At 40.5% G+C, this 144,179-nt stretch overlaps 1 protein-coding gene, 2 long non-coding RNA genes and 1 pseudogene across 4 annotated transcripts; all 4 read left to right on the top strand.

Annotated features, from left to right (window-relative positions):
* The first annotated feature begins 1,757 nt into the window (after positions 1 to 1,757).
* LOC145816183 (uncharacterized) lies at positions 1,758 to 12,399 on the top strand. Its single transcript, XR_014358638.1, has 3 exons — positions 1,758 to 1,896; positions 6,932 to 7,035; positions 11,793 to 12,399. It is a non-coding gene; the product is annotated as an uncharacterized LOC145816183 (long non-coding RNA).
* Positions 12,400 to 45,424: 33,025 nt separating this feature from the next.
* On the top strand, positions 45,425 to 62,428 carry LOC114278453 (protein kinase and PP2C-like domain-containing protein; annotated as a pseudogene). Its single transcript, XR_014358636.1, has 13 exons — positions 45,425 to 45,554; positions 45,726 to 45,843; positions 46,928 to 47,094; positions 50,541 to 50,608; positions 50,745 to 50,956; positions 51,326 to 51,337; positions 51,444 to 51,495; positions 52,565 to 53,111; positions 53,487 to 53,556; positions 53,665 to 53,884; positions 54,047 to 54,151; positions 59,468 to 59,563; positions 62,094 to 62,428. The product of XR_014358636.1 is annotated as a protein kinase and PP2C-like domain-containing protein (transcript).
* An 8,136-nt stretch (positions 62,429 to 70,564) lies between these two features.
* LOC145816178 (uncharacterized) lies at positions 70,565 to 129,032 on the top strand. Its single transcript, XM_082912478.1, has 5 exons — positions 70,565 to 70,953; positions 75,966 to 76,069; positions 82,309 to 82,341; positions 83,158 to 83,245; positions 128,844 to 129,032. Exons 1-4 carry the CDS (start codon positions 70,807 to 70,809, stop codon positions 83,198 to 83,200), a joined length of 327 nt encoding a protein of 108 aa, XP_082768604.1. The 5' UTR covers positions 70,565 to 70,806; the 3' UTR covers positions 83,201 to 83,245; positions 128,844 to 129,032.
* A 9-nt stretch (positions 129,033 to 129,041) lies between these two features.
* Positions 129,042 to 142,275, top strand: LOC145816180 (uncharacterized). The gene is made up of 3 exons (XR_014358634.1): positions 129,042 to 129,065; positions 139,428 to 139,523; positions 142,045 to 142,275. It is a non-coding gene; the product is annotated as an uncharacterized LOC145816180 (long non-coding RNA).
* Positions 142,276 to 144,179: the final 1,904 nt, after the last annotated feature.

The raw sequence follows: 144,179 nt of genomic DNA, 5'->3' as shown, positions 1-144,179 counted from the left end.
CTAGAAAAAAATTTATTCATTCTATTAGAGATTGTTTATATGATATTTAAATTTTTTTATGTGTACATATATAATTTATATATCATATTGCACATATATGTGTATTTGTCTATACGGTAAAAAAATATTATTTATCTTTTAACCCTTGTAGTAATAAAATCCTAATTTCATCTTTGTATGAGAGAGAGAGAAAGAGAGAGAGTATGTGCAAGGCATAGTTAAGGGTAAAATCCGTTTAGTTTAATTTTATAATTATGATTTAAATGTGAAATAGTGATTTTAAGTGTGGAGTTGTGAGTTCAGTTTTTAAAAAATAAAAATTTATTTGGTTATGAGTTTTGAAAATATTTTTGAGTTTTTTTGAATTTTGAATTTTGAAAAGAATTTTGAGTTTTGAAAAGAGTTTTAAGTTGTATTTTGAAATTTTTCGAATTTATTTCTTTTAAATATTTAAAAACGTTTAAGAAAAAATTATTTTTCATTTTAAATATTTTATTTCATTTTTGTAAATTTTTTAAATTCAGAACACAACTCCACACTCAAATCATAAGCAAACACATAACTCCAAATTCAATTCAAAAACTATTTTTAAAACTCATAACCAAATATATAACTCAAAACTAAAAACTCAATTCAAAAACTTTTTAATCAAAATATATATTTTTTATTTTTTTATTTTATTGAAAAATATTTTTTGTTATTTTTTGGGCAAATTACAAACACCCCCCTCGAGGTTTGGTAAAAATACAGATTCTCCCTAAGGTTTGAGAAATTACAAATTGCTCCCTGAAGGTCAAATTTGCATATCAAATTAGGGAGAAATTTGTATGAAAATAAAAATCTCAGGGGGCAATTTGTTATGGAAATATAAACTTCAGGAGGCAGGATGTAATTTCTCAAACCTCAGGGGGAATCTGTATTTTCACCAAACTTCGAGGGGGTGTTTGTAATTTGCCCTTATTTTTTTAAGTATTGGCCAAATAATTTGTTGTGGTTTAGATATATATGGCCATCCAATTTTTTTTTGAAATTAAAAAAAAATTAAATATTTAAAAAAATAAAATCATTATCTTAAAACATAAAATAAAAAATATTTTTTAAAATTTTTCTTTAAATAAAATTTTAAAAAGAGTTTAGTTACGAGTTTTGAAAAGAATTTTTAATTAAATTTTAAGTTGGGTGTTTGATTACACATTTAAAAAAGAATTTTGAATTTTGATTTTTTTTTTTTATTAGAATTACAATTTTAAAAGAATTTGGTTATGAGGATTTTTATTAGAATTTTGAGGTGGGTGTTTGGTACCCAACAACGGCTATATCTTTTTATCCTCCACTCTCATTTGCGATTAAGCTCACATCCCGAACCCACTATCTTCACATTCTGAAAAGTTTTGGTTAGGGTTTCTCTCTCTCTCTCTAGAATGGACAGTGAGAACTCCTCCTCCTCCTCCACTTTCTTCACATTCCCAACCAATCCGCCTCCATTCCTCGCCTTCTTCGGCAACGGAACCCCAATTCAACGTCCTCTCCGTTCTCTTCTCCCCAACGATAGATCCATCATCGTCCCCCGTCAAATTATGTGAATTCACCATGTCTCTCACTCCATAAACGTTGAAGATTCCCAAAACGGCTTCGAAGAAAGAGAGATTTGAAGAGAAACCTGCACAGAGAAGAGAGGTGAGAAGCCATGGGAGGGCAGGGAAACCCTAGAGAGAGAAACAGAGAGGGGGAGAGAGAGAGAGGGGGGAATGGGGGAGGGGAGAGAGAGACGTTTAGGGGAAAAAAAAATTTAAAAAAACGATTGGGAGGAAATCGCTTCTTCCTGCTGTGGCGGCATCCACCCGGATGGGGATTGGGAGGTCACGGAACATGTCCATTTTCGCCACAATTGACAAGGTTAGTAATTTTACATACATAATGTGTGCTATATATTTACATATATACATATTAATTGTGCCAAATTTAGTTGTTTGAATTCTCAACTTGTATCTGTAGAATTTGTGTGAAATTCGTAAATTCCCAACACTGAAATTGATTGCACTGTGGTTTCCTTTTCATTGATTCATTTATTTATTTTTCTTTTTTTCTTTGTGTCTGAAGGCAGTTTTCAAATATCTTTTATGGAAGATGTTAAGTATCAGTGTTAAGTATCATTGTGGCCCTCAATCTATGTCTTGGCTGTTTAATTATCAGTGTTAAGTATTTAAGAGCTTGTTTAGTACATGATGTACGTGATGACTCTAGTTTTGAATGATTCACCATATTAGATGTCTCTATCTTTTGAAATGATCTTTGTTTAATTTGAAAGTGGTATTGCATTGCAGTTCTCTTTTTAGTTTGGTTTATACATTGTTTAACCCACATTACTTTCATTTTCTGATCTGTTTTAGTGGCATTTGTTTCGTGTTTCTCTGGTACTTTAATTTTTTTTTTTTTTTTTTTTTTTTGGGAATCTTGAAACATTTATGTTTTTCATCTCAAAAGAATGATATGCTATGATTCTTTGAACGTTTTGGCTCATACTTGGCTGTTGAAGCTGGGGAGATCTTTAATTGTGCTGTGCTTACAATACTAGGCAGCATAGCCATATCATTGTGTTATTACTGCTTTTTTATGCGGAGGAAATTATTTATTTCGAGGCCTTTCTAGTTATGATTTTCTTATTTTTTAGATTGTGCTTTGATTTTCTGCATACGAGAATGGATACTATGCCCTGTTACTTGTATGGGTTATGATGTGGGTAATTTCATCCAGCAGATCAGGAAAGCTTTTGATCTTTGTTTTTATTTTTGTCTAATTTGTGTTCACTTTGATAATTTTCTCTGTTGACCATCTTGATGTTTAAAGTGTTGTTGTTTCATAGTATTAGTTAAAATGACATGAATGAAAAATGTTGTCTTCTAGTATTATTGTGAACATTCGAAGGGTAGTTTTTGACTCGCTAAAATGAACCTATTAAATTCCACAAATAGGGTCTTGTACCATGTTAGAGTTGTGCCGGCTTTTGTGATTGATTTTTGTGAAAATAGAACTGCTCTTTAAAATGCCATTGTTAGTGAGCCCTCTTTCATTCGCACCATTTTGAATTTTTTTTTTTTTTTCTTTCTTTCTTTCTTTGTGTCTGAAGGCAGTTTGCAAGTATCTTTTATCTATGTCTTGTCTGTTTAATTATCAGTGTTAAGTATTTGAGAGCTTGTTTAGTACATGATGTACATCGAATTCTGTTCTTTTATTTTTTTAGCAAGAGAAAAAAAGCTCGATATATATATATATATATTGCATGAGAAGAACAACATGCTTTGTCCTCTTTTTGATAACCAAGTCTATTTATTTCATCCATGAAAGCCATTGACTTCCATTCTTAAATGAATGCTCAAGTTATGTTGGCTTTCATTAGTGGGAGTTTTCAGAGGCCAACTGTTAATGGTGGACTGTGGAAGCATATGTGCCTTTGTTACTGATCTGTCTGATGTAACTCATGCTGTATTTCCATTTGCATATGAAGTTGGCTACTAAGATGTAGTGACTTGTGACTCCTCCCTCATCCTTGTGTTGTTTCGTAAATAATCCCACATTTGGTACTGCAAAAGTTGCTCAGAATAGCTAATCCCACGTGACCCCTTTACCTACATATGAGGGATTATTTTGTCCTAGGAGTGGGATAGTTTAACCGGGGATAACTCTTTTGCATGTGAATGACTAAAATGCCTTTGCCTGGCTTACACATTCGGGGGTATCTTATCTGCCTAATCCAAACCGAAATCAAACATAGCCGGTGTAAAGTGGTGACTGTGCTCCTTTTTTTGGCACCTTTCTAATATATTTACTTGTCAAAAAAAAAGGGAAGAAGAAAGAAATGGGCCGGAGTCTTCAGTGATTTGTTTTTGGTGATGCATCTAGGAGCACAACAGGAGAATCTTTAATGGAGGTGTAGTTTTTATTTTGGAGTCGAAACATTTGATATTGATCCCTTTTTTGGATTACTAATGTGTTATGTCTTGATATTTTGAAAATTTCCTGTGTCGGCATGTTCGTATCATGCGTAGTTTATGGGCAATAACATGATCTTTACTGGTTTAGATAGTCTAGTTCCTTGAGTTGTTGGAGCTTCTGTATAATGGTGGCCCTAATTTTGTAGGTATCTCTTTTGAAAATGAGACTTTAAGCAGTATGGTTTCAAAGCTTGGTCATATATGGCAATAGTGGACCAGAGTGATGGTCTCTATATTCATTTTAGCAGGGGAATTAGACAACGCATTTGACATCAAAGTTTCTTTGAATCTATTTTATCTGCACAGAAATGAAAATTCTCTTTGCATGGAATTAGCTGAATGTCTTTGCTTTCTAGTACAATAAAGCTTGGTTGCAAAACCAAAATGCTGATATTCATAAAAGTAAACTTTTCATAAAAAACTAAAAACTGCTCGTAAAATGTTTGGGATGGTTATTATTATTATTATTTTGAATTTATTGCCGACAGCAATATAGTCTAAAAAGAACAAAAGGTTATTATTCTTTTAGCCTTATTGTTGAGTTTTTAGAACCCAAAAGCATATGCATAAAAAATTCTCGAATTTCTTTGAGAATAAGTAGATAAGGAGAAGAGGTGAACCAATATCAGAATAACTGGAAGATCTTTTGGAATATTAGTTTCTAATTGCTATGACCTTTATTTTGAATTGTTTTACTTGTGTTAAAATGTTGAGTTCATATGACAATGTTATATTTTGTCTATGATTATTTTATAGTACAAAAGAATATCAGCTTTGAAACTGTTCTAAGTGTGCTTTTGCCGTAATAGCGCTGTTGGAAATTATTTTAATATGCATTAATGAATCTTCTTCTGTGCTTCAAGTGTTCACCTGTCTTTCAAAGTTTTTTTTGCTATTTCCATTGCATTTGTGGCATGTTTACTAGATATTCCTTTTTCGGAGTCTTTTTAAATGTCATGCTGCAACAAAATTTTGATCCTTGTGCATGATATTGCATTAGAAAGCATTGCAATTTTAGGCTATTTACCTTTGTGGAGATGTTTTTCTTCTTATTTTTGTGTCGATTTTTAATTAAGAATTTGGATTATCTTCTTTATTTTTATTTTGTATATTCTTTTCAATGATGACCAAAATTCTTTCAAACCTGATAGTCTCTTGTACAAACTTTATGAGAAAACAGGATTTTATAACAATGGAAAAAGGAAATGACAACTGCAATTTCATTTTTAACATACGGTTCCCACCATACTTATAAAAGTAGCATGTGCAACCCTCTTCAAATTCTTTTGACGACAGAATGTTCATTTTTTTGGATGTTGTACCAGTCTCGGTTACCATCCTTGTGCTATGTCTTGATAGTCTTCTTTTTTTAATCTTCTTTCCAAGAGGATGAAATAATGAATAAGCTGCCCATCTTTTGATTTGTCCTTTGAATTTTTTTTTTGATAAATAATTTATCCTTTGAACTTTTCATCCTTGAGATCCCACTTATCTGCTAACTGGGGGTTGAAAAGTTGCATGGCCCATGGTTAGCCAAATTCTCCCCATGATTATTCTTAGATGGATGACGGTGGCATGAATATGCAAGTGGTTATTGGATTAGGAGTTGTTTCTGGATTTTATTTTTTGTTTTGTTGGAGATGCATTTTCTTTCTGTGTTTTCTTACTTGTAGAGGATGCCTCATCCTTGCCTCTTTTTTGATCTATTCAATAAATTCTGTTTTTGCTGATATAAAAAAAAAAGAAGTCCTGTCATTTGAATTCAGAGGTGGTTGATTGGTTTTGAATGGTATAATTTCTTCTTATCCTGATGTTTGTTGTTTTTTACTGTCTGAGGTGCATTCTTTACAGAAAGCTGTATAGGGTACAAGCTTCAGTTCACAAGTCAAGCTCACTTATAAATGGTGTAGAATTCAATTTATTTGATGAGCTTGCTAAGGCTTGGTTTGGCTTAGTAAGCTATGATTGCTTTGATGGTTTTATTTATATATTTAAGTCTTTATGTGGAATTTTCTTTGTACCATTTAAGTAGGAAAAGATTGATGCTACTTTTTTGCAGTGAAGCATTGTTGGAGGATAATTTAAGAGCAACCCACCACTTGCCTTGATGAGTTTGGATCATTGAATATTAAGCAAGATCAGTCAGTTTATTATGCTGACATGTGCTAGATGAAGGTGAAGGTTCCCACTTCATCTAGACTGTAAATGAGATGAAGCCAGCCAAGTACAAGGAGCTTGAGCTTGGTTCAGTAGCATAGGAGCTAGGCTCAATCTCAGCTTAGACTTGTTTTGACAAGTAAAATTCATACAAAGCCGGTTTTTGGAGATAAGCCACTACTAATTCGATATTTCCTGGAGACGTTTCTTTGATTGACTTGAGTGTAGTTTTTGATTCTCTCTTCTTCTTCTTTTTTTTTTTTTTTCACTTTTTATTTATTTTTTTACAAGATGTAGTTAAGAAGTTCAGCTTTTCTCTGCTTCTCTTTCTTTGGCTTCTTGCTTTGCACTTCAACTTTTCAATGAGCATCTTGAGGGTCCATTTGATTAGAGTAAAAAATATGATGGAAAACAAAAGTGATAGATAGTGAAGTGAAAGAAAAGGTGAAAGGAAAATTTATTTTCTCGTTTGCATTTGGTTTAATTTTTTGTGAGAAAGTTACAATAGTTGGCTACTTTAATGAGAGAAAAAAGTGACTGTATTTTTTTGTAAGAATCTAGAAGCAAAGTTGCCATTCTGGTGTGGGTTGTATAAGATATTTAATTTTGTTGTATTTTCCACCCTTCTCCTGCTAAACAAATACATGAAATTAAATAGTTGAATTTTTGTTCTCTTTCCCCATCTTCATCCTGTTCAAACTCAGTCTGAGTGATTGTATGTTGTTTCTTCAGCAGTCACTTGCTTTGCTGACATCAACTGTTCGTTTGAAATTATTTTGCAGTTGTATTCTCCTAATGATTGGCTAGTGGGTTCATCCTTGCCCTCTAAATTCAGCCCAACCATTATTGAATCAGCACTCAATGAGCTTACCCCAAACAATGTTAGGTGAGTTCATTGCTGCTCCGAGAAGCTCTAACTTACTATATTACTGATACATATGCTATTATTGACACGTCCTTCCCTTTATATATTTGTTTTGTCCAGGATGTACATTTAGTATCGATGATGCAAAATGTCCTTAATTTTGGCATTAGTAAACAGGCTAATGAAGTATCTGTTCAAAAACATGCTAATGAAGCATTTAGACTTCAGTTTACACAGAGCATACAAGATCACTCTGTGCATGCCTGCAATACTTGTTATACATTGCATGTTTGTTTTAGTTATTATTAGAGAGGTCCATTACATGCTATGAACAAATAACAGAGACAGGAGTTCGCAGCTCAGATAAATAAATGATTGTATGTTGTTCTTATATACCTATTTTATTGAAAAGACACATGGAAAATGCTTCATCTTCAGTTGGATCAGAAATTATCCAGAGAGTAATGTGACTAATAAAGTTTCTGATAGAATTGTTGTCTTTGCGAGTTAAATATCGTAAGTGTCAATATAGTCAATAAAAAGACAATTTGCATGTCGCTGTGCATGCAGGATCCAAATGCCATTGTTTCAAGCATACTCATAACATGTGGTTTGGCTGGCATAATATGAAAGCATGTTTAAGGTGAATGTTCATTTATTTCATCTAGAAATTTAGGATGCTAGGAACTATCCAGAAACGATGGGAAAACTGAAATTTAGGCAATCAACAATGTCTTGCCTTGCTAATTGAAGGTTTGATTTCAGTAGAATATTCAAAAACTTGATTAACGTCTGCTAATTTGTCATTGGATTTTACAGTAATTATGGGTATTGTGAGTGCTCGATTCATCTTTCTCTCCTCTCCGTTTAGTACATAGCTAGTGTATTTACTGGTAAAACTTCATTAGTACACTTGCCCAAATGGAAGGTAATGATATTGAGGACATTTCTTTCACTTGGCAATTTTGATGTTGAATAGATGTTTAGACAATAATGAATACTTGTTGACTATGCTCTTATGTCCATTCTTGCCCAACAATTGTTGGGACACTTGCAAAAGTGTTCACCTTTATTGACTTAAGTACGTGCAGAAGTCCAAGGGCATTACTCCTCCTTGTCAAAATTTTTTTATATGGTTATTATTTTAGGTTAAGTATGCTATATAAGTGAATTCACTTTCATTATTGTACATCACATTCCATCCCACATCGTCTAGGTGGGAAAAGTTCCTGAGTTATATAAATGAGTTCATATTCCTTCCAAGTAACAACATACTTTAAACCCTTGAGGGCCTAGCTCAAAGTGAACAATTGTTATGATTTGAGATGGGGGTGTTATAGTAGCAGAAGCTGTTAGAATATTTCCTTATTTCCTTATTTAGATTAGATTGTGATTGTGATTGTGATTGATTGATTGTGATTCTTTAATCAGTCAGTCAATCAATCAATATAAAAGGTGATTCCTTAATCAGTGCCTTAGGGCTTCCTTTTGTAATAGTTGATTGATTAATATAAATGGTGATGATATCATAATCATCACTCAAGCTTTGTATTCTCTTAAATTATATGGTATTAGAGCCAAAACCCTAAAAACCGTCACTCACACAGCCGCTACCACCAACCAGCCATCACCTATCACCACCCATCCTATATTGCTGGTCCCTGAGTCTCTGTCGGAACCAGCCAAGGTCCCATAGAGCTGTTTCGACTTCAGCCGAATGCCCCTCTGGCCTAGTTGACCCTCATGAGGGTTGTCCTAGCCTCTCTTTATGTATTTTGGCTCCTGTGGATGAGTGTTTGTGGATTGCCCATCTTCTGTTGCCTCAAGTTTCTTTCCCTCTACCTATGTTACACGGACTCTTTGGAATTTAGAAGGTACCTGTGTCGACACGACACGACACGGGTAAGGGTGCGGGATACGGCCAGGATACGGCTCCTTAGAAACGGATACGGCAGAAGAATCGAAAGAGAAGAGAGCAAGGAGAGAACCTGGCCTTCGACTTCAATCGGTTGCAGAGCATCGATCGATCTGTGAAGTTGATCGATCTGCGAAGTTGATCGATCTACGAAGTCGATGTACTGTGCTTCGTCGTCTTCCCCTTTGAGCTCGATCTCGGACTTTCTTCGTCGTCTTCCCCTTCCGTCGTCTCTGCGAAGTCATTGCTCTACCAACCAATTTTCTAGGTCTTCCTCTTCCGTCGTCTCTGCGAAGCTAACACAATTTTTATTTCTATAGGTCTCTGACTTTTCTTTTTAATATAATTTGAATTATATATAATATAAATTATATTAATATAATATTATTCATATTATATAATATTATATATTCAAAAAAATATTATATAATATAATATATCATAAATAACATAACTTTTATGTCTAAAATTAAAATAATTTATTTTATCATATATAATATAATTTATTTTATGTCTAAAATAATGTTTATAATTTTTATTTATTATTTATTTGTTATTTTTTTAATAAAATTTGTTATTCCTTAAACTTTTTAAACTCATCTTCATATAATAAATATATTTAAAAATAACTATTTAACGTATCTCCATACCCGTATCCTAATTTGGATCCGTATCCACATATCCTTAATTTTTAATTTTAAAGTGTCCGACCCTTAGATACACACCCGTACCCGATACCCGCACCCGAGTCCGTGTAACGTAGATTACTATTAGGAATCTGTCTCTCTCTCTCTCTCTCTATTGATAAATACTATTAGGAATCTCTTTCTTTTGTTTCTTGATTGATTTGCTGGAAGAATTTAGCTTATGGGCTGATGTATAGTTTGGCCTTTTTCCCTCTTATGTAATTTTTGCCCGGGATTTCTCCTTGTGTCTCGTTCTGGATTTTATCTACCAGGAAGAGGAAAATTCTCCTTCATTAGTCCCCCTTGAGATACAACATGAACAAAATAAAGTTGGTTGTCTTAAGGCTGGTCAGGTTGAATTCTCAGACTATTTAATCTTGGATTAGAAAACTTAGGCTGTCATTGATTTAGTAGTATTGGAGGGCCAACATCAATCATTATATTCTCCTATGTGTTGGAGGGCTAACAAGAATTTGAATCAAATGGAAATTGATTGGATGGGATTTTGGTGTGCTAAGAAGTTGATGTACAAATGCCTAGGAGGACTAGCTCCAACCTTCAAAATCACAATTGAAGAAATAATACCTATTGGGAGCAAATATCAATAATTTTATTCCTCCTTTGTGTCTGCTTAGCAAAATCATAGAAGAAATAATAATACATATTGGGAGCAACTAGAATGGAAAGAACCCTCCTTGTGTGACCTTGACTGCTTAACAAAATCATAGAAGAAAAAATACATATGAAAGCAAGTCAAATCCAAACAAAAGTATAAAGAAAAATCTTAGCCACAACATATCCAATTTTTTATAGGAAAACTTTTGACTTGAAGGATAGCTAAGGGACAAGCTTGAAAGAAAAAATCTTCCATTGTATGAAAATTGTGAGTTTTCAATCAACTTTGTTTCCATCTATTAAAAAACTGAGATCTCAAGTGGAAGCAGACACCCAATCTATTAAAAAACTGAGATCTCAAGTGGAAGCAGTCTCTAGGGATTTTCATGGCTCGAGCAGTGGCCAACGATTTTGCAAAGTCTAAGGTGGTTTTAACTTGGATTTTGGATGGGATTGGTTTTCAAGTCATCTCATTCATAAATACTCGTTCCATCCCCAACTGTTTGTCAATTTTTAGCATTCATGCCTTTCAGTAGGGTCAATAAATAATGTATTTTTTTCCCTACAAATTGAAAGAAAGAATAAATAAAAAAACATAGATGATTTTTTTGGGATGCTTGGAATAGTTAAAATGGACCAGCAATTTCGTACGGGAGGAGAATTAAACTAGTTGTAACCAAAATAAATTTGTCAAATAAGAGAAGCATCCATATTCGCTTGCACTATCAATTGATTAATATACGTTTTACATCACTTTAATACATTTTAAGTTTGTTTTGGTGATTTCCTAGTCAATGGTGGATCGTGTTTACTTTGTGGTGAATTCACAGAGTATCATGGATGCTTGATACTCTACCAACCATTCAGGAACAAACATCACCGATTTCCAGTGGTATAAGAAACACGCTAACAAGTTTTAGGATTCAACACCTAAGGCACATGAACTGGGTTAGGGTTGGGTTGTTTCTATTTTTTTTCCCCCTTACTAATGGTGAATTGGTTGGCTACGGGGTCCTGTGGTTTTTGTCCGTTTTGATTTTCGACAAGAAGAAGGAAAAAAGAAAACAAAAAGGGAATCCTTTTGCGTGTCTAATTGATTATTATATTGATTGCAGAATTGATTGGCATAAAGCAAATTCGTACTGGTTTAATTGAATAAAATGAACAATTCATAATCTCTGTCATGTTATGTTATCAATCCTAAGCAAATTCTTTTCCATTTTGAGGGCTAAATCTCCTCTAGACCTTTTTCAAGTGCCAAACAACATTTTAAGTGTGAAGCATTAGCACTTTATCTGAATCACTAGATCTTTAGCATTGTCAAATTAATTTTTTATTTGAAATGTTACTGCAATAGTCGTTTGACCATAAGATGTGAAATAAAACCCTGTTTATAGATGAGGGCTTATTAGGGTTATATTTTAAGCCTGGCTAAGAAAGATTTATACAAGTCAACTAAAATTTGGGATATACGTAGATCATGGGATATACGTAGATTTTGTTCCCTAGGAATGGCACTGTATAGTTACCAAAAAGCATGACATTTTGCATTTCAACTGCAGGAAACTTTCACCAGAGTAAATGTTCCCATAGAGTGGCTGCGATGATTTTTTCCACGGCAAAGCATGGCTGGTATTAAGGGCGATACATGTTAGATTAGCACAATGTAAGAATGGAGTGTCCGTGTCGTGTCCGTGTCATGTCCCGTGTCTGTGTCCGTGTCCGTGCTACATTTTGCCTCTGTCAGATGGCGTGTTTTATGCCAAAGTTTGTGTTAAGAGTTCTTGGACTCCAGTTGCTGGTCTAGAGTGAGCAAGTGAGGATGCAGTTTAAGAAGTGTGTCCTTAATGCCTCTTTTGTTGTCTATGGAAGGAGAGGTATAGGACTTCATTTCAAGGAGTGAGGTGTTTGTGACCATGGAAGCATTTTTTTCCCTTCTTTTAAGCAGTTTATTTGTGTGGCCTATAGGGGTTTGCTGCAATCATTGGACTTTTTTGGTTAATTCTAAAGATATTTTTTGTGTGTCATTTTTGCTTCTCTGCATGTACTCCGGTTTGCACCCTGTTGAAGCTCTTTTGGATTTTTCTTATTTACAAAACTATGTATATTTTTTGTTGGCTCTTCATGAGACTCATTGCCTTTTACGATTTTCTATAAAAAATGATCTTCTTAAAGTTGTAGATTGCTGTTTATTCTTCCATCCTTGGTCCATGCAAGTTAATACGGGACATTGGAACGTATATCACCTAAGTATGCATCTCTAAAAGTTCCCAACATGGTTTATTCAACAGGGAATGATCTCACAAGGTTGGATCTTCCTGTTTAAATTAAACTACGTAAAAATGTTTTTACTTCTCTTGTCACCCTGTTCAAACTGCGTAAAAATGTTTTTACTACTCTTTATCACTCCTTCTGTTTTTGAGAGACGCAACTAGTTGTTTTCTGAAAGTCAACATTGCAGATCCATTATCATTTGAATTGAGATTTTTTGGCATGGCAGTAAATGCAGTAGTTTTGACTATTAAGTTTCATACATTGTCAGTCTTGTACTCTTGTTATGTTCTTTCGAGGCTGGCTATTATTTGGGATCAAATATTTATGCATCAAGTGGCATACCATGTCCATTGAAGGTAAGCAAGGAACTAGTTATGTGCTAAGGCATAAACATTTTTTCATTAAAAGGAAGGCCGTAAACATAAGATTAGTGCGAATGTTGCTGCTAACTATAACATGTGTTTTGATTCATTCCAATATAGGAAGTGAATGCTTGGTAATAATGTATATACTTGTTTCTAGATGATAGAATTTCCTGATCATTATCTTTGTTAGTAATTGATGCGTATCTACTTATTTTTCATTTCACGTTAGAATTGCAAGCTGGATTCATATGTTCGTTATTAATCTGTTACCCAATTATTTATTTTGCAGAAAGCAATTTGCAAGGACCCAACTGATTCAAAGGTTAGTATTGAACTACTCTTCATGTATCATTCATTATTGTGTAAATTTTTTTAGAACTTTTTTTTTTTGAGTCTATAATCTATATTTTCTTTCTGAAGGCACTAGGGGAAGAAAAGGAGATAAAATATTGAATTTTATTTAATATATATCTATATTTATTTATTTTCTAAAAAATGGAGAGTTGTTTCAACAATGACGTAATAGTCATATAAGCACTGTTGACTGGAAGTTGTTTTCTCAGCCGTCAATAATATGAATCTTATGATTCCAACGTTTATTGTAATCCTTTTCCTACATCCTATGTTTGAGTTGTTAGTTGGATGATATGTGGTTTGTACTCATTAATTGTGAGGGTCATGTCCTGTTAGAGTTCATGTTGCTGTAGTTGTGCATACTGAAAGGCTAGCATTGTGTTTCATTCTTCAGGGAAAACAAATTTTTTTGCAATTTGGTGTTTGTATTGGACATGAATGCCATTTTTCTTCTTCTTCTTCTTCTTCTTCTTCTTCTTCTTCTTCTTCTTTTATCAAGGTGGTTGTGTTAAACACCATTTTGTAATGGATATTGACATGCCATTGTGTCCTTGATATGTGTTTCATGTTGCAGTATTTATCACATTCTAACATCTCACGTACGTAGATGCCTGAACCTCAGGCCTAGGTTTAATTACAAACCAATAGGCATAGTCAAAATTTCATATGTGGTGGTGTAGTATGTTTGTTCCTTAGGATTGATTGACATTTGTCATAGATTGGATATATTGATGATTCTAGTTTCCTACAATCTATAATACACTATGCTGAATGTTTTCTTTTCTTCTGCTTTTCTTATATATATGATGTAGGAAGTTCCACCGCTCGATGTACCAGAACTTTTGGCATTTTTAGTTAGGCAATCTGGGCCATTCTTGGATCAAATTGGTGTTAGAAGAGGTAAGCAATTCTCTTGAGTTTTGATTTTGATTTTATAATGAAGTGATCAATAATATTTTGAACTTTATATTGATAAAATAAAGGTATATATATATATTTATATATAGAAATACACATAGTTTAGTTCCTATTAATGGGGTTCTAGGCACAAAGCTGACCTTTAATCATTATGTACAAAGTAGCTGCCTTGTATTCACACTCACTACTTCAAGGTTATTAGGCCTGAATTTAAAACCACTAAACCAATCGTCCCCTTTAAAGTACACCCACTTCAGTCCCAATTAATGGAATATATATATATATATATATGTTTGTCTCGATAATTTGTATTGAGGATGATTGATGTAGTTTCATATATGTCATGTGACAAAATCTTTGCTTCACAACTTTAGATGGTCCTTTAGATAAGCTTTACTACACCAATTGAAACTAGTTTGCAATTCTTAGGCAGAAGTAAAATTCAGGACTGCAGCCTTATGTAATACAGATGCCTTACAATTGAAATTATCAGAAATGTGCTACAAATTTAAACACCAGAACTACATTACAAAATGGTTTTTTTCTTTATCAATGAATGATTGTCTGCTTTTTGCTATATTCTAGAACTATCTGATGCTTTAAGAAAATTAACGATGTGGATTTGGTATATAGAAAGGTTCAGGGGAATAACTGACCTGTTGGTTCCCCTTATTTAGATGGTTGGGTTATGTGAGTTCACAGGTACTAGATAAGCAGGCAACAAGTATCAAAACTTGAAATTTTTTTATCTAGAACTGTCTTTGAGGGTCCGTTTGGGGTTGCTAGACCTATTTGAAGGTGCTTATTTAGGTACGCTGACAAAATCAGTTGGGAATGTGTTAGGCAAAGGTTGTTTAAAAAGTGCTACAATTGGGTCACATATAGAATTATAACTTTTGCCAGGGGCCAAGTTTTAAAGTTAATATACAACAATGCAAGTATTTTTTTTTTATTTTTTTTTGTTGATAAATTCTTTTTTTGTTGTTGATAAATTCAATGCAAGTATCAGTGGGCCCAAAACAACCAATAAGCTAAGAGGCATGATTGGATGTTTTTTTGAAAAAAGCTAACTTTTTGTTTAATTTGAAGTAGATCCACTTTAACCAAATGCCACAAATGGAGTTGTCTTGGTTCTAGTGTCGTTTGACTTGGAAAATTTTAAATTGTTCCAATTGACAATATGGAAGCAGCGTGTCATTTGGAGGTCTGAAGGGCTGTTCTTATATTAAGTATTCCACATGCTATTTGTAATATTTGGTTTATTTTCAAGGAATAGTTCCATGGTTTATAGCATATAATCTCTATTACTTAATTATTGACAAAAATGTTAGGACAACTAAACAAGCATACAAACTAGACAAAATATTTGGTGAATCCCATACCAAGTGGTGGGACCTATGTACAAGCGCTCTGTTGGTATTTTTTTTTTTAAGTGTTTCTAGCATTTTTGTGTTATTGATAGTTCAGATGTTTCTTATACTCCAATGTACTGAACTCAGACTAATCATGGTTACTTGGGTTGAGGTTGGCAACATGGTTCCTCTTGCGTATGGTTGTTCTTAGAGTACACACACATACTTACATATATATATATATATACATATATATTTTTTTCAATTTTAGAATAACTATGTCCTTTCTCATGGTCTCAATTCTCATTTTTTTTTTTGTGTGTGTTTTTCTTCTGTCTTTGAGGCACCTATAACTTAGTTTCTGTTATTCCTTCTTGACAATATTTTATGCCTTCGTTGCTACTCTTAAACCATCCTGTGCTCCTTCACCTCATATTGTCTATGCTTCATGTTACTTGTAGCTCTAGAGAAATGTAGCACCTCATATTGTCTATGCTTCGTGCTACTTGTAGCTTTAGAGAAATGTAGTCATTTCTTATTGTTGTGCCCCCCTCCTGTCTGTGTCTGTGTCTATATCCTCATTTTTACATTTGCTTTTTATTGTCATCCAACATTTTGTACGGTATAGCATATGCCATGCAGCAGTCTTATGGAGATTTTCCATAAATTCCTATCCAATTACATGACTGCTTCAGAAGCACTTCTCCTTATCATCCACTTGTTATAGCTTTAGGACCATAATGAGCTGGAGCTGGCACAGAGCCTGCTTGTTCAGCCTGGAACTGGGGTTAAGCGTTAAATAATTTGGGGTTGAGGCAAGATACGTGTGCTTGGCTTAATTAGATTTGGTTCAAATTAGAAAGTTATAATTGGTTCAATAAGGTGTGTTGGTGATGTACAAGAAAGCACTTAATTAATCTGAACATTATGGATTAGTTCTCTCTCTCTCTCTCTCTCCCTCCCTCCACCAGACAAAGTGAATCAAAAGCATAGCAAGCAAACCAAATTGTATGTGTGTTTTCGACAGCCTCCAAAATATCCGTCCATCATGAAGGTGAACTACCATTATATCACCATCCTATTATCTCCAATTAAACCACCATTAATAACATAATCAACGATAGGTCACTACTCACATTCATGTCTCTATTCTTTGCTACCTACACTGATAGAGGGCTCTTCCTTCTTTATACTAAATAAGTATGTATGTATCTCTCTACTTGCGTATATTGATACAGGGCTCGTGCTTAAGTGTTAGAAAATTGTGTTTTCCGACCTAGTTTTTAAATCGGGAGTCCCCGTGCCTGTTCGTTAAGTTTTCACAACTCAAATTGGTCCCTCCTGAGATGTTCGGGGTGTTCCCCAGGCCTTCTCGTGATTGTTACACGATTCCGGCCTATCTACACGATTCCGGCCTACCTACACGATACCTGTTTTCAAGCTTCAGTGTGAAAAAAGTACCTTTTCCGACCTAGTTTTCACACCGGAAGTCCCGCGCTAGATCCGTAAGTTACCACAACTTACATTGGTTTCTCCCGAGGTGTTGGAGGTGTTCCACGGGCCTTCTCGGGACTGTTACAGGATTTTTTTGGCCCCAAATGGCCTATTTTCAAATTTGAGTGTTTAGGAAGTGCATTTTTTGACTTAGTTTCCAAACCGGGAGTTCCATGCGAGTTTCGTAAGTTTCCACAACTTACGTTGGTCCCTCCCTAGGTGTTTTGAGGTGTTCCCCGGACCTTCTCTTGGCTGTCACCCGATTTTGGCCCCACCGATGGACTATTTTCAAGCTTAGGTGCGAGAAAAGTGCCGTTTCAGACTTAGTTTCCAAACCGGGAGTACTGTGCTAGTTCTGTAAGTTTTCACAACTTACATCAGTCCCTCCCGGGGTGTTTGACGTGTTCCCCAGGCCTTCTCATGACTGTTGCACGATATTGGCCCCCGACGGTTTATTTTCGAGCTTAAGTGTGAAAAAAGTGCATTTTTTGATTTAATAGCCGAGAGTCCCGTGCTAGTTCCGTAAGTCTCCGCAACTTACCTCTTGCACCCTCCCGAGGTGTTTGGGGCATTTCCCGGTCCTTCTCGTGACTGTGACACGGTTTTTGCCCCCTCTCGGTGTCCTATTTTCAAGCCTAAGTGTGGAAAAAGTGTCTCTTTCCAACTTAGTTTTCAAACCGGGAGTCCCCGTGCTAGTTCCGTAAGCTTTCAACACTCGCGTTTGTCACTCCCGAGGTGTTTGAGGTGTTCCCGGCCCTTGTTGCGACTGTTATATGATTTTGGCCCCCCGATGGCCTACTTCTAAGCTTAAGTGTTAGAAAAGTGTGTTTTCTGACCTAGTTTTCAAATCGGGAGTCCTCGTGCCTGTTCGTTAAGTTTTCACGGCTCAAATTGGTCCCTACTAAGATGTTCGGGGTGTTCCCCGAGCCTTCTCGTGATTATTACATGATTTTGGCCTGCTGAGGCCAGTTTTTAAGTTTCAGTGTGAAAAAAGTACCTTTTCCAACCTAGTTTTCAAACCGCTAGTTGCGCGTAAGTTTCCACAACTTACATTGGTTTCTCCCGAGGTGTTGAAGGTGTTCCACGGGTCTTCTCGGGACTGTTACAGGATTTTTTTGGCCCCCGATGGCCTATTTTCAAACTTAAGTGTTTAGAAAGTGCATTTTTTGACTTAGTTTCCAAACCGGGAGTCCCATGCGAGTTCTGTAAGTTTCCACAGCTCACGTTGGTCCTTCCCTAGGTGTTTTGAGGTGTTCCCCGGACCTTCTCTTGGCTGTCACCCGATTTTGGCCCCGCCGATGCACTATTTTCAAGCTTAGGTGCGAGAAAAGTGCCATTTCGGACTTAGTTTCCAAACCGGGAGTCCTGTGCTAGTTCTGTAAGTTTTCACAACTTACACCGGTCCCTTCTGAGGTGTGTGACGTGTTCCCCGGGCCTTCTCGTGGCTGTTACACGATTTTGGCCCTCGACGGCTTATTTTCGAGCTTAAGTGTGAAAAAAGTGCATTTTTTGATTTAGTTCTCAAGCCGAGAGTCCTGTGCTAGTTTCGTAAGTCTCCGCAGCTTACCTCTTGGACCCTCCCGAGGTGTTTTGGGCATTTCTCGGTCCTTCTCACGACTGTGACACGTTTTTGGCCTCCCCCCGGTGTCCAATTTCCAAGCCTAAGCGTGGAAAAACTGTCTCTTTCCAACTTAGTTTTCAAACCGGGAGTCCCCGTGCTAGTTCCGTAAGCTTTCACAACTCGCGTCTGTCACTCCCGAGGTGTTTGAGGTGCTCCCGGCCCTTGTTGCGACTGTTACATGATTTTAGGCCCCCGATGGCCTACTTCCAAACTTAAGTGTTAGAAAAGTGTGTTTTCCGGCCTAGTTTTCAAATCGGGAGTCCCCGTGCCTGTTCGTTATGTTTTCACGGCTCAAATTGGTCCTCCTTGAGATGTTCGGGGTGCTCCCCGGGCCTTCTCGTGATTGTTACACGATTCCGGCCCGCCGAGGCCTGTTTTCAAGCTTCAGTGTGAAAAAGTACCTTTTTCGACCTAATTTTCGAACCGGAAGTCCCGCGCTAGTTTCCACAACTTACATTGGTTTCTCTCGAGGTGTTGGAGGTGTTCCACGGGCCTTCTCGGGACTGTTACAGAATTTTTTTGGCCCCGATGGCATATTTTCGAACTTAAGTGTTTAGGAAGTGCATTTTTTGACATTGTTTCCAAACCGGGAGTCCCATGCGAGTTCCGTAAGTTTCCACAACTCACGTTGGTCCATCCCTAGGTGTTTTGAGGTGTTCCCCGGACTTTCCTTTGACTGTCACCTGATTTTGGCCCCCACCGATGGACTATTTTCAAGCTTAGGTGCGAGAAAAGTGCCGTTTCGGACTTAGTTTCCACACTGGAAGTCCCATGCTAGTTTGAAAACTTACATCGGTCCCTCCCGGGGTGTTTGACGTGTTCCCCGGGCCTTCTCGTGACTATTACACGATTTTGGCCCCCGACGGCTTATTTTCGAGCTTAAGTGTGAAAAAAGTGCTTTTTTGATTTAATTCTCAAGCCGAGAGTCCCGTGCTAGTTCCGTAAGTCTCCGCAACTTACCTCTTGGACCCTCTCGAGGTGTTTTTGGCATTTCTCGGTCCTTCTTGCGACTGTGACACGTTTTTGGCCTCCTCCCCGGTGTCCTATTTCCAAGCCTAAGCATGAAAAAAGTCTCTTTCCAACTTAGTTTTCAAACCGAGAGTCCCCGTGCTAGTTCCATCAACTTTCACAAGTCGCGTCTGTCACTCTCGAGGTGTTTGAGGTGTTCCCGGCCCTTATTGCGACTGTTACATGATTTTGGCCACCCGATGGCCTACTTCCAAGCTTAAGTGTTAGAAAAGTGTGTTTTCCGACCTAGTTTTCAAATCGGGAGTCCCCGTGCCTGTTCGTTATGTTTTCACGGCTCAAATTGGTCCCTCCTGAGATGTTCGGGGTGTTCCCCAGGCCTTCTCGTGATTGTTACACGATTCCGGCTCGCCGAGGCCTATTTTCAAGCTTCGGTGTGAAAAGAGTACCTTTTCCGACCTAGTTTTCAAACCGGAAGTCCCGCGCTAGTTTCCACAACTTACTTTGGTTTCTCTCGAGGTGTTGGAGGTGTTTCACGGGCCTTCTTGGGACTGGTACAGGATTTTTTTGGCGCCCGATAGCCTATTTTCAAACTTAAGTGTTTAGGAAGTGCATTTTTTGACTAAGTTTCCAAACCGGGAGTTCCATGCGAGTTTCGTTAGTTTCCACAACCCACGTTTGTCCCTCCCTAGGTGTTTTGAGGTGTTCTCCGGACCTTCTCTTGGCCCATCCGATGCACTATTTTCAGGCTTAGGTGCGAGAAAAGTGCCGTTTCGGACTTAGTTTCCAAACCGGGAGTCCCGTGCTAGTTTCGTAAGTTTTCAAAACTTACATCGGTCCCTCCCGGGGTGTGTGACGTGTTCCCCGGGCCTTCTCGTGACTGTTACACGATTTTGGCCTCCGACGGCTTATTTTCGAGCTTAAGTGTGAAAAAAGTGCATTTTTTGATTTAGTTCTCATGCCGAGAGTCCCGTGCTAGTTCCGTAAGTCTTCCCAGCTTACCTCTTGGACCCTCCCGAGGTGTTTTAGGCATTTCTCGGTCCTTCTCGCGACTGTGACACGTTTTTGGCCTCCCCCGGTGTCCTATTTCCAAGTCTAAGCGTGGAAAAACTGTCTCTTTCCAACTTAGTTTTCAAACCGGGAGTGCCCCGTTCTAGTTCCGTAAGCTTTCACAACTCGCGTCTGTCACTCCCGAGGTGTTTGAGGTGCTCCCGGCCCTTGTTACGACTGTTACATGATTTTAGGCCCCCGATAGCCTACTTCCAAGCTTAAGTGTTAGAAAAGTGTCTTTTCTTACCTAGTTTCCAAATCGGGAGTCCCCGTGCTTGTTCGTTATGTTTTCACGGCTCAAATTGGTCCGTCCTGAGATGTTCGAGGTGATCCCCGGGCCTTCTCGTGATTGTTACACGATTCCGGCCCGCCGAGGCCTGTTTTCAAGCTTCAGTGTGAAAAAAGTACCTTTTCCGAACTAGTTTTCAAACCAGAAGTCCCGCGCTAGTTTCCAAAACTTACGTTGGTTTCTCTCGATGTGTTGGAGGTAATCCACGGGCCTTCTCGGGACTGTTGTAGGATTTTTTTGGGCCTCGATTGCCTATTTTCAAACTTAAGTGTTTAGGAAGTGCATTTTTTGACTTAGTTTCCAAACCGTGAGTCCCATGCGAGTTCCGTAAGTTTTCACAGCTCACGTTGGTCCCTCCCTAGGTGTTTTGAGGTGTTCCCCTTGACCTTCTCTTGGCTGTCACCCGATTTTGGCCCCCCCGATGGACTATTTTCAAGCTTAGATGCGAGAAAAGTGCCGTTTCGGACTTAGTTTCCAAATCGGGAGTCCCGTGCTAGTTCCGTAAGTTTTCACAACTTACATCGGTCCCTCCCGGGGTGTTTGACGTGTTCCCTGGGCCTTCTCGTGACTGTTACACGATTTTGGCCCCCGACGGCTTATTTTCGATCTTAAGTGTGAAAAAAATGCATTTTTTGATTTAGCTCTCAAGCCGAGAGTCCCGTGCTAGTTCCGTACGGCTCCGCAACTTACCTCTTGGACCCTCCTGAGGTGTTCTTGGCATTTCTCGGTCCTTCTTGCGACTGTGACACGTTTTTGGCCTCCTCCCCGGTGTCCTATTTCCAAGCCTAAGCGTGGAAAAAGTGTCTCTTTCCAACTTAGTTTTCAAATCGGGAGTCCCCGTGCTAGTTCCGTAAGCTTTCACAACTTGCGTCGGTCACTCCCGAGGTGTTTAAAGTTTTCCCGGCCCTTGTTGCGACTGTTACATGATTTTGGACCCCCGATGGCCTACTTCCAAGCTTAATTGTTAGAAAAGTGTGTTTTCCGACCTAGTTTTCAAATCGGGAGTCCCCGTGCTTGTTCGTTATGTTTTCACGGCTCAAATTGGTCCCTCCTGAGATGTTCGGGGTGTTCTCCAGGCCTTCTCGTGATTGTTACACGATACCGGCTCGCCGAGGCCTGTTTTCAAGCTTCGGTGTGAATAGAGTACCTTTTCTGACCTAGTTTTCAAACCGGAAGTCCCGCGCTTGTTTCCACAACTTACATTGGTTTCTCTCGAGGTGTTGGAGGTGTTCCACGGGCCTTCTCGGGACTGGTACAGGATTTTTTTGGCGCTCGATGGCCTATTTTCAAACTTAAGTGTTTAGGAAGTGCATTTTTTGACTAAGTTTCCAAACCGGGAGTCCCATGCGAGTTTCGTTAGTTTCCACAACCCACGTTTGTCCCTCCCTAGGTGTTTTGAGGTGTTCCCCGAACCTTCTCTTGGCTGTCACCCGATTTTGGCCCACCCGATGCATTATTTTCAAGCTTAGGTGCGAGAAAAGTGCCGTTTCGGACTTAGTTTCCAAACCGGGAGTCCCGTGCTAGTTCCGTAAGTTTTCACAACTTACATCGGTCCCTCCCGGGGTGTGTGACGTGTTCCCCGGGCCTTCTCGTGACCGTTACACGATTTTGGCCCCTGACGGCTTATTTTCGAGCTTAAGTGTGAAAAAAGTGCATTTTTTGGTTTAGTTCTCAAGCCGAGAGTCCCGTGCTAGTTCCGTAAGTCTCCGCAGCTTACCTATTGGACCCTCCCGAGGTGTTTTGGGCATTTCTTGGTCCTTGCTACTGTGACACGTTTTTGGCTTCCTCTCCGGTGTCCTATTTCCAAGCCTAAGCGTGGAAAAAGTGTCTCTTTCCAACTTAGTTTTCAAACCGGGTGTCCCCGTGCTAGTTCCGTAAGCTTTCACAACTTGCGTCTGTCACTCCCGAGGTGTTTGAGGTGTTCCGGCCCTTGTTGCGACTGTTACGTGATTTTGGCCCCCCGATGGCCTACTTCCAAGCTTAATTGTTAGAAAAGTGTGTTTTCCGACCTAGTTTTCAAATCGGGAGTCCCCGTGCCTGTTCGTTATGTTTTCACGGCTTAAATTGGTTCCTCCTGAGATGTTCGGGGTGTTACCCGGGCCTTGTCGTGATTGTTACACAATTCCGGCCCGCCGAGGCCTGTTTTCAAGCTTCGGTGTGAAAAAGTACCTTTTCCGACCTAGTTTTCAAACCAGAAGTCCCGCGCTAGTTTCCACAACTTACGTTGGTTTCTCTCGATGTGTTGAAGGTAATCCACGGGCTTTCTAGGGACTGTTGTAAGATTTTTTTGGGCCCCGATTGCCTATTTTCAAACTTAAGTGTTTAGGAAGTGCATTTTTTGACTTAGTTTCCAAGCCGTGAGTCCCATGCGAGTTCCGTAAGTTTTCACAGCTCACGTTGGTCCCTCCCTAGGTGTTTTGAGGTGTTCCCCGGACCTTCTCTTGGCTGTCACCCGATTTTGGCCCCCCCGATGGACTATTTTCAAGCTTAGATGCGAGAAAAGTGCCGTTTCGGACTTAGTTTCCAAACCGGGAGTCCCGTGCTAGTTTCGTAAGTTTTCACAACTTACATCGGTCCCTCCCGGGGTGTTTGACGTGTTCCCTGGGCCTTTTCGTGACTGTTACACGATTTTGGCCCCCGACGGCTTATTTTCGAGCTTAAGTGTGAAAAAAATGCATTTTTTGATTTAGCTCTCAAGCCGAGAGTCCCGTGCTAGTTCCGTACGGCTCCGCAACTTACCTCTTCGACCCTCCCGAGGTGTTCTTGGCATTTCTCGGTCCTTCTTCCGACTGTGACACGTTTTTGGCCTCCTCCCCGGTGTCCTATTTCCATTCCTTTGCGTGGAAAAAGTGTCTCTTTCCAACTTAGTTTTCAAATCGGGAGTCCCCGTGCTAGTTCCGTAAGCTTTCACAACTCGCGTCTGCCACTCCCGAGGTATTTGAGGTGCTCCCGGCCCTTGTTGCGACTGTTACATGATTTTTGGCCCCCGATGGCCTACTTCCAAGCTTAAGTGTTAGAAAAGTGTGTTTTCCGACCTAGTTTTTATATCGGGAGTCCCCGTGCCTGTTCGTTATGTTTTCGCGGCTCGAATTGGTCCCTCCTGAGATGTTCGGGGTGTTCCCCGGGCCTTCTCGTGATTGTTACACGATTCCGGCCCGCCGAGGCCTGTTTTCAAGCTTCAGTGTGAAAAAAGTACATTTTCTGACCTAGTTTTCAAACCGGAAGTCCCGCGCTAGTTTCCATTACTTACATTGGTTTCTCTCGAGGTGTTGGAGGTGTTTCACGGGCCTTCTCAGGACTGTTACAGGATTTTTTGGGCCCCCGATGGCCTATTTTCAAACTTAAGTGTTTAGGAAGTGCACTTTTTGACTTAGTTTCCAAACCGTGTGTCCCGTGCGAGTTTCGTTAGTTTCCACAACTCACGTTTGTCCCTCCCTAGGTGTTTTGAGGTGTTCCCCGGACCTTCTCTTGGCTGTCACCTGATTTTGGCCCCCCCGATGCACTATTTTCAAGCTTAGGTGCGAGAAATGTGCCGTTTAGGACTTAGTTTCCAAACCGGGAGTCCCGTGCTAGTTCCGTAAGTTTTCACAACTTACATCGGTCCCTCCCGGGGTGTGTGACGTGTTCGGGGCCTTCTCGTGACTGTTACACGATTTTGGCCCCCGACGGCTTATTTTCGAGCTTAAGTGTGAAAGAAGTGCATTTTTTGATTTAGTTCTCAAGCTGAGAGTCTCGTGCTAGTTCCGTAAGGCTCCTCAACTTACCTCTTGGACCCTCCCGAGGTGTTCTTGGCATTTTTCGGTCCTTTTTGCGGCTGTCACACGTTTTTGGCCTCCTCCCCGGTGTACTATTTCCAATCTTCAGCGTGGAAAAAGTGTCTCTTTCCAACTTAGTTTTCAAACCGGGAGTCCCTCTGCTAGTTCCGTAAGCTTTCACAACTTTCGTTTGTCACTCCTGAGGTGTTTGAGGTTTTCCCGGCCCTTGTTGCGACTGTTACATGATTTTGGCCCCCCGATGGCCTACTTCCAAGCTTAATTGTTAGAAAAGTGTGTTTTCCGACCTAGTTTTCAAATCAGGAGTCCCCGTGCCTGTTCGTTATGTTTTCACGGCTCTAATTGGTTCCTCCTGAGATGTTCGGGGTGTTCCCCGGGCCTTCTCGTGATTGTTACACGATTCCGGCCCGCCGAGGCCTGTTTTCAAGCTTCGGTGTGAAAATAGTAGCTTTTCCGACCTAGTTTTCAAACCGGAAGTCCCGCGCTAGTTTCCACAACTTACTTTGGTTTCTCTCGCGGTGTTGGAGGTGTTCCACAGGCCTTCTCGGGACTGGTACACGATTTTGGCCCTCGACGGCTTATTTTCGAGCTTAAGTGTGAAAAAAGTGCATTTTTTGATTTAGTTTTCAAGCCGAGAGTCCCATGCTAGTTCCGTAAGGCTCCGCAGCTTACCTCTTGGACCCTCCCGAGGTGTTTTGGCATTTCTCGGTCCCTCTCGCGACTGTGACACGCTTTTGGCCACCCCCCGGTGTCCTATTTCCAAGCCTAAGCGTGGAAAAACTGTCTCTTTCCAACTTAGTTTTCAAACCGGGAGTCCCCGTGCTAGTTCCGTAAGCTTTCACAACTCGCGTCTGTCACTCCCGAGGTGTTTGAGGTGCTCCTGGCCCTTGTTACGAGTGTTACATGATTTTAGGCCCCCGATGGCCTACTTCCAAGCTTAAGTGTTAGAAAAGTGTGTTTTCCTACCTAGTTTTCAAATCGGGAGTCCCCGTGTCTGTTCGTTATGTTTTCACGGCTCAAATTGTTCCCTCTTGAGATGTTGGGGGTGTTCCCGAGCCTTCTCGTGATTGTTACACGATTCCGGCCCGCCGAGTGCTGTTTTCAAGCTTCGGTGTGAAAAGAGTACCTTTTTCGACCTTGTTTTCAAACTAGAAGTCCCGCGCTAGTTTCCCCAACTTACGTTGGTTTCTCTCGATGTGTTGGAGGTGATCGACGGGCCTTCTCGGGACTGTTGTAGGATTTTTTTGGGCCCCGATTGCCTATTTTCAAACTTTAAGTGTTTAGGAAGTGCATTTTTTGACTTAGTTTCCAAACCGTGTGCCCCATGCGAGTTCCGTAAGTTTTCACAGCTCACGTTGTTCCCTTCCTAGGTGTTTTAAGGTGTTCCCCGGACCTTCTCTTGGCTGTCACCCGATTTTGGCCCCCCCGATGGACTATTTTCAAGCTTAGATGCGAGAAAAGCGCCGTTTCGGACTTAGTTTCCCAACCGGGAGTCCCGTGCTAGTTCCGTAAGTGTTAACAACTTACATCGGTCCCTCCCGGGGTGTTTGACGTGTTCCTTGGGCCTTCTCGTGACTGTTACACGATTTTGGCCCCCGACGGCTTATTTTCGAGCTTAAGTGTGAAAAAAGTGCATTTTTTGATTTAGTTCTCAAGCCGAGTGTCCCGTGCTAGTTCCGTAAGTCTCCGCAACTTACCTCTTCGACCCTCCGGAGGTGTTTGGGGTATTTCTCGGTCCTTCTCGCGACTGTGACACGGTTTTGGCCGTCCCTGCCTCCTACTTCCAAGTTTAAGTGTTCGAAAAGTGTGTTTTCTGACCTAGTTTTCAAATCGGGAGTCCCCGTGCCTTTTCGTTATGTTTTCACGGCTTAAATTGGTCCCTCCTGAGAAGTTCGGGGTGTTTCCCGGGCCTTTTCGTGATTGTTACACGATTTCGGCCCGTCGAGGCCTGTTTTCAAGCTTCAGCGTGAAAAAAGTACATTTTCTGACCTAGTTTTCAAACTGGAAATCCCGCGCTAGTTTCCATTACTTACATTGGTTTCTCTCGAGGTGTTGGAGGTGTTTCACGGGCCTTCTCAGGACTGTTACAGGATTTTTTTGGCCCCCGATGGCCTATTTTCAAACTTAAGTGTTTAGGAAGTGCATTTTTTGACTTAGTTTCCAAACCGGGTGTCCCGTGCGAGTTTCGTTAGTTTCCACAACTCACGTTTGTCCCTCCCTAAGTTTTTTGAGGTGTTCCCCGGACCATCTCTTGGTTGTCACCCGATTTTGGCCCCCCCGATGCACTAATTTCAAACTTAGGTGCGAGAAATGTGCCGTTTCGGACTTAGTTTCCAAACCGGGAGTCCCGTGCTAGTTCCGTAAGTTTTCACAACTTACATCGGTCCCTCCCGGGGTGTGTGACGTGTTCCCCGGGCCTTCTCGTGACTGTTACACGATTTTGGCCCCCGACGGCTTATTTTCGAGCTTAAGTGTGAAAAAAGTGCATTTTTTGATTTAGCTCTCAAGCCGAGAGTCCCGTGCTAGTTCCGTAAGTCTCCGCAGCTTACCTCTTGGACCCTCCCGAGGTGTTTTTGGCATTTCTCGGTCCTTCTTGAGACTGTGACACGTTTTTGGCCTCCTCCCCGGTGTCCAATTTCCAAGCCTCAGCGTGGAAAAAGTGTCTCTTTCCAACTTAGTTTTCAAACCGGGAGTCTCCGTGCTAGTTCCATAAGTTTTCACAACTTTCGTCTGTCACTCCCGAGGTGTTTGAGGTTTTCCCGGCCCTTGTTGCGACTGTTACATGATTTTGGCCCCCCGATGGCCTACTTCCAAGCTTAACTGTTAGAAAAGTGTGTTTTCCGACCTAGTTTTCAAATCGGGAGTCCCCGTGCCTGTTCGTTATGTTTTCACGGCTCAAATTGGTCCCTCCTGAGATGTTCGGGGTGTTCCCCGGGCCTTCTCGTGATTGTTACACGATTCCGGCCCGCCGAAGCCTGTTTTCAAGCTTTGGTGAGAAAAGAGTACCTTTTCCGACCTAGTTTTCAAACCGGAAGTCCCGCGCTAGTTTCCACAACTTGCTTTGGTTTCTCTCGCGGTGTTGGAGGTGTTCCACGGGCCTTCTCGGGACTGGTACAGGATTTTTTTTGGCGCCCGATGGCCTATTTTTGAAACTCAAGTGTTTAGGAAGTGCATTTTTTGACTAAGTTTCCAAACCAGGAGTCCCATGCGAGTTTCGTTAGTTTCCACAACCCACGTTTGTCCCTCCCTAGGTGTTTTGAGGTGTTCCCCGGACCTTCTCTTGGCTGTCACCCGATTTTGGCCCCCCCGATGGACTATTTTCAAGCTTAGATGCGAGAAAAGTGCCGTTTCGGACTTAGTTGCCAAACCGGGAGTCCCGTGCTAGTTCCGTAAGTTTTCACAACTTACATCGGTCCCTCCCGGGGTGTTTGACGTGTTCCCTGGGCCTTCTCGTGACTGTTACACGATTTTGGCCCCCGAGGGCTTATTTTCGAGCTTAAGTGTGAAAAATGTGCATTTTTTGATTTAGTTCTCAAGCCGGGTGTCCCGTGCTAGTTCCGTAAGTCTCCGCAACTTGCCTCTTGGACCCTCCGGAGGTGTTTGGGGCATTTCTCGGTCCTTCTCGCGACTGTGACACGGTTTTGGCCCCCCCTGCGTCCTACTTCCGAGCTTAAGTGTTCGAAAAGTGTGTTTTCTGTCCTAGTTTTCAAATCGGGAGTCCCCGTGCCTGTTCGTTATGTTCTCACGGCTTACATTGGTCCCTCCTGAGATGTTCGGGGTGTTCCCCGGGCCTTCTCGTGATTCTTACACGATTCCGGCCCGCCGAGGCCTGTTTTCAAGCTTCAGTGTGAAAAAAGTACATTTTCTAACCTAGTTTTCAAACCGGAAGTCCCGCGCTCGTTTCCATAACTTACATTGGTTTCTCTCGAGGTGTTGGAGGTCTTTCACGGGCCTTCTCAGGACTGTTACACGATTTTTTTGGCCCCCGATGGCCTATTTTCAAACTTAAGTGTTTAGGAAGTGCATTTTTTGACTAAGTTTCCAAACCGGGAGTCCCATGCGAGTTTCGTTAGTTTCCACAACCCACGTTTGTCCCTCCCTAGGTGTTTTGAGGTGTTCCCCGGTCCTTCTCTTGGTTGTCACCCGATTTTGGCCCACCCGATGCACTATTTTCAAGCTTAGGTGCGGGAAAAGTGCCGTTTCGAACTTAGTTTCCAAACCGGGAGTCCCGTGCTAGTTCCGTAAGTTTTCACAACTTACATCGGTCCCTCCCGGGGTGTGTGACGTGTTCCCCGGGCCTTCTCGTGACTGTTACACGATTTTGGCCCCCGACGGCTGATTTTCGAGCTTAAGTGTGAAAAAAGTGCATTTTTTGATTTAGTTCTCATGCCGAGAGTCCCGTGCTAGTTCCGTAAGTCTCCGCAGCTTACCTTTTGGACCCTCCCGAGGTGTTTTGGGCATTTCTCGGTCCTTCTCGCAACTGTGACACGTTTTTGGCCTCCCCCCGGTGTCCTATTTCCAAGCCTAAGCGTGGAAAAACTGTCTCTTTCCAACTTAGTTTTCAAACCGGGAGTCCCCGTGCTAGTTCCGTAAGCTTTCACAACTCGCGTCTGTCACTCTCGAGGTGTTTCAGGTGCTCCCGGCCCTTGTTACGACTGTTACATGATTTTAGGCCCCCAATAGCCTACTTCCAAGCTTAAGTGTTAGAAAAGTGTCTTTTCCTACCTAGTTTCCAAATCGGGAGTCCCCGTGTCTGTTCGTTATGTTTTCACGGCTCAAATTGGCCCCTCCTGAGATGTTCGGGGTGTTCCTCGGGCCTTCTCGTGATTGTTACACGATTCCGGCCCGCCGAGTCTTGTTTTCAAGCTTCGGTGTGAAAAAGTACCTTTTCCGACCTAGTTTTCACACCAGAAGTCCCGCGCCAGTTTCCACAACTTACGTTGTTTTCTCTCGATGTGTTGGAGGTGATCCACGGGTCTTCTCGGGACTGTTGTTGGATTTTTTTGGGCCCCGATTACCTATTTTCAAACATTAAGTGTTTAGGAAGTGCATTTTTTGACTTAATTTCCAAACCGTGAGCCCCATGCGAGTTCCGTAAGTTTCACAACTCACGTTGGTCCCTCCCTAGGTGTTTTGAGGTGTTCCCCGGATCTTCTTTTGGCCCCCCCGATGGACTATTTTCAAGCTTAGATGCGAGAAAAGTGCCGTTTCGGACTTAGTTTCCAAACCAGGAGTCCCGTGCTAGTTCCGTAAGTTTTCACAACTTACATCGGTCCCTCCAGGGGTGTTTGACGTGTTCCCTAGGCCTTCTCGTGACTGTTATACGATTTTGGCCCCCGACGGCTTATTTTCGAGCTTAAGTGTGAAAAAAGTGCATTTTTTGATTTAGTTCTCAAGCTGAGTGTCCCGTGCTAGTTCCGTAAGTCTCCGCAACTTGCCTCTTGGACCCTCCGGAGGTGTTTGGGGCATTTCTCGGTCCTTCTCGCGACTGTGACACGGTTTTGGCCCCCCCTACGTCCTACTTCCGAGCTTAAGTGTTCGAAAAGTGTGTTTTCTGTCCTAGTTTTCAAATCGGGAGTCCCCGTGCCTGTTCGTTATGTTTTCACGGCTCAAATTTGTCCCTCCTGAGGTGTTCGTGGTGTTCCCCGGGCGTTCTCGTGATTGTTACACGATTCCGGCCGGCCGAGGCCTTTTTTCAAGCTTCGGTGTGAAAAGAGTACCTTTTCCGACCTAGTTTTCAAACCGGAAGTCCCGCGCTAGTTTCCACAACTTACTTTGGTTTCTCTCGAGGTGTTGGAGGTGTTTCACGGGCGTTCTCAGGACTGTTACAGGATTTTTTTGGCCCCTGATTGCCTATTTTCAAACTTAAGTGTTTAGGAAGTGCATTTTTTGACTTAGTTTCCAAATCGGGTGTCCCGTGCGAGTTTCGTTAGTTTCCACAACTCACGTTTGTCCCTCCCTAGGTGTTTTGAGGTGTTCCCCGGACCTTCTCTTGGTTGTCACCCGATTTTGGCCCCCACGATGCACTATTTTCAAGCTTAGGTGCGAGAAATGTGCCGTTTAGGACTTAGTTTCCAAACCGGGAGTCCCGTGCTAGTTCCGTAAGTTTTCACAACTTACATCGGTCCCTCCCGGGGTGTGTGACGTGTTCCCCGGGCCTTCTCGTGACCGTTACACGATTTTGGCCCCCGACGTCTTATTTTCGAGCTTAAGTGTGAAAAAAGTGCATTTTTTGATTTAGCTCTCAAGCCGAGAGTCCCGTGCTAGTTCCGTAAGGCTCCGCAGCCTACCTCTTGGACCCTCCCGAGGTGTTTTGGGCATTTCTCGGTCCTTCTTGCGACTGTGACACGTTTTTGGCCTCCTCCCCGGTGTCCAATTTCCAAGCCTCAGCGTGGAAAAAGTGTCTCTTTCCAACTTAGTTTTCAAACCGGGAGTCCCCGTGCTAGTTCCGTAAGCTTTCACAACTTTCGTCTGTCACTCCCGAGATGTTTGAGGTTTTCCCGGCCCTTGTTGCGACTGTTACATGATTTTGGCCCCGCGATGGCCTACCTCCAAGCTTAATTGTTAGAAAAGTGTGTTTTCCGACCTAGTTTTCAAATCGGGAGTCCCCGTGCCTGTTCGTTATGTTTTCACGGCTCAAATTGGTCCCTCCTGAGGTGTTCGTGGTGTTCCCCGGGCGTTCTCGTGATTGTTACACGATTCCGGCCCGCCGAGGCCTTTTTTCAAGCTTCGGTGTGAAAAGAGTACCTTTTCCTACGTAGTTTTCAAACCGGAAGTCCCGCGCTAGTTTCCAAAACTTACTTTGGTTTCTCTCGAGGTGTTGGAGGTGTTCCACGGGCCTTCTCGGGACTGGTACAGGATTTTTTTGGCGCCCGATGGCCTATTTTCAAACTTAAGTGTTTAGGAAGTGCATTTTTTGACTAAGTTTCCAAACCGGGAGTCCCATGCGAGTTTCGTTAGTTTCCACAACCCACGTTTGTCCCTCCCTAGGTGTTTTGAGGTGTTCCCCGGACCTTCTCTTGGCTGTCACCCGATTTTGGCCCACCCGATGCACTATTTTCAAGCTTAGGTGCGAGAAAAGTGCCGTTTCGGACTTAGTTTCCAAACCGGGAGTCCCGTGCTAGTTTCGTAAGTTTTCACAACTTACATCGGTCCCTCCCGGGGTGTGTGACGTGTTCCCCGGGCCTTCTCGTGACTGTTACACGATTTTGGCCCCCGACGGCTGATTTTCGAGCTTAAGTGTGAAAAAAGTGCATTTTTTGATTTAGTTCTCAAGCCGAGAGTCCCGTGCTAGTTCCGTAAGTCTCCGCAGCTTACCTTTTGGACCCTCCCGAGGTGTTTTGGGCATTTCTCGGTCCTTCTCGCGACTGTGACACGTTTTTGGCCTCCCCCCGGTGTCCTATTTCCAAGCCTAAGCGTGGAAAAACTGTCTCTTTCCAACTTAGTTTTCAAACCGGGAGTCCCCGTGCTAGTTCCGTAAGCTTTCACAACTCGCGTCTGTCACTCCCGAGGTGTTTGAGCTGCTCCCGGCCCTTGTTACGACTGTTACATGATTTTAGGCCCCCGATAGCCTACTTCCAAGCTTAAGTGTTTGAAAAGTGTCTTTTCCTACCTAGTTTCCAAATCGGGAGTCCCCGTGCCTGTTCGTTATGTTTTCACGGCTCAAATTGGCCCCTCCTGAGATGTTCGGGGTGTTCCTCGGGCCTTCTCGTGATTGTTACACGATTCCGGCCCGCCGAGGCCTGTTTTCAAGCTTCGGTGTGAAAAGAGTACCTTTTCCGACCTAGTTTTCAAACCAGAAGTCCCGCGCTAGTTTCCACAACTTACGTTGTTTTCTCTCGATGTGTTGGAGGTGATCCACGGGCCTTTTCGGGACTGCTGTTGGATTGTTTTGGGCCCCGATTACCTATTTTCAAACTTTAAGTGTTTAGGAAGTGCATTTTTTGACTTAATTTCCAAACCGTGAGCCCCGTGCGAGTTCCGTAAGTTTCACAACTCACGTTTGTCCCTCCCTAGGTGTTTTGAGGTGTTGCCCGGACCTTCTCTTGGCTGTCACCCGATTTTGGCCCCCCCGATGCACTATTTTCAAGCTTAGGTGCGAGAAATGTGCCGTTTAGGACTTAGTTTCCAAACCGGGAGTCCCGTGCTAGTTCCGTAAGTTTTCACAACTTACATCGGTCCCTCCCGGGGTGTGTGACGTGTTCCCCAGGCCTTCTCGTGACTGTTACACGATTTTGGCCCCCGACGGCTTATTTTCGAGCTTAAGTGTGAAAAAAATGCATTTTTTGGTTTAGCTCTCAAGCCGAGAGTCCCGTGCTAGTTCCGTAAGGCTCCGCAGCCTACCTCTTGGACCCTCCCGAGGTGTTTTGGGCATTTCTCGGTCCTTCTTGCGACTGTGACACGTTTTTGGCCTCCTCCCCAGTGTCCAATTTCCAAGCCTCAGCGTGGAAAAAGTGTCTCTTTCCAACTTAGTTTTCAAACCGGGAGTCCCCGTGCTAGTTCCGTAAGCTTTCACAACTTTCGTATGTCACTCCCGAGGTGTTTGAGGTTTTCCCGGCCCTTGTTGCGACTGTTACATGATTTTGGCCCCCCGATGGCCTTCCTCCAAGCTTAATTGTTAGAAAAGTTTGTTTTCCGACCTAGTTTTCAAATCGGGAGTCCCCGTGCCTGTTCGTTATGTTTTCACGGCTCAAATTGGTCCCTCCTGAGGTGTTCGTGGTGTTCCCCGGGCGTTCTCGTGATTGTTACACGATTCCGGCCCGCCGAGGCCTTTTTTCAAGCTTCGGTGTGAAAAGAGTACCTTTTCCGACCTAGTTTTCAAACCGGAAGTCCCGCGCTAGTTTCCACAACTTGGTTTGGTTTCTCTCGAGGTGTTGGAGGTGTTCCACGGGCCTTCCAGGGACTGGTACAGGATTTTTTTGGCGCCCGATGGCCTATTTTCAAACTTAAGTGTTTAGGAAGTGCATTTTTTGACTAAGTTTCCAAACCGGGAGTCCCATGCGAGTTTCGTTAGTTTCCACAACCCACGTTTGTCCCTCCCTAGGTGTTTTGAGGTGTTCCCCGGACCTTCTCTTGGCTGTCACCCGATTTTGGCCCACCCGATGCACTATTTTCAAGCTTAGGTGCGAGAAAAGTGCCGTTTCGGACTTAGTTTCCAAACCGGGAGTCCCGTGCTAGTTCCGTAAGTTTTCACAACTTACATCGGTCCCTCCCGGGGTGTGTGACGTGTTCCCCGGGCCTTCTCGTGACTGTTACACGATTTTGGCCCCCGACGGCTGATTTTCGAGCTTAAGTGTGAAAAAAGTGCATTTTTTGATTTAGTTCTCAAGCCGAGAGTCCCGTGCTAGTTCCGTAAGTCTCCGCAGCTTACCTTTTGGACCCTCCCGAGGTGTTTTGGGCATTTCTCGGTCCTTCTCGCGACTGTGACACGTTTTTGGCCTCCCCCCGGTGTCCTATTTCCAAGCCTAAGCGTGGAAAAACTGTCTCTTTCCAACTTAGTTTTCAAACCGGGAGTCCCCGTGCTAGTTCCGTAAGCTTTCACAACTCGCGTCTGTCACTCCCGTGGTGTTTGAGGTGCTCCCGGCCCTTGTTACGACTGTTACATGATTTTAGGCCCCCGATAGCCTACTTCCAAGCTTAAGTGTTAGAAAAGTGTCTTTTCCTACCTAGTTTCCAAATCGGGAGTCCCCGTGCCTGTTCGTTATGTTTTCACGGCTCAAATTGGCCCCTCCTGAGATGTTCGGGGTGTTCCTCGGGCCTTCTCGTGATTGTTACACGATTCCGGCCCGCCGAGGCCTGTTTTCAAGCTTCGGTGTGAAAAGAGTACCTTTTCCGACCTAGTTTTCAAACCAGAAGTCCCGCGCTAGTTTCCACAACTTACGTTGTTTTCTCTCGATGTGTTGGAGGTGATCCACGGGCCTTCTCGGGACTGCTGTTGGATTGTTTTGGGCCCCGATTACCTATTTTCAACCTTTAAGTGTTTAGGAAGTGCATTTTTTGACTTAATTTCCAAACCGTGAGCCCCGTGCGAGTTCCGTAAGTTTCACAACTCACGTTTGTCCCTCCCTAGGTGTTTTGAGGTGTTCCCCGGACCTTCTCTTGGCTGTCACCCGATTTTGGCCCCCCCGATGCACTATTTTCAAGCTTAGGTGCGAGAAATGTGCCGTTTAGGACTTAGTTTCCAAACCGGGAGTCCCGTGCTAGTTCCGTAAGTTTTCACAACTTACATCGGTCCCTCCCGGGGTGTGTGACGTGTTCCCCGGGCCTTCTCGTGACTGTTACACGATTTTGGCCCCCGACGGCTTATTTTCGAGCTTAAGTGTGAAAAAACTGCATTTTTTGATTTAGCTCTCAAGCCGAGAGTCCCGTGCTAGTTCCGTAAGGCTCCGCAGCCTACCTCTTGGACCCTCCCGAGGTGTTTTGGGCATTTCTCGGTCCTTCTTGCGACTGTGACACGTTTTTGGCCTCCTCCCCGGTGTCCAATTTCCAAGCCTCAGCGTGGAAAAAGTGTCTCTTTCCAACTTAGTTTTCAAACCGGGAGTCCCCGTGCTAGTTCCGTAAGCTTTCACAACTTTCGTATGTCACTCCCGAGGTGTTTGAGGTTTTCCCGGCCCTTGTTGCGACTGTTACATGATTTTGGCCCCCCGATGGCCTTCCTCCAAGCTTAATTGTTAGGAAAGTTTGTTTTCCGACCTAGTTTTCAAATAGGGAGTCCCCGTGCCTGTTCGTTATGTTTTCACGGCTCAAATTGGTCCCTCCTGAGGTGTTCGTGGTGTTCCCCGGGCGTTCTCGTGATTGTTACACGATTCCGGCCCGCCGAGGCCTTTTTTCAAGCTTCGGTGTGAAAAGAGTACCTTTTCCGACCTAGTTTTCAAACCGGAAGTCCCGCGCTAGTTTCCACAACTTACTTTGGTTTCTCTCGAGGTGTTGGAGGTGTTCCACGGGCCTTCCAGGGACTGGTACAGGATTTTTTTGGCGCCCGATGGCCTATTTTCAAACTTAAGTGTTTAGGAAGTGCATTTTTTGACTAAGTTTCCAAACCGGGAGTCCCATGCGAGTTTCGTTAGTTTCCACAACCCACGTTTGTCCCTCCCTAGGTGTTTTGAGGTGTTCCCCGGACCTTCTCTTGGCTGTCACCCGATTTTGGCCCACCCGATGCACTATTTTCAAGCTTAGGTGCGAGAAAAGTGCCGTTTCGGACTTAGTTTCCAAACCGGGAGTCCCGTGCTAGTTCCGTAAGTTTTCACAACTTACATCGGTCCCTCCCGGGGTGTGTGACGTGTTCCCCAGGCCTTCTCGTGACTGTTACACGATTTTGACCCCCCGACGGCTGATTTTCGAGCTTAAGTGTGAAAAAAGTGCATTTTTTGATTTAGTTCTCAAGCCGAGAGTCCTGTGCTAGTTCCGTAAGTCTCCGCAGCTTACCTTTTGGACCCTCCCGAGGTGTTTTGGCCATTTCTCGGTCCTTCTCGCGACTGTGACACGTTTTTGGCCTCCCCCCGGTGTCCTATTTCCAAGCCTAAGCGTGGAAAAACTGTCTCTTTCCAACTTAGTTTTCAAACCGGGAGTCCCCGTGCTAGTTCCGTAAGCTTTCACAACTCGCGTCTGTCACTCCCGAGGTGTTTGAGGTGCTCCCGGCCCTTGTTACGACTGTTACATGATTTTAGGCCCCCGATAGCCTACTTCCAAGCTTAAGTGTTAGAAAAGTGTCTTTTCCTACCTAGTTTCCAAATCGGGAGTCCCCGTGCCTGTTCGTTATGTTTTCACGGCTCAAATTGGCCCCTCCTGAGATGTTCGGGGTGTTCCCCGGGCCTTCTCGTGATTGTTACACGATTCCGGCCCGCCGAGGCCTGTTTTCAAGCTTCGGTGTGAAAAGAGTACCTTTTCCGACCTAGTTTTCAAACCAGAAGTCCCGCGCTAGTTTCCATTACTTACGTTGTTTTCTCTCGATGTGTTGGAGGTGATCCACGGGCCTTCTCGGGACTGCTGTTGGATTGTTTTGGGCCCCGATTACCTATTTTCAAACTTTAAGTGTTTAGGAAGTGCATTTTTTGACTTAATTTCCAAACCGTGAGCCCCGTACGAGTTCCGTAAGTTTCACAACTCACGTTTGTCCCTCCCTAGGTGTTTTGAGGTGTTCCCCGGACCTTCTCTTGGCTGTCACCCGATTTTGGCCCCCCCGATGCACTATTTTCAAGCTTAGGTGCGAGAAATGTGCCGTTTAGGACTTAGTTTCCAAACCGGGAGTCCCGTGCTAGTTCCGTAAGTTTTCACAACTTACATCGGTCCCTCCCGGGGTGTGTGACGTGTTCCCCGGGCCTTCTCGTGACTGTTACACGATTTTGGCCCCCGACGGCTTATTTTCGAGCTTAAGTGTGAAAAAAGTGCATTTTTTTATTTAGCTCTCAAGCCGAGAGTCCCGTGCTAGTTCCGTAAGGCTCCGCAGCCTACCTCTTGGACCCTCCCGAGGTGTTTTGTCATTTCTCGGTCCTTCTTGCGACTGTGACACGTTTTTGGCCTCCTCCTCGGTGTCCAATTTCCAAGCCTCAGCGTGGAAAAAGTGTCTCTTTCCAACTTAGTTTTCAAACCGGGAGTCCCCGTGCTAGTTCCGTAAGCTTTCACAACTTTCGTATGTCACTCCCGAGGTGTTTGAGGTTTTCCCGGCCCTTGTTGCGACTGTTACATGATTTTGGCCCCCCGATGGCCTTCCTCCAAGCTTAATTGTTAGAAAAGTTTGTTTTCCGACCTAGTTTTCAAATCGGGAGTCCACGTGCCTGTTCGTTATGTTTTCACGGCTCAAATTGGTCCCTCCTGAGGTGTTCGTGGTGTTCCCCGGGCGTTCTCGTGATTGTTACACGATTCCGGGCCGCCGAGGCCTTTTTTCAAGCTTCGGTGTGAAAAGAGTACCTTTTCCGACCTAGTTTTCAAACCGGAAGTCCCGCGCTAGTTTCCACAACTTGCTTTGGTTTCTCTCGAGGTGTTGGAGGTGTTCCACGGGCCTTCCAGGGACTGGTACAGGATTTTTTTGGCGCCCGATGGCCTATTTTCAAACTTAAGTGTTTAGGAAGTGCATTTTTTGACTAAGTTTCCAAACCGGGAGTCCCATGCGAGTTTCGTTAGTTTCCACAACCCACGTTTGTCCCTCCCTAGGTGTTTTGAGGTGTTCCCCGGACCTTCTCTTGGCTGTCACCCGATTTTGGCCCACCCGATGCACTATTTTCAAGCTTAGGTGCGAGAAAAGTGCCGTTTCGGACTTAGTTTCCAAACCGGGAGTCCCGTGCTAGTTCCGTAAGTTTTCACAACTTACATCGGTCCCTCCCGGGGTGTGTGACGTGTTCCCCGGGCCTTCTCGTGACTGTTACACGATTTTGGCCCCCGACGGCTGATTTTCGAGCTTAAGTGTGAAAAAAGTGCATTTTTTGATTTAGTTCTCAAGCCGAGTGTCCCGTGCTAGTTCCGTAAGTCTCCGCAACTTGCCTCTTGGACCCTCCGGAGGTGTTTGGGGCATTTCTCGGTCCTTCTCGCGACTGTGACACGGTTTTGGCCCCCCCTGCGTCCTACTTCCGAGCTTAAGTGATCGAAAAGTGTGTTTTCTGTCCTAGTTTTCAAATCGGGAGTCCCCGTGCCTGTTCGTTATGTTCTCACGGCTTACATTGGTCCCTCCTGAGATGTTCGGGGTGTTCCACGGGCCTTCTCGTGATTCTTACACGATTCCGGCCCGCCTAGGCCTGTTTTCAAGCTTCAGTGTGAAAAAAGTACATTTTCTGACCTAGTTTTCAAACTGGAAGTCCCGCGCTAGTTTCCATAACTTACACTGGTTTCTCTCGAGGTGTTAGAGGTGTTTCACGGGCCTTCTCAGGACTGTTACAGGATTTTTTTGGCCCCCGACGGCCTATTTTCAAACTTAAATGTTTAAGAAGTGCATTTTTTGACTTAGTTTCCAAACCGGGTGTCCCGTGCGAGTCTCGTTAGTTTCCACAACTCACGTTTGTCCCTCCCTAGGTGTTTTGAGGTGTTCCCCGGACCTTCTCTTGGCTGTCACCCGATTTTGGCCCCCCCGATGCACTATTTTCAGGCTTAGGTGCGAGAAATGTGCCGTTTAGGACTTAGTTTCCAAACCGGGAGTCCCGTGCTAGTTCCGTAAGTTTTCACAACTTACATCGGTCCCTCCCGGGGTGTGTGACGTGTTCCCCGGGCCTTCTCGTGATTGTTACACGATTTTGGCCCCCGACGGCTTATTTTCGAGCTTAAGTGTGAAAAAAGTACATTTTTTGATTTAGCTCTCAAGCCGAGAGTCCCGTGCTAGTTCCGTAAGGCTCCGCAGCCTACGTCTTGGACTCTCCCGAGGTGTTTTGGGCATTTCTCGGTCCTTTTTGCGATTGTAACACGTTTTTGGCCTCCTCCCCGGTGTCCAATTTCCAAGCCTCAGCGTGGAAAAAGTGCCTCTTTCCAACTTAGTTTTCAAACCGGGAGTCCCCGTGCTAGTTCCGTAAGCTTTCACAACTTTCGTCTGTCACTCCCGAGGTGTTTGAGGTTTTCCCGGCCCTTGTTGCGACTATTACATGATTTTGGCCCCCCGATGGCCTTCCTCCAAGCTTAATTGTTAGAAAAGTTTGTTTTTCGACCTAGTTTTCAAATCGGGAGTCCACGTGCCTGTTCGTTATGTTTTCACGGCTCAAATTGGTCCCTCCTGAGGTGTTCGTGGTGTTCCCCGGGCGTTCTCGTGATTGTTACACGATTCTGGCCCGCCGAGGCCTTTTTTCAAGCTTCGGTGTGAAAAGAGTACCTTTTCCGACCTAGTTTTCAAACCGGAAGTCCCGCGCTAGTTTCCACAACTTACTTTGGTTTCTCTCGAGGTGTTGGAGGTGTTCCACGGGCCTTCTCGGGACTGGTACAGGATTTTTTTGGCGCCCGATGGCCTATTTTCAAACTTAAGTGTTTAGGAAGTGCATTTTTTGACTAAGTTTCCAAACCGGGAGTCCCATGCGAGTTTCGTTAGTTTCCACAACCCACGTTTGTCCCTCCCTAGGTGTTTTGAGGTGTTCCCCGGACCTTCTCTTGGCTGTCACCCGATTTTGGCCCACCCGATGCACTATTTTCAAGCTTAGGTGCGAGAAAAGTGCCGTTTCGGACTTAGTTTCCAAACCGGGAGTCCCGTGCTAGTTCCGTAAGTTTTCACAACTTACATCGGCCCCTCCCGGGGTGTGTGACGTGTTCCCCGGGCCTTCTCGTGACTGTTACACGATTTTGGCCCCCGACGGCTGATTTTCGAGCTTAAGTGTGAAAAAAGTGCATTTTTTGATTTAGTTCTCAAGCCGAGAGTCCCGTGCTAGTTCCGTAAGTCTCCGCAGCTTACCTTTTGGACCCTCCCGAGGTGTTTTGGGCATTTCTCGGTCCTTCTCGCGACTGTGACACGTTTTTGGCCTCCCCCCGGTGTCCTATTTCCAAGCCTAAGCGTGGTAAAACTGTCTCTTTCCAACTTAGTTTTCAAACCGGGAGTCCCCGTGCTAGTTCCGTAAGCTTTCACAACTTGCGTCTGTCACTCTCGAGGTGTTTGAGGTGCTCCCGGCCCTTGTTACAACTGTTACATGATTTTAGGCCCCCGATAGCCTATTTCCAAGCTTAAGTGTTAGAAAAGTGTCTTTTCCTACCTAGTTTCCAAATCGGGAGTCCCCGTGCCTGTTCGTTATGTTTTCACGGCTCAAATTGGCCCCTCTTGAGATGTTCGGGGTGTTCCCCGGGCCTTCTCGTGATTGTTACACGATTCCGGCCCGCCGAGGCCTGTTTTCAAGCTTCGGTGTGAAAAGAGTACCTTTTCCGACCTAGTTTTCAAACCAGAAGTCCCGCGCTAGTTTCCACAACTTACGTTGTTTTCGCTCGATGTGTTGGAGGTGATCCACGGGCCTTCTCGGAACTGCTGTTGGATTTTTTTGGGCCCCGATTACCTATTTTCAAACATTAAGTGTTTAGGAAGTGCATTTTTTGACTTAATTTCCAAACCGTGAGCCCCATGCGAGTTCCGTAAGTTTCACAGCTCACGTTGGTCCGTCCCTCCCTAGGTGTTTTGAGGTGTTCCCCGGACCTTCTCTTGGCTGTCACTCAATGGACTATTTTCAAGCTTAGATGCGAGAAAAGTGCCGTTTCGGACTTAATTTCCAAACCGGGAATCCCGTGTTAGTTCCGTAAGTTTTCACAACTTACATCGGTCCCTCCCAGGGTGTTTGACGTGTTCCCTGGGCCTGCTCGTGACTGTTACACGATTTTGGCCCCCGACGGCTTATTTTCGAACTTAAGTGTGAAAAAAGTGCATTTTTTGATTTCGTTTTCAAGCTGAGAGTCCCGTGCTAATTACGTAAGTCTCCGCAACTTACCTCTTGGACCCTCCCGAGGTGTTTGGGGTATTTCTCGGTCCAACTTAGTTTTCAAACCGGGAGTCCCCGTGCTAGTTCCGTAGGTTTTCACAACTTGCGTATGTCACTCCCGAGGTGTTTGAGGTGTTCCCGGCCCTTGTTGCGACTGTTACATGATTTTGGCCCCCAGATGGCCTACTTCCAAGCTTAATTGTTAGAAAAGTGTGTTTTCCGACCTAGTTTTTAAATCGAGAGTCCCGTGCCTGTTCGTTAAGTTTTCACAACTCAAATTGGTCCCTCCTGAGATGTTCGAGGTGTTCCCCTGGCCTTCTCGTGATTGTTACACGATTTCGGCCCGCGGAGGCCTGTTTTCAAAGCTTAAGTGTGAAAAAAGTACCATTTCCGACCTAGTTTTCAAACCGGAAGTCCCGCGCTAGTTTCCACAACTTACATTGGTTTCTCCCGAGGTGTTGAAGGTGTTCCACGGGCCTTCTCGAGACTGTTACTGGATTTTTTTGGCCCCCGATGGCCTATTTTCAAACTTAAGTGTTTAGTAAGTGCATTTTTTGACTTGGTTTCCAAACCGGGAGTGCCATGGGAGTTCCGTAAGTTTTCACAACTCACGTTGGTCCCTCCCTAGGTGTTTTGAGGTGTTCCCCGGACCTTCTCTTGGCCGTCACCCGATTTTGGCCCCCCCGATGCACTATTTTCACGCTTAGGTGCGAGAAAAGTGCCGTTTCGGACTTAGTTTCCAAACCGGGAGTCCCGTGCTAGTTCCGTAAGTTTTCACAACTTACATCGGTCCCTCCCGTGGTGTTTGACGTGTTCCCCGGGCCTTCTCGTGACTGTTACCATTTTGGCCCCCGACGGCTTATTTTCGAGCTTAAGTGTGAAAAAAGTGCATTTTTTGATTTAGTTCTCAAGCCGAGAGTCTCATGCTAGTTCCGTAAGTCTCCGTAACTTACATCTTGGACCCTCCCGAGGTGTTTGGGGCGTTTCCCGGTCCTTCCCGCGACTGTGACACGGTTTTGGCCCCTCCCCCTGGTGTCCTATTTCCAAGCCTAAGCGTGGAAAAAGTGTCACTTTCCAACTTAGTTTTCAAACCGGGAGTCCCCGTGTTAGTTCCGTAAGCTTTCACAACTCGCGTCTGTCACTCCCGAGGTGTTTAAGGTGTTCCCTCCCTTGTTGCGATTGTTACATGATTTTGGCCCCCAGATGGCCTACTTCCAAGCTTAAGTGTTAGAAAAGTGTGTTTTCCGTCCTAGTTTTCAAATCGGGAGTCCCCGTTCCTGTTCGTTATGTTTTCACGGCTCAAATTGGTCCCTCCTGAGATGTTCGGGGTGTTCCCCGAGCCTTCTCGTGATTGTTACACGATTCCGACCCGCCGAGGCCTGTTTTCAAGCTTCAGTGTGAAAAAAGTACATTTTTCGACCTAGTTTTCAAACCGGAAGTCCCGCGCTAGTTTCCACAACTTACATTGGTTTCTCCAGAGGTGTTCCGCGGGCCTTCTCGGGACTGTTACAGGATTTTTTTGGCCCCCAATGGCCTATTTTCAAACTTAAGTGTTTAGGAAGTGCATTTTTTGACTTAGTTTCCAAACCGGGAGTCCCATGCGAGTTCCATAAGTTTCCACAACTCACGTTTGTCCCTCCCTACGTGTTTTGAGGTGTTCCCCGGACCTTCTCTTGGCTGTCACCCGATTTTGGCCCCCCCGATGGACTATTTTCAAGCTTAGGTACGAGAAAAGTGCCGTTTCGGACATAGTTTCCAAACCGGGAGTCCCGTGCTAGTTCTGTAAGTTTTCACAACTTACATCGGTCCCTCCCGGGGTGTTTGACGTGTTCCCTGGGCCTTCTCGTGACTGTTACACGATTTTGGCCCCCGACGGCTTATTTTCGAGCTTAAGTGTGAAAAAAGTGCATTTTTTGATTTAGTTCTCAAGCCGAGTGTGCCGTGCTAGTTCTGTAAGTCTTCGCAACTTACCTCTTGGACCCTCCCGAGGTGTTTGGTGCATTTCCGGTCCTTCTCGCGACTGTGACATGGTTTCGGCCCTTCCCCCCGGTGTCCTATTTCCAAGCCTAATCGTGGAAAAAGTGGCCCTTTCCAACTTAGTTTTCAAGCCGGAGTCCCCGTGTTAGTTCCGTAAGCTTTCAAAACTTGCGTCTGTCACTCCCGAGGTGTTTTAGGTGTTCCCGTCCCTTGTTGCGACTGTTACATGATTTTGTCACCCCGATGGCCTACTTCCAAGCTTAAGTGTTAGAAAAGTGTGTTCTCAAACCTAGTTTTCAAATCGGCAGTCCCCGTGCCTGTTCGTTATATTTTCACGGCTCAAATTGGTCCTTCCTGAGATGTTCGGGGTGTTCCCCGGGCCTTCTCGTGATTGTTACACGATTCCGGCCTGCCGAGGCCTGTTTTCAAGCTTCAGTGCGAAAAAAGTACCTTTTCCGACCTAGTTTTCAAACCGGAAGTCCCGCGCTAGTTTCCACAAAATATGGTAGTCCCTTCGAAATTCAGCCATGGCACCAAGCTAGTCCACCAGAAACCGGTATTTTCCCATTGGTTTAAAAATTGTTATGAACACGGTAGCCTAGCTCGGCCCTGGTGTGACTTTGGATGGCTCGGCTGAGCAAACTCGCCCAGGGGCAAAGTGCAAGGGTGTGCCTGGCCAACCTAGTCAAGTCTACAAAGTTGAAATAAAAGTGTTATGCCCAGATAATTGGACCGCGCTAAGTAAATAGGCAGAGTAATATCAGCCTAGCTTGGTTACAGTTGCGTTACATACCATTTCTAATTCGGCCATGAAACAAGGCCAACTCAAGGTTTATAGCACGGTTGGTGTTCTATGGATTTCTAGTTCAGTCGAGTACTATCCTAAGGGTCACAAACAAGTTCATAGTTCGGTCACAGCATGATTTTGGATCAAAAATCATGTTCTAAACTGATTCAAAATCCAGTTGAGTGTGTCTTTAGGTTTGAGCGTGAGGTTTTTTGGGTTTATGGTATTTGCTCAAGTCTCTATTGCATATAACACGCATATATGGGAGATTAATTGCTATTCTTTAAAGAAAGGCATATCAGTTAAAACAGAGAAAATGGCATGAGGAACTTACAGATTAAGGGCGTGAAAGCAGAATTCAATCAAACAAGCCCCTGCGACTGGGATTGAGACTTGGCAGTAGAAGATAAGGATTTGGAGTTAAAAATGTGAGAGGTTTTCCAGAGGGCAGATGAACAGTAACAATGGACGTTTGAAGACTAAGGGAATAAGTGCAAAATGGAAGTAAAAAGGCGGGACTATTCAAATTTTGGAAGTTATGATTGACGGCTGTCACAGCGGTAGAGGCAATCAAGGGGAGCCACGTATCCCAGTAAGGGCGTGGTGTCAGCAGCGTGGAAAAGCGGGTTGTACTACGTCAAAGACGGGAAAACCGAGTGGGTTTTGTAGCTCGACTAGCCGAAGTACTTCCCTTTGGCTAATATCTTAGCACGGTTTGAAGGTAATAATCCTAGTCATGCTTCGCAAATGGAACTAAGGGCCAATTGAGAGGATAATTTATATGCATAAACCGGGCCGAGCTAGGTCCATTTGATTTAAGTATTGGGCCTAGCTAAGTAGCCTCCACAATTCGTAAGGGCGCACTTGCGGCCGAGCTAAGAGCTTTTATAGCTCGGTCTTGTGGTGTACAGATATCAGTCCAAGGACTGGAGCAGATTGGCTAGATGTAAACAGCAACTCGGACTGGGGTATATTTGTAGCATACTGGACTGAAGGTTATCTCAGTCGAATACCATCTTGGTTCTATCCAATGTAGAGCAGGGGCAGGCTAGCTCAATTGAGTGTACTACCGAGCTAAGGCAGGAGGTTAGAGCCGTCTCACTTGGTTGGTAGTGAGTAGGATGTTATGAGGATAGGGATTATCCTTGGGAGTGTGATTATTAGGAGGACTCTTATAAGGAGAGCTGGAGTCCTACTAAGATTGTGCCAGGTGGAATCTATAAAAGCTCATGATAGGACCTACGTACAGGTATCACAATTCTTATTCTCAAATACACAGAGCTTTTGTGTCTATAGTCTATTTGCTGACTTAGGCATCGGAAGTGTTTCCGGCACACACCCACCAGCTAACTCACGTTTGTATCTTCAAGTGATAAGACGAGGACGTTTGAAGGAGTGTAAACTTAATCAACAGAATTATACGAGACAGATTATTTCGTGCTCGTACAATTTTAATAAAATAAAATAAAAATTCAACTTTTTAACTGAGCTACCAAAATAATCTATCTTCATCCTCTCCATCCCAGCCCAACCCGAAGCTTCGTTTTTCCACCCTCTTCTACATATACATAAACATATAAATATATACATGGGTGAGAGGCGAGAGAGAGAGAGAGAGAGAGAGAGATATGGGGGTGGAGATTGTGGAGCCAAACACATGCATTCGGGGTTGCTGCCGGAGCGACTCAATTCCTCTGCATCTCCCACCTTCTTCCTACTCTCTCTTAAACCCAATTGCTCGAGGTATCAATCAATATATATGTGTGTGTATTTGTTTTTTTGTTTCTCAATTGCAATTCAAAGAGAAAGCTTAATTTGTGGCCCTTAATTTGTACCCCTCTTTGGCTTTGCTCTCACATTGGCTTTGTTGTTGTGAATGTGAAACTGAATTGGTGTGTATTCATTCTGTTTCAGGAGCAGAAAGTGTGGTTTATGAAGCTGTTTTGGATGGAAACAAGGTTGCTATGAAAAAATCCATTTTGTCTACGTCTGATCACATTGATAAATTCCACAAGGAATTGCAAATGCGATGGTCATTTCTACTCTCTCTCTCTCTCTCTCCATATATATAGTAGCTCATTTTGTCCTATTTAGCACACAAATATTCTCCACCTTTTCTCATTTTCTATCTCTGCCTTACGTGAATTCCAAATTAGCAAAACCCCTTTTTGTGTGTATATACATGTGTGTGTGTGTCTCACTATGTAAGTAACCAACTATAGTGCTATGATCAAGGCCTACCCTGAGTTGTTGGAGCCCTAAGAGGACTCTTGAAATTGGAGCCTTTTATATATAATCATTAAAAAAATTGCATGTAAAATAGTAAGTATTTACATTTTATATATATATATATATATTTAAATTTGCTATTACCCACACAAATTTAGCTTGCAGATATAATTACTAAAATTTACTTACACAAATTAAGACACGAAGAAAAATCATTACAAGAGCTCAAAATGATAAGAATATTGTCTTGTTAGTTTTATAATTTGACCAAATTCAGTTTACAAAAAGGTATCAGTTAAATAATACCAAATAAAAATTGAACCAACTACAACAGTGTATCAGTTAAATATTACTTTTCTCACATTTTTTAATGCAAAATTACTAATTAAGCTTGCATAATCTATAAGGACCCTTTAGTTTAGATTGTGAACTTAGATTAGTTGTACTGAATCTTTATTTTTGAGCCTACTAATGCTATAAGAGTTAAAATTAATTAGGGGCCCCTAAATTTTGTTAAAATTTGGAGGCCCTTGGTGGTCTTGAATCAAGGTTGGGGCTGGCCATGATGCATTTGGGGGAGGAGAGGGATATTGATTCTGGAAAAGGATGTTGAGGTGGTTTTAGGTAGTTTTACCATTTTATCATTCTGTGCAAATCAAAATAGAATCCAAAGATGTTTGAGCACGGGGTAATTCAGGCATACTAAAAATCTGTCAGGGACATCAATTAAGGTGTTTCCTTCTAATAATAGTATAAAATATGCGCTTATATATGAATTTATGTGTGTAGATGTTTATGTATGTGTATTTGGTTTGTTTATTTGAATGTCTACATGTGATATGCGGGATTCTTTTTTGACAATTTGGTTATATGATGTGATGATGAAGCAAGTTAGATCATCCAGGAATCGCCACATTGGTTGCAGCACATGCAAAGCCTCCAAATTACATGTTTTTCTTCAAATTCTACGAGTCCCTAAATTTGGCAGAGAAACTACACATGGAAGAGTGGAATCCAACTTTTGATCAAGTGCTCACCATCTCAGTCCAGTTAGGTATGTCTTTGATGATCTTGGCTTCATTTGAGTTTGTTTTAATTTTGTGGAGTACACCTTAATTCCTTACCCGTCATTGAAATTCTTTGTATTTTCTTTGTGATATTATGTGCAAAATTCCTCTTATTAAGGGTAAATAAGTAGTATAGATTAGGCTGAACATGACACTCATAGACTCATAGTGTTTTATTACCTGTTATGATTTGTTTAGGTAATATGAAATACTTGAGATGATTCTTATAGGTGCTTAGTTCACATTGATGACATGTTAGTGATGTGGTGTAGATTTCAGGTTTAGGTTTCTAACTACTGTAAAGTTATATAGTGAATCTTTCCATTGGTGTTTTTCTTGCTTGAAGTCTCTTTTTACTTTGAGTGTTGCTAATGGTACTACTCGTGCTCTGTCACAATTATTACAAATGATAAATTTTCGAAATTCTTGGACATTTAGTCTTTTTTGGAAAAATAATAAATAAAGAAATGTAGTAAATCCTTTAAACAGAGCCTTCTATTGAACCTAAATTGTTTTCAAAGCATCTTTTCAATTCTGGACGAAAACAAAAATTTTAGCCCTAGTTTTTGTTTAGATGCAATTGAACGAGTAAAATTGTAACTTAAATCATAGATTTGTGTTAGGAGCAAAACTCCAACAACCCCTAGCAATAATAATAATAATAATAATGATAATAATAATATTTATCAAAAAAAATAATAATAACAATTATAAAAATTAAGCCATTAAACAATAAACACCTATGAAGTACGATACTCCAAAAATGGTGTCGTACGAGTACTGGGTACTTACCGGGTGTGGGTACGAGTACCGGTACGGCAGTACACGTACCGGGTACGCCGAATACATGCCGTGTACGGCAAATACATTTGGGTACGTCATGGGTACATTGTGGGTACGGCATGGGTACGACACCAGTACGGCAAAATGAATTTTTTTTTTTTACCCCTCAGATGCTAGAATTTATTGCAGCCTTTATTATTATTCTTTCAATTTTGAAAATACCAAGTAATTTATTTCAAACACTCTTTACCTATGAGTCATGGTTTTGGTCTCTTTCGTATCCTGTTTTAGACAATCAAAAAAGAAAAAAAAATAATTGTATAACTTTTTAGACAAGTTCTCTTTTTAGTTTTGATATTGAAATTTTGATTTGTATGTTGGATGTTTGGCTATAAATTTTTAAAAAAATTAAAAAATATTGACGTAAAATTGATGTACCCAGCCGTACTAGTACCCTACTTTTTAAAGAATTTTCCGTATCGTACCCGTACCCGCACCCATGCTTCATAGATAAACACTTAAGGCTGCAAATTACTATTTGACGATTGTCACCGTCTAGAGGGAAAAAAGGTAATAAAAAAATTTAAAAAAATGATATGAAAGTCAAAATGTAAATGCTTTGGTATGTAACTTTATTTTGTTGATTAAGGTTGGAGTTTTCTATTTATTCGAGAGGCTTTTATAGGAACAAATGAAATTACAATGGACTTCATTTGATTGAAGGGTTGATATCATGTCTTTAACAAATTAGGAGCAATTGAAATAGGCGCATGCCTCGGATGCGCTTCGTTAATGTCATCTCACCTCAAGGATGGCAATGGATCGGGTTTTGAGTGTGAATTCTTACTTTTAAACTTAATTAATTTAGTGATACAATTTTATACTTTACTATAAACCTGACAATTTTGACCTACCTACCGCTATAGTTTACCCTACCCTGGCCCTCAGGTGCACCTTACTACACTTTGTGCCTAGGTGCGTGCCTAAGCACGCTTTTGATAGCATTGGCTTAGATTTTACACACATTCCATAAAACATACGTTGTCAATGATTAAGGATGTGCAATCTACTACCATGTGGTGTTCTTAAGTATTGTTTTTTTCAACATATAGGAATTAGTAGTGTTTTTTGTCAATTTTGAATAGATTATTCCTGATGCATCTAGAGAAGGGAAGCCAAACTTAGATTAGGTTATTGACCATTGACCAAAATAAAATAAAGAGATTAACTTATTGGTAAGTTTTAGCATGGTGCACAAGATTTATAAGAATGTCTAAACATATGAGTGATGATAATGAAGTATTTATGTCACGATGGACATAATGCTCTTCAAAAATTTTGATAAATATCCTTGAATTTTTGTAAAACATGGGAATAGCTAACGTGGAATATGATTTCAATTTTTAAAACATTCATGAATAAATAATGCAAATAATATTAATTTTTCTAAATTATTTCCAACATCTCACCAATTTAACCTGCATGGATAGCCTAGTAGTCAAAGGAGAGATATAAACTCAGATGTTTTGGGTTTAGCTCTTGCTGGCATCTAGACCCTGTCTTGGAGAGGTTCTTCATCATCCAAAAGGAAAAAAACCTCGCCAATTTTAAAATTTGGTATTGCTACTCAGCATCTTAGGTAGACGTCCTAATTAGATACCTCTTTAAGTTTCAGCTGAAAATTCTTGGAATTACTTTATGGATTTAATGGTAACTACTGAACCTCTTCAAATTACTCGTCTCATTAATTTAGAAATTCCAAATTTGTTTTGGTTTCAGCTCTCGCTGCTTCTTCTCTATTTCTTTCTCTCAACATCTTTTGCTTCCTTTGTCTCTCTCTTCTCTGCATATTCTTCTCTTTTCTGCATCTTCCCTGGTTCTTTCTCCTTCTCTGCATAGCTTAGCTTCGCTTCTTCTTCCTCTTCTTTACTGCTTTCTTCTTCTTCATCTTCCCAGCTGGTTTCTTCTTCCTCTCCCCTGTTGCTTTCTCTTTCTTCTTCTTCACTGATGTTGCTTCTATTCTCTGCTTCTTTGAATCTATTATCTACTTCCCCGCGTCTGCTACTACTCCTGCTACTGCTGATCTGTCTGTTCTCTGTTGTAGCTGTTGTTTTCTCTTCTCCGTAACTGTTGTTGGATCTTTCCTCTGTCATTGATGTTGCCTTCTCTCTTTCTTCTCTACTGCTGCTGCTGATGATGATGATGATGATGAGGATTTCATCCGTGTCCAATTACTTAATTTGTTTACTCTTTGCTTGGTACCACACATGTGTTTTGATGGAATTCCTGTGAGAAACCAGTTTTCTTGTTTGGGAGTTTGGGCTGAATGTAGTAAAGTTCTCCATTTGAGTTATATCACTTGAAATTTTTTCTAACCAAAGTACCAAACTAAGCTAAATCCGAGTACATAGGAAGGAGAAACTTTGGAGCAATTTTTTGAAACGTAAACATCTCTTCAAACTCGAGATGGGTTTTCTCCGACAAGAGGGGTTTGATGTAATGTGGTCCCATAGGAAAAGATTGATTGCTGATTACTGGCATTGGATAAGCTTATTGCTGTATGTCTGTCCCTTTGTTTTGATTCTCTGTTTTATGAACGTATGATAAGGTTTATACTAAAGTTATAATGATCATGTTTCCTATTTTACAGCTAAAGCTCTGCAACATCTACATAAACTTGGGATTGTACACAGGGATGTAAAACCAGCAAATATTCTTGTAAAGGCCATCATCATTTTCTGATTTGTTTTGTTTTGTTTTGTTTCTGATCTTTTTGTGGGTAAGACTTTGTGTTTCCTATTGAAGTGGTTGAATAATATGCTGCTGGTGCCTCTGTTTTTTTTTTTTTTGGCAGCTTGATGAAAACCTTCGTCCACATCCGGCAGACTTTGGTTTAGCAGAATATAAGAAAGATCTTAAACGAGTTTCTATGGAGAACTGGAGGTCATTTGGAAAGCCAACTAGTGGTTTCCATAAAAAGAATATGGTCGGCACACTCATTTATATGGCGCCTAAAATATTGAGAAAGGAGATACATAATGAAAAGTCAGATGTATATAGTTGCGGGTGTCCTTCACGTGTTGCATCTTGCATTTTTTGAAATTTGTTGTGCTAGCGTGTCCATGTCATATCTCTATTGTGTCTCTTGTCCATGTCCATACTTCTTAGAGTGTCTAATAATGGATTAAACACTATTTTCTTGGGCTGACTATTTTCATGTCGTACTTGTCGAAAAGCAAATAGAATGATTGGTCATCTTGATCATTCATGAATGCCTTAATTCACTTTATCTAACAAATTTCGTGGCAATGTAATAACAAGAAGGGTATGCATGTACTTTATATTGTTAGATTCGGGGATAACATTTCAATGCTAGATAGTATGTATAGACCGAGTCTTTTGCTTTGTTATCTAGGCAGCTTATTTCTCTTACAGTCCTACCTTGTCGTAGAACTTGGGATTTGATAGATCATTATCATTTGCAATGACATGTAGAAGAATTTATTTTATATAATTTCATATAAACATGAAATTTGATTTCGATGTGTTGCAGTGAACTGCTTACTGGTGTTGTCCCATATACGGATCTTCGTGCAGAAGCGCAGGTTTGACTTTTTCCTTTTACTATAACTCACTGTTTACATGGCTATATGGCTGTTAAATTATCACTCTTGCGAGTGGAGGTGTAGAAATGTGTGTGGGCCAGTAATAGCATAGATGAAGTAAATGTCTGAGGAGTTTGGCACCTCCTTGATGTTGATGTTACGTGCCCCGAAAGTGTTGGTGATGTAAGGGGTGCTAACTCCTATTTATAAGAGGGGGGGTCACAAGACCCATAACAAATTTCCTAGATATTTCTGTATTCCGTTAGGATATGCCACAACATGTGGCTGTGTATCAATCCCTTAGGATTTGCCTTGATCCCTGAGCATCCACACAAAAGGTCCAATGGTGTGGTATCTCTCTCTCAGTAAGGCTGGCTTAAGTGGCACTCACGGGGGTGTCGTAGTGATCAACACTTTAGTCTCTAGCCACCAAACCACAAAATCTTCCGAGGTGCTATGTTGAATACTTCAGCATATATAAGTCCTGCCTCTTTGACTTGGCTATTGGACGAATGGCACAGTGTTACTATCGCAGAGTTGAAGGACATGTAGTTTGACCACCATGGTGATTTAAGACAAGTGGAACACTTGAATCCTGCAGTTTAACCACAGCAGTTTCAGGCAAGCGTGGCATGAACTCATTTTCTGCGACTTGGGGTATATTTCCTGCCACTCTGTGTTGAAGGTCATGTAGTTTGACCACCACGCTAAGCTCTCTCATTTTCAGCCACTCTGTGTTGTTCAATCTCATTTAACATCTAGTGGGATTTCTCTTCCTGCTTTCTAGATTACTTCTCATACCATTCCTCATTTTTCTTGTCATTCAGTTTATGAGCACACATATGTTCATGCATATAACTGCTTATCAGGGTTCAGGTTTCCCATATAATTTTCATATTCTAAAAATTGTATTAAAAAAAAAAGGTTTCTGTTGAAGTTAAGTTTCTTCTGGACGTCCAATTCTTCACAGATAATATGTTACATCTTAATCTGACTGAATGCCCCCTAATCATTTGACCTGTCAACTATGCTTTTTAACATGGTTGTGCATCATGTGATCTGCTTGCAGGCCCACGCTGTGCTGGAAATGAACTGTACTGAACAGCAACTTATAGCAGCCGTGGTGTCTGAAGGATTGCGACCTGCTCTTGCTGGTCACAGCTCGTCTGCACCAACAGGTTTCCCGTCCTTGATACAGAGATGTTGGGATGCAAATCCCCAAAATAGGCCTTCTTTTGATGATATTATTCTGGAACTTGATCCCATCTTGGAATGCAGAAAGAGAGTAGAGGAAGACGAAAAGGAAAAGGCACTTGTTGACCCCTCTATCCCTCTTGGTGATGAGGGCATCCCGAGCCTTCTTGCTTATCAAAAAAGTATTAACTGGTTTACTGAGGGTGAAAACCTGTCAAAGAGATCTTGTCTCGCAGCTGATTCTGGTGTCAGAATTTGGCCTGATCCTTTTACTGATCCTTCAGCATACCATCCAGTGTTGTCTTGGGGATCCTTCGGTACTTGTGGGAGAAGGGAGACAATGGAGGACACTCACTTTCTTATGCCCCATATGTGCGGTGAGAAGGATATCCATGTGTTTGGAATCTTTGATGGTCATCGAGGTGCGTCATAAATTAAGAGCTACTTATTTTCATCCTATTGGTGTATTTGGTACCAAACTCAAGCAACAGTGGATTTTAATGAGAACTAAAGCTCATGTGGGTGATCACAATATTAATTAATAAACAATTGCTTGGGCATCACTTGAAGTGTTTCTTAATGAAACCAGAATGACATAATGAGCATTACAAAGCCCAACTATTACAAAATGGAATTATTTGGAAATTAGTTTTAAGAAATTAATGTTTAAATTCTTGAAGAATTCCTTTTTTTTTTTCTTTTTTTTTTATAATTCTTTTTGGTTGTTTCCAAACATAGCCTATGTGTCGTGCATTAGTTGCTCTAGATTACAATAAAAATGGCAAGATCAAATGCAGGTGCAGCAGCTGCTGAGTTTTCTGCTCGAGCTCTACCAGGATTTTTGCAAAGTCTTGGTTCCATAAAAAGGTTTCTTCCATTCTATTATTCTCGTGGGCTCTTTACATTCTATAATCTATATATGAATGTATTTAATAAGAAGTACATATTTTTATTTTGTATTTGATAACAATGCAGTCCGTCCGATGCATTACTAGAAGCATTTGTCAAGACAGATGTTGCATTCAGGAATGAATTGGATTCCCATCGTAAATCTAAGGGAGTTATTCAGAAAGACTGGCATCCTGGTTGCACAGCCATTGTGGCTCTTATAGTCAGAAACAAGCTTTTTGTTGCTAATGCTGGCGATTGCAGGGCAATGCTATGCCGAGCTGGCAGTGCTTATGCTCTAAGTAAGGTGAGATCGGACTTGATTTATCAACTAAATGACTGTGTAGTTGAAACATTCTATTAGAATAAAACATGGGACCTTTTTTTAACATATTTTATTAAAAATTGTCTCCTTTGCTTACCCAAATGGGTTAAATTGTTCTCCAACTAATTCAACTTGACGCTGTAGGATCATGTTGCAAGTTGTCCTGAGGAGAGAGAACGTATTATCAGTGAAGGGAGACAGGTCAAATGGCAAGTTGACACGTGGAGGGTTGGGCCTGCTACTCTCCAGGTTTTCTTCTTATCCTTTGCTTAACGATATTCTAGAAAAATGTGTAGACTATTGTCTTCTAATATGGTTGTCTATTGTGAGGAAGTATTAATAAACTTATTTGTTTCGTCAAATTCTTTTTGCACCAAGTGTTAAGACACATGAACCACCACTACAACCCATATCTAGGGATATCTTGAGCATTATGATTATCAAAAATACTTATGATCACTAAAACATGAGCGAAAATATAAAAGGTAAGGAGTTGGTCCTCGAATCCTACTCCAACTTCTGAGCGTAGCGAGGAGGCTCCTTGTGTCCTGCATCGGCTGGTAGTTGTATGGAGGGTTCATCAGTTGTCACCATGAAGAGGAACATTATGCAAGTTGGGCTCAAAGCATTCGATGTGGTTGTTGACGGGGTTGATCGCAAGAAGATGTGGGTCGCAAAAAAGGGTAGATCTCTGCAAAGATCCCTGATGTTGGGATTTGAAGTTCCTTTGTTGGTTCAAAAGAAGCTTCTTAATTCCTGAAGAGAGGTCTTTTGGGCAGTCTCAACCTCTCGGAGGGCGCATAGGCTTTTGGAGGTCTAGAGACTGGTGAATAGGAGTGGTTGCTCCTTGAGGTTAGGATTTTTGGGGCAAATCAGTGGCAAGTTGTCACACCCCAATTTCAGATTAGAAATCTAAGGCATGATGGTTAAGGGTTTAAGGCTAGTTAAGATTATTAAGTTAAAATAGTGAGATCTTCTATTGTAAGTTCATATTAGATGTGGACTGATTCAAAAGAGTAGGGTGATTGATGTATGTTTTAAAGCCTAATTTAGTGTTCAAGGGTTCAACAACAAAAATGGAAACGAATAGCAAAGCAAATGATTTAAATTTCAATAACAAGACTTGCTTCATATGTGTGTGTGTTTATAATCCTAGTGTATAAAAGTAGCACACACCGAACTCTCTTTCCTCCCTACTTAAATCCCATTACATTACACAAAAGAAATAGTACAGGTACAACTTTTAGGTATATACTGTTAGAATATATAATATATTATGTTAGTATAATATTATGTATATTATTATGTTTAGCTTTAGCTTTAATAATTAGTATAGCTTTAGCTTTCATAATTAGTGTAGCATTAGCTTTATGCTTTCGGTGGCTCTCTCTCCAATGTATCACAGGCTATAAGAAGAGAGCTAGGCTCCCTTCGTAAATCAATCTATGAAATACACATTTCATTGATTCACTTGTTCTCTCTCTCTATCAATTTTATCTAATATGGTATCAGAGCTATAGGTTAAACTCTTGGTGTTCTTCGTCTTCCGGCGGGCGGCAACCTTGCCTTGACCGTCCGCCGGGCCTCAACCTATTCTCCTTTTGAACTTGTTGACAGTTGTATCGACAACAGCTCTACAATATTGACGCTTGAGTTCACTACTGGGCGTGTCTCAAGCCCATGCACTATCATCTTGCTTCTGCACACCAACATTACTGGTTACTCCGTGATCTCCGGCTTAGCCATGGGCATGGAACCCATGCACCATCATCTTGCTTCTCTCAATGCCAAGATTTGTGCTGCTTCCACCACGTATTGTCGGGCACCTCCATTGTAAAACCCATCTGCGAAAATGCAGATTACAACACTCCTTAGCACTACAAATGAATCAAGTGCCTCTGGGTGTTGACACTCTTCTATGTATGTCCAGCTTCGACATCCTTAGCGTCGCAGACTTCATTTTCATCTACAGGCGAGTCCTCGACCCTCTAATCGCCAGGCTACGAAAACCTAGCCCTTAGAGGCCTCACCAAGCTTCCAAGAATGGGGTCATGCACACTCGAACGGCGGCAACATTTCTCCCACTCGAACACCCACAAAACAACTCCAACGACACCACGGTACCTGCTGGAGCGGCGCGACTGAAATTGGGCAACAAGACCAATCCATCTGCTATTGCTCCCGAGTCTCAGGCGGGCTTGCCTTCATCTCGCAGCCCGATTCGGAGCCTTGCACTGCCGTAGGAATACTTTAACCATCAGCACCTACTCTTTCTCTCCCTAAACTGTTATTCTCTCTCATACAATGGATTCCGGCGGTGACAGTCCGACGGAAAACACATTCCGGAACCCTCGCCGGAGCTCCAACACCCAGAGATCCCATTGAACTCCATAATCTCCAGCAATAGATTCTCCTCTTGGTTCTGTTGTTCTTCACCTCTGAAACTCTCTCAAACAGTGCGTTGCACACTACCCCAGGAATGATGATCACTCCCCCGGGCCCCATGCACATGCACCTCGAGAGACCGATGTAGTGGTGTTGTGCTTCTTTTTCTTTTATTATTAAAAACTTAGTTGGTGAGCCCCTTTCACACCCATGTTTCCCACTACCCACATACCCACCACACTTTTTTAATATTTCCACCTTTTCGTTTTGTTTTTATTTTTTTTTTTATTCATCAACCCACCTGGGCATGTCTCATCCGGGTGCTTATTTTCTTTTCTTTTCTTATCTCTCTTTTTGAACATTACAACACAGCACCAGCACATTAGTTTTCCATAATCAACTCCCAGCATCACTCCATTTTCCAGTTCAGCTTTCACCCCAACAACAACCAAAAAAAAAAAAAAAAAAAAAAAAACTTCTAAATCCTTATTCAAAGCAGCCTCTCTTTGCTCTTGAGGCTGTGATCATTGCCGATAAGAACACTGATTCTTCATCACCATACTCATCCAAGCCACCCCATGGCGCACTCCCTAAGTCGCCTCCTTGGTGCACCACCAAAGTCTTTTACATCGGTCCGGCATGACCCCATAAACTGTCCCGACATTGATTCCGGTCAGCTTCTACAACGGTCCGGCATGACCCCATAAACTGTCCCGACATTGATTCCGGTTAGCTTCTACATCGGTCCGGCATGACCTCGTAAACTGTCCTGCTACAACGGTCTGACATGACCATACAATGTCTTCACCAACAGTCCGACACGACCATACAGTGTCAACTATCCTCTTTTATTTTATGTATTAGTTTATCTTCATGTTTTGTTCCTTTTCAAACTCAAGTTGGTTTTACCTATCCTCCTTGAGTTTGAGGGGGGATGTTAGAATATATAATATATTATGTTAGTATAATATTATGTATATTATTATGTTTAGCTTTAGCTTTAATAATTAGTATAGCTTTAGCTTTCATAATTAGTGTAGCATTAGCTTTATGCTTTCGGTGGCTCTCTCTCCAATGTATCACAGGCTATAAGAAGAGAGCTAGGCTCCCTTTGTAAATCAATCTATGAAATACACATTTCATTGATTCACTTGTTCTCTCTCTCTATCAATTTAATCTAATATATACATTACACTTTACAATCAGCTCACAACAGTACAATAAAAAAATACGGTAAATTACGTTAAACCCCCCTCAACTATGACCTATTTTTGAGTTGCCCCCTTAATGTTTTAAAGGCAACACTTACCCCCCTTGAAGTATATGAATTGCAAAAGTCATTAACACTGTTAACAGAAATTATTAAGTTACCCTTTTACCCTTCAATTGTATTACCAGACTACCATTATCTTCTTCAACCACTACCTAATTTCTTCCAAACCCTAATTAAATCAATTCAATCCCAAACCCTTGATTTCACAGTGTCTCCACAATTCCGATTAACAAACACAACAAATTCATTTGACAAAGGGAGTAAAGTCAGCCACTGTGAATCACCACAACAATCCCATATTTTTGCAGGACCTAATGATCAACAAAGGGAGTGAAGTTTGGGGGTGGCAATGGATATAGGGTTGTTGTTTAAGGGCTTGGGGTTTTGAACTCATTAAAGAGAGAGAGAGAGAGAGAGATGAGGGGTTGGCAATGGCTACAACAGCTTATGGCAATGGCAATGGCAATGGCGACAACGGTGGTTGAAGACAATGGCCCACCTCTCTTCATCTCACTCGCCACATGCAACTCCTCTTCCAGCCTACACCAACTCCTTTTTTTTTCTTTCTTTAACCAATGGCATCTCCTTCATTGTTCCTCCCTCCTCCCATCTCTGCACCACCACCTTATTTCCCCCACCACTCACCACCTCCCCTTTCGATTCCCACCAAGCCGAAACCCCTTGCCCACAGCCTCCCTCCCACTGATCAAACACCCCAATACACATTGAAACCCCTCAACACTAAAAGCCCTATATTAATTCAACATATGTCCACTAAAATCCCCCCACCTAATCAACGTATCACCATCAAAACCCTCAATTCTTTTGCTGTGAAACTTTTTTATCAAATCATAATGGCTTGGCTAATAAGGGTTCTCTAGTTGGTATTAGCCATGAGAGTTTCTAGTTATGGCTTGGCATTTCTGGCCATGTAGAGTTGCTGGTTGTGTATATATATACAATGTATGTATATATAATAAGGCTTTTTTAGTCATAAATTTTTAATTACAGTATGATACATTTATGCCAAATGACTACCAGTGTGATGACAGAAGAGGTTTAGAGTTACAAAACAAAACTATAAGCGGGTTGAGTGTTGAATTTTAAACATTGATTTTTAACTTGACAATGGGTCATAGTTGAGAGGGGTTTACTGTAATTTACCCTAAAAATATATATGTTGTTAGAATAGGAAATTGGTAGAATAGGAAATAATGAATTGTATTCTTATTTATTCTTTTTTTAGTTGCTTGAATTATGCCCGTAATTGATCAGAATTATCAATATAAAAGGGAATGAAGTCTAACTCATTTCCTAACTCTTTCTTTTCTCTAAACCTACATATGTGTATATATATGTATGTATGTATGTATATATATTAATATAATTTACCCTAAAACATTGATTTTTGTTCTTTGTGTGGTGTAGCTAAAATTAAATACAACAATAGGTTGAGTATAGGAAGATTCATAATTCTCAACCAAACTTGCTAGCATGTCCACCAACAAAGCACACCTACAGTAGGCAAACATTTTTTCTTTAATTTGTTAAAGTTATATATTCCTTTATTTTTATTTTTCCTTCATGTCTTGTGAGGGCCTGAACCTTGCACCTTATCTTTTTGGGTATTAAAAGATAGCACTGAGCTAATAGCTGATATTTTATTTATTTTATTTTTTAAATTCTAAATAATGAATTAGAAACAAAAGGTTGGTTTCTATTTAATGAGGTTTCTGTAAACTAGATTTAAAAAATAAAGAAACAAGAAGAGGATGGGTAAACAGGAACACATGGTCCCTGCCCGGCCCCACTCTTTGCCCGTGCTTCCAGTATTCAACATGATGTGAAAGCAATAATCAATAATTTGTGGTTGAATTTGAAGTTTATTAATTACATATTTTTTACAGGTTACGCGGTCTATTGGTGATGATGATCTGAAGCCTGCTATGATTGCAGAACCTGAGATAACTGAGACCATACTGTTTGTAGAAGATGAATACTTGGTAAGGTCCTTTGATCTGATAATCTTCTGTTATCTGGGGTTTATTATTTGTGTGCTACGAGAAACTAATAAATGGATTTGTGGCTTCTAAATAGACTTTTATGTACAGTTTCCAGGGAAACCAAAAATTTTAAATAACTGCAGTTGCATCTGCTTTAATCACTTTAAAAGCATTTGTTCTATATGCCATTACCAAACACAATTTTCTGTAGTGCCTGGATGATCGTAGCACAATTCATGTTCTTGCAATTTGAAATTTGTAGGCCCCCAATTTAGGAGGTCCCGTACTTGGAAATGTTATTAGCAAGACAATTGAATAATCCTGAGATATATTATTGAAGTTTGAAATCTGTAGCCTTACAGAACAAGATTTTCTCCAAGTGTTTCCCACAAACACTCCATTAATCCCAATAGTTTAAAAACCCTTTTACGAATGATGTGGAAAAGAAGTAACACAAGGTTTTAGAACAATAAACTTTTAAGGAGTTGAATTTAAACAACAAAGCTCAAAAGCAAAAGAATATGGAAGTTGAAGCTCAAAACTTGAAAGATCTTGATGGGTATTACATTTAATCCTTCCTCCCATGTTTGTAGACATGTAAAAATCTTGTTTTATAGCCCTTCGTCTCATTTTGGTCATTCCAGTGCAGTAAATGCGTCTCTAGCAGTTGAAACAAAGTAGCTGTTGCATATTTTAGAATTTAAATTTCACGACGAAGGAGTCAACTTATTTTGAATCTAGGTGAAATCTGAAGCTCTCAGAACTTTTCTTAAGGGATTCGATTTATTTTGTCAAGGAGTTGACTAATCCTTTTATCTGCACGACAACTGGAGTTCAAGGTCGAATCATTTATTTGAGGTCGACTCAAGACCTTCAATGTTTTTAAGATTTTCACGTGTTAAGCATCTCAAACTCATCCCAAACCCTTTCTAACTCCAAAATAATTTAGATAATGAACATTTAATCACAAAACAAATATCAAAGACTTATTTTGGAGCTTTTTAATCTCAATCATTACAGCAGGAAAAATGTAAAACTTTTAAAACACTTGTACTCCTTTTGTAATGAATTATTCATCAAATACTAATGACAAAATCATGTTACATTCTCATATTTCATTAAGCCATCCAATAGCTAACACCAAAGGATATTGACAATTCAAAGTACAAGTTTATCATTTGCTAGCCACTCACTAATTTTGTATTGTGAAATATCAAACATATATCACTGTAAAACACAATCAACAAAAGCATCATAGACAATATCAAAACTAAACCATAGGTCTAATTTCTCTTTCATTTGAAGCATTTTGAGGCTTCTTGAATTCAACCCTTATTCTTTTGTTATGTCTACAGTTAAAATAGAATACAAGTATCTTGGCAGACTAACCCCAAGGGGTTGGCCTAGTGGTCAAGACCTGGGCCTGGGGTGTGCTCCCTTCAAAATCTTCTAAGTGCAAACAATTTCTAGGACTTTGCCCCGACCCCCCACTAGTGGATGGTGGGATTGGTCTTCCGGAGTAGTCGGTCTAGTGGGCCAGATGCTGAGTTATCAAAAAAAAAAAACTATCTTGGCAGACTTGTAATTATTCTAATTTGTATTATGCTTTTCGTTTGTTAGTGCATAACACAGGTAGGCACTCAGATCAAACTTATTCAAAAGAGATCGTATACCACAATTTGAACGATTATGGTTTATGCCTTTGTTTTTCGGTTCTAAAAATAAAAAAATTCTAGCGACCTTGCCCTATCTCTTCCCTCCCCATTCACACCTCATGGTTTCAAAGCATTGAAATAAGACAATACAGGGAGGGTGTGGAGTAAGGCTAGAATGAGAGAGTGTTCTGACGATTGAACTTCCATAGAACTACATGTAAAGTGAGACAGTCCATACCTAATATTAGGAAGATAACCTCTCTAGTATATTTGGGACTGGTTAAGTTTGAGATAACATTATAGTGTTAAAGATATCAGAATATATGAAGATCCATAACTGAAGGGATTTGATTGTATCTCCCACTTTATATATATGGTGTACCATGTAATCAAGAGGATTAAGTAGTGTGAATAAAAGATGTAGCCCATAGGGCTTTGTATGTGTGGACGTAGGCCAAGATTGACTGAACCACATTAACTTTTTGTGTTCTTTCTTCTCTCTTTTCTATTTTTATTATCTCTTCATATTCAACCTTCTTGTCATATTACCAATATCAACTATTAACACCTACCTTCACATGCTTCTCATATTTCTGAACTTGGAGTTATATTCTTTTAGTTTAGTGATCTCTAAAAAATGATCTTTTGAAAAAAATTACAGTGGCTGAAAAGGGGGGTAGGAAGTAAAACCCTAGATAATTTTGCGACCTTTATGCTTTTCCCAATAATTCTTATTTAATTCAAATGCTTATGATGTATGTTTCATTTGTAATCAGACCATTTTCAAAATTTTGCTTTATTTATGACGGATGGTTGTGACTTGTTAGCATATCACATTTTTATAGAGAGAGTAACAATATGTGTTCGACTGTCAGGTTATGGCTAGCGATGGCTCTGGGATGTTATGAGCAACGCAGAGATTGTTTGCATAATAAAGGACACAGTGAAAGAGCCTAGGATGTGCTCAAAGAGATTGGCAACCGAGGCTGCTGAACGTGGAAGCAAAGATAATATAACTGTTATTGTCGTTTTCCTGCATCCTGTATCTACTGCAGAGAGGATTTACTAGGTTTGATGGTATTCTTATACAAATTGTTTTGTATCTATGAAATTAATTTTAGTGAGACATGGAAATGAACCAGAGGTGGTAGGAAAAGGTTTACCTCCTCGTCTTGTGGAAATTGTATGTGTACATTTATTTTTAGTGGGAAACTACACAAAGCATATGCTTGTATTATTGGATTTCAATGTGCATATATGGAATAATATTGTTAATAGATGTTTAATGTGTTCACAGTGCGTGCGCGCGCACACACACTCTCTCTCTCTCCCCCAAAAAGGCATGAACACTTCATTAAAATTAAACTGTACTACATGATTAAGGCAGGAATTTTTGATATGATAATACGATTCAAATCTACATGAATATGTATATGGCACGACTTGTTAGCACGAATATTAAATAGGTTGGATTACTGTCGAATTTGTATTGAACAAAGCTGACACGAATAATCGGTATAATGAAAAATTAGTTACATATTTAATATTATTTCTATTAAAGGGTGTTATGACATTTTTTAATCTCTTATATAACTCCATCTAACTAAGAAAAAAGCATGTAAAATAGGATTTTAAAGCTAATAAAGGTTTTGTTTTTGTTTTCAATTGAAAATTTATTTGTCTACTGTTTGAGTTAATTTAGTAAAAATATATATATATAATAATAAGATATTGTTTTTGTAAATTAAGAAAATCAAATTGAATTGAAATCAAATATTCTTATGAATAATTTCATTCAATATAGATTAGTTTCATAAAAATTAAATTGTGAAGAAATTTTTTTTTTTATTTTTTGTACGCTTGATATTTTTAGCTTATGGTAAAATATTTTTACATGACACATTAATACTATACAAATCGGATACAAATCAGAAATGACATGACACAATAACACGAAATAATACATGAGTTAGGTTATTATTAAGATAATTTTGACACATTCAAAATGTCACGACACGAGCACGACACGACGCCAAAAGCATACGAAGAAAGTAAGAAAACCTATATAATTATATTAGTAAAGCGTAAAGATATTTCCTCTTCTTATTATCTCTCAGGTTCATCCCTCTTTTGATTTATTAACTAGAGTTTCAGGCTTGTTGATATTATTATGGCTGTGAAAGGCCTCAAATGAGAGATTTTTCTTGCTTCACTCCCAGCATTGAAAATAGGCAACCTTGTGTCAATATGAGCTCGTCCGAAGATCGTGATTTAGCTGTTGCGAACTCCTCAGCTTTCCGCTAGACCCACCCTCTAGCTGTAAAAATTAATGTCTGCCATTTATTTGGTTCATAACCATCACTACTATATCATAATCTAGGATCACAAAATTTCTAAACCAAGACAACTACTATACACAATTCTAAAAACAAAAAAACAAAAAATAACAACCACTACTATTCGTGATAATCAAACACAACTATAAATCATTAACCAAACATTCCTAATGTTATCTTGGCTAATAAATTTGGTTGGAGATTTAGCAAATGAAAGGGAAAAAGTATGTAAAATGCGAATAAAATATAGTTACATTTTATCTACATTTCACAGAACTTTTCCTTTTTCTTTTCAAATCCTTACTAAAATTTATCAACCGAATACAACCTAAATATTTGGGGAAAATCAAAACAATACACTTTTGGATATTCTAAATAAGTGCACTTTTTGACTTTTTATAAAATATGAGTTGGGTATGGGTTGGGTTTAAAGTGATGTGATAGAGAGGCGATATGACTTCTAAATAAGTGCATTTTTTGACTTTTTATAAAATATGAGTTGGGTATGGGTTGGGTTTGAAGTGATGTGATAGAGAGGTGATATGACTTAAATAAGATGATATGACTTAAATAGGATAGTGACTTTTTGACTTTTTAATTTTTTTAGAGGATGACAAACAAGGACGACAAGATTTTTCTTTACTCTAACCAGGGGCACAGCTATAGATTTTCTTGTAATTTTATTGTGCATAGCTTTAAACTATAAACGACCGAAATGATATTTGCAATGCTTTGTGATCGGGGAGAAGTTTGGTATTAAAATAGTTAAAAACTTATTAAAAAATCAAAAAGCTTAAAAGTCATATAAAAAATAAAAACTCATTTTTTATTTTTTTGCATATTTTCTATAAAAAATAAAATAAAAATTAGAGTCATTTACAAACACTTTCATTTTTCACTTCATATTTTAATAAAAAAATTACTAAAAATAAATCACTTCCCAAAAGAAAATTAAAAGATGGGAAGACGAGTAATGGTATTTGATTGTATTTGTACCAATGTAGTCACTATGTTAAACCACTTGCGTGGCTAGTCCTTTGGTCACTAAGTCTCTCTAAAGGAGAAATTTTGAGTTACACTCTTAGGAGTATAATAGGAGGCAAGACTTAGTGTTTGTTAGGAGAAGGTGTGAGTTCGACTCCCTTAGATGTTAATATAATAACTAATTACTAATTTTTGCTAATAAGAAAATAAAAAATAAAAGCAGAAAAATAATGAAAAAAGAAGGGTTGAAGATGGAAGAAAAAGTAAAAGGTGTGAGTTCAACTCCCTTAGATGTTAATCTAATAACTAATTATTAATTTTTGCTAATAAGAAAATAAAAAATAAAAGCAGAAAAACAATGAAAAAAGAAGGGTTGAAGATGGAAGAAAAAGTAAAATAAATGAGAAGAGAGGGGAAGGAAATAGCGAAAATATTGTACGTAAATATATTAAAATATACATTTTATAATTATAAAAAAATTAAAAAAAGAATATCATTAAATTTGCAATAATTTTCCCAATCAATATTAAAATAGATGTATATTTGCAAAACAAAAAATAGAAAAGAAAATAATATTATATGGATACTTTTTTCATATTATAGAATAAGTAGTGCTATATAAAAAATATAAATAAAAATTGTACACAAATATTGCAATAAAAACAAAATAAGTAATGCTATATGGGTGTAATTTTTATCATTGTTACATCATTTTGAGAGTAAATTTTATATAAAAATTATGGTGACATATCATTTTTCTTGTAAAAACATTATGTTAATTTGGACCTAAACATCTAAAAATTCAAGAAATGACTAGTGTACACACCCTTTAAAAAAAATAATCACACCATAAGAATCTCTAATTCTAACCCTTAAATATTTGAAAATTAATGTGTCCATTTATGTGTTTCACAACTATCACCACTATACCATAAGCTAGCATCACTAAATTTAAAAACAAAGACGACCACTACACTCAAATGAAAAAATAAAATAAAAAAAAGGCAACCAATACACGTGATAATCAAACACCACTATAAATCATTAACAAAACATTCTTATGTATTTGGGGAAGAAAAAAATATTGGGAACTCTAAATTAAGAGTTTTAATAGTTTTAATTGGTGTGTAGGTCTCATGTGATGTGATTTTTTATTTTGGTTTTTTTCTTTTTTTTTTTTTATTTCTCACATTATTAGTGCTCTTTTAGAACTCCCAAATTAAAGGGATGTATCATTACTGATTTGGGAAAAACCAAATTTGTACATTTAATAATGCAGAATTTTCTTTATCTAGCAGGGCCCACAACTATAAATTTTCTTGTAATTTTATTGTGCATTACATTTAACTATAAATCAGCCAAATAATGTTTGCAATGCTTTTGTGATTGAAAAGAAATTGTTTGGTGTTAAAATAGTTAAAAAATCATATAAAAAATTTTAAAATTCTTTTTCATTTCTTTTACACATTTATTCTAAAAAAAAATAAATTGAAGTGCTTTAATTTTCCAATTACTTTAATTTTTTCACATCATATTTTAACTTAAAAAATTTACTAAAAAAATCACTTGCCAAAGGAAAATTGAAAGATGGGAAGATAAGATTAATGGTATTTGGTTGTATTCGTACCAAGTCATTGGTTTAACCATTAATCTAATCAAGGAGAGGGTGTGAGTTCTCCATGGTGTTAATCTAACAATTAATCACTAACTTTTGCAAATAAATAAATAAAAGCAAAAAAAATAATTTAAAAAATTAAAATTAAAGCAAAAGCAAAATAAATAAGGAGAGGGGGAAGGGAATGAGTGTAAAAATGGTCTGCTGGCCCGATATTCGACACAACCCGACCCCCCAGTCTAAGGCTTGGTCTATGCTTTTTTGGGCTTGACCTAGCCTGAACAGCCCAACTTGAGGCCCAAACCGTCTGACGCCCAACATCACTTGCAAGCTAAGCCCAAGACCAAGTCCAAACCCAGGCCCGAGGTCTGATTAACCCTAGGATTGGACTTGGGCCTAGGCCTAAATTTTTTTGAACTGGACTGGCCCCGATCTGACCCTAATTTTTGGCAAGAGCCCGAGCAGGACCAAGCTAGACGGGCCAAGCCAGGCCGATTTTACACCCCTAGCAAAGGGTCGTTATCTGTATATCTATTTCTAAGAAGCTTTTGATTACACCATATAAATATCTCTTTCAATTTATACATAAAAGTCATTCTTTATAAGGTACAACTATGTAATGTATAAAAAAAATTAACTATCATCGTCTTTTTTTTATTGAAATAACGCAATAGTAAAATATATATATATATATATTAATCTACGATATCTCGTGTTAGTTGTCCACTTCTAAATTCTCTTCTTTCTCTTTATCTTTTCTACATGACGGTCTGAAAGGGCTATGAATAACAAGAGACATCACATGCAAATGTTGTTAGGGTAATGCTAAAATATGTAAACCATATGCGCTTTTGTTATATATTTTTATGATAAATATTATATATTTTTTGCCTCAAAGTGGCCAAAAATAAAATGGGGTTTAAAAAGCACCAAATGGGCTTAAAGAGCACCAAAGCGATACTGTTTGGCCCCATAACAAATTCGATTGTGCTCAGCAGGTACCCCTTCTTCCTAAAAGTTTGGGAGATTCTATTCTATGAGGTATACCCCTTCTTCACATTTTGATTGTCATCATCAGGTAATCAAAAGAAAGCGCCCAAGTCTTAGAGCCGGTCAAAATGGGGTGTCTACAATATTATGTGATTTTTTTTTTCCCCGTGACTAATTTTTACAACTATTTATAAAATTGAAATATGCTGTGCGATTAATTTTTTTTAAACTAGTTTTAAGTTTGAAATGTAAACTGCTTGGTTGAATTTTTAAATTTTGTCTTTTATTTTTTTAAAAAAAATTAAAAGTGGCTTGATAAAAAAAATATCGTTTTCATTTTCATATGATTCTATTTTTGTTTTTAATGAAAATAATATTTGTATGTTTGAATAATATTTTTATATTAATTGTATAATTTGAGTTAATATTTTTATTAGTCTCTACGTTTTTTCTTCGCCGATAAAATAATATTTTTTATTTAAAAATTAATTTTAAAAAAATAATATAAAATATTAGAAATATTTTTGTAATATCTTTTTCATTTATAAATAACTCAGATGTATATATATTTTTTAAAGTACTTTGTAGGGTGCAAGTCTATTATGTGTGGGGTACATGTTCATTATGTGTAGGTGCAAGTTTAGTATGTGTGGTGTCCAAGTTAAACCTATGTAGTGGTGCAAGTCTAGTCTGTGTTAGCATGCAAGTCGAATCTACGTAAGAGTGCAAGTTTAGTCTATGTGGTATGCAAGTCAAATCTTTGTAGTTGCGCAAGTCTAGTCTGTGTTGGCGTGCAAGTCAAATCTATATGGGAGTACAAGCTTAGTCTGTGTAGGGTGCAATTAAATCTATGAAGGGTGCAAGTTGAATTTGTGTAAGGGTGCAAATCTAATTTGTGTGGGATGCATGTTTAAGCCTCGTTTGGGAACAGGCTTTTTTAGTAATTCTTGACTTTTTGGCTAAAATATGACATAAAAAAAACTAGAATGTTTGGGATGAGTTTTTGGTTTTTTTAAGAAAAGATGTGCAATAAATAGAGAGGAAAATGAAATCTTTGACCTTTTGGTATAAGCTGTTGATTTTTTGATTTTTTAGTGACTTTTTGACTTTTTGACTAAAATCACCACTTGCCAAACGAGACCTTAGTCTATGTAGGGATGCATATTCAGTATGCGTAGGGTGTGCAAGTCAAATCTGTGTAGTAGTGCAAGTCTAGTCTGTGTTGGCGTGTATGTTGAATCTGTGTGGAGGTGAAAGTTTAGTTAGTGTGAAGTGCAAGTTTAATTTGTGAGGGGTGCAAGTTGAATCTGTGTAGGGATGCAAGTCTAATCTATGTAGGACACGAGTTTAATCTATGTAGAGTGTGGGGTGTAAGTCTAATATGCGTAGGGATACAAGTCTAGTCTATGTGAAGTGTAAGTTTAGTTTGTGTGGGTGTAAGTCTTACTTTGTGTGTGGGATCAAACACGGCCACTATTTTTTTTATTATATTATTATTTTGGTTTGAGGTATTATTTGCGTGGTTTGAATTAATATATTTTTATTTACAATTGTATTATTCTAAACGTTTTCTCCTATCAATATATATATATATATATTAATTAGAAAAGTAATTTATTATTTATATTAACTTAAGTCATACAAATTATTTTAATTCCATAAATTTTTATATATTTTAGATTATTAATTTAAATTTTTATTAAATATGTGAAATATTAGTTGCATTTTAAAATTTTAAATATATTTTTAGAACAATATCAATTTATAAAAATAGAATTTGTATATTAAATATTAGATATATTTTAATAAAATAAAATAAATTTAAAAATATAAAGATAATTTTTTTTTATTAAAAGAATGAAGTGAGTGTATGAGTGCTGGGATAGAACTAGGAGAAGATTATGAGGGGTCATGACCCTTCTGTCTCTGTGAAAATTTTATTTTTCGTAGTACTTCTAAATATATATATATATATATATATTATTTTATAAATAAAATAGCATCTTAGTATAAAAGATATATACTTCATTCCTTTCTCATCTTTTATTCTCTGTTATTTTTCTAGAAAAAAATTTATTCATTCTATTAGAGATTGTTTATATGATATTTAATTTTTTTTATGTGTATATATATAATTTATATATCATATTGCACATATATGTATTTGTCTATACGGTAAAAAAATATTATTTATCTTTTAACCCCTGTAGTAATAAAATCCTAATTTCATCTCTGTATGAGAGAGAGAGAGAGAGAGAGAGAGAGAGAGAGAGAGAGAAAGAGAGAGTATGTGCAAGGCATATTAATGAGTGTAAGAGTTAAGGGTAAAATCCGTTTAGTTTAATTTTATAATTATGATTTAAATGTGAAATTGTGATTTTAAGTGTGGAGTTGTGAGTTCAGTTTTTAAAAAATAAAAATTTATTTGGTTATGAGTTTGAAAATATTTTTGAGTTTTTGAATTTTGAAAAGAATTTTGAGTTTTGAAAAGAGTTTTAAGTTGTATTTTTGAGTTTTAAATTTTTGAATTTTGAGTTGTATTTTGAAAATTTTCAAATTTATTTCTTTTAAATATTTAAAAACATTTAAGAAAAATTTATTTTTCATTTTAAATATTTTATTTCATTTTTGTAAATTTTTTAAATTCAAAACACAACTCCACACTCAAATCATAAGCAACCACATAACTCCAAATTCAATTCAAAAACTATTTTTAAAATTCATAACCAAATATATAACTCAAAACTAAAAACTCAATTCAAAAACTTTTTAATCAAAATATATTTTTTTATTTTTTTATTTTATTGAAAAATATTTTTTGTTATTTTTTGGGCAAATTACAAACACCCCCTCGAGGTTTGGTGAAAATACAGATTCTCCCTAAGGTTTGAGAAATTACAAATTGCTCCCTGAAGGTCAAATTTGCATATCAAATTAGGGAGAAATTTGTATGAAAATAAAAACCTCAGGGGGCAATTTGTTATGGAAATATAAACTTCAGGAGGCAGGATGTAATTTCTCAAACCTCAGGGGGAGCTTGTATTTTCACCAAACCTCGAGGGGGTGTTTGTAATTTGCCCTTATTTTTTTAAGTATTGGCCAAATAATTTGTTGTGGTTTAGATATATATGGCCATCCAATATTTTTTTGAAATTAAAAAAAAATTAAATATTTTAAAAAATAAAATCATTATCTTAAAACATAAAATAAAAAAATATTTTTTTTAAATTTTTCTTTAAATAAAATTTTAAAAAGAGTTTAATTATGAGTTTTGAAAAGAATTTTAAATTAAATTTTAAGTTGTGTGTTTGGTTACACATTTAAAAAAGAATTTTGATTTTTGATTTTTTTTTTTTTATATTAGAATTACAATTTCAAAAGAATTTGGTTATGAGGATTTTTATTAGAATTTTGAGGGGTGTGTTTGGCACCCAACAACGGCTATATCTTTTTATCCTCCTCTCTCCTCATTTGCGATTACGCTCTCTGAAAAGTTTTGGTTAGGGTTTCTCTCACTCCATAAACGTTGAAGATTCCCAAAACGGCTTCGAAGAAAGAGAGATTTGAAGAGAAACCTGCACAGAGAAGAGAGGTGAGAAGCCATGGGAGGGCAGGGAAACCCTAGAGAGAGAAACAGAGAGGGGGAGAGAGAGAGAGGGGGGAATGGGGGAGGGGAGAGAGAGACGTTTAGGGGAAAAAAAATTTAAAAAAACGATTGGGAGGAAATCGCTTCTTCCTGCTGTGGCGGCATCCACCCGGATGGGGATTGGGAGGTCACGGAACATGTCCATTTTCGCCACAATTGACAAGGTTAGTAATTTTACATACATAATATGTGCTATATATTTACATATATACATATTAATTGTGCCAAATTTAGTTGTTTGAATTCTCAACTTGTATCTGTAGAATTTGTGTGAAATTCGTAAATTCCCAACTCTGAAATTGATTGCACTGTGGTTTCCTTTTCATTGATTCATTTATTTATTTTTCTTTTTTTCTTTGTGTCTGAAGGCAGTTTTCAAATATCTCAGTGTTAAGTATCATTGTGGCCCTCAATCTATGTCTTGGCTGTTTAATTATCAGTGTTAAGTATTTAAGAGCTTGTTTAGTACATGATGTACGTGATGACTCTAGTTTTGAATGATTCACCATATTAGATGTCTCTATCTTTTGAAATGATCTTTGTTTAATTTGAAAGTGGTATTGCATTGCAGTTCTCTTTTTAGTTTGGTTTATACATTGTTTAACCCACATTACTTTCATATTCTGATCTGTTTTAGTGGCATTTGTTTCGTGTTTCTCTGGTACTTTAATTTTTTTTATTTTTTTTTATTTTTGGGAATCTTGAAACATTTATGTTTTTCATCTCAAAAGAATGATATGCTATGATTCTTTGAACGTTTTGGCTCATACTTGGCTGTTGAAGCTGGGGAGATCTTTAATTGTGCTGTGCTTACAATACTAGGCAGCATAGCCATATCATTGTGTTATTACTGCTTTTTTATGCGGAGGAAATTATTTATTTCGAGGCCTTTCTAGTTATGATTTTCTTATTTTTTAGATTGTGCTTTGATTTTCTGCATACGAGAATGGATACTATGCCCTGTTACTTGTATGGGTTATGATGTGGGTAATTTCATCCAGCAGATGAGGAAAGCTTTTGATCTTTGTTTTTATTTTTGTCTAATTTGTGTTCACTTTGATAATTTTCTCTGTTGACCATCTTGATGTTTAAAGTGTTGTTGTTTCATAGTATTAGTTAAAATGACATGAATGAAAAATGTTGTCTTCTAGTATTATTGTGAACATTCGAAGGGTAGTTTTTGACTCGCTAAAATGAACCTATTAAATTCCACAAATAGGGTCTTGTACCATGTTAGAGTTGTGCCGGCTTTTGTGATTGATTTTTGTGAAAATAGAACTGCTCTTTAAAATGCCATTGTTAGTGAGCCCCTCTTTGATTCGCACCATTTTGAATTTTTTTTTTTTCTTTCTTTCTTTCTTTGTGTCTGAAGGCAGTTTGCAAGTATCTTTTATCTATGTCTTGTCTGTTTAATTATCAGTGTTAAGTATTTGAGAGCTTGTTTAGTACATGATGTACATCGAATTCTGTTCTTTTATTTTTTTAGCAAGAGAAAAAAAGCTCGATATATATATATATATATTGCATGAGAAGAACAACATGCTTTGTCCTCTTTTTGATAACCAAGTCTATTTATTTCATCCATGAAAGCCATTGACTTCCATTCTTAAATGAATGATCAAGTTATGTTGGCTTTCATTAGTGGGAGTTTTCAGAGGCCAACTGTTAATGGTGGACTGTGGAAGCATATGTGCCTTTGTTACTGATCTGTCTGACGTAACTCATGCTGTATTTCCATTTGCATATGAAGTTGGCAACTAAGATGTAGTGACTTGTGACTCCTCCCTCATCCTTGTGTTGTTTCGTAAATAATCCCACATTTGGTACTGCAAAAGTTGCTCAGAATAGCTAATCCCACGTGACCCCTTTACCTACATATGAGGGATTATTTTGTCCTAGGGGTGGGACAGTTAAACCGGGGATAACTCTTTTGCATGTGAATGACTAAAATGCCTTTGCTTGGCTTACACATTCGGGGGTATCTTATCTGCCTAATCCAAACCGAAATCAAACATAGCCGGTGTAAAGTGGTGATTGTGCTCCTTTTTTTGGCACCTTTCTAATATATTTACTTGTCAAAAAAAAAAGGGAAGAAGAAAGAAATGGGCCGGAGTCTTCAGTGATTTGTTTTTGGTGATGCATCTAGGAGCACAACAGGAGAATCTTTAATGGAGGTGTAGTTTTTATTTTGGAGTCGAAACATTTGATATTGATCCCTTTTTTGGAATACTAATGTGTTATGTCTTGATATTTTGAAAATTTCCTGTGTCGGCATGTTCGTATCATGCGTAGTTTATGGGCAATAACATGATCTTTACTGGTTTAGATAGTCTAGTTCCTTGAGTTGTTGGAGCTTCTGTATAATGGTGGCCCTAATTTTGTAGGTATCTCTTTTGAAAATGAGACTTTAAACAGTATGGTTTCAAAGCTTGGTCATATATGGCAATAGTGGACCAGAGTGATGGTCTCTATATTCATTTTAGCAGGGGAATTAGACAACGCATTTGACATCAAAGTTTCTTTGAATCTATTTTATCTGCACAGAAATGAAAATTCTCTTTGCATGGAATTAGCTGAATGTCTTTGCTTTCTAGTACAATAAAGCTTGGTTGCAAAACCAAAATGCTGATATTCATAAAAGTAAACTTTTCATAAAAAACTGAAAACTGCTCGTAAAATGTTTGGGATGGTTATTATTATTATTATTTTGAATTTATTGTCGACAGCAATATAGTCTAAAAAGAACAAAAGGTTATTATTCTTTTAGCCTTATTGTTGAGTTTTTAGAACCCAAAAGCACATGCATAAAAAATTCTCGAATTTCTTTGAGAATAAGTAGATAAGGAGAAGAGGTGAACCAATATCAGAATAATTGGAAGATCTTTTGGAATATTAGTTTCTAATTGCTATGACCTTTATTTTGAATTGTTTTACTTGTGTTAAAATGTTGAGTTCATATGACAACGTTATATTTTGTCTATGATTATTTTATAGTACAAAAGAATATCAGCTTTGAAACTGTTCTAAGTGTGCTTTTGCTGTAATAGCGCTGTTGGAAATTATTTTAATATGCATTAATAAATCTTCTTCTGTGCTTCAAGTGTTCACCTGTCTTTCAAAGTTTTTTTTGCTATTTCCATTGCATTTGTGGCATGTTTACTAGATATTCCTTTTTCGGAGTCTTTTTAAATGTCGTGCTGCAACAAAATTTTGATCCTTGTGCATGATATTGCATTAGAAAGCATTGCAATTTTAGGCTATTTACCTTTGTGGAGATGTTTTTCTTCTTATTTTTGTGTCGATTTTTAATTAAGAATTTGGATTATCTTCTTTATTTTTATTTTGTATATTCTTTTCAATGATGACCAAAATTCTTTCAAACCTGATAGTCTCTTGTACAAACTTTATGAGAAAACAGGATTTTATAACAATGGAAAAAGGAAATGACAATTGCAATTTCATTTTTAACATACGGTTCCCACCATACTTATAAAAGTAGCATGTGCAACCCTCTTCAAATTCTTTTGTCGACAGAATGTTCATTTTTTTGGATGTTGTACCAGTCTCAGTTACCATCCTTGTGCTATGTCTTGATAGTCTTCTTTTTTTAATCTTCTTTCCAAGAGGATGAAATAATAAATAAGCTGCGCATCTTTTGATTTGTCCTCTGAACTTTTTTTTGATAAATAATTTATCCTTTGAACTTTTCATCCTTGAGATCCCACTTATCTGCTAACTGGGGGTTGAAAAGTTGCATGGCCCATGGTTAGCCAAATTCTCCCCATGATTATTCTTAGATGGATGACAGTGGCATGAATATGCAAGTGGTTATTGGATTAGGAGTTGTTTCTGGATTTTATTTTTTGTTTTGTGGAGATGCATTTTCTTTCTGTGTTTTCTTACTTGTAGAGGATGCCTCATCCTTGCCTCTTTTTTGATCTATTCAATAAATTCTGTTTTTGCTGATCAAAAAAAAAAAAAAAAAAAAGTTTTGTCATTTGAATTCAGAGGTGGTTGATTGGTTTTGAATGGTATAATTTCTTCTTTTCCTGATGTTTATTGTTTTTTACTGTCCGAGGTGCATTCTTTACAGAAAGCTGTATAGGGTACAAGCTTCAGTTCACAAGTCAAGCTCACTTATAAATGGTGTAGAATTCAATTTATTTGATGAGCTTGCTAAGGCTTGGTTTGGCTTAGTAAGCCATGATTGCTTTGATGGTTTTATTTATATATTTAAGTCTTTATGTGGAATTTTATTTGTACCATTTAAGTAGGAAAAGATTGATGCTACTTTTTGCAGTGAAGCATTGTTGGAGGATAATTTAAGAGCAACCCACCACTTGCCTTGATGAGTTTGGATCATTAAATATTAAGCAAGCTGAGTCAGTTTATTATGCTAACTTGTGCTAGATGAAGGTGAAGGTTCCCACTTCATCTAGACTGTAAATGAGATGAAGCCGGCCAAGTACAAGGAGCTTGAGCTTGGTTCAGTAGCATAGGAGCTAGGCTCAATCTCAGCTTAGACTTGTTTTGACAAGTAAAATTCATACAAAGCCGGTTTTTGGAGATAAGCCACTACTAATTCGATATTTCCTGGAGACGTTTCTTTGATTGACTGGAGTGTAGCTTTTGATTCTCTCTTCTTTTTTTTTTTTTTTTTTTTTTCACTTTTTATTTATTTTTTTACAAGATGTAGTTAAGAAGTTTAGCTTTTCTTTGGTTCTCTTTCTTTGGCTTCTTGCTTTGCACTTCAACTTTTCAATGAGAATCTTGAGGGTCCATTTGATTAAGTAAAAAATATGATGGAAAACAAAAGTGATAGATAGTGAAGTGAAAGAAAAGGTGAAAGGAAAATTTATTTTCTCATTTGCATTTGGTTTAATTTTTTGTGAGAAAGTTACAATAGTTGGCTACTTTAATGAGAGAAAAAAGTGACTCTATTTTTTTGTAAGAATCTAGAAGCAAAGTTGCCATTCTGGTGTGGGTTGTATAAGATATTTAACTTTGTTGTATTTTCCACCCTTCTCCTGCTAAACAAATACATGAAATTAAATAGTTGAATTTTTGTTCTCTTTCCCCATCTTCATCCTGTTCAAACTCAGTCTGAGTGATTGTTGTTTCTTCAGCAGTCACTTGCTTTGCTGACATCAACTGTTCGTTTGAAATTATTTTGCAGTTGTATCCTCCTAATGATTGGCTAGTGGGGTCATCCTTGCCCCCTAAATTCAGCCCAACCATTATTGAATCAACACTCAATGAGCTTACCCCAAACAATGTTAGGTGAGTTCATTGCTGCTCCGAGAAGCTCTAACTTACTATATTACTGATACATATGTTATGATTGACACTTCTTTCCCTTTATATATTTGTTTTGTCCAGGACGTACATTTAGTATCGATGATGCAAAATGTCCTTAATTTTGGCATTAGTAAATAGGCTAATGAAGTATCTGTTCAAAAACATGCTAATGAAGCATTTAGACTTCAGTTTACACAGAGCATACAAGATCACTCTGTGCATGCCTGCAATACTTGTTATACATTGCATGTTTGTTTTAGTTATTATTAGAGAGGTCCATTACATGCTATGAACAAATAACAGAGACGGGAGTTCACAGCTCAGATAAATAAATGATTGCATGTTGTTCTTATATACCTACTTTATTGAAAAGACGCATGAAAAATGCTTCATCTTCAGTTGGATCAGAAACTATCCGGAGAGTAATGTGACTAATAAAGTTTCTGATAGAATTGTTGTCTTTGCGAGTTAAATATCGTAAGTGTCAATATAGTCAATAATAAGACAATTTGTATGTCGCTGTGCATACAGGATCCAAATGCCATTGTTTCAAGTATACTCATAACATGTGGTTTGGCTGGCATAATATGAAAGCATGTTTAAGGTGAATGTTCATTTATTTCATCTAGAAATTTAGGATGCTAGGAACTATCCAGAAAGGATGGGAAAACTGAAATTTAGGCAATCAACAATGTCTTGCCCTGCTACTTGAAGGTTTGATTTCAGTAGAATATTCAAAAACTTGATTAACGCCTGCTAATTTGTCATTGGATTTTACGGTAATTATGGGTATTGTGAGTGCTCAATTCATCTTTCCCTCCTCTCCGTTTAGTACATAGCTAGTGTATTTACTGGTAAAACTTCATTAGTACACTTGCCCAAATGGAAGGTAATGATATTGAGGACATTTCTTTCACTTGGCAATTTTGATGTTGAATAGATGTTTAGACAATAATGAATACTTGTTGACTATGCTCTTATGTCCATTCTTGCCCAACAATTGTTGGGACACTTGCAAAAGTGTTCACCTTTATTGACTCAAGTGCGTGCAGTAGTCCAAGGGCATTACTCCTCCTTGTCAAAGAATTTTTATATGGTTATTATTTTAGGTTAAGTATGCTATATAAGTGAATTCACTTTCATTATTGTACATCACATTCCATCTCACATCGTCTAGGTAGGAGAAGTTCCTGGGCTATATAAATGAGTTCATATTCCTTCCAAGTAACAACATGCTTTAAACCCTTGAGGGCCTAGCTCAAAGTGAACAATTGTTATGATTTGAGATGGTGTTATAGTAGCAGAAGCTGTTAGAATATTTCCTTATTTAGATTAGATTGTGATTATGATTGTGATTGATTGATTGTGATTCCTTAATCAGTCAGTCAATCAATCAATATAAAAGGTGATTCCTTAATCATTGCCTTAGGGCTTCCTTTTGTAATAGTTGATTGATTAATATAAAAGGTGATGATTTCATAATCATCACTCAAGCTTTGTATTCTCTTAAATTATATGGTAGCCAAAACCCTAAAAACCGTCACTCACACAGCCGCTACCACCAACCAGCCATCACCTATCACCACCCATCCTGTATCGCTGGTCCCTGAGTCTCTGTCAGAACCAACCAAGGTCCCATATAGCTGTTTCGACTTCAGCCGAATGCCCCTCTGGCCTAGTTGACCCTCGTGAGGGTTGTCCTAGCCTCTCTTTATGTATTTTGGCTCCTGTAGATGAGTGTTTGTGGGTTGCCCATCTTTTGTTGCCTCTGAGTCTCTGTGGGAACTAGCCAAGGTCCCACAGAGCTGTTTCGACTTCAGCCGAAGGCTCCTCTGGCCTAGTCGACCCTTGTGAGGGTTGTCCTAGCCTCTCTTTATGTATTTCGGCTCCTGTGGATGAGTGTTTGTGGGTTGTCCATCTTCTGTTGCCTCAAGTTTCTTTCCCTCTACCTATGTTACACGGACTCTTTGGAATTTCGAAGGTACCTGTGTCGAGACAACACAGGTACGGGTGCGGGATACGGCCGGGATACGGCTTCTTAGAAACGGATACGGCAGAAGAATCGAAAGAGAAGAGAGCAAGGAGAGAACCTGGCCTTCGGCTTCAATCGGTTGCAGATCATCGATCGATCTGTGAAGTTGATCGATCTGCGAAGCTTGATCTGCGAAGTCGATGTACTGTGCTTCGTCGTCTTCCCCTTTGATCTCGATCTCGGACTCTCTTCGTAGTCTTCCCCTTCCGTCGTCTCTGCGAAGTCATTGCTCTACCAACCAATTTTCTAGGTCTTCCCCTTCCGTCGTCTCTGCGAAGCTAACACAATTTTTATTTCTATAGGTCTTTGACTTTTCTTTTTAATATAATTTGAATTATATATAATATAAATTATATTAATATAATATTATTCATATTATATAATATTATTTATTCAAAAAAATATTATATAATATAATATATCATAAATAACATAACTTTTATGTCTAAAATTAAAATAATTTATTTTATCATATATAATATAATTTATTTTATGTCTAAAATAATGTTTATAATTTTTATTCATTATTTATTTGTTATTTTTTTAATAAAATTTGTTATTCCTTAAACTTTTTAAACTCATCTTCATATAATAAATATATTTAAAAATAACTATTTAACGTGTATCTCCGTATTCGTATCCTAATTTGGATCCGTATCCACGTATTTTTAATTTTTAATTTTAAAGTGTCCAACCCTTAGATGCACACCCGTACCCGATATCCGCACCCGAGTCCGTGTAACGTAGATTACTGTTAGGAATCTCTCTCTCTCTCTCTCTCTATTGATAAATACTATTAGGAATCTCTTTCTTTTATTTCTTGATTGATTTGCCGGAAGAATTTAGCTTATGGGTTGACGTATAGTTTGGCTTTTTTCCCTCTTATGTAATTTTTGCCCGGGATTTCTCCTTGTGTCTCGTTCTGGATTTTATCTACCGGGAAGAGGAAAATTCTCCTTCATTATTCCCCCTTGAGATACAACATGAACAAAATAAAGTTGGTTGTCTTAAGGCTGGTCATGTTGAATTCTCAAACTATTTAATCTTGGATTAGAAAACTTAGGCTGTCATTGATTTAGTAGTACTGGAGGGCCAACATCAATCATTATATTCTCCTATGTGTTGGAGGGCTAACAAGAATTTGAATCAAATGGAAATTGATTGGATGGGATTTTGGTGTGCTGAGAAGTTGATGTATAAATGCATAGGAGGACTAGCTCCAACCTTCAAAATCACAATTGAAGAAATAATACCTATTGGGAGCAAATATCAATCATTTTATTCCTCCTTTGTGTCTGCTTAGCAAAATCATAGAAGAAATAATAATACATATTGGGAGCAACTAGAATGGAAAGAACCCTCCTTGTGTGACTTGACTGCTTAGCAAAATCATAGAAGAAAAAATACATATGAAAGCAAGTCAAATCCAAACAAAAGTATAAAGAAAAATCTTAGCCACAACATATCCAATTTTTTATAGGAAAACTTTTGACTTGAAGGATAGCTAAGGGACAAGCTTGAAAGAAAAAATCTTCCATTGTATGAAAATTGTGAGTTTTCAATCAACTTTGTTTCCATCTATTAAAAAACTGAGATCTCGAGTGGAAGCAAACACCCAATCTCTAGGGATTTTCATGGCTCGAGCAGTGGCCAACGATTTTGCAAAGTCTAAGGTGGTTTTAACTTGGATTTTGGATGGGATTGGTCTTCAAGTCATCTCATTTATAAATACTCGTTCCATCCCCAACTGTTTGTCAATTTTCAGCATTCATGCCTTTTAGTAGGGTCAATAAATAATGTATTTTTTTCCCTACAAATTGAAAGAAAGAATAAATAAAAAAACATAGATGATTTTTTTGGGATGTTTGGAATAGTTAAAATGGACCAGCAATTTTGTAAGGGAGGAGAATTAAACTAGTTGTAACCAAAATAAATTTGTCAAATAAGAGAAGCGTCCATATTCGCTTGCACTATCAATAGATTAATATGCGTTTTACATCACTTTAATACATTTCAAGTTTGTTTTGGTGATTTCCTAGTCAATGGTGGATCGCGTTTAATTTTTGGTGAATTCACAGAGTATCATGGATGCTTGATACTCTACCAACCATTCAGGAACAAACATCACCGATTTCTAGTGGTATAAGAAACACGCTAACAAGTTTTAGGATTCAACACCTAAGGCATATGAACTGGGTTAGGGTTGGGTTGTTTTTTTTTTTTTTTTCCCTTACTAATGGTGAATTGGTTGGCTACGGGGTCCTGTGGTTTTTGTCCATTTTGATTTTCTACAGGAAGAAGCAAAAAAGAAAAGAAAAAGGGAATCCTTTTGTGTGTCTAATTGATTATTATATTGATTGCAGAATTGATTGGCATAAAGCAAATGTGTACTGGTTTAATTGAATAAAATGAACAATTCATAATCTCTGTCATGTTATGTTATCAATCCTAAGCAAATTCTTTTCCATTTTGAGGGCTAAATCTCCTCTAGACCTTATTCAAGTGCCAAACAACATTTTAAGTGTGATGCATTAGCACTTTATCTGAATCACTAAATCTTTAGCATTGTCAAATTAATTTTTGATTTGAAATGTTACTTCAGTAGTCGTTTGACCAAAAGATGTGAAATAAAACCCTGTTTATAGATGAGGGCTTATAAGGGTTATATTTTAAGCCTGGCTAAGAAAGATTTATACAAGTCAACTAAAATTTGGGATATACGTAGATCATGGGATATATGTAGATTTATACGTAGATTTTGATCCCTAGGAATGGCACTGTATAGTTACCAAAAAGCATGACATTTTGCATTTCAACTGCAGGAAACTTTCACCAGAGTAAATGTTCCCATAGAGTGGCTGCGATGATTTTTTCCACGGCGAAGCATGGCTGGTATTAAGGGCGATACATGTTAGATTAGCACAATGTAAGAATGGAGTGTCCGTGTCGTGTCCGTGTCATGTCCCGTGTCCGTGTCCGTGCTACATTTTGCCTCTGTTAGATGGTGTGTTTTATGCCAAAGTTTGTGTTAAGAGTTGTTGGACTCCAGTTGCTGGTCTAGAGTGAGCAAGTGAGGATGTAGTTTAAGAAGTGTGTCCTTAATGCCTCTTTTGTTGTCTATGGAAGGAGAGGTATAGGACTTCATTTCAAGGAGTGAGGTGTTTGTGACCATGGAAGCATTTTTTTCCCTTCTTTTAAGCAGTTTATTTGTGTGGCCTATAGGGGTTTGCTGCAATCATTGGACTTTTTTGGTCAATTCTAAAGATATTTTTTGTGTGTCATTTTTGCTTCTCTGCATGTACTCCGGTTTGCACCCTGTTGAAGCTCTTTTGGATTTTTCTTATTTACAAAACTATGTATATTTTTTGTTGGCTCTTCATGAGACTCATTGCCTTTTACGATTTTCAATAAAAAATGATCTTCTTAAAGTTGTAGATTGTTGTTTATTCTTCCATCCTTGGTCCATGCAAGGTAATACGGGACATTGGGACGTATATCACCTAAGTATGCATCTCTAAAAGTTCCCAACATGGTTTATTCAACAGGGAATGATCTCACAAGGTTGGATCTTCCTGTTCAAATTAAACTACGTAAAAATGTTTTTACTTCTCTTGTCACCCTGTTCAAACTACGTAAAAATGTTTTTACTACTCTTATCACTCCTTCCGTTTTTGAGAGACGCAACTAGTTGTTTTCTGAAAGTCAACATTGTAGATCCATTATAATTTGAATTGAGATTTTTTGGCATGGCAGTAAATGCAGTAGTTTTGACTATTAAGTTTCATACATTGTCAGTCTTGTACTCTTGTTATGTTCTTTCGAGGCTGGGATCAATATTTATGCAGTAGTTGTTATGTTCTTTCATACATTTGGGATCAATATTTATGCATCAAGTGGCATACCATGTCCATTGAAGGTATGCAAGGAACTAGTTATGTCCTAAGGCATAAACATTTTTTCATTAAAAGGAAGGCCATAAACATAAGAATAGTACGAATGTTGCTGCTAACTATAACATGTGTTTTGATTCATTCCAATATAGGAAGTGAATGCTTGGTAATAATGTATAAACTTGTTTCTAGATGATAGAATTTCCTGATCATTATCTTTGTTCGTTATTAATGGAGAGTAGAATTTCCTGGATTCATATGTTCGTTATTAATCTGTTACCCAATTATTTATTTTGCAGAAAGCAATCTGCAAGGACCCAACTGATTCAAAGGTTAGTATTGAACTACTCCTTTTCATGTATCATTTGTTAATGTGTTAATTTTTTTAGAACTTTTTTTTTTTGAGTCTATAATCTATATTTTCTTTCTGAAGGCACTAGGGGAAGAAAAGGAGATAAAATATTGAATTTTATTTAATATATATTTATTTATTTTCTAAAAAATGGAGAGTTGTTTCAACAATGACGTAATAGTCATATAAGCACTGTTGACTGGAAGTTGTTTTCTCAGCCGTCAATAATATGAATCTTATGATTCCAACGTTTATTGTAATCCTTTTCCTACATCCTATGTTTGAGTTGTTAGTTGGATGATATGTGGTTGTACTCATTAATTGGGAGGGTCATGTCCTGTTGGAGTTCATGCTGCTGTAGTTGTGCAGACTGAAAGGCTAGCATTGTGTTTCATTCTTCAGGGAAAACAAATTTTTTTGCAATATGGTGTTTGTATTGGACATGAATGCCATTTTTCTTCTTCGTCTTCTTCTTTTATCAATGTGGTTGTGTTCAACACCATTTTGTAATGGATATTGACATGCCATTGTGTCCTTGATATGTGTTTCATGTTGCAATATTTATCACATTCTAACATCTCACGTACGTAGATGCCTAAACCTCTGGCCTAGGTTTAATTATAGACCAATAGGCATAGTCAAAATTTCATATGTGGTGGTGTAGTATGTTTGTTCCTTAGGATTGATTGACATTTGTCATAGATTGGATATATTGATGATTCTAGTTTCCTACAATCTATAATACACTATGCTGAATGTTTTCTTTTCTTCTGCTTTTCTTATATATCTGATGTAGGAAGTTCCACCGCTCGATGTACCAGAACTTTTGGCATATTTAGTTAGGCAATCTGGGCCATTCTTGGATCAAATTGGTGTTAGAAGAGGTAAGCAATTCTCTTGAGTTTTGATTTTGATCTTATAATGAAGTGATCAATAAAGGTATATATATATATATATATTTATATATAGAAATACACATAGTTTAGTTCCTATTAATGGGGTTCTAGGTACAGAGCTGACCTTTAATCATTATGTACAAAGTTGTTGCCTTGTATTCACACTCACTACTTCAAGGTTATTAGGCCTGCATTTAAAACCACTAAACCAATTGTCCCCTTTAAAGTACACCCACTTCAGTCCCAATTAGTGGAATATGTATATATGTTTGTCACGATAATTTGTATTGAGGATGATTGATGTAGTTTCATATATGTCATGTGACAAAATCTTTGCTTCACAACTTTAGATGGTCCTTTAGATAAGCTTTACTGCACCAATTGAAACTAGTTTGGCAGAAGTAAAATTCAGGACTGCAGCCTTATGTAATACAGATGCCTTACAATTGAAGTTATCAGAAATGTGCTACAAATTTAAACACCAGAACTACATTACAAAATGGTTTTTTTCTTTATCAATGTATGATTGTTTGCTTTTTGCTATATTCTAGAACTATCTGATGCTTTAAGAAAATTAACGATGTGGATTTGATATATAGAAAGATTCAGGGGAATAACTGACCTGTTGGTTCCCCTTATTTAGATGGTTGGGTTATGTGAGTTCACAGGTATTAGATAAGCAGGCAACAAGTATCAAAACTTGAATTTTTTTATCTAGAACTGTCTTTGAGGGTCCGTTTGGGGTTGCTAGACCTATTTGAAGGTGCTTATTTAGGTACACTGACAAAATCAGCTGGGAATGTGTTAGGCAAAGGTTGTTTAAAAAGTGCTACAATTGGGTCACATATAGAATTATAACTTTTGCCAGGGGCCAAGTTTTAAAGTTAATATACTACAATGCAAGTATTTTTTTTAATTTTTTTTTGTTGATAAATTCTTTTTTTGTTGTTGATAAATTCAATGCAAGTATCAGTGGGCCCAAAACAACCAATAAGCTAAGAGGCATGATTGGATGTTTTTCTGAAAAAAGCTAACTTTTTGTTTAATTTGAAGTAGATCCACTTTAACCAAATGCCACAAATGGAGTTATCTTGGTTCTAGTGTGGTTTGACTTGGAAAATTTTAAATTGTTCCAATTGACAATATGGAAGGAGCGTGTCATTTGGAGGTCTGAAGGTTCTTATATTAAGTATTCCACATGCTATTTGTAATATTTGGTTTATTTTCAAGGAATAGTTCCATGGTTTATAGCATATAATCTCTATCACTTAATTATTAACAAAAATGTTAGGACAACTAAGAAGCGTACCAACTAGACAAAATATTTGGTGAATCCCATACCAAGTGGTGGGACCTATGTACAAGCGCTCTATTGGTATTTTTTTTTTTAAGTGTTTCTAGCATTTTGGTATTATTGATAGTTCAGATGTTTCTTATACTCCAATGTACTGAACTCAGACTAATCATGGTTACTTGGGTTGAGGTTGGCAACATGGTTCCTCTTGCGTATGGTTGTTCTTAGAGTACACACACACATATATATATATATGTACATATATATTTTTTTCAATGTTAGAATAACTGTGTCCTTTCTCATGGTCTCAATTCTCAATTTTTTTTTTTTGGGTGTGTTTTTCTTCGGTCTTTGAGGCACCTACAACATAGTTTCTGTTATTCCTTGACAATATTTTCTGGCTTCGTTGCTACTCTTAAACCATCCTGTGCTCCTTCACCTCATATTGTCTATGCTTCATGCCTACTTGTAGCTCTAGAGAAATGTAGCACCTCATATTGTCTATGCTTCGTGCTACTTATAGCTTTAGAGAAATGTAGTCATTTCTTATTGTTGTGCCCCCCCCTGTCTGTGTCTATGTCCTCATTTTTACATTTGCTTTTTATTGTCATCCAACATTTTGTACGGTATAGCATATGCCATGCAGCCGTCTTATGGAGATTTTCCAGGGAATACCTCAAACACCTTGCGAAGGACCAATAGAAGTTGTGGAAACTTACGGAACTAGCACGGGACTCCCGGTTTGAAAACTAAGACAAAAAAGACACATTTTTCACACTTAAGCTTCAAAATAGTCCATTAGGGGCCAAAATCGTGTAACAGTCACGATAAGGCCCACGGAATACCTCGAACACCTTGGGAAGGACCAATGTAAGTTGTGGAAACTTATGGAACTGGCACGAAATTCCGGTTTGAAAACTAAGTCAAAAAATGTAATTTTTTCACACTTAAGGTTGAAAATAGGCCATCGGAGGCTAAAATTGTGTAACAGTCATGAGAAGGGCCGGGGAACACCTCAAAGGAACTAGCACGGGACTCCCGATTTGAAAAATAAGTCCAAAAAGGTAATTTTCTCAAACTTAATTGTGAAAATAGGCCATCGCGGGCCAAAATCGTGTAACAGTCACGACAAGGCCCAAGGAACACATCAAACAACTCGGGATGAACCAATTTAAGTTGTGGAAACTTATGGAACTAGCACGACACTTCCGGTTTAAAACTAAGTCGAGAAAGACACTTTATTCATACTTAAGCTTGAAAATAGGCCATCGGGTGCAAAAATCGTGTAACAGTCACGAGAAGGCCTAATGAACGCCTTGAACACCTTGGGAGGGACCAATGTAAATTGTGAAAACTTACAGAACTAGCACGGGACTTCCGGTTTGAAAACAATGTAGCAATCACGAGAATGTCCGAGGAATACCTCAAACACCTCAGGAGAGACCATTGTAAGTTGTGGAAACTTACGGAACTTCAACGGGACTCCCGACTTGAAAACGAAGCAAAAAAATGCACTTTTTTTCACACTTAATCCTGAAAATAGGCCATCGAGGGCCAAAATTGTGTAACAGTCACGAGAAGGTCCGGGGAACACCTCACACCTCGAGAGCGACCAATGTAAGTTGTGGGAACTCACCGAACTAGCATGGCGGTCCCGGTTTGAAAACTATGTCGGAAAAGTCATTTTTTTCATACTTAAGCTTAAAAATAGGACATCGGCAGCCAAAAACGTGTAACAGTCACGGGAAGGCCCAGGAAACGCATCAAACACCTCGGGAAGGACCAATAGAAGTTATGGAAGCTTATGGAACTAGCACGGGACTTCCGGTTTGAAATCAAAGTAAAAAAAATGCACTTTTTTTCACACTTAGGCTTGAAAATAGACCATCAGTGGCCGAATTCGTATAACAGTCACGAGAAGGCCCAACCAACACCTCAAACACCCTCGGGGGGGGACCAATGCAGGTTGTGAAAATTTACGGAACTTGCGGGGGACTCCTCGTTTCAAAACTAAGTCAAAAATTGCACTTTTTTCACACTTAATCTTGAAAATAGGCTATCAGGGGCCAAAATTGTGTAACAGTCACGAGAACCCTAGCGAAACCCCTCAAACACCTCAAGAGGGACGAATATAAGTGGTAGAAATTTACAGAACTAGCACGGGAGTCCCGGTTTGAAAACTAAGTGGAAAAAGACAGTTTTTTCAAACTTAAGTTCGAAAATAGGCCATCAGGGGGCCAAAATCGCGTAACGGTCACGAGAAGGCGTGAGGAACACGTCAAACACCTCGGAAGGGACCAATGTAAGTTGTGCAAACTTACGGAACTGGCACAGGACTCCCGGTTTGAAAACTAAGTCAAAAAATGCACTTTTTTCACACTTAAGGTTAAAAATAAGCCATCGGAGGCCAAAATCGTGTAGCGTTCAGTAGAACACCCGGGGAACACCTTGGGAGGGATCAATGTATGTTATTGAAACTTACAGAACTAGCACGGGACTGCCGGTTTGAAAACTAAGCCGAAAAAGGCACGTTTCTCACACTTAAGCTTGAAAATTGGCCATCAGGGGGCCAAAATCGTGTAATAGTCACGAGAAGGCCCATGGAACACATCAAACAACTTGGGAGGGACCAATGTAAGTTGTGGAAACTTACGGAATTAGCACGGGACTTCCGGTTTGAAAACTAATTTGAAAAAGACATTTTTCTCACACTTAAGCTACAAAATAGGCCATCGGGGACCAAAATCGTGTAACAGTCACGAGTAGGCCCGTGGAACGCCTCAAACACCTCGGGAGGGACCGATGTAAGTTGTGGAAACTTGCAGAACTAGCACGAGACTCCTGGTTTGAAAACTTAGACAAAAAAGACACCTTTTTCACACTTAGGCTTGAAAATAGTCCATTAGGGGCCAAAATCGTGTAACAGTCACGAGAAGGCCCCGGGAATACCTCAAACACCTTGGGAAGGACCAATGTAAGTTGTGGAAACTTATGGAACTGGCACGAGATTCTGGTTTGAAAACTAAGTCAAAAAATGTAATTTTTTCACACTTAAGGTTGAAAATAGGCCAGCGGAGGCTAAAATTGTGTAACAGTCACGAGAAGGGCCGGGGAACACCTCAAAGGAACTAGCACGGGACTCCCGATTTGAAAAATAAGTCCAAAAAGGTAATTTTCTCAAACTTAATTGTGAAAATAGGCCATCGCGGGCGAAAATCGTGTAACAGTCACGACAAGGCCCAAGGAACACATCAAACAACTCGGGAGGCACCAATTTAAGTTGTGAAAACTTATGGAACTAGCACGAGACTTCCGGTTTGAAAACTATATCGAGAAAGACACTTTTTTCATACTTAAGCTTGAAAATAGGCCAACGGGTGCCAAAATCGTGTAACAGTCACGAGTAGGCCCAATGAACGCCTTGAACACCTTGGGAGGGACCAATGTAAGTTGTGAAAACTTACAGAACTAGCACGGGACTTCCGGTTTGAAAACAATGTAGCAATCACGAGAATGCCCGAGGAATACCTCAAACACCTCAGGAGAGACCATTGTAAGTTGTGGAAACTTACGGAACTTCAACGGGACTCCCGACTTGAAAACGAAGCCAAAAAATGCACTTTTTTTCACACTTAATCCTGAAAATAGGCCATCGAGGGCCAAAATTGTGTAACAGTCACGAGAAGGCCCGGGGAACACCTCACACCTCGAGAGCGACCAATGTAAGTTGTGGGAACTCACCGAACTAGCATGGGGCTCCCGGTTTGAAAACTATGTCGGAAAAGTCACTTTTTTCACACTTAAGCTTAAAAATAGGACATCGGGAGCCAAAACCGTGTAACAGTCACGGGAAGGCCCAGGAAACGCATCAAACACCTCGGGAAGGACCAATAGAAGTTGTGAAAACTTACGGAACTAGCACGGGACTTCCGGTTTGAAATCTAAGTAAAAAAAAATGCACATTTTTTCACACTTAGGCTTGAAAATAGACCATCAGTGGCCAAATTCGTGTAACAGTCACGAGAAGGCCCAAGCAACACCTCAAACACCTCGGGGGGACCAATGCAGGTTGTGAAAATTTGCGGAACCTGCGCGGGACTGCTCGTTTCAAAACTAAGTCAAAAATTGCACTTTTTTCACCCTTAATCTTAAAAATAGGCCATCAGGGGGCCAAAATTGTGTAACAGTCACGAGAACCCTAGCGAAATCCCTCAAACACCCCTAGAGGGACGAATATAAGTGGTAGAAATTTACAGAACTAGCACGGGAGTCCCGGTTTGAAAACTATGTGGAAAAAGACACTTTTTTCAAACTTAAGTTCGAAAATAGGCCATCAGGGGGCCAAAATCGCGTAACGGTCACGAGAAGGCGTGGGGAACACGTCAAACACCTCGGTAGGGACCAATGTAAGTTGTGCAAACTTACGGAACTGGCACAGGACTGCCGGCTTGCAAACTAAGTCAAAAAATGCATTTTTTTCACACTTAAGGTTAGAAATAAGCCATCGGGGGCCAAAATCGTGTAATAGTCACGAGAAAGCCCATGGAACACATCAAACATCTTGGGAGGGACCAATGTAAGTTGTGGAAACTTACGGAACTAGCACGGGACTTCCGGTTTGAAAACTAATTTGAAAAAGACATTTTTCTCACACTTAAGTTTGAAAATAGGCCATCGGAGACCAAAATCGTGTAACAGTCACGAGTAGGCCCAATGAATGCTTTGAACACCTTGGGAGGGACCAATGTAGGTTGTGAAAACTTACAGAACTAGCACGGGACTTCCGGTTTGAAAACAATGTAACAATCAATCCCGAGAATGTCCGAGGAATACCTCAAACACCTCAGGAGAGACCATTGTAAGTTGTGGAAACTTACGGAACTTCAACGGGACTCCCGACGTGAAAACGAAGCCAAAAAATGCACTTTTTTTCACACTTAATCCTGAAAATGGGCCATCGAGGGCCAAAATTGTGTAACAGTCACGAGAAGGCCCGGGGACCACCTCACACCTCGAGAGCGACCAATGTAAGTTGTGGGAACTCACTGAACTAGCATGGGGCTCCCGGTTTGAAAACTATGTCGGAAAAGTCACTTTTTTCACACTTAAGCTTAAAAATAGGACATCGGGAGCCAAAACCGTGTAACAGTCACGGGAAGGCCCAGGAAACGCATCAAACACCTCGGGAAGGACCAATAGAAGTTGTGAAAACTTACGGAACTAGCACGGGACTTCCGGTTTGAAATCTAAGTAAAAAAAAATGCACATTTTTTCACACTTAGGCTTGAAAATAGACCATCAGTGGCCAAATTCGTGTAACAGTCACGAAAAGGCCAAAGCAACACCTCAAACACCTCGGGGGGACCAATGCAGGTTGTGAAAATTTACGGAACTTGAGCGGGACTCCTCGTTTCAAAACTAAGTAAAAAATTGCACTTTTTTCACACTTAATCTTGAAAATAGGCCATCAGGGGGCCAAAATTGTGTAACAGTCACGAGAACCCTAGCGAAACCCCTTAAACACCCCTAGAGGGACGAATATAAGTGGTAGAAATTTACAGAACTAGCACGGGAGTCCCGGTTTGAAAACTATGTGGAAAAAGACACTTTTTTCAAACTTAAGTTCGAAAATAGGCCATCAGGGGGCCAAAATCGCGTAACGGTCACGAGAAGGCGTGGGGAACACGTCAAACACCTCGGTAGGGATCAATGTAAGTTGTGCAAACTTACGGAACTGGCACAGGACTGCCAGCTTGAAAACTAAGTCAAAAAATGCATTTTTTTCACACTTAAGGTTAGAAATAAGCCATCGGGGGCCAAAATCTTGTAGCATTCAGTAGAACACCCGGGGAACACCTTGGGAGGGATCAATGTATGTTATTGAAACTTACAGAACTAGCACGGGACTGCCGGTTTGAAAACTAAGCCGAAAAAGGCACGTTTCTCACACTTAAGCTTGAAAATTGGCCATCAGGAGGCCAAAATCGTGTAACAGTCACGAGAAGGCCCATGGAACACATCAAACAACTTGGGAGGGACCAATGTAAGTTTTGGAAACTTACGGAACTAGCACGGGACTTCCGGTTTGAAAACTAATTTGAAAAAGACATTTTTCTCACACTTAAGCTTGAAAATAGGCCATCGGGTGCCAAAATCGTGTAACAGTCACGAGTAGGCCCAATGAACGCCTTGGACACCTTGGGAGGGACCAATGTAAGTTGTGAAAACTTACAGAACTAGCACGGGACTTCCGGTTTGAAAACAATGTAGCAATCACGAGAATGTCCGAGGAATACCTCAAACACCTCAGGAGAGACCATTGTAAGTTGTGGAAACTTACGAAACTTCAACGGGACTCCCGACTTGAAAACGAAGCCAAAAAATGCACTTTTTTTCACACTTAATCCTGAAAATAGGCCATCGAGGGCCAAAATTGTGTAACAGTCACGAGAAGGCCCGGGGAACACCTCACACCTCGAGAGCGACCAATGTAAGTTGTGGGAACTCACCGAACTAGCATGGGGCTCCCGGTTTGAAAACTATGTCGGAAAAGTCACTTTTTTCACACTTAAGCTTAAAAATAGGACATCGGGAGCCAAAACCGTGTAACAGTCACGGGAAGGCCCAGGAAACGCATCAAACACCTCGGGAAGGACCAATAGAAGTTGTGAAAACTTACGGAACTAGCACGGGACTTCCGGTTTGAAATCTAAGTAAAAAAAAATGCACATTTTTTCACACTTAGGCTTGAAAATAGACCATCAGTGGCCAAATTCGTGTAACAGTCACGAGAAGGCCCAAGCAACACCTCAAACACCTCGGGGGGACCAATGCAGGTTGTGAAAATTTACGGAACTTGCGCGGGACTCCTCGTTTCAAAACTAAGTCAAAAATTGCACTTTTTTCACACTTAATCTTAAAAATAGGCCATCAGGGGGCCAAAATTGTGTAACAGTCACGAGAACCCAAGCGAAATCCCTCAAACAGCCCTAGAGGGACGAATATAAGTGGTAGAAATTTATAGAACTAGCACGGGAGTCCCGGTTTGAAAACTGTGGAAAAAGACACTTTTTCCAAACTTAAGTTCGAAAATAGGCCATCAGGGGGCCAAAATCGCGTAACGGTCACGAGAAGGCGTGGGGAACACGTCAAACACCTCGGTAGGGACCAATGTAAGTTGTGCAAACTTACGGAACTGGCACAGGACTGCCGGCTTGCAAACTAAGTCAAAAAATGCATTTTTTTCACACTTAAGGTTAGAAATAAGCCATCGGGGGTCAAAATCTTGTAGCATTCAGTAGAACACCCGGGGAACACCTTGGGAGGGATCAATTTATGTTATTGAAACTTACAGAACTAGCACGGGACTGCCAGTTTGAAAACTAAGCCGAAAAAGGCACGTTTCTCACACTTAAGCTTGAAAATTGGCCATCAGGGGGCCAAAATCGTGTAATAGTCACGAGAAAGCCCATGGAACACATCAAACAACTTGGGAGGGACCAATGTAAGTTGTGGAAATTTACGGAACTAGCACGGGACTTCCGGTTTGAAAACTAATTTGAAAAAGACATTTTTCTCACACTTAAGCGTGAAAATAGGCCATCGGAGACCAAAATCGTGTAACAGTCACGAGTAGGCCCAATGAATGCCTTGAACACCTTGGGAGGGACCAATGTAAGTTGTGAAAACTTACAGAACTAGCACGGGACTTCCGGTTTGAAAACAATGTAGCAATCAATCTCGAGAATGTCCGAGGAATACCTCAAACACCTCAGGAGAGACCATTGTAAGTTGTGGAAACTTACGGAACTTCAACGGGACTCCCGACGTGAAACCGAAGCCAAAAAATGCACTTTTTTTCACACTTAATCCTGAAAATGGGCCATCGAGGGCCAAAATTGTGTAACAGTCACGAGAACGCCCGGGGACCACCTCACACCTCGAGAGCGACCAATGTAAGTTGTGGGAACTCACTGAACTAGCATGGGGCTCCCGGTTTGAAAACTATGTCGGAAAAGTCACTTTTTTCACACTTAAGCTTAAAAATAGGACATCGGGAGCCAAAACCGTGTAACAGTCACGGGAAGGCCCAGAAAACGCATCAAACACCTCAGGAAGGACCAATAGAAGTTGTGAAAACTTACGGAACTAGCACGGGACTTCCGGTTTGAAATCTAAGTAAAAAAAAATGCACATTTTTTCACACTTAGGCTTGAAAATAGACCATCAGTGGCCAAATTCGTGTAACAGTCACGAGAAGGCCCAAGCAACACCTCAAACACCTCGGGGGGACCAATGCAGGTTGTGAAAATTTACGGAACTTGCGCGGGACTCCTCGTTTCAAAACTAAGTCAAAAATTGCACTTTTTTCACACTTAATCTTGAAAATAGGCCATCAGGGGGCCAAAATTGTGTAACAGTCACGAGAACCCTAGCGAAACCCCTCAAACAGCCCTAGAGGGACGAATATAAGTGGTAGAAATTTACAGAACTAGCACGGGAGTCCCGGTTTGAAAACTAAGTGGAAAAAGACACTTTTTTCAAACTTAAGTTCGAAAATAGGCCATCAGGGGGCCAAAATCGCGTAACGGTCACGAGAAGGCGTGGGGAACACGTCAAACACCTCGGTAGGGACCAATGTAAGTTGTGCAAACTTACGGAACTGGCACAGGACTGCCGGCTTGAAAACTAAGTCAAAAAATGCATTTTTTTCACACTTAAGGTTAGAAATAAGCCATCGGGGGCCAAAATCTTGTAGCATTCTGTAGAACACCCGGGGAACACCTTGGGAGGGATCAATGTATGTTATTGAAACTTACAGAACTAGCACGGGACTGCCGGTTTGAAAACTAAGCCGAAAAAGGCACGTTTCTCACACTTAAGCTTGAAAATTGGCCATCAGGGGGCCAAAATCGTGTAACAGTCACGAGAAGGCCCATGGAACACATCAAACAACTTGGGAGGGACCAATGTAAGTTGTGGAAACTTACGGAACTAGCACGGGACTTCCGGTTTGAAAACTAATTTGAAAAAGACATTTTTCTCACACTTAAGCTTGAAAATAGGCCATCGGGTGCCAAAATCGTGTAACAGTCACGAGTAGGCCCAATGAACGCCTTGAACACCTTGGGAGGGACCAATGTAAGTTGTGAAAACTTACAGAACTAGCACGGGACTTCCGGTTTGAAAACAATGTAGCAATCACGAGAATGTCCGAGGAATACCTCAAACACCTCAGGAGAGACCATTGTAAGTTGTGGAAACTTACGGAACTTCAACGGGACTCCCGACTTGAAAACGAAGCCAAAAAATGCACTTTTTTTCACAATTAATCCTGAAAATAGGCCATCGAGGGCCAAAATTGTGTAACAGTCACAAGAAGGCCCGGGGAACACCTCACACCTCGAGAGCGACCAATGTAAGTTGTGGGAACTCACCGAACTAGCATGGGGCTCCCGGTTTGAAAACTATGTCGGAAAAGTCACTTTTTTCACACTTAAGCTTAAAAATAGGTCATCGGAGCCAAAACCGTGTACCAGTCACGGGAAGGCCCAGGAAACGAATCAAACACCTCGGGAAGGACCAATAGAAGTTGTGGAAACTTACGGAACTAGCACGAGACTTCCGGTTTGAAATCTAAGTAAAAAAAAATGCACATTTTTTCACACTTAGGCTTGAAAACAGACCATCAGTGGCCAAATTCGTGTAACAGTCACGAGAATGCCCAAGCAACACCTCAAACACCTCGGGGGGACCAATGCAGGTTATGAAAATTTACGGAACTTGCGCGGGACTCCTCGTTTCAAAACTAAGTCAAAAATTGCACTATTTTCACACTTAATCTTGAAAATAGGCCATCAGGGGGCCAAAATTGTGTAACAGTCACGAGAACCCTAGCGAAACCCCTCAAACACCCCTAGAGGGACGAATATAAGTGGTAGAAATTTACAGAACTAGCACGGGAGTCCCGGATTGAAAACTAAGTGGAAAAAGACACTTTTTTCAAACTTAAGTTCGAAAATAGGCCATCAGGGGGCCAAAATCGCGTAACGGTCACGAGAAGGCGTGGGGAACACGTCAAACACCTCGGTAGGGACCAATGTAAGTTGTGCAAACTTACGGAACTGGCACAGGACTCCCGGCTTGAAAACTAAGTCAAAAAATGCATTTTTTTCACACTTAAGGTTAGAAATAAGCCATCTGGGGCCAAAATCTTGTAGCATTCAGTAGAACACCCGGGGAACACCTTGGGAGGGATCAATGTATGCTATTGAAACTTACAGAACTAGCACGGAACTGCCGGCTTGAAAACTAAGCCGAAAAAGGCACGTTTCTCACACTTAAGCTTGAAAATTGGCCATCAGGGGGCCAAAATCGTGTAACAGTCACGAGAAGGCCCATGGAACACATCAAACAACTTGGGAGGGACCAATGTAAGTTGTGGAAACTTACGGAACTAGCACGGGACTTCCGGTTTGAAAACTAATTTGAAAAAGACATTTTTCTCACACTTAAGCTACAAAATAGGCCATTGGGGACCAAAATCGTGTAACAGTCACGAGTAGGCCCAATGAACGCCTTGAACACCTTGGGAGGGACCAATGTAAGTTGTGAAAACTTACAGAACTAGCACGGGACTTCCGGTTTGAAAACAATGTAGCAATCACGAGAATGTTCGAGGAATACCTCAAACACCTCAGGAGAGACCATTGTAAGTTGTGGAAACTTACGGAACTTCAACGGGACTCCCGACTTGAAAACGAAGCCAAAAAATGCACTTTTTTTCACAATTAATCCTGAAAATAGGCCATCGAGGGCCAAAATTGTGTAACAGTCACGAGAAGGCCCGGGGAACACCTCACACCTCTAGAGCGACCAATGTAAGTTGTGGGAACTCACCGAACTAGCATGGGGCTCCCAGTTTGAAAACTATGTCGGAAAAGTCACTTTTTTCACACTTTAAGCTTAAAAATAGGACATCGGGAGCCAAAACCGTGTAACAGTCACGGGAAGGCCCAGGAAACGCATCAAACACCTCGGGAAGGACCAATAGAAGTTGTGGAAACTTACGGAACTAGCACGGAACTTCCGGTTTGAAATCTAAGTAAAAAAAAATGCACATTTTTTCACACTTAGGCTTGAAAATAGACCATCAGTGGCCAAATTCGTGTAACAGTCACGAGATGGCCCAAGCAACACCTCAAACACCTCGGGGGGACCAATGCAGGTTGTGAAAATTTACGGAACTTGCGCGGGACTCCTCGTTTCAAAACTAAGTCAAAAATTGCACTTTTTTCACACTTAATCTTGAAAATAGGCCATCAGGGGGCCAAAATTGTGTAGCAGTCACGAGAACCCTAGCGAAACCCCTCAAACACCCCTAGAGGGACGAATATGAGTGGTAGAAATTTACAGAACTAGCACGGGAGTCCCGGTTTGAAAAATAAGTGGAAAAAGACAGTTTTTTCAAACTTAAGTTCGAAAATAGGCCATTAGGGGGGCCAAAATCGCGTAACGGTCACGAGAAGGCGTGGGGAACACGTCAAACACCTCGGTAGGGACCAATGTAAGTTGTGCAAACTTACGGAACTGGCACAGGACTCCCGGCTTGAAAACTAAGTCCAAAAATGCATTTTTTTCACACTTAAGGTTAGAAATAAGCCATCGGGGGCCAAAATCTTGTAGCATTCAGTAGAACACCCGGGGAACACCTTGGGAGGGATCAATGTATGTTATTGAAACTTACAGAACTAGCACGGGACTGCCGGTTTGAAAACTAAGCCGAAAAAGGCACGTTTCTCACACTTAAGCTTGAAAATTGGCCATCAGTGGGCCAAAATCGTGTAACAGTCACGAGAAGGCCCATGGAACACATCAAACAACTTGGGAGGGACCAATGTAAGTTGTGGAAACTTACGGAACTAGCACGGGACTTCCGGTTTGAAAACTAATTTGAAAAAGACATTTTTCTCACACTTAAGCTTGAAAATAGGTCATCGGGTGCCAAAATCGTGTAACAGTCACGAGTAGGCCCAATGAACGCCTTGAACACCTTGGGAGGGACCAATGTAAGTTGTGAAAACTTACAGAACTAGCACGGGACTTCCGGTTTGAAAACAATGTAGCAATCACGAGAATGTCCGAGGAATACCTGAAACACCTCAGGAGAGACCATTGTAAGTTGTGGAAACTTACGGAACTTCAACGGGACTCCCGACTTGACAACGAAGCCAAAAAATGCACTTTTTTTCACACTTAATCCTGAAAATAGGCCATCGAGGGCCAAAATTGTGTAACAGTCACGAGAAGGCCCGGGGAACACCTCACACCTCGAGAGCGACCAATGTAAGTTGCGGGAACTCACCGAACTAGCATGGGGCTCCCGGTTTGAAAACTATGTCGGAAAAGTCACTTTTTTCACACTTAAGCTTAAAAATAGGACATCGGGAGCCAAAACCGTGTACCAGTCACGGGAAGGCCCAGGAAACGCATCAAACACCTCGGGAAGGACCAATAGAAGTTGTGAAAACTTACGGAACTAGTACGGGACTTCCGGTTTGAAATCTAAGTAAAAAAAAATGCACATTTTTTCACACTTAGGCTTGAAAATAGACCATCAGTGGCCAAATTCGTGTAACAGTCACGAGAAGTCCCAAGCAACACCTCAAACACCTCGGGGGGACCAATGCAGGTTGTGAAAATTTACGGAACTTGCGCGGGACTCCTCGTTTCAAAACTAAGTCAAAAATTGCACTTTTTTCACACTTAATCTTGAAAATAGGCCATCAGGGGGCCAAAATTGTGTAACAGTCACGAGAACCCTAGCGAAACCCCTCAAAAACCCCTAGAGGGACGAATATGAGTGGTAGAAATTTAAAGAACTAGCACGGGAGTCCCGGTTTGAAAACTAAGTGGAAAAAGACACTTTTTTCAAACTTAAGTTCGAAAATAGGCCATCAGGGGGCCAAAATCGCGTAACGGTCACGCGAAGGCGTGGGGAACACGTCAAACACCTCGGTAGGGACCAATGTAAGTTGTGCAAACTTACGGAACTGGCACAGGACTCCCGGCTTGAAAACTAAGTGAAAAAATGCATTTTTTTCACACTTAAGGTTAGAAATAAGCCATCGGGGGCCAAAATCTTGTAGCATTCAGTAGAACACCCGGGGAACACCTTGGGAGGGATCAGTGTATGTTATTGAAACTTACAGAACTAGCACGGGACTGCCGGTTTGAAAACTAAGCCGAAAAAGGCACGTTTCTCACACTTAAGCTTGAAAATTGGCCATCAGTGGGCCAAAATCGTGTAACAGTCACGAGAAGGCCCATGGAACACATCAAACAACTTGGGAGGGACCAATGTAAGTTGTGGAAACTTACGGAACTAGCACGGGACTTCCGGTTTGAAAACTAATTTGAAAAAGACATTTTTCTCACACTTAAGCTACAAAATAGGCGATCGGGTGCCAAAATCGTGTAACAGTCACGAGTAGGCCCAATGAACGCCTTGAACACCTTGGGAGGGACCAATGTAAGTTGTGAAAACTTACAGAACTAGTACGGGACTTCCGGTTTGAAAACAATGTAACAATCACGAGAATGTCCGAGGAATACCTGAAACACCTCAGGAGAGACCATTGTAAGTTGTGGAAACTTACGGAACTTCAACGGGACTCCCGACTTGAAAACGAAGCCAAAAAATGCACTTTTTTTCACACTTAATCCTGAAAATAGGCTATCGAGGGCCAAAATTGTGTAACAGTCACGAGAAGGCCCGGGGAACACCTCACACCTCGAGAGCGACCAATGTAAGTTGTGGGAACTCATCGAACTAGCATGGGGCTCCCGGTTTGAAAACTATGTCGGAAAAGTCACTTTTTTCACACTTAAGCTTAAAAATAGGACATCGGGAGCCAAAACCGTGTAACAGTCACGGGAAGGCCCAGGAAACGCATCAAACACCTCGGGAAGGACCAATAGAAGTTGTGAAAACTTACGGAACTAGCACGGGACTTCCGGTTTGAAATCTAAGTAAAAAAAAATGCACATTTTTTCACACTTAGGCTTGAAAATAGACCATCAGTGGCCAAATTCGTGTAACAGTCACGAGAAGGCCCAAGCAACACCTCAAACACCTCGGGGGGACCAATGCAGGTTGTGAAAATTTAAGGAACTTGCGCGGGACTCCTCGTTTCAAAACTAAGTCAAAAATTGCACTATTTTCACACTTAATCTTGAAAATAGGCCATCAGGGGGCCAAAATTGTGTAACAGTCACGAGAACCCTAGCGAAACCCCCCAAACAGACCTAGAGGGACGAATATAAGTGGTAGAAATTTACAGATCTAGCACGGGAGTCCCGGTTTGAAAACTAAGTGGAAAAAGACAGTTTTTTCAAACTTAAGTTCGAAAATAGGCCATCAGGGGGCCAAAATCGCGTAACGGTCACGAGAAGGCGTGGGGAACACGTCAAACACCTCGGTAGGGACCAATGTAAGTTGTGCAAACTTACGGAACTGGCACAGGACTGCCAGCTTGAAAACTAAGTCAAAAAATGCATTTTTTTCACACTTAAGGTTAGAAATAAGCCATCGGGGGCCAAAATCTTGTAGCATTTAGTAGAACACCCGGGGAACAGCTTGGGAGGGATCAATGTATGTTATTGAAACTTACAGAACTGGCACGGGACTGCCGGTTTGAAAACTAAGCCGAAAAGGCACGTTTCTCACACTTAAGCTTGAAAATTGGCCATCAGAGGGCCAAAATCGTGTAACAGTCACGAGAAGGCCCATGGAACACATCGAACAACTTAGGAGGGACCAATGTAAGTTGGGGAAACTTACGGAACTAGCACGCACGGGACTTCCGGTTTGAAAACTAATTTGAAAAAGACATTTTTCTCACACTTAAGCTTGAAAATAGGCCATGGGGTGCCAAAATCGTGTAACAGTCACGAGTAGGCCCAATGAACGCCTTGAACACCTTGGGAGGGACCAATGTAAGTTGTTAAAACTTACAGAACTAGCACGGGACTTCCGGTTTGAAAACAATGTAACAATCACGAGAATGTCCGAGGAATACCTCAAACACCTCGGTAGGGACCAATGTAAGTTGTGCAAACTTACGGAACTGGCACAGGACTCCCGGCTTGAAAACTAAGTCAAAAAATGCATTTTTTTCACACTTAAGGTTAGAAATAAGCCATCTAGGGCCAAAATCTTGTAGCATTCAGTAGAAAACCCGGGGAACACCTTGGGAGGGATCAATGTATGCTATTGAAACTTACCGAACTAGCACGGAACTGCCGGCTTGAAAACTAAGCCGAAAAAGGCACGTTTCTCACACTTAAGCTTGAAAATTGGCCATCAGGGGCCCAAAATCGTGTAACAGTCACGAGAAGGCCCATGGAACACATCAAACAACTTGGGAGGGACCAATGTAAGTTGTGGAAACTTACGGAACTAGCACGGGACTTCCGGTTTGAAAACTAATTTGAAAAAGACATTTTTCTCACAATTAAGCTACAAAATAGGCCATTGGGGACCAAAATCGTGTAACAGTCACGAGTAGGCCCAATGAACGCCTTGAACACCTTGGGAGGGACCAATGTAAGTTGTGAAAACTTACAGAACTAGCACGGGACTTCCGGTTTGAAAACAATGTAGCAATCACGAGAATGTCCGAGGAATACCTCAAACACCTCAGGAGAGACCATTGTAAGTTGTGGAAACTTACGGAACTTCAACGGGACTCCCGACTTGAAAACGAAGCCAAAAAATGCACTTTTTTTCACAATTAATCCTGAAAATAGGCCATCGAGGGCCAAAATTGTGTAACAGTCACGAGAAGGCCCGGGGAACACCTCACACCTCTAGAGTGACCAATGTAAGTTGTGGGAACTCACCGAACTAGCATGGGGCTCCCAGTTTGAAAACTATGTCGGAAAAGTCACTTTTTTCACACTTTAAGCTTAAAAATAGGACATCGGGAGCCAAAACCGTGTAACAGTCACGGGAAGGCCCAGGAAACGCATCAAACACCTCGGGAAGGACCAATAGAAGTTGTGGAAACTTACGGAACTAGCACGGGACTTCCGGTTTGAAATCTAAGTAAAAAAAAATGCACATTTTTTCACACTTAGGCTTGAAAACAGACCATCAGTGGCCAAATTCGTGTAACAGTCACGAGAATGCCCAAGCAACACCTCAAACACCTCGGGGGGACCAATGCAGGTTGTGAAAATTTACGGAACTTGCGCGGGACTCCTCGTTTCAAAACTAAGTCAAAAATTGCACTTTTTTCACACTTAATCTTGAAAATAGGCCATCAGGGGGCCAAAATTGTGTAGCAGTCACGAGAACCCTAGCGAAACCCCTCAAACACCCCTAGAGGGACGAATATGAGTGGTAGAAATTTACAGAACTAGCACGGGAGTCCCGGTTTGAAAACTAAGTGGAAAAAGACAGTTTTTTCAAACTTAAGTTCGAAAATAGGCCATTAGGGGGGCCAAAATCGCGTAACGGTCACGAGAAGGCGTGGGGAACACATCAAACACCTCGGTAGGGACCAATGTAAGTTGTGCAAACTTACGGAACTGGCACAGGACTGCCGGCTTGAAAACTAAGTCAAAAAATGCATTTTTTTCACACTTAAGGTTAGAAATAAGCCATCGGGGGCCAAAATCTTGTAGCATTCAGTAGAACACCCGGGGAACACCTTGGGAGGGATCAATGTATGTTATTGAAACTTACAGAACTAGCACGGGACTGCCGGTTTGAAAACTAAGCCGAAAAAGGCACGTTTCTCACACTTAAGCTTGAAAATTGGCCATCAGTGGGCCAAAATCGTGTAACAGTCACGAGAAGGCCCATGGAACACATCAAACAACTTGGGAGGGACCAATGTAAGTTGTGGAAACTTACGGAACTAGCACGGGACTTCCGGTTTGAAAACTAATTTGAAAAAGACATTTTTCTCACACTTAAGCTTGAAAATAGGTCATCGGGTGCCAAAATCGTGTAACAGTCACGAGTAGGCCCAATGAACGCCTTGAACACCTTGGGAGGGACCAATGTAAGTTGTGAAAACTTACAGAACTAGCACGGGACTTCCGGTTTGAAAACAATGTAGCAATCACGAGAATGTCCGAGGAATACCTGAAACACCTCAGGAGAGACCATTGTAAGTTGTGGAAACTTACGGAACTTCAACGGGACTCCCGACTTGACAACGAAGCCAAAAAATGCACTTTTTTTCACACTTAATCCTGAAAATAGGCCATCGAGGGCCAAAATTGTGTAACAGTCACGAGAAGGCCCGGGGAACACCTCACACCTCGAGAGCGACCAATGTAAGTTGCGGGAACTCACCGAACTAGCATGGGGCTCCCGGTTTGAAAACTATGTCGGAAAAGTCACTTTTTTCACACTTAAGCTTAAAAATAGGACATCGGGAGCCAAAACCGTGTACCAGTCACGGGAAGGCCCAGGAAACGCATCAAACACCTCGGGAAGGACCAATAGAAGTTGTGGAAACTTACGGAACTAGCACGGGACTTCCGGTTTGAAATCTAAGTAAAAAAAAATGCACATTTTTTCACACTTAGGCTTGAAAATAGACCATCAGTGGCCAAATTCGTGTAACAGTCACGAGAAGTCCCAAGCAACACCTCAAACACCTCGGGGGGACCAATGCAGGTTGTGAAAATTTACGGAACTTGCGCGGGACTCCTCGTTTCAAAACTAAGTCAAAAATTGCACTTTTTTCACACTTAATCTTGAAAATAGGCCATCAGGGGGCCAAAATTGTGTAACAGTCACGAGAACCCTAGCGAAACCCCTCAAAAACCCCTAGAGGGACGAATATGAGTGGTAGAAATTTAAAGAACTAGCACGGGAGTCCCGGTTTGAAAACTAAGTGGAAAAAGACACTTTTTTCAAACTTAAGTTCGAAAATAGGCCATCAGGGGGCCAAAATCGCGTAACGGTCACGCGAAGGCGTGGGGAACACGTCAAACACCTCGGTAGGGACCAATGTAAGTTGTGCAAACTTACGGAACTGGCACAGGACTCCCGGCTTGAAAACTAAGTGAAAAAATGCATTTTTTTCACACTTAAGGTTAGAAATAAGCCATCGGGGGCCAAAATCTTGTAGCATTCAGTAGAACACCCGGGGAACACCTTGGGAGGGATCAATGTATGTTATTGAAACTTACAGAACTAGCACGGGACTGCCGGTTTGAAAACTAAGCCGAAAAAGGCACGTTTCTCACACTTAAGCTTGAAAATAGGCCATCAGGGGGCCAAAATCGTGTAACAGTCACGAGAAGGCCCATGGAACACATCAAACAACTTGGGAGGGACCAGTGTAAGTTGTGGAAACTTACGGAACTAGCACGGGACTTCCGGTTTGAAAACTAATTTGAAAAAGACATTTTTCTCACACTTAAGCTTGAAAATAGGCCATCGGGTGCCAAAATCGTGTAACAGTCACGAGTAGGCCCAATGAACGCCTTGAACTCCTTGGGAGGGACCAATGTAAGTTGTGAAAACTTACAGAACTAGCACGGGACTTCCGGTTTGAAAACAATGTAGCAATCACGAGAATGTCCGAGGAATACCTCAAACACCTCAGGAGAGACCATTGTAAGTTGTGGAAACTTACGGAACTTCAACGGGACTCCCGACATGAAAACGAAGCCAAAAAATGCACTTTTTTTCAAACTTAATCCTGAAAATAGGCCATCGGGGGCCAAAATTGTGTAACAGTCACGAGAAGGCTCGGGGAACACCTCACACCTCGAGAGCGACCAATGTAAGTTGTGGGAACTCACCGAACTAGCATGGGGCTCCCGGTTTGAAAACTATGTCGAAAAAGTCACTTTTTTCACACTTAAGCTTAAAAATAGGACATCGGGAGCCAAAACCGTGTAACAGTCACGGGAAGGCCCAGGAAACGCATCAAACACCTCGGGAAGGACCAATAGAAGTTGTGAAAACTTACGGAACTAGCACGGGACTTCCGGTTTGAAATCTAAGTAAAAAAAAATGCACATTTTTTCACACTTAGGCTTGAAAATAGACCATCAGTGGCCAAATTCGTGTAACAGTCACGAGAAGGCCCAAGCAACACCTCAAACACCTCGGGGGGACCAATGCAGGTTGTGAAAATTTAAGGAACTTGCGCGGGACTCCTCGTTTCAAAACTAAGTCAAAAATTGCACTATTTTCACACTTAATCTTGAAAATAGGCCATCAGGGGGCCAAAATTGTGTAACAGTCACGAGAACCCTAGCGAAACCCCCCAAACAGCCCTAGAGGGACGAATATAAGTGGTAGAAATTTACAGATCTAGCACGGGAGTCCCGGTTTGAAAACTAAGTGGAAAAAGACAGTTTTTTCAAACTTAAGTTCGAAAATAGGCCATCAGGGGGCCAAAATCGCGTAACGGTCACGAGAAGGCGTGGGGAACACATCAAACACCTCGGTAGGGACCAATGTAAGTTGTGCAAACTTACGGAACTGGCACAGGACTGCCGGCTTGAAAACTAAGTCAAAAAATGCATTTTTTTCACACTTAAGGTTAGAAATAAGCCATCGGGGGCCAAAATCTTGTAGCATTTAGTAGAACACCCGGGGAACAGCTTGGGAGGGATCAATGTATGTTATTGAAACTTACAGAACAAGCACGGGACTGCCGGTTTGAAAACTAAGCCGAAAAGGCACGTTTCTCACACTTAAGCTTGAAAATTGGCCATCGGAGGGCCAAAATCGTGTAACAGTCACGAGAAGGCCCATGGAACACATCAAACAACTTAGGAGGGACCAATGTAAGTTGGGGAAACTTACGGAACTAGCACGCACGGGACTTCCGGTTTGAAAACTAATTTGAAAAAGACATTTTTCTCACACTTAAGTTTGAAAATAGGCCATGGGGTGCTAAAATCGTGTAGCAGTCACGAGTAGGCCCAATGAACGCCTTGAACACCTTGGGAGGGACCAATGTAAGTTGTTAAAACTTACAGAACTAGCACGGGACTTCCGGTTTGAAAACAATGTAACAATCACGAGAATGTCCGAGGAATACCTCAAACACCTCAGGAGAGACCATTGTAAGTTGTGGAAACTTACGGAATTTCAACGGGACTCCCGACTTGAAAACGAAGCCAAAAAATGCACTTTTTTTCACACTTAATCCTGAAAATAGGCCATCGAGGGCCAAAATACTGTAACAGTCACGAGAAGGCCCGGGAAACACCTCACACCTCGAGAGCGACCAATGTAAGTTGTGGGAACTCACCGAACTTGCATGGGGCTCCCGGTTTGAAAACTATGTCGGAAAAGTCACTTTTTTCACACTTAAGCTTAAAAATAGGACATCGGGAGCCAAAACCGTGTAACAGTCACGGGAAGGCCCAGGAAACGCATCAAACACCTCGGGAAGGACCAATAGAAGTTGTGGAAACTTACGGAACTAGCACGGGACTTCCGGTTTGAAATCTAAGTAAAAAAAAATGCACATTTTTTCACACTTAGGCTTGAAAACAGACCATCAGTGGCCAAATTCGTGTAACAGTCACGAGAATGCCCAAGCAACACCTCAAACACCTCGGGGGGACCAATGCAGGTTGTGAAAATTTACGGAACTTGCGCGGGACTCCTCGTTTCAAAACTAAGTCAAAAATTGCACTATTTTCACACTTAATCTTGAAAATAGGCCATCAGGGGGCCAAAATTGTGTAACAGTCACGAGAACCCTAGCGAAACCCCTCAAACACCCCTAGAGGGACGAATATAAGTTGTAGAAATTTACAGAACTAGCACGGGAGTCCCGGATTGAAAACTAAGTGGAAAAAGACACTTTTTTCAAACTTAAGTTCGAAAATAGGCCATCAGGGGGCCAAAATCGCGTAACGGTCACGAGAAGGCGTGGGGAACACGTCAAACACCTCGGTAGGGACCAATGTAAGTTGTGCAAACTTACGGAACTGGCACAGGACTCCCGGCTTGAAAACTAAGTCAAAAAATGCATTTTTTTCACACTTAAGGTTAGAAATAAGCCATCTGGGGCCAAAATCTTGTAGCATTCAGTAGAACACCCGGGGAACACCTTGGGAGGGATCAATGTATGCTATTGAAACTTACAGAACTAGCACGGAACTGCCGGCTTGAAAACTAAGCCGAAAAAGGCACGTTTCTCACACTTAAGCTTGAAAAGTGGCCATCAGGGGGCCAAAATCGTGTAACAGTCACGAGAAGGCCCATGGAACACATCAAACAACTTGGGAGGGACCAATGTAAGTTGTGGAAACTTACGGAACTAGCACGGGACTTCCGGTTTGAAAACTAATTTGAAAAAGACATTTTTCTCACACTTAAGCTACAAAATAGGCCATTGGGGACCAAAATCGTGTAACAGTCACGAGTAGGCCCAATGAACGCCTTGAACACCTTGGGAGGGACCAATGTAAGTTGTGAAAACTTACAGAACTAGCACGGGACTTCCGGTTTGAAAACAATGTAGCAATCACGAGAATCCTCAAACACCTCAGGAGAGACCATTGTAAGTTGTGGAAACTTACGGAACTTCAACGGGACTCCCGACTTGAAAACGAAGCCAAAAAATGCACTTTTTTTCACAATTAATCCTGAAAATAGGCCATCGAGGGCCAAAATTGTGTAACAGTCACGAGAAGGCCCGGGGAACACCTCACACCTCTAGAGCGACCAATGTAAGTTGTGGGAACTCACCGAACTAGCATGGGGCTCCCAGTTTGAAAACTATGTCGGAAAAGTCACTTTTTTCACACTTTAAGCTTAAAAATTGGACATCGGGAGCCAAAACCGTGTAACAGTCACGGGAAGGCCCAGGAAACGCATCAAACACCTCGGGAAGGACCAATAGAAGTTGTGGAAACTTACGGAACTAGCACGGAACTTCCAGTTTGAAATCTAAGTAAAAAAAAATGCACATTTTTTCACACTTAGGCTTGAAAATAGACCATCAGTGGCCAAATTCGTGTAACAGTCACGAGAAGGCCCAAGCAACACCTCAAACACCTCGGGAGGACCAATGCAGGTTGTGAAAATTTACGGAACTTGCGCGGGACTCCTCGTTTCAAAACTAAGTCAAAAATTGCACTTTTTTCACACTTAATCTTGAAAATAGGCCATCAGGGGGCCAAAATTGTGTAGCAGTCACGAGAACCCTAGCGAAACCCCTCAAACACCCCTAGAGGGACGAATATGAGTGGTAGAAATTTACAGAACTAGCACGGGAGTCCCGGTTTGAAAACTAAGTGGAAAAAGACAGTTTTTTCAAACTTAAGTTCGAAAATAGGCCATTAGGGGGGCCAAAATCGCGTAACGGTCACGAGAAGGCGTGGGGAACACGTCAAACACCTCGGTAGGGACCAATGTAAGTTGTGCAAACTTACGGAACTGGCACAGGACTCCCGGCTTGAAAACTAAGTCAAAAAATGCATTTTTTTCACACTTAAGGTTAGAAATAAGCCATCGGGGGCCAAAATCTTGTAGCATTCAGTAGAACACCCGGGGAACACCTTGGGAGGGATCAATGTATGTTATTGAAACTTACAGAACTAGCACGGGACTGCCGGTTTGAAAACTAAGCCGAAAAAGGCACGTTTCTCACACTTAAGCTTGAAAATTGGCCATCAGTGGGCCAAAATCGTGTAACAGTCACGAGAAGGCCCATGGAACACATCAAACAACTTGGGAGGGACCAATGTAAGTTGTGGAAACTTACGGAACTAGCACGGGACTTCCGGTTTGAAAACTAATTTGAAAAAGACATTTTTCTCACACTTAAGCTTGAAAATAGGTCATCGGGTGCCAAAATCGTGTAACAGTCACGAGTAGGCCCAATGAACGCCTTGAACACCTTGGGAGGGACCAATGTAAGTTGTGAAAACTTACAGAACTAGCACGGGACTTCCGGTTTGAAAACAATGTAGCAATCACGAGAATGTCCAAGGAATACCTGAAACACCTCAGGAGAGACCATTGTAAGTTGTGGAAACTTACGGAACTTCAACGGGACTCCCGACTTGACAACGAAGCCAAAAAATGCACTTTTTTTCACACTTAATCCTGAAAATAGGCCATCGAGGGCCAAAATTGTGTAACAGTCACGAGAAGGCCCGGGGAATACCTCACACCTCGAGAGCGACCAATGTATGTTGCGGGAACTCACCGAACTAGCATGGGGCTCCCGGTTTGAAAAGTATGTCGGAAAAGTCACTTTTTTCACACTTAAGCTTAAAAATAGGACATCGGGAGCCAAAACCGTGTACCAGTCACGGGAAGGCCCAGGAAACGCATCAAACACCTCGGGAAGGACCAATAGAAGTTGTGGAAACTTACGGAACTAGCACGGGACTTCCGGTTTGAAATCTAAGTAAAAAAAAATGCACATTTTTTCACACTTAGGCTTGAAAATAGACCATCAGTGGCCAAATTCGTGTAACAGTCACGAGAAGTCCCAAGCAACACCTCAAACACCTCGGGGGGACCAATGCAGGTTGTGAAAATTTACGGAACTTGCGCGGGACTCCTCGTTTCAAAACTAAGTCAAAAATTGCACTTTTTTCACACTTAATCTTGAAAATAGGCCATCAGGGGGCCAAAATTGTGTAACAGTCACGAGAACCATAGCGAAACCCCTCAAACTCCCCTAGAGGGACGAATATGAGTGGTAGAAATTTAAAGAACTAGCACGGGAGTCCCGGTTTGAAAACTAAGTGGAAAAAGACACTTTTTTCAAACTTAAGTTCGAAAATAGGCCATCAGGGGGCCAAAATCGCGTAACGGTCACGCGAAGGCGTGGGGAACACGTCAAACACCTCGGTAGGGACCAATGTAAGTTGTGCAAACTTACGGAACTGGCACAGGACTCCCGGCTTGAAAACTAAGTGAAAAAATGCATTTTTTTCACACTTAAGGTTAGAAATAAGCCATCGGGGGCCAAAATCTTGTAGCATTCAGTAGAACACCCGGGGAACACCTTGGGAGGGATCAATGTATGTTATTGAAACTTACAGAACTAGCACGGGACTGCCGGTTTGAAAACTAAGCCGAAAAAGGCACGTTTCTCACACTTAAGCTTGAAAATAGGCCATCAGGGGGCCAAAATCGTGTAACAGTCACGAGAAGGCCCATGGAACACATCAAACAACTTGGGAGGGACCAGTGTAAGTTGTGGAAACTTACGAAACTAGCACGGGACTTCCGGTTTGAAAACTAATTTGAAAAAGACATTTTTCTCACACTTAAGCTTGAAAATAGGCCATCGGGTGCCAAAATCGTGTAACAGTCACGAGTAGGCCCAATGAACGCCTTGAACTCCTTGGGAGGGACCAATGTAAGTTGTGAAAACTTACAGAACTAGCACGGGACTTCCGGTTTGAAAACAATGTAGCAATCACGAGAATGTCCGAGGAATACCTCAAACACCTCAGGAGAGACCATTGTAAGTTGTGGAAACTTACGGAACTTCAACGGGACTCCCGACGTGAAAACGAAGCCAAAAAATGCACTTTTTTTCAAACTTAATCCTGAAAATAGGCCATCGGGGGCCAAAATTGTGTAACAGTCACGAGAAGGCTCGGGGAACACCTCACACCTCGAGAGCGACCAATGTAAGTTGTGGGAACTCACCGAACTAGCATGGGGCTCCCGGTTTGAAAACTATGTCGAAAAAGTCACTTTTTTCACACTTAAGCTTAAAAATAGGACATCGGGAGCCAAAACCGTGTAACAGTCACGGGAAGGCCCAGGAAACGCATCAAACACCTCGGGAAGGACCAATAGAAGTTGTGGAAACTTACGGAACTAGCACGGGACTTCCGGTTTGAAATCTAAGTAAAAAAAAATGCACATTTTTTCACACTTAGGCTTGAAAATAGACCATCAGTGGCCAAATTCGTGTAACAGTCACGAGAAGGTCCAAGCAACACCTCAAACACCTCGGGGGGACCAATGCAGGTTGTGAAAATTTACGGAACTTGCGCGGGACTCCTCGTTTCAAAACTAAGTCAAAAATTGCACTTTTTTCACACTTAATCTTGAAAATAGGCCATCAGGGGGCCAAAATTGTGTAACAGTCACGAGAACCCTAGCGAAACCCCCCAAACAGCCCTAGAGGGACGAATATAAGTGGTAGAAATTTACAGAACTAGCACGGGAGTCCCGGTTTGAAAACTAAGTGGAAAAAGACACTTTTTTCAAACTTAAGTTCGAAAATAGGCCATCAGGGGGCCAAAATCGCGTAACGATCACGAGAAGGCGTGGGGAACACGTCAAACACCTCGGTAGGGACCAATGTAAGTTGTGCAAACTTACGGAACTGGCACAGGACTGCCGGCTTGAAAACTAAGTCAAAAAATGCATTTTTTTCACACTTAAGGTTAGAAATAAGCCATCGGGGGCCAAAATCTTGTAGCATTCAGTAGAACACCCGGGGAACAGCTTGGGAGGGATCAATGTATGTTATTGAAACTTACAGAACTAGCACGGGACTGCCGGTTTGAAAACTAAGCCGAAAAAGGCACGTTTCTCACACTTAAGCTTGAAAATTGGCCATCAGGGGGCCAAAATCGTGTAACAGTCAAGGGAAGGCCCATGGAACACATCAAACAACTTGGGTGGGACCAATGTAAGTTGTGGAAACTTACGGAACTAGCACGGGACTTCCGGTTTGAAAACTAATTTGAAAAAGACATTTTTCTCACACTTAAGCTTGAAAATAGGCCATCGGGTGCCAAAATCGTGTAACAGTCACGAGTAGGCCCAATGAACGCCTCAAACACCTCGGGAGGGACCAATGTAAGTTGTGAAAACTTACAGAACTAGCACGGGACTTCCGGTTTGAAAACAATGTAGCAATCACGAGAATGTCCGAGGAATACCTCAAACACCTCAGGAGAGACCATTGTAAGTTGTGGAAACTTACGGAACTTCAACGGGACTCCCGACTTGAAAACGAAGCCAAAAAATGCACTTTTTTTCACACTTAATCCTGAAAATAGGCCATCGAGGGCCAAAATTGTGTAACAGTCACGAGAAGGCCCGGGGAACACCTCACACCTCGAGAGCGACCAATGTAAGTTGTGGGAACTCACCGAACTAGCATGGGGCTCCCGGTTTGAAAACTATGTCGGAAAAGTCACTTTTTTCACACTTAAGCTTAAAAATAGGACATCGGGAGCCAAAACCGTGTAACAGTCACGGGAAGGCCCAGGAAACGCATCAAACACCTCGGGAAGGACCAATAGAAGTTGTGGAAACTTACGGAACTAGCACGGGACTTCCGATTTGAAATCTAAGTAAAAAAAAATGCACATTTTTTCACACTTAGGCTTGAAAATAGACCATCAGTGGCCAAATTCGTGTAACAGTCACGAGAAGGCCCAAGCAACACCTCAAACACCTCGGGGGGACCAATGCAGGTTGTGAAAATTTACAGAACTTGCGCGGGACTCCTCGTTTCAAAACTAAGTCAAAAATTGCACTTTTTTCACACTTGATCTTGAAAATAGGCCATCAGGGGGCCAAAATTGTGTAACAGTCACGAGAACCCTAGCGAAACCCCTCAAACACCCCTAGAGGGACGAATATAAGTGGTAGAAATTTACAGAATTTGCACGGGAGTCCCGGTTTGAAAACTAAGTGGAAAAAGACACTTTTTTCAAACTTAAGTTCGAAAATAGGCCATCAGGGGGGCCAAAATCACGTAACGGTCACGAGAAGGCATGGGGAACACGTCAAACACCTCGGTAGGGACCAATGTAAGTTGTGCAAACTTACGGCACTGGCACAGGACTCCCGGCTTGAAAACTAAGTCAAAAAATGCATTTTTTTCACACTTAAGGTTAGAAATAAGCCATCGGGGGCCAAAATCGTGTAGCATTCAGTAGAACACCCGGGGAACACCTTGGGAGGGATCAATGTATGTTATTGAAACTTACAGAACTAGCACGGGACTGCCGGTTTGAAAACTAAGCCGAAAAAGGCACGTTTCTCACACTTAAGCATGAAAATTGGCCATCAGGGGGCCAAAATCGTGTAACAGTCACGTGAAGGCCCATGGAACACATCAAACAACTTGGGTGGGACCAATGTAAGTTGTGGAAACTTACGGAACTAGCACGGGACTTCCGGTTTGAAAACTAATTTGAAAAAGACATTTTTCTCACACTTAAGCTTGAAAATAGGCCATCGGGGGTCAAAATCGTGTAACAGTCACGAGTAGGCCCAATGAACGCCTTGAACACCTTGGGAGGGACCAATGTAAGTTGTGAAAACTTACAGAACTAGCACGGGACTTCCGGTTTGAAAACAATGTAGCAATCACGAGAATGTCCGAGGAATACCTCAAACACCTCAGGACAGACCATTGTAAGTTGTGGAAACTAACGGAACTTCAACGGGACTCCCGACTTGAAAACGAAGCCAAAAAATGCACTTTTTTTCACACTTAATCTTGAAAATAGGCCATCGAGGGCCAAAATTGTGTAACAGTCACGAGAAGGCCCGGGGAACACCTCACACCTCGAGAGCGACCACTGTAAGTTGTGGGAACTCACCGAACTAGCATGGGGCTCCCGGTTTGAAAACTATGTCGGAAAAGTCACTTTTTTCACACTTAAGCTTAAAAATAGTACATCGGGAGCCAAAACCGTGTAACAGTCACGGGAAGGCCCAGGAAACGCGTCAAACACCTCGGGAAAGACCAATAGAAGTTGTGGAAACTTACGGAACTAGCACGGGACTTTCGGTTTGAAATCTAAGAAAAAAAAAATGCACATTTTTTCACACTTAGGCTTGAAAATAGACCATCAGTGGCCAAATTCGTGTAACAGTCACGAGAAGGCCCAAGCAACACCTCAAACACCTCGGGGGGACCAATGCAGGTTGTGAAAATTTACAGAACTTGCGCGGGTCTCCTCGTTTCAAAACTAAGTCAAAAATTGTATTTTTTCACATTTAATCTTGAAAATACGCCATCAGGGGGCCAAAATTGTGTAACAGTCACGAGAACCCTAGCGAAACCCCTCAAACACCCCTAGAGGGACGAATATAAGTGGTAGAAATTTACAGAACTAGCACGGGAGTCCCGGTTTGAAAACTAAGTGGAAAAAGACAATTTTTTCAAACTTAAGTTCAAAATAGGCCATCAGGGGGCCAAAATCGCGAACGGCCACGAGAAGGCGTGGGGAACACGTCAAACACCTCGGTAGGGACCAATGTAAGTTGTGCAAACTTACGGAACTGGCGCAGGACTGCCAGCTTGAAAACTAAGTCAAAAAATGCATTTTTTTCACACTTAAGGTTAGAAATAAGCCATCGGGGGCCAAAATCTTGTAGCATTCAGTAGAACACCCGGGGAACAGCTTAGGAGGGATCAATGTATGTTATTGAAACTTAGGGCCAAAATCGTGTAATAGTCAGGAGAAGGCCCATGGAACACATCAAACAACTTGGGAGGGACCAATGTTAGTTTTGGAAACTTACGGAACTAGCACGGGACTTCTGGTTTGAAAACTAATTTGAAAAAGACATTTTTCTCACACTTAAGCTACAAAATAGGCGATCGGGGACCAAAATCGTGTAACAGTCACGAGTAGGCCCAATGAACGCCTTGAACACCTTGGGAGGGACCAATGTAAGTTGTGAAAACTTACAGAACTTGCACGGGACTTCCGGTTTGAAAACAATGTAGCAATCACGAGAATGTCCGAGGAATACCTCAAACACCTCAGGAGAGACCATTGTAAGTTGTGGAAACTTACGGAACTTCAACGGGACTCCCGACTTGAAAACGAAGCCAAAAAATGCACTTTTTTTCACACTTAATCTTGAAAATAGGCCATCGAGGGCCAAAATTGTGTAACAGTCATGAGAAGGCCCGGGGAATACCTCACACCTCGAGAGCGACCAATGTAAGTTGTGGGAACTCACCGAACTAGCATGGGGCTCCCGGTTTGAAAACTATGTCGGAAAAGTCACTTTTTTCACACTTAAGCTTAAAAATAGTACATCGGGAGCCAAAACCGTGTAACAGTCACGGGAAGGCCCAGGAAACGCATCAAACACCTCGGGAAGGACCAATAGAAGTTGTGAAAACTTACGGAACTAGCACGGGACTTCCGGTTTGAAATCTAAGTAAAAAAAAATGCACATTTTTTCACACTTAGGCTTGAAAATAGACCATCAGTGGCCAAATTCGTGTAACAGTCACGAGAAGGCCCAAGCAACACCTCAAACACCTCGGGGGGACCAATGCAGGTTGTGAAAATTTACGGAACTTGCGCGGGACTCCTTGTTTCAAAACTAAGTCAAAAATTGCACTTTTTTCACACTTAATCTTGAAAATAGGCCATCAGGGGGCCAAAATTGTGTAACAGTCACGAGAACCCTAGCGAAACCCCTCAAACACCCCTAGAGGGACAAATATAAGTGGTAGAAATTTACAGAACTAGCACGGGAGTCCCGATTTGAAAACTAAGTGGAAAAAGACACTTTTTTCAAACTTAAGTTCGAAAATAGGCCATCAGGGGGCCAAAATCGCGTAACGGTCACGAGAAGGCGTGGGGAACACGTCAAACACCTCGGTAGGGACCAATGTAAGTTGTGCAAACTTACGGAACTGGCACAGGACTGCCGGCTTGAAAACTAAGTCAAAAAATGTATTTTTTTCACACTTAAGGTTAGAAATAAGCCATCGGGGGCCAAAATCGTGTAGCATTCAGTAGAACACCCGGGGAACACCTTGGGAGGGATCAATGTATGTTATTGAAACTTACAGAACTAGCACGGGACTGCCGGTTTGAAAACTAAGCCGAAAAAGGCACGTTTCTCACACTTAAGCTTGAAAATTGGCCATCAGGGCGCCAAAATCGTGTAACAGTCACGAGAAGGCCCATGGAACACATCAAACAACTTGGGAGGGACCAATGTAAGTTGTGGAAACTTACGGAACTAGCACGGGACTTCCGGTTTGAAAACTAATTTGAAAAAGACATTTTTCTCACACTTAAGCTGCAAAATTGGCCATCGGGGACCAAAATCGTGTAACAGTCACGAGTAGGCCCGTGAAACGCCTCAAACACCTCGGGAGGGACCGATGTAAGTTGAGAAAACTTACGGAACTAGTACGGGACTCCTGGTTTGAAAACTATATCAAAAAATGCACTTTTTTTCACATTTAAGCTTGTAAATAGGCCATCGGCGGCCAAAATCGGGTAACTACCACAAGAAGGCCCGGGGAACACCGCAAACACCTCGGGATGGACTAATACAAGTTGTGAAAGCTTACGGAACTTGCACGGGACTCCTGGTTTGAAAATTAAGTCAAAAAATGCACTGTTTCCTACTTAATCATGAAAATAGGCCATTGGGCACCAAAGTTGTGTAACAATCACGAGAAAGCCCAGAGAATACCTTGAACACCTCCAGGGGGACCAATGTAAGTTGTGGAAACTTACAGAATTAGCACAGGACTACCGGTTTGAAAACTAAGTTGAAAAAGGCACTTTTTTCACACTTAAGCTTGAAAATAGGCCTCGGGGGCCAAAATCGTGTAACAGTCACGAGATGGCCCGGGGAACACATCAAACACCTTAGGACGGACCAATGTAAGTTGTGGAAATTTACGGAACTAGCACGACACTTCCGGTTTGAAAATTAAGTCGAAAAAGCCACTTTTTTCACACTTAAGCTTGAAAACAGGCCATCGAGGGCCAAAATCGTATAACAGGCGCGAGACTTTCCGGGGAACACCTCAAACACCTCTAGAGGGACCAATGTAAATTGTGGAAAGTTACAGAACAAGCATGGGACTCCCAGTTTGAAAACTAAGTCAAAAAATGCATGTTTTTCACTTAAAGCATGAAAATAGGCCATCGAGGGCCAAATTTTTGTAGCAGTCACGAGAAGGCTTAGGGAACACCTCAGACGCATCGAGAGGGACTAATGTAAGTTTTGAAAACTTACAGAACAGGCGCAGGACTCCCGGTTTGAAAACTGAGTCGAAAAAGACACTTTTTTTCACACTTAACCTTGAAAATAGGCCATCGGGGAACGAAATCGATTAACAGTCAGGCGAAGTCCCGGGGAACACCTCAAACACCTCGGGAGAGACCAATGTAAGTTGTGGAAACTTATGAAACTGCCACTGGACTCCCCGATTTGAAAACTAAACCAAAACAAGCACTTTTTTCACACTTAAGGTTGAAAATAGGCCATCGATGGCCAAAATCGATTAACAGTCACGAGAAGGCTCGGGGAACACCTCAAACACCTCGGGAGGGACCAATATAAGTTTTGGAAACTTACGGAATTACCCCGGAACTTCCGGTTTGAAAACTAAGTCCAAAAAGTCACTTTTCTCGCATTTAAGCTTGAAAATTGGCCATCAGGGGCCAACATCATGTAACAGTCATGAGAAGGCACAGGAAACACATCAAACACCTCGGAAGGGACCAATGTAAGTTGTGGAAACTTACGAAACTAGCACGGGACTCCCGGTTTCAAAACTAAGTCAAAAGATGCATTCTTTTCACACTTAAGCTTGAAAATAGGCCATCGCGAGCCAAAATCGTGTAACAGTCTCGAGTAGGTGTGGGGAACACCTCAAATACCTCAAGAGGGACCAATGTAAGTTGTGGAAACTTACAGAACTAGCATCGGACTCCCAGTTTGAAAACTAAGACAAAAAAGACACCTTTTTCACACTTAAGCTTGAAAATAGTCCATTAGGGGCCAAAATCGTGTAACAGTCACGAGAAGGCCCACGGAATACCTCGAACACCTTGGGAAGGACCAATGTAAGTTGTGGAAACTTATGGAACTAGCACGAGATTCCGATTTGAAAACTAAGTCAAAAAATGTAATTTTTTCACACTTAAGGTTGAAAATAGGCCATCGGAGGCTAAAATCGTGTAACAGTCATGAGAAGGGTCGGGGAACACCTCAAAGGAACTAGCACGGGACTCCTGATTTGAACAATAAGTCCAAACAGGCAATTTTCTCAAACTTAATTGTGAAAATAGGCCATCGCGGGCCAAAATCGTGTAACAGTCACGACAAGGCCCAAGGAACACATCAAACAACTCGGGAGGCGCCAATGTAAGTTGTGGAAACTTATGGAACTAGCACGAGACTTCCGGTTTGAAAACTAAGTCGAGAAAGACACTTTTTTCATACTTAAGCTTGAAAATAGGCCATCGGGTGCCAAAATCGTGTAACAGTCACGAGAAGGCCCAATGAACGCCTTGAACACCTTGGGAGGGACCATTGTAAGTTGTGAAAACTTACAGAACTAGCACGGGACTTCCGGTTTGAAAACAATGTAGCAATCACGAGAATGTCCGAGGAATACCTCAAACACCTCAGGAGAGACCATTGTAAGTTGTGGAAACTTACGGAACTTCAACGGGACTCCCGACTTGAAAACGAAGCCAAAAAATGCACTTTTTTTCACACTTAATCCTGAAAATAGGCCATCGAGGGCCAAAATTGTGTAACAGTCACGAGAAGGCCCGGGGAACACCTCACACCTCGAGAGCGACCAATGTAAGTTGTGGGAACTCACCGAACTAGCATGGGGCTCCCGGTTTGAAAACTATGTCGGAAAAGTCACTTTTTTTACACTTAAGCTTAAAAATAGGACATCGGGAGCCAAAATCGTGTAACAGTCACGGGAAGGCCCAGGAAACGCATCAAACACCTCGGGAAGGACCAATAGAAGTTGTGGAAACTTACGGAACTAGCACGGAACTTCCGGTTTGAATTCTAAGTCAAAAAAATGCACTTTTTTTCACACTTAGGCTTGAAAATAGACCATCAGTGGCCAAATTCGTGTAACAGTCACGAGAAGGCCCAAGCAACACCTCAAACACCTCGGGGGGGACCAATGCAGGTTGTGAAAATTTTACGAAACTTGCACGGGACTCGCCGTTTCAAAACGAAGTCAAAAATTGCACTTTTTTCACACTTAATCTTGAAAATAGGCCATCAGGGGCCAAAATTGTGTAACAGTCACGAGAACCCTAGCGAAACCCCTCAAACACCTCAAGAGGGACGAATATAAGTGGTAGAAATTTACAGAACTAGCACGGGAGTCCCGGTTTGAAAACTAAGTGGAAAAAGACACTTTTTTCAAACTTAAGTTCGAAAATAGGCCATCAGGGGGCCAAAATCGCGTAACGGTCACGAGAAGGCGTGGGGAACACGTCAAACACCTCGGTAGGGACCAATGTAAGTTGTGCAAACTTACGGAACTGGCACAGGACTGCCGGCTTGAAAACTAAGTCAAAAAATGCATTTTTTTCACACTTAAGGTTAGAAATAAGCCATCGGGGGCCAAAATCGTGTAGCATTCAGTAGAACACCCGGGGAACACCTTGGGAGGGATCAATGTATGTTATTGAAACTTACAGAACTAGCACGGGACTGCCGGTTTGAAAACTAAGCCGAAAAAGGCACGTTTCTCACACTTAAGCTTGAAAATTGGCCATCAGAGGGCCAAAATTGTGTAATAGTCACGAGAAGGCCCATGGAACACATCAAACAACTTGGTAGGGACCAATGTAAGTTGTGGAAACTTACGGAACTAGCCTGGGACTTCCGGTTTGAAAACTAATTTGAAAAAGACATTTTTCTCACACTTAAGCTACAAAATAGGCCATCGGGGACCAAAATCGTGTAACAGTCACGAGTAGGCCCGTGGAACACCTCAAACACCTCGGGAGGGACCGATGTAAGTTGAGAAAACTTACGGAACTAGTACGAGACTCCTGGTTTTAAAACTGTATCAAAAAATTCACTTTTTTCACATTTAAGCTTGTAAATAGGCCATCGGGGGCCAAAATCGTGTAACTATCACGAGAAGGCCCGGGGAACACTGCAAACACCTCGGGATGGACTAATGCAAGTTGTGAAAGCTTACGGAACTTGCACGGGACTCCTGGTTTGAAAATTAAGTCAAAAAATGCACTGTTTCCCACTTAATCATGAAAATAGGCCATTGGGCGCCAAAGTTGTGTAACAATCACGAGAAAGCCCAGAGAATACCTTGAATACCTCCAGGGGGACCAATATAAGTTGTGGAAACTTACAGAACTAGCACAGGACTACCGGTTTGAAAACTAAGTCGAAAAAGACACTTTTTTCACACTTAAGCTTGAAAATAGGCATCGGGGGCCAAAATCGTGTAACAGTCATCAGATGGCCCGGGGAACACATCAAACACCTTAGGACGGACCAATGTAAGTTGTGAAAATTTACGGAACTAGCACGACACTTCCGGTTTGAAAACTAAGTCGAAAAAGCCACTTTTTTCACACTTAAGCTTGAAAATAGGCCATCGGGGGCCAAAATCGTATAACAGGCACGAGACTTTCCGGGGAACACCTCAAACACCTCTAGAGGGACCAATGTAAGTTGTGGAAAGTTACAGAACAAGCATGGGACTCCCAGTTTGAAAACTAAGTCAAAAAATGCATGTTTTTCACTTAAAGCTTGAAAATAGGCTATCGGGGGCCAAATTTTTGTAACAGTCACGAGAAGGCTCGGGGAACACCTCACACCTCGAGAGCGACCAATGTAAGTTGTGGGAACTCACCGAACTAGCATGGGGCTCCCGGTTTGAAAACTATGTCGGAAAAGTCACTTTTTTCACACTTAAGCTTAAAAATAGGAAATCCGGAGCCAAAATCGTGTAACAGTCACGGGAAGGCCCAGGAAATGCGTCAAACACCTCGGGAAGGACCAATAGAAGTATTGGAAACTTACGGAACTAACACGGGACTTCCGGTTTGAAATCTAAGTCAAAAAATGCATTTTTTTTCACACTTAGGCTTGAAAATAGGCCATCAGTAGCCAAATTCGTGTAACAGTTACGAGAAGGCCCAAGCAACACCTCAAACACCTCGGGGGGGACCAATGCAGGTTGTGAAAATTTACGAAACTTGCACGGGACTCGCCGTTTCAAAACGAAGTCAAAAATTGCACTTTTTTCACACTTAATCTTGAAAATAGGCCATCAGGAGCCAAAATTGTGTAACAGTCACGAGAACCCTAGCGAAACCCCTCAAACACCTTGAGAGGGACCAATGTAAGTTGTGAAAACTTACGGAACTAGCACGGGACTCCCGGCTTGAAAACTAAGTCAAAAAATGCACTTTTCAAACACTTAGGCTTGAAAATAGGCTATCAGGAGCCAAAACCGTGTAATAGTCACGAGTACCCCCGCGGAACACCCCAAATATCTCGAGATGGACCAATGTAAGTTTTGGAAACTTACAGAACTAGCACGCGAGTCCCGTTTTGAAAACTAGGTCGAAAAAGGCACTTTTTCACACTTAAGCTAGAAAATAGGCCATCGGGGCCAATATCGTGTAACAGTCAGGTGAAGGCCTGGGGAACACGTCAAACACCTCGGGAGGGACCAATGTAAGTTGTTGAAACTTACGGAACTAGCACGGGACTCTCGGTTTGAAAACTAAGTCAAAAAATACACTTTTCTCACCCCTATGGTTGAAAGTAGGCTATCGGGGGCAAAAATCGTGTAACAGTCACAAGAAGCCCCGTGGAACACCTCAAACAGCTCGGAAGGGACCAATGTAAGTTGTGAAAACTTACGAAAGTAGCACGGGGCTCCCGGTTTGAAATCTAAGTCCAAAAAGGCGCATCTCTTTACTTAAGATTGGAAATAGGCCATCGCGGCCAAAATCGTGTTACAGTCACGAGAAGGCCCAGGGAAATCATCAAACACCTCGAGAGGGATCAATGTAAGTTGTGGAAACTTATGAAACTAGCACGGGACTTCCGGTTTCAAGACTATGTCGAAAAAGACACTTTCTCCACACTTCAGCTTGAAAATAGGCCATCGGTGTCCAAAATCCTGTAACAATCACGAGAAGGCCCCCGGAACAACTCAAACACCTTGGGAGGGACCAATGTAAGTTGTGGAAACTTACGGAACTTGCACGGGACTCCCAATTTGAAAACTATGTCAATAAATGTACTTTTTTCACACTTAAGCTTGAAAATAGGCCATTGGGGGCCAAAATCTTGTAACAGTCCCGAGAAGGCCCGGGGAACACCTCAAACACCTCAGGAGGGAACAATGCAAGTTGTGGAAACTTACAGAATTAGTACGGGACTCCCGGTTTGAAAACTAAGTTGAAAAAGGAATTTTTCGAGAGAGACCAATGTAAGTTGTGGGAACTTGCCGAACTGGCACGGGACTCCCGGTTTGAAAACTAAGTCGAAAAAGGCACTTTTATCACACTTAAGCTTCAAAATAAGCCATCGGAGGCCAAAATCGTGTAACAGTGATGAGATGCCCTGGAGAACACCTCCAACACCTCGAGAGAGACTATTGTAAGTTGTGAAAACTTACGGAACTGGCACGGGACTCCCGATTTCAAAACTAAGTCAAAACATGAACGTTTCTAATAGTTAAAAAATGCACGAGATTCCGGTTTGAAAACTAAGTCAAAAAATGCATTTTTTTCACACTTAAGGTTGAAAATAGGCCATCGGAGGCCAAAATCGTATAACAGTCAAGAGAAGGCCCGGGAACACCTCAAAAAATAAACATCGGGAGTGACCAATGTAAGTTGTGAAAACTTACGGAACTAGCACGAGACTCCCGATTTGAAAACTAAGTCCAAAAAGGCAATTTTCTCACACTTAAGCTTTAAAATAGGCCATCAGGGGCCAAAATCGTGTAACAGTCACGAAAAAGCCCAGGGAACACAACAAACAACTCGGGAGACACCAATGTAAGTTGTGGAAACTTACGGAACTAGCACGAGACTTCTGGTTTGAAAACTAAGTCAAGAAAGGCACTTTTTTCACACTTAAGCTTGAAAATAGGTCATCGGGTGCCAAAATCATGAAACAATCACAAGAAGGCCCAAAGAACACCTCGAACACCTCGGGAGGGACCAATGTAATTTGTGAAAACTTATAGAACTAGCACGGGACTCCCGGTTTGAAAACAATGTCAAAAAATGCACTATTTTCAAGCTTAGGTGCGAGAAAAGTGCCGTTTCGGACTTAGTTTTCAAATCGGGAGTCCCGTGCTAGTTCCGAAAATTTTCACAACTTACATCGGTCCCTCCCGAGGTGTTTGACGTGTTCCCCGGGCCTTCTTGTGACTGTTACACGATTTTGGCTCCCAACGGCTTATTTTCGAGCTTAAGTGTGAAAAAAATGAATTTTTTGATTTAGTTCTCAAACCCAGAGTCCTGTGCTAGCTCCGTAAGTCTCCTCAACTTACCTTGGACCCTCCCGAGGTGTTTGGGGCATTTTTCGGTCCTTCTCGTGACTGTTACACGGTTTTGGCCCCCCCGGTGTCCTATTTCCAAGCTTAAGTGTGGAAAAAGTCTCTTGCCAACTTAGTTTTCAAACCAGGAGTGCCCGTGCTAGTTCCGTAGGTTTTCATAACTCGCGTTGGTCACTCCCGAGGTGTTTGAGGTGTTCCCGGCCCTTCTTGCGACTGTTACATGATTTTGGCCCCCCGATGGTCTACTTCCAAGCTAAAGTGTTAGAAAAGGGTATTTTCCGACCTAGTTTTCAAATCGGGAGCCCTTTGCCTCTTCGTTAAGTTTTCACAACTCAAATTGGTCCCTCCTGAGATGTTCGAGGTATTCCCCGGGCCTTCTCGTGATTGTTACACGATTTCGGCACGCCGAGGCCTATTTTCAAGCTTGAGTGTGAAAAAAGTACATTTTTCGACCTAGTATTCAAACCGGAAGTCCCGCTTCATTAAGTTTCCACAACTTACTTTGGTTTCTCCCGAGGTGTTAGAGGTGTTCCACGGGCCTTCTCGGGACTGTTACAGGAATTTTTTGGCCCCCGATGGCCTATTTTCAAACTTAAGTGTTCAGGAAGTGCATTTTTTGACTTAGTTTTCAAACCGAGAGTCCCATGCGAGTTCCATAAGTTTCTACAACTCACGTTGGTCCCTCCCTAGGTGTTTGAGGTGTTCCTCGGATCTTCTCCTGACTGTTACAAGATTTTGGACCCCCGGTGGACTATTTTCAAGCTTAGGTGCGAGAAAAGTGCTCTTTCGGACTTAGTTTTCAAATCGGGAGTCCTATGCTAGTTCCGTAATATTCAACAACTTACATCGGTCCCTCCCGGGGTGTTTGACGTGTTCCCCGGGCCTCGTGACTGTTACACGATTTTGGCCCCCGACGGCTTATTTTCAAGCTTAAGTGTGAAAAAAGTACATATTTTGATTTAGTTCTCAAACCCAGAGTCTCGTGCTAATTCCGTAAGTCTCTGCAACTTAGCTTGGACCCTCCCGAGGTGTTTGGGGCATTTCCCGGTCCTTCTCGTGACTGTTACACGGTTTTGGCCCCCCGGTGTCCTCTTTCCAAGCTTAAGCGTGGAAAAAGTCTCTTTCCAACTTAGTTTTCAAACCGGGAGTCCCCGTGCTAGTTCCGTAAGTTTTCACAACTTGCGTTGGTCACTCCCGAGGTGTTTAAGGTGTTCCCAGCCCTTCTTGCGACTGTTACATGATAGTGGCCCACCGATGGCCTACTTCCAAGCTTAAGTGTTAGAAAAGTGTGTTTTCCGACCTAGTTTTCAAATCGGGAGTCCCGTGCCTGTTCGTTAAGTTTTCACAACTCAAATTGGTCCCTCCTGAGATGTTCGAGGTGTTCCCCCGGGCCTTCTCGTGATTGTTACACGATTCCGGCCCGCCGAGGCTTGTTTTCAAGCTTCAATGTGAAAAAGTACCTTTTCGACCTAGTTTTCAAACCGGAAGCCCCGCGCTAGTTCCGTAAGTTTCCAGAACTTACATTGGTTTCTTCCGAGGTGTTGGAGGTGTTCCACGGGCCTTCTCGGGACTATTGCAGGATTTTTTTGGCCCCCGATGCCCTATTTTCAAACTTAAGTGTTCAGGAAGTACATTTTTTGACTTAGTTTCCAAACCGGGAGTCCTATGCGAGTTCCGTAAGTTTCCACAACTCACATTAGTCCCTCCCTAGGTGTTTGAGGTGTACCCTGGATCTTCTTTTGACTGTCACACGATTTTGGCCTCCCGATAGACTATTTTCAAGCTTAGGTGCGAGAAAAGTGTCGTTTCAGACTTAGTTTTCAAACTGGGAGTCCCGTGCTAGTTCCGTAAATTTTCACAACTTACATCGGTCCCTCCCGGGGTGTTTGACATGTTCCCCAGGCCTTTTCGTGACTGTTACACGATTTTTGCCCCCAACGGCTTATTTTCGAGCTTAAGTGTGAAAAAAGTGCATTTTTTGATTTAGTTCTCAAACCCGGAGTCCCGTGCTAGTTCCGTAAGTCTCCGCAACTTACCTTGGACCCTCCCGAGATGTTTGGGGCATATCCCAGTCCTTCTCGTGACTGTTTCCCAGTTTTGGCCCCCCCGGTGTCCTCTTTCCAGGCTTAATTGTGGAAAAAGTGTCTCTTTCCAACTTAGTTTTCAGACCGGGAGTCCCCGTGCTAGTTCCGTATATTTTCACAACTCACGTTGGTCACTCCCGAGGTTTTTGAGGTGTTCCCGGCCCTTCTTGCGACTGTTCCTCATTTTTTTGGGCCCCCGATGGCCTACTTCCAAGCTTCAGTGTTAGAAAATTGTATTTTCCGATCTAGTTTACAAATCAGGAGTACCATGCCTGTTCTTTAAGTTTTCACAACTCAAATTGGTCCCTCCTAAGATGTTCGAGGTGTTCCCCGGGCCTTTTTGTGATTGTTACACAATTTCGGCCCGCCGAGGCCTATTTTCAAGCTTAAGTGTGAAAAAAGTACTTTTTCGACCTAGTTTTCAAACGAGAAGTCCCACGCTAGTTCCGTAAGTTTCCACAAGTTGCAATGGTTTCTGCCGAGGTGTTGGAGGTGTTCCACGAGCCTTCTCGGGACTGTTAGAGGATTTTTTGGCCCCCGATGGACTATTTTCAAACTTAAGTGTTTAGGAAGTGCATTTTTTGACATAGTTTCCAAACCGGGAGTCCCATGCGAGTTCCGTAAGTTTCCACAACTCACGTTGGTCCCTCTCTGGGTGTTTGAGGTGTTCCCTGGATCTTCTTTTGACTGTCACACGATTTTGGCTCGCCGATGGACTATTTTCAAGCTTAGATGCGAGAAAAGTGCCGTTTCGGACCTAGTTTTCAAACCGGGAGTCCCGTGATAGTTCCGTAAGTTTTCACAACTTACATCGGTCCTTCCCGGGGTGTTTGACGTGTTCTTCGGGCCTTCTCGTGACTGTTACACGATTTTGGCCCCCGATGGCTTATTTTCGAGCTTAAGTGTGAAAAAAGTGCATTTTTTGATTTAGTTCTCAAACCCAGAGTCCCGTGCTAGTTCCGTAAGTCTCCGCAACTTACCTTAAACCCTCCCGAGGTGTTTGGGGCATTTCCCGGTCCTTCTCGTGACTGTTAACCGGTTTTGGCCCCCCCGGTGTCCAATTTCCAAGCTTAAGTGTGGAAAAAGTGTCTCTTTCCAACTTAGTTTTCAAATCGGGAGTCCCTGTGCTAGTTCCGGAAGTTTTCACAACTCGCGTTGGTCACTCCCGAGGTGTTTGAGGTATTCCGGGCCCTTCTTGCGACTGTTACATGATTTTGGCCCCCCGATGGCCTACTTCCAAACTTAAGTGTTAGAAAAGTGTGTTTTCCGTCCTAGTTTTCAAATCGAGAGTCTCGTGCCTGTTCGTTAAGTTTTCACAACTCAAATTGGTCCCTCCTGAGATGTTCGAAGTGTTTCCCGGGCCTTCTCGTGATTGTTAAATGATTTCGGCGCGCCGAGGCCTATTTCCAAGCTTAAGTGTGAAAAAAGTACCTTTTCCGACCTAATTTTCAAACCGTAAGTCCCACGCTACTTCCGTAAGTTTCCACAACTTACATTGGTTTCTTCCGAGGTGTTGTAGGTGTTCCACGGCCCTTCTCGGGACTGTTACAGGATTTTTTTGGACCTCGATGGCCTATTTTCAAACTTAAGTGTTTAGGAAGTGCATTTTTTGACTTAGCTTCCAAACCGGGAGTCCCATGCGAGTTCCGTAAGTTTCCACAACTCACGTTGGTCCCTCCCTAGGTGTTTGAGGTGTTCCCTAGACCTTCTCTTGACTGTCACACGATTTTGGCCTCCCGATGGACTATTTTCAAGCTTAGGTGCGAGAAAAGTGCCGTTTCGGACTTAGTTTTCAAACCGGAAGTCCTATGCTAGTTCCGTAAGTTTTCACAACTTACATCAATCCCCCCCGAGGCGTTTGACGTATTCCCTGGGCCTTTTCGTGTCTGTTACACGATTTTGGCCCCCGACGACTTATTTTCGAGCTTAAGTGTGAAAAAAGTGTATTTTTTTATTTAGTTCTCAAACCGAGAGTCTCGTGCTAGTTCCGTAAGTTTCCGCAACTTGTCTTGGACCCTCCCGAGGTGTTTGGGGCATTTCCCGGTTCTTCTCTTGACTGTTACCCGGTTTTGGCCCCCCCGATGTCCTATTTCCAAGCTTAAGTGTGGAAAAAATGTCTCTTTCCAACTTAGTTTTCAAACCGGGAGTCTCCGTGCTAGTTCCGTAAGTTTTCACAACTCGCGGTGGTCACTCTCGAAGTGTTCGAGGTGTTCCCGACCCTTCTTGCGATTGTTACATGATTTTGGCCCCCCGATGGCCTACTTCCAAGCTTAAGTGTTAGAAAAGTGTAATTTCCGTTCTAGTTTTCAAATCGGGAGCCCTGTGCCTGTTCATTAAGTTTTCACAACTCAAATTGGTCCCTCTTGAGATGTTCGAGGTGTTTCCTGGGCATTCTCGTGATTGTTACATGATTTCGGCCCGCCGAGGTTTATTTTCAAGCTTAAGTGTGAAAAAAGTACCTTTTCCGATCTAGTTTTCAAATCGGAAGTCCCGCGCTAGTTCTGTAAGTTTCCACAACTTACGCAAGTGTTTCACGGAATTGTTGGAGGTGTTCCACAGGCCTTCTCGGGACTGTTACATGATTTTTTTGGCCCCCGATGGCCTATTTTCAAACTTAAGTGTTTAGGAAGTGCATTTTTTGACTTTGTTTCCAAACCAGGAGTCCCATGCGAGTATTTGGGAGGCTTAGCTTGATTTAGGTTGGAGTTTTCTATTTATTCGGGAGGCTTTTCTAGGAACAAATGAAATTACAATGGGCTTCATTTGATTGAAGGGTTGATATCATGTCTTTAACAAATTAGGAGCAATTGAAATAGGTGCATGCCTCGGATGCACTTCGTTAATGTCATCTCACCTCAGGGATGGCAATGGATCGGGTTTTGAGTGTGATTTCTTGCTTTTAAACTTAATTAATTTAGTGATACAATTTTATACTTTACTATAAACCTGACAATTTTGACCTACCTACCGCTATAGTTTACACTACCATGGCACAAATACAATCGGGCCGAGGAATTTTGCCATCTCTCAGGTGCACCTTACTGCACTTTGTGCCTAAGTGCGTGCCTAAGCACGCTTTTGATGGCATTGGCTTAGATTTTACACACATTCCATAAAACATACGGTGTCAATGATTAAGGATGTGCAGTCTACTACCATGTTGTGTTCTTAGGTATTGTTTTTTTCAACATATAGGAATTAGTAGTATTTTTTGTCAATTTTGAATAGATTATTCCTGACGCATCTAGAGAAGGGAACCCAAACTTAGATTAGGTTATTGACCATTGACCAAAATAAAATAAAAAGATTAACTTATTGGTAAGTTTTAGCATGTTGCACAAGATTTATAAGAATGTCTAAACATGAGTGATGATAATGAAGTATTTATGTCACGATGGACATAATGCACTTCAAAAAATTTGATAAATATCCTTGAATTTCTGTAAAACATGGGAATAGCTAACGTGGAATATGATTTCAATTTTTAAAACATTCATGAATAAATAATGCAAATAATATTAATTTTTCTAAATTATTTCCAACATCTCACCAATTTAACCTGCATGGATAGCCTAGTTGTCAAAGGAGTGAACTCTTGGATGAGATATAAACTCAGATGCTTTGGGTTCAGCTCTTGCTGGCATCTAGACCCTGTCTTGGAGAGGTTCTTCATCATCCAAAAGGAAAAAAACCTCGCCAATTTTAAAATTTGGTATTGCTACTCAACATCTTAGGTAGACGTCCTAATTAGATACCTCTTTAAGTTTCAGCTGAAAATTCTTGGAATTACTTTATGGATTTAATGGCAACTACTGAACCTCTTCAAATTACTCGTCTCATTAATTTAGAAATTTCAAATTTGTTTTGGTTTCAGCTCTCGCTTCTTCTTCTTTGTTTCTTTCTCTCAACATCTTCTGCTTCCTTTGTCTCTCTCTTCTCTGCATATTCTTCTCTTTTCTGCATAGCTTAGCTTCGCTTCTTCTTCCTCTTCTTTACTGCTTTCTTCTTTTTCATCTTCCCAGCTGGTTTCTTCTTCCTCTCCTCAGCTGGTTTCTTCTTCCTCTCCTCTGTTGCTTTCTTTTTCTTCTTCTTCACTGATGTTGCTTCTATTCTCTGCTTCTTCTTTGAATCTATTATCTACTTCCCCGCGTCTGCTGCTACTTCTACTATTGCTGATCTGTCTGTTCTCTACTGTAGCTGTTGTTTTCTCTTCTCCCTAACTGTTGTTGGATCTTTCCTCTGTCACTGATGTTGCCTTCTCTCTTTCTTCTCTGCTGTTGCTGCTGATGATGATGATGATGAGGATTTCATCCGTGTCCAATTACTTAATTTGTTTACTCTTTGCTTGGTGCCACATTTGTGTTTTGATGGTGTTCCTGTGAGAAACCAGTTTACTTGTTTGGGAGTTTGGGCTGAATGTAGTAAAGTTCTCCATTTGAGTTATATCACTTGAAATTTTTTCTAACCAAAGTACCAAACTAAGCTAAATCCGAGAGTACATAGGAAGGAGAAACTTCGGAGCAATTTTTTGAAACGTAAACATCTCTTCAAACTCGAGATGGGTTTTCTTCGACAAGAGGGGTTTGATGTAATGTGGTCCCATAGGAAAAGATTGATTGCTGATTATTGGCGTTGGATAAGCTTATTGCTGTATGTCTGTTCCTTTGCTTTGATTCTCTGTTTTATGAACGTATTTCTACAACATCTACATAAACTTGGGATTGTACACAGGGATGTAAAACCAGCAAATATTCTTGTAAACGTCATCACCATTTTCTAATTTGTTTTGTTTTGTTTTGTTTCTGATCTTTTTGTGGGTAAGATTTTGTGTTTCCTATTCAAGTGGTTGAATAATGTGCTGCTGCCGCCTCTGTTTTTTTATTTGTTGGCAGCTTGATGAAAACCTTCGTCCACATCTGGCAGACTTTGGTTTAGCAGAATATAAGAAAGATCTTAAACAAGTTTCTATGGAGAACTAGAGATCATCTGGAAAGCCAACTGGTGGTTTCCATGAAAAGAATATGGTCGGCACACTCATATATGGCACCTGAAATATTGAGAAAGGAGATACATAATGAAAAGTCAGATGTATATAGTTTCGGTGTGACAATGAAGTAAGAGTTTGACATAAAATTAATGATTTTTCTATGCTCTCTGCCACTTTGAATAATAGCAAATCAAAATGTTGTTTTATCCTTTGTACCTGATGATGTTTTACGAGACGGACAAGAAGTTTTTTGAAATGCTATATGTTGATGACAAGTTAGTGATCGTAGAACCATGCTTTGATACTGAAATATATAGCCTGCACCTGTGCTTGTGGACTCTGGTAGCTCCAAAAGGTTTATTGAGTTTGCTCTACTAATTGTTGGCAGAAATTGAAGTCTTTAGTAGCTAGTACCTTGTCAGTTAACATTCTTGAGAAGTTGATGACAGATCCAATGATACATGTTGGACATTTCTTCATGTTAGATGCATGTCCAAATATGTCAATATTTTTTTAGATCCGGACACATTTTGGACACTCGGGGGACACGTGTGTCCATCACTTAGGAAAGGTGATAGGACTTTGTTAGTTAAATTAGTTATTGGACAAAATATAGTAAACGTTATTAGTGCTTACGCCCTCTAAGTAGGATTAGATGATCAGACTAAGAGAGATGATTAGATGATCAGACTAAGAGAGATTTTTTGGACCAAATAGATGAGGTATCACAACAACTAGGGAAGTTGGAGAAGATGTGGTTCATACAATTAAGGCACGGTGGCTTAAGTGGAGGAATGCGTAGTCTGCTAAAATTTTCTACACATACCTTGAAATTTCCTTTCTTCAACCTGCTGAGTGCAAAAACCACAGACAGCACACATAGACACATACAATTCTCTCTCTTTGTGGTTTGATCAAGTTAAGATATGGCTGACGAAACCCAGAAACCGGCGGCTCCGGAGACTTCGGTGCAAGTAACTGAGGAAGAAATGAAGGCCGAGGAGGCTGCTCCGGAGACCCCCGCTACTGAAGAACCCTCGAAACCCGAAGAAGTCCCTGCCGAGACTTCTGCTCCGGCGGAAGAAGTGGCGGCGCCACCCAAGGAAGTGGTTGTTGCTGTTGCTGAAGTAGTTGAGAAAGTCACCGCCGTCATCAACGACGATGGTGCCCAAACTGTTGAAGCCATCGAAGAAACAATCGTCGTTGATTGTGAGGGTGTTGACCTTTGTCGATATGGAACTCTTTGTATCATGCAGCTTGCTTTTCCAGATGCTATCTATTTGGTCGATGCTATTCGAGGTGGGAAAGTGCTGATGAATGCCTGTAAGCCTGCTCTTGAATCTAGTTACATTCACCTTCTCATCTTCTCATCTCTCCTCAACAAGCTCTCCGCGGTAGCAGCGGCTTGTCCACAGAGACGACCAGTCCTCCTGGCAGCAGTAAGACCAACCTTTTTCCCAGGTGGTACATCACGGCGAAACAGTGCTGGCATGACCAATATGTTGATGGTTACCACCACCATGGGGATGCTCCACGGGGTGTTTTGCTTTATGGTCCACCTAGTACAGGTAAAACCATGCTTGCTAAGGCTGTTGCTCATCACACGACAGCAGCCTTCATAAGAGTGGTTGGTTCTGCGTTTGTTCAGAAATACTTGGATGAGGGTCCTCGAATGGTTCGTAATATCTTTCGTCTTGCCAAAGAGAATGCGCCTGCAATTATTTTGATTGATGAGGTAGATGCCATTGCAACTGCTAGATTTGATGCACAAACTGAAGCAAAAGAGGCTTGTATGATTATGATAATAGGACAAGTGGGGGTGGCAGCTGGTGATCGATTTGTGTTCGTTTGATCTGATCCAATCCCTCACCCATCCTCTAAGCCGATCTACTTTTTCTTTTATTTATTTACTTTTATTTTTTCTGGTCTTTATCCCATATCCTCCTGTTCCTCACCCTCTATTTTTTTATTCTGTTTGTTCCCACCATGTCTCACCCATACCCCTTTTTATTTTTTTAAACCAATCTTCACCTCTGCACCCACTCATCCAAAACTCTATAATATATTCCACCGCCTGAACATCCTCCCCCCAAAAATATTCTCTGTTTTCTTTATCTATTTTATTTTTTTATTCTTATTATTATTATTAAACAAACCAAAACAAAAACAACAACAAAAAAAAAAAAAAAAAAACAAACAAACACCTCACACTGATCTCCACTCAAGCACACCCACCATTTTGCCAACTTTCTATTCTTATTATTATTATTATTATACAAAACCAACACAACCCAACACCAACAGTCCACTTTTCACATCTTTATTTTTGCCACCTTTAATTTTTATTTTATTTTCTGTTTTTCCTTTCCATCATCGCTTGTTCCAACTTTCCACCCTCACATATTTTTTTTTATTTATTTATTTTTTATAATATATTATATCCCCCTACCATTTATTAGCCCACCGATTCCCACGCCTTCTGATATTTCAACTCTTTCTTTTATTTCCTTTCCCAAAAAAAAAAAAAAAAAAAAAAGAAGTAGACGAAGAACTGCACACCAAACTCATTTTATTCATGTCAGAGGCGATCACCATTTTCCACAAAACACAAAAAAAAAAAAAAAAAAAAAAACAACCACACCCACAGCGGGATTTTTCTTATCTACTCTGCTGCCGGTCTCTTCTTGCCTCCGTCCTGAGCGGCCCTTGATGGTGCTGCTTCTGTGCTTCCTACTCCACCGAGCACGTTCACTCCCCCATACTCCTCCACTGCAGCATATGGCGGACCTCCAAATCGGAACATCACGGTGGCCTTCCGCTTCAGCTCCTTATTTTCCGCCTTTAGCACACTTATCTCTGCTCCCGCATCCTTATACATGCGCTGGAGCAGAGCCAGTTGGGCGTTTAACTGCTGCACCTCATTTGTCCTACTCTGAAGCCGGTGCGACAAGTTTGTGACCGCAGTCATGGTTTCCACACATGACTTCAAAGTATACTGATTGGCCTCAATATCAGTTTGCACCACCATTTTTTGCTCCACAGACCGCATCGGAAAGTTCAACGGAGCAAAACCAGTGGTGTTTGGTTGAGGTTCACGGGCCACCGCACCAGTTATCTCTCTTGTGGACTCGTTGAGATCGGGAAAGAGGGTGAGCAGACCACGGGAAGAAGAGGCCATTTTCGGGGCAACAGAGTGTTACAGAGTATCTCTCTCAGCAATCGAAGAGTTTTTCAGAGGTTTTTTAGCAGGCTTTGTCTCTGCCTCAGCCTCAGCCTCAGCCTCCAACCTTGGTTTAAATAGCCAGGGCAGATACGCGCATTTCGCGCCACTTGACGCCAGACGACAAAACGGGCGCGCAAGCGAAGGTAGTCACGCGCCTCGCCATCATGTCCGGCACACCTTTTTATGGATTGGGCACGCCTTTTGATGGCACGCCTTTTGACAGATTGGGCACACCTTTTGAGGGTGCGACTTTTACATCGGTCCGACATGACCCCATAAACTGTCCTGACATTTAATTCCGATTAGCTTTTCCAACGGTCCAACATGATCACATAAAACTGTCCCGACATTGATTCCGGTTAGCATCTCCATCGGTTCGGTGTGACCTCGTCAACTGTCCAGACTTTATCTGCTTCAACGGTCTGCCACCACCATACAGTGTCCTCTACAACGTTATGACACCACCATACAGTGTCTTCACCAATAGTCTGACACGACCATACAGTGTCTCCTATCCTCTTTTATTTTTATGTATTAGTCTATTTTCTTGTTTTGTTACTCTCTCCAAACTCAAGTTGGTTAGTTCCTATCCCCCTTGAGTTTGCAGGGGGCTGTTAAAACCTACCATCACCTACTCCACCTACTACACCTACCACCACCTACTACACCTACTACATCTCCTATATCAAGAGCCCCTCACCATTTGTAATTTACAACATACATCAATCAATAATACATCAATTTTAACAAGTACCCACTAGATTAAAAGGAAGGTTCTATAGAATGACTACTAGAATAGCGATATTGTATGGGATGGAATGTTGGGCAACTAAAAAACAACATATAGATAAGATGAGTGTTGATGAGATTTCGAATGCCAAGGTAGATGTGTGGCAAGACTAGAAAAGACAGAGTTAGGAATGAGTATATTCGTGAGTGGGTAGGAGTTTATACCGATAGAAGATAAGCTGAGGGATAATAGATTAAGATGGTTTGGTCATATTTGTGAAGACTAACAGAGGCAGCAGTGAAAAGATGCAATAGAGTAACGGTAGAGGGAAGTGTTAGGGGAAGGGGAAAACCTAAATTGACGTGGGCTAGTATAGTAAATAGAGATATGAATCTCCTTAATTTGACTAACCAAATGGCTTTTGATAGACTCGAGTGGAGAAAAAGGATTCATGTAGTTGACCCTATTTGATGAGACTTAAGGCTTGGCTTGGTTTGGTTTGATTTGGTATTAATTAAAGTATTCATATACATGACATATAATAAATATATAAAACTATTTATTTTGCAAGTGTCCTTCACCTGTTGCATCTTGCATTTTTTGAAATTTGTTGTGCTAGCGTGTCCATGTCATGTCTCTATCGTGTCTCTTGTCCATGTCCATACTTCTTAGAGTGTCTAATAATGGATTAAACACTATTTTCTTGGGTTGACTATTTTCATGTCGTACTTGTCAAAAAGCAAATAGAATGATTGGTCATCTTGATCATTCATGAATGCCTTAATTCACTTTATCTAACAAATTTCATTTCGTGGCAATGTAATAACAAGAAGGGTATGCATGTACTTTATATTGTTAGATTCGGGGATAACATTTCAATGCTAGATAGTATGTATAGACCAGTCTTTTGCTTTGTTATCTAGGTAGCTTATTTCTCTTATCTAGGTAGTGGAGTGGTGGCGATAGTAGTAGTAATGGTAGTCGTAGAGGTGAAGTGGCGACAGTGGAAGTAGTGGTGGTGGTGGAATGGCGTTTGCAGTAGTGGTGAAGGTAGTAGAGGAGATGGGTGGTGAGAGAGAGAAATGAGAGAGAGAGAGAGAGACAGAGTGATGAGCGAGAGAGAGACAAAGTGGTCGCTAAAAGTGCATTTTCTTGTAGTGGATCGATAAATCGAGAGGGAGCTCAGTAAATAGAGAAGACGGGAGTGCTGTGAGCAACACAAACACAGTGGGAGAGAGAGAGAAAAAGAGAGAGAGATAGAGAGTGAGAGACAGAAAAGAGACATAGAGAAAAGAGAGATGGATGAGAGAGACAGAGAAAGATAGAGAGGAGAGATGAGCGAGAGACATAAAGAGAAGAGAGATGAGTAAAGAGAAGAGAGGAGAGATGAGAGAAGAGATAGATGAGTGAGACACAGAGAGAGAGAGTCAGATAGACAAACGGACAGACAGAGAAGAGTGATGAAGATGAAAAAGAGACATAAAGAGAAGAGAGATGAGTAAAGAGAAGAGAGGAGAGATGAGAGAAGAGATAGATGAGTGAGACACAGAGAGAGAGAGTCAGATAGACAAACGGACAGACAGAGAAGAGTGATGAAGATAAAAAAATGGATGAAAAGATATAGACAGAGAGAGAGAGAGAGAAAGAGCGAAAAGAGATAAACGAGAGAGAGACAGAGAGAGATGAGCGAGATAGCGAGAGAGATAAAGAGAAGAGAAAAGAAAGACAGAGAGAAGAGATTTAGCGAGAGAGAGACAGAGAGAGAAGAGAGATAGAGAGAGAAGAAAGATGGACGAGAGACACAGAGAAAGAGAGAGACAGACAGACAGACAGAGAAGAGTGATGAGTGAGAGAGAGAGAGAGAAGAGAGACAGAGACATAGAGAGAGAAAGAGACAGACAGAGAAAGAAGAGTGATGAGTGAGAGAGAAAGAGAGATAAAAGAGACAGAGACACAGAGAAAGAGAGAGACAGATAGACAGAGATGAGTGAGAGAGAGAGAGAGAAGAGAGACAGAGAGATAGAAAGATGAAAAAATGTGTGAAAAGAGAAATGTTCAAAAGAGTAAGACGACGTCGTTTTTATTTTTTTATTTTTTTTTGTAACAGAAAAATACCGTTGCATTTATTTAAACCATTTTATGACTATATATATATGAAGCCGTCTCAAAGCCACAATATATATATATATTTTTTTTTAATTTTTAATTTTTTTTGCAACGGTACGTATTACAATCGCAAAAAACTCTTCCGTTTTCTTTTTTTTTTTTGCGACTGCAGCTGGTACCTTTTTTTTTTTTTGCGACAGCAATTTCTGTCGTCAGAAATACTCTTTTTTTTGCGACAGCAAGTTGTGCCGTCTCAAAAAGTCACATTTTTTTAGACGGGAAGTTGTGCCGTCTCAAAAAGTCACATTTTTTGAGACGGCAAGTAGTGCCGTCGCAAAAAGTCACATTTGTTGCGACGGCAAGTTGTGTCGTCTCAAAAAGTCACATTTTTTGAGACGGCAAGTTGTGTCGTCACAAAAAGTTCCGTCTCATAAGTCCACTTTTCTTGTAGTGATACCATCTAGTGTTGTCTTGGGGATCCTTCGGTACTTGTGGGAGAAGGGAGACAATGGAGGACACTCACTTTCTTATGCCCCAATGTGCGGTGAGAAGGATATCCATGTGTTTGGAATCTTTGATGGTCATCGAGGTGCGTCATAAATTAAGAGCTACTTATTTTCATCCTATTGGTGTATTTGGTACCAAACTCAAGCAACAGTGGATTTTAATGAGAACTAAAGCTCATGTGGGTGATCACAATATTAATTAATAAACAATTGCTTGGGCATCACTTGAAGTGTTTCTTAATGAAACCAGAATGACATAATGAGCATTACAAAGCCCAACTATTACAAAATGGAATTATTTGGAAATTAGTTTTAAGAAATTAATGTTTAAATTCTTGAAGAATTCCTTTTTTTTTTCTTTTTTTTTTATAATTCTTTTTGGTTGTTTCCAAACATAGCCTATGTGTCGTGCATTAGTTGCTCTAGATTACAATAAAAATGGCAAGATCAAATGCAGGTTCAGCAGCTGCTGAGTTTTCTACTCGAGCTCTACCAGGATTTTTGCAAAGTCTTGGTTAGTTTCTTCCATTCTATTATTCTTGTGGGCTCTTTACATTCTATAATCTATATATGAATCTATTTAATAAGAAGTACATATTTTTATTTTGTATTTGATAACAATGCAGTCCGTCCGATGCATTACTAGAAGCATTTGTCAAGACAGATGTTGCATTCAGGAATGAATTGGATTCCCATCGTAAATCTAAGGGAGTTATTCAGAAAGACTGGCATCCTGGTTGCACAGCCATTGTGGCTCTTATAGTCAGAAACAAGCTTTTTGTTGCTAATGCTGGCGATTGCAGGGCAATGCTATGCTGAGCTGGCAGTGCTTATGCTCTAAGTAAGGTGAGATCGGACTTGATTTATCAACTAAATGACTGTGTAGTTGAAACATTCTATTAGAATAAAACATGGACCTTTTTAAACTTATTTTATTAAAAATTGTCTCCTTTGCTTACCCAAATGGGTTAAATTGTTCTCCAACTAATTCAACTTGATGCTGTAGGATCATGTTGCAAGTTGTCCCGAGGGGAGAGAACATATTATTAGTGAAGGGGGACAGGTCAAATGGCAAGTTGACACGTAGAGGGTTGGGCAGGCTGCTCTCCAGGTTTTCTTCTTATCCTTTGCTTAACGATATTCTAGAAAAATGTGTAGACTATTGTCTTCTAATATGGTTGTCTATTGTGAGGAAGTATATAATATAAACTTGTTTCGTCAAATTCTTTTTGCACCAAGTGTTAAGACACATGGACCACCACTACAACCCATATCTAGGGATATCTTGAGCATTATGATTACCAAAAATACTTATGATCACTAAAACATGAGAGAAAATATAAAAGGTAAGGAGTTGGTCCTCGCATCCTACTCCAACTTCTGAGCGTAGCGAGGAGGCTCCTTGTGTCTTGCATCGGCTGGTAGTTGTATGGAGGGTTCATCAGTTGTCACCATGAAGAGGAACATTATGCAAGTTGGGCTGAAAGCATTCGATGTGGTTGTTGACAAGGTTGATCGCAAGAAGATGTGGGTCACGAAAAAGGGTAGATCTCTAGAAAGATCCCTGATGTTGGGATTTGAAGTTCCTTTGTTGGCTCAAAAGAAGCTTCTTAATTCCTGAAGAGAGGTCTTTTGGGCAGTCTCAACCTCTCAGAGGGCGCATAGGCTTTTGGAGGTCTAGAGACTGGTGAATAGGAGTGGTTGCTCCTTGAGGTTAGGATTTTTGGGGCAAATCAGTGGCAGGTTGTCACACCCCACCCCAATTTCATATTAGAAATCTAAGGCATGATGGTTAAGGGTTTAAGGCTAGTTAAGATTATTAAGTTAAAATAGTGAGATCTTCTATTGTAAGTTCATATTAGATTATTCACCCAAAAAAAAAAGTTCATATTAGATGTGGACTGATTCAAAAGAGTAGGGTGATTGATGTATGATGTATGTTTTAAAGCCTAATTTAGCGTTCAAGGGTTCAACAACAAAAATGGAAACGAATAACAAAGCAAATGATTTAGATTTCAATAACCAGACTTGCTTCATATTGTGTGTGTTTATAAAAGTAGCACACACCGAACTCTCTTTCCTCCCTACTCAAATCCCATTACATTACACAAAAGAAATAGTACAGGTACAACTTTCAAGTATATACATTACACTTTACAATCAGCTCACAACAATATAGTAAAAAAATAGGGTAAATTACATTAAACCCCCCTCAACTATGACCTATTTTTGAGTTGCCCCCTTAATGTTTTAAAGGCAACACTTACCCCCCTTGAAGTATATGAATTGCAAAAGTCATTAACACTGTTTAACAGAAATTATTAAGTTACCCTTTTACCCTTCAATTGTATTGCTACCAGACTACCATTATCTTCTTCAACCACTACCTAATTTCTTCCAAACCCTAATCAAATCAATTCAATCCCAAACCCTTAATTCCACAGTGTCTCCACAATTCCGATTAACAAACACAACAAATTCATTTGACAAAGGGAGTAAAGTCAGCCACTGTGAATCACCACAACAATCCCATATTTTTGCAGGACCTAATGATCAACAAAGGGAGTGTTGTTTAAGGGCTTGGGGTTTTGAACTCATTGAAGAGAGAGAGAGAGAGAGAGATGAGGGGTTGGCAATGGCTACAACAGCTTACGGCAATGGCAATGGCAATGGCAACAACGGTGGTTGAAGACAATGGCCCACCTCTCTTCATCTCACTAGCCACATGCAACCCCTCTTCCAGCCTACACCAACTCCTTTTTTTTTCTTTCTTTAACCAATGGCATCTCCTTCATTGTTCCGCCCTCCTCCCATCTTTGCACCACCACCTTATTTCCCCCACCACTCACCACCTCCCCTTTCGATTCCCACCAAGCCGAAACCCCTTCCCCACAGCCTCCCTCCCACTGATCAAACACCCCAATACACTAAAAGCCCTATATTAATTCCAACATATGTCCACTAAAATCCCCCCACCTAATCAACGTATCACCATCAAAACCCTCAATTCTTTTGCTGTGGAACTTTTTTATCAAATCATAATGGCTTGGCTAATAAGGGTTCTCTAGTTGGTATTAGCCATGAGAGTTTCTGGTTATGGCTTGGCACTACCGGTGTGATGACAGAAGAGGTGTGATGACAGAAGAGGTTTAGAGTTACAAAACAAAACTATAAGCGGGTTGAGTGTTGAATTTTTAAACATTGATTTTTAACTTGACAATGGGTCATAGTTGAGGGGGGTTTACTGTAATTTACCCTAAAAATATATATGTTAGAATAGGAAATTGATCAGAATTATCAATATAAAAGGGAATGAGTTATGTCTAACTCATTCCCTAACTGTTTCTTTTCTCTAAACCTACATATGTGTATATATATGTATGTATGTATATATATTAATATGATTTACCCTAAAACATTGATTTTGGTTCTCTGTGTGGTGTAGCTAAAATTAAATACAACAATAGGTTGAGTATAGGAAGATTCATAGTTCTCAACCAAACTTGCTAGCATGTCCACCAACAAAGCACACCTACAGTAGGCAAATATTTTTTCTTTAATTTGTTAAAGTTATATATTCCTTTATTTTTATTTTTCCTTCATGTCTTGGGAGGGCCTGAACCTTGCACCTTATCTTTTTGGGTATTAAGAGATAGCACTGAGCTAATAGTTGATATTTTATTTATTTTATTTTTTAAATTCTAAATAATGAATTAGAAACAAAAGGTTGGTTTCTATTTAATGAGGTTTCTGTAAACTAGATTTAAAAAATAAAGAAACAAGAAGAGGGTGGGTAAACAGGAACACATGGTTCCTGCCCGGCCCCACTCTTTGCCCGTGCTTCCAGTATTCAACATGATGTGAAAGCAATAATCAATAATTTGTGGTTGAATTTGAAGTTTATTAATCACATATTTTTTACAGGTTACGCTGTCTATTGGTGACGATGATATGAAGCCTGTTGTGACTGCAGAACCTGAGATAACTGAGACCATACTGTATGTAGAAGATGAATACTTGGTAAGGTCCTTTGATCTGATAATCTTCTGTTATCTGGGGTTTGTTATTTGTGTACTACGACAAACTAATAAATGGATTTGTGGCTTCTAAATAAACTTTTATGTACAGTTTCTAGGGAAATCAGAAATTTTAAATAACTGCAGTTGCATCTGCTTTAATCACTTTAAAAGCATTTGTTCTATATGCCATTACCAAACACAATTTTCTGTAGTGCCTGGATGATCATAGCACAATTCATGTTCTTGCAATTTGAAATTTGTAGGCCCCCAATTTAGGAGGTCCCATACTTGGAAATGTTATTAGCAAGACAATAGAATAATCCTGAGATATATTATATATTATTGAAGTTTGAAATCTGTAGCCTTACAGAACAAGATTTTCTCCAAGTGTTTCCCACAAACACTCCATTAATCCCAATAGTTTAAAAACCCTTTTACGAATGATGTGGAAAAGAAGTAACACAAGGTTTTAGAACAATAAACTTTTAAGGAGTTGAATTTAAACAACAAAGCTCAAAAGCAAAAGAATATGGAAGTTGAAGCTCAAAACTTGAAAGATCTTGATGGGTATTACATTTAATCCTTCCTCCCATGTTTGTAGACATGTAAAAATCTTGTTTTATAGCCCTTCGTCTCATTTTGGTCATTCCAGTGCAGTAAATGCGTCTCTAGCAGTTGAAACAAAGTAGCTGTTGCATATTTTAGAATTTAAATTTCACGACGAAGGAGTCAACTTATTTTGAATCTAGGTGAAATCTGAAGCTCTCAGAACTTTTCTTAAGGGATTCGATTTATTTTGTCAAGGAGTTGACTAATCCTTTTATCTGCACGACAACTGGAGTTCAAGGTCGAATCATTTATTTGAGGTCGACTCAAGACCTTCAATGTTTTTAAGATTTTCACGTGTTAAGCATCTCAAACTCATCCCAAACCCTTTCTAACTCCAAAATAATTTAGATAATGAACATTTAATCACAAAACAAATATCAAAGACTTATTTTGGAGCTTTTTAATCTCAATCATTACAGCAGGAAAAATGTAAAACTTTTAAAACACTTGTACTCCTTTTGTAATGAATTATTCATCAAATTCTAATGACAAAATCATGTTACATTCTCATATTTCATTAAGCTATCCAATACCTAACACCAAAGGATATTGACAATTCAAAGTACAAGTTTATCATTTGCTAGCCACTCACTAATTTTGTATTGTGAAATATCAAACATATATCACTGTAAAACACAACCAACAAAAGCATCATAGACAATATCAAAACTAAACCATAGGTCTAATTTCTCTTTCATTTGAAGCATTTTGAGGCTTCTTGAATTCAACCCTTATTCTTTTGTTATGTTTACAGTTAAAAATAGAATACAAGTATCTTGGCAGACTAACCCCAAGGGGTTGGCCTAGTGGTCAAGACCTGAGCCTAGGGTGTGCTCCCTTCAAAATCTACTAAGTGCAAACAATTTCTCGAGACCAGTTCATATGGGACTTTGCCCGACCCGCCACTAGTGGATGGTGGGATTGGTCTTCCAGAGTAGTCGGTCTAGTGGGCCAGATGCTGAGTTATCAAAAAAAAAAAAAAAAAAAAAAATTATCTTGGCAGACTTGTAATTATTCTAATTTGTATTATGCTTTTCGTTTGTTAGTGCATAACATAGGTAGGCACTCAGATCAAACTTATTCAAAAGAGATCATATACCACAATTTGAACGATTATGGTTTATGCCTTTGTTTTTCGGTTCTAAAAATAAAAAAATTCTAGCGACCTTGCCCTATCTCTTCCCTCCCCATTCACACCTCATGGTTTCAAAGCATTGAAATAAGACAAAACAAGGAGGGTGTGGAGTAAGCCTAGAATGAGAGAGTGTTCTGACGATTGAACTTCCATAGAACTACATGTAAAGTGATACAGTCCATACCTAATATTAGGAAGATAACCTCTTTAGTATATTTGGGACTGGTTAAGTTTGAGATAATATTATAGTGTTAAAGATATCAGAATATATGAAGATCCATAATTGAAGGGATTTGATTGTATCTCCCACTATATATATGGTGTACCATGTAATCAAGAGGATTAACTAGTGTGAATAAAAGATGTAGCCCAACCACGTTAACTTTTTGTGTTCTTTCTTCTCTCTTTTCTATTTTTATTATCTCTTCATATTCAACCTTCTTGTCATATTACCAATATCAACTGTTAACACCTCCCTTCACATGCTTCTCATATTTCTGAACTTGGAGTTATATTATTTAGTTTAGTGATCTCTAAAAAATGATCTTTTGAAAAAAATTACAGTGGCTGAAAAGGGGGGTGGGAAGTAAAACCCTAGATAATTTTGCGACCTTTATGTTTTTCCCAATAATTCTTATTTAATTCAAATGCTTATGATGTATGTTTCATTTGTAATCAGACCATTTTCAAAATTTTGCTTTATTTATGACGGATGGTTGTGACTTGTTAGCATATCACATTTTTATAGAGAGAGTAACAATATGTGTTCGACTGTCAGGTTATGGCTAGCGATGGCTCTAGGATGTTATGAGCAACGCAGAGATTGTTTGCATAATAAAGGACACAGTGAAAGAGCCTGGGATGTGCTCAAAGAGATTGGCAACCGAGGCTGCTGAACGTGGAAGCAAAGATAATATAACTATTATTGTTGTTTTCCTGCATCCTGTATCTACTGCAGAGAGGATTTACTAGGTTTGATGGTATTCTTATACAAATTGTTTTGTATGTATGAAATTAATTTTAGTGAGACATGGAAATGAACCAGAGGTGGTAGGAAAAGGTTTACCTCCTCGTCTTGTGGAAATTGTATGCGTACATTTATTTTTAGTGGGAAACTACACAAAGCATATGCTTGTATTATTGGATTTCAATGTGCATATATGGAATAATATTGCTAATAGATGTTTAATGTGTTCACAGTGCGCGCGCGCGCACACACACTCTCTCTCTCCCCAAAAAGGCATGAACACTTCATTAAAATTAAACTGCACTACATGATTAAGGCAGGAATTTTTGATATGATAATACGATTCAAATCTACATGAATATGTATATGGCACAACTCGTTAGCACGAATATTAAATAGGTTGGATTACTGTCAAATTTGTATAGAACAAAGCTGACACGAATAATTGCTATAATGAAAAATTAGTTACATATTTAATATTATTTCTATTAAAGGGTGTTATGACATTTTTTAATCTCTTATATAACTCCCATCTAACTAAGAAAAAAGCATGTAAAATAGGATTTGAAAGCTAATAAAGGTTTTGTTTTTGTTTTCAATTGAAAATTTATTTGTCTACTGTTTGAGTTAATTTAGTAAATATATATATATATATAATAATAATAAGCTATTGTTTTTGTAAATTAAGAAAATCAAATTGAATTGAAATCAAATATTCTTATGAATAATTTCATTCAATATAGATTAGTTTCATAAAAATTAAATTGTGAAGAATTTTTTTTTTATATTTTTTGGACACTTGATCTTTTTAGCTTATGGTAAAATATTTTTACATGACACATTAATACTATACAAATCGGATACAAATTAGAAATGACATGACACAATAACACGAAATAATACATGAGTTAGGTTATTATTAAGATAATTTTGACACATTCAAAATATCACGAAACGAACACGACCCCGAAAGCATGCGAAGAAAGCAAGAAAACCTATATAACTATATTAGTAAAGCGTAAAGAGATTTTCTCTTCTTATTATCTTAGAGTATTGATCCTGAAACATTTGTACTAACCCAAATCCGGTTCATCCCTCTTTTGATTTATTAACTAGAGTTTCAGGCTTATTGATATTATTATGGCCGTGAAAGGCCTCAAATGAGAGATTTTTCTTGCTTCACTCCCAGCATTGAAAATAGGCAGCCTTATGTCAATATGAGCTCATCCGAAGATTGTGATTTAGCTGTTGCGAACTCCTCAGCTTTCCGCTAGACCCACCCTCTAGCTGTAAAAATTAATGTCCGCCATTTATTTGTTTCATAACCATCACTACTATATCATAATCTAGGATCACAAAATTTCTAAACCAAGACAACTACTATACACAATTCTAAAAACAAAAAAACAAAAAATAACAACCACCACTATTCGTGATAATCAAACACACTATAAATCATTAACCAAACATTCCTAATATTATTTTGGTTAATAAATTTGGTTGGAGATTTAGCAAATGAAAGGGAAAAAGTATGTAAAATGCGAATAAAATATAGTTACATTTTATCGACATTTCACACAACTTTTTCTTTTTCTTTTCAAATCCTTACTAAAATTTATCAACCGAATACAACCTAAATATTTGGGGGAAATCAAAACAGTACACTTTTGGGATATTCTAAATAAATGCACTTTTTGACTTTTTATAAAATATGAGTTGGGTATGAGTTGGGTTTGAAGTGATGTGATAGAGAGATGATATGACTTAAATAAGATGATATGATTTAAATAAGATAGTAACTTTTTGACTTTTTAATTTTTTTAGAAAATGACAAACAAGGACGGCAAGATTTTTCTTTACTCTAACCAGGGGCACGGCTATAGATTTTCTTGTAATTTTATTGTGCATAGCTTTAAACTATAAACGAACGAAATGATATTTGCAAT

This window comes from Camellia sinensis, unplaced genomic scaffold, assembly GCF_055761805.1.
Source record: "Camellia sinensis isolate YWXY unplaced genomic scaffold, ASM5576180v1 Unanchor3, whole genome shotgun sequence".
Taxonomy (NCBI): domain Eukaryota; kingdom Viridiplantae; phylum Streptophyta; class Magnoliopsida; order Ericales; family Theaceae; genus Camellia; species Camellia sinensis.
The sequence above is the reverse complement of the archived record's forward strand: the minus strand, read 5'-3'. Positions and strand labels throughout refer to the sequence as shown.

Bases quoted from the DNA above. Each gene is read 5' to 3' on its own strand.
- LOC145816178 (XM_082912478.1), top strand. From the start codon at position 70,807: ATGGGGGAGGGGAGAGAGAGACGTTTAGGGGAAAAAAAATTTAAAAAA. The intron at 70,954-75,965 runs GTTAGTAATTTT...ATTATTTTGCAG, and splicing joins TTTTCGCCACAATTGACAAG to TTGTATCCTCCTAATGATTG. The intron at 82,342-83,157 runs GTTAGTATTGAA...TATCTGATGTAG, and splicing joins AGGACCCAACTGATTCAAAG to GAAGTTCCACCGCTCGATGT.